Source organism: Aptenodytes patagonicus, chromosome 7 (genome assembly GCF_965638725.1).
Source record: "Aptenodytes patagonicus chromosome 7, bAptPat1.pri.cur, whole genome shotgun sequence".
NCBI classification, from domain to species: domain Eukaryota; kingdom Metazoa; phylum Chordata; class Aves; order Sphenisciformes; family Spheniscidae; genus Aptenodytes; species Aptenodytes patagonicus.
This window is the reverse complement of record NC_134955.1, coordinates 66,762,792-66,906,970: the sequence shown is the minus strand read 5'-3', so window position 1 is coordinate 66,906,970 and position 144,179 is coordinate 66,762,792. Positions and strand designations below refer to the sequence as shown.

At 41.9% G+C, this 144,179-nt stretch overlaps 3 protein-coding genes across 7 annotated transcripts; 2 read left to right on the top strand and 1 right to left on the bottom strand.

The window, feature by feature from the left end:
- The first annotated feature begins 4,455 nt into the window (after positions 1–4,455).
- Positions 4,456–21,230, top strand: PCNX4 (pecanex 4). Of its 3 annotated transcripts, none has more exons than XM_076345654.1 (12): positions 4,456–4,684; positions 7,607–7,659; positions 8,353–9,079; positions 10,722–10,901; positions 10,993–11,507; positions 12,347–12,447; positions 12,596–12,718; positions 12,983–13,346; positions 16,096–16,199; positions 16,646–17,682; positions 18,277–18,463; positions 18,829–21,230. In XM_076345654.1, the coding sequence occupies exons 3-12, from the start codon at positions 8,391–8,393 to the stop codon at positions 19,078–19,080; spliced, it is 3,552 nt and encodes a 1,183-aa protein (XP_076201769.1). In that variant the 5' UTR covers positions 4,456–4,684; positions 7,607–7,659; positions 8,353–8,390; the 3' UTR covers positions 19,081–21,230. The 3 variants fall into 3 exon arrangements, 2 of the variants coding, with proteins under 2 accessions (XP_076201769.1, XP_076201770.1); XM_076345655.1 differs by lacking the exon at positions 4,456–4,684 and adding an exon at positions 5,350–5,512; XR_012995963.1 differs by lacking the exon at positions 18,829–21,230 and having other exon boundaries at positions 16,646–17,742; positions 18,277–18,335.
- A 2,237-nt stretch (positions 21,231–23,467) lies between these two features.
- On the bottom strand, positions 23,468–44,423 carry DHRS7 (dehydrogenase/reductase 7). The gene is made up of 7 exons (XM_076345653.1): positions 44,273–44,423; positions 39,123–39,275; positions 33,092–33,198; positions 31,827–32,066; positions 26,137–26,259; positions 24,428–24,643; positions 23,468–23,670 (listed from the first exon to the last, which is right to left on the bottom strand). The coding sequence occupies exons 1-7, from the start codon at positions 44,406–44,408 to the stop codon at positions 23,635–23,637; spliced, it is 1,011 nt and encodes a 336-aa protein (XP_076201768.1). The 5' UTR covers positions 44,409–44,423; the 3' UTR covers positions 23,468–23,634.
- Positions 44,424–61,983: 17,560 nt separating this feature from the next.
- On the top strand, positions 61,984–97,741 carry PPM1A (protein phosphatase, Mg2+/Mn2+ dependent 1A). 3 transcript variants are annotated; one of them, XM_076345650.1, is made up of 7 exons: positions 61,984–62,295; positions 75,618–75,691; positions 76,835–77,686; positions 79,488–79,605; positions 84,633–84,741; positions 87,352–87,409; positions 87,706–87,774. In XM_076345650.1, the coding sequence occupies exons 3-7, from the start codon at positions 76,853–76,855 to the stop codon at positions 87,754–87,756; spliced, it is 1,170 nt and encodes a 389-aa protein (XP_076201765.1). In that variant the 5' UTR covers positions 61,984–62,295; positions 75,618–75,691; positions 76,835–76,852; the 3' UTR covers positions 87,757–87,774. The 3 variants fall into 3 exon arrangements, with proteins under 3 accessions (XP_076201765.1, XP_076201766.1, XP_076201764.1); XM_076345651.1 differs by lacking the exons at positions 75,618–75,691; positions 87,706–87,774 and adding an exon at positions 89,802–97,741; XM_076345649.1 differs by lacking the exon at positions 75,618–75,691 and having other exon boundaries at positions 87,706–87,773.
- Positions 97,742–144,179: the final 46,438 nt, after the last annotated feature.

Here is a 144,179-nt window from a genome sequence, read left to right as displayed (position 1 = left end):
TTACTAGAATAGCAGATAATGGCTCTTCCATAGTCTTGCCTGCAGCCTCATGGTTAAGACATCTTTTACGGAGTGGCACAGTGAGTTGGCCCCTTTCAGGCTAAGAAGGTCCTTGGCCTCCTTCCTCTTGGGGCAGGCAGCCACTAGCCTACTTGCTTGCTCTGCAAAAGGCAGTTCCTGGCACCATACCACTGCCTTTTAGTCCTTCTTAAGCAGGTACCGGCCCTGCCAGGGGCATCGCTGCTCGAGTGGATCGAGGCACTTTAGGCACAACCAGGAATCAGATGCGCTAAGACAGCAGCTCAGACCTGCTCCTGGAGTGATGTGTCCCACTTAAGTGCTCTCCACTTAGTGAGCGCCGAACTATCCTCCAGAGACACCTACTTCGCTCTGTTCCCGATCTTGCACAAAGCCCAAATGTCTCACTTAGATCTCTGAATTAATTTTTTGGGCCAAGAATATTTTTCTGAGTCGTTGCAAAGTTGGATGCCTGATGGCAGAGATCTGAACCTAGTCTTTAACAACTAACGCATCTGAATATGACCATTCTTAATTGGGTGAAGTGCTCAAGGACATAGGATACACTGCCTTGCATGTAGATGGTACAAACTTTAATACTGCTATGGCAGCTACAAATTGTGCTTAAGCTCTAGCAGTAGAAGGTTGTGTGTTGCTGGAGTGGAGTGTCTTGCACATGATCTTGTCTCCATTTATAACCACAACATCTGTGTGGCCGTGGACTGTGGTATAAATGACAAGTGTGAAGCCTGCATGGCCACAGGACTGTTACACCCTGTCAAAATAAAGATGCAGAATATCCCATAGTCCATCCTGGGTTGTCACTTATGATTCTAGTAGTACACAAATTTGGAATCTGTAATTCTTTCTCCGTCCCTTTCTTCTCAGATCAGTGATAGATTCTCAAAACACAGCAATTGAAAGAGACTTCCAAGGCAAGTGAGTCTTTCTCAAAACTAAAATATTTAACTAGATTGCTTCCATAATCAAGACGTTTTCAGCATTAAATGCAAGCAGGAAAAAAAAGGAAAACGTTGCTTTGTTAAACAACAAAAAGAATTCAGCTCACAGTTCCTGATTTTAAGAATATCCTGCACAAACTAAAAGAGAAGGGCATCTGCAAACTCACAGACTGTTTTATCCTTCACTGGCAGCAATATTGGAAGAATATGGTTCTCATAAAATCCAAAACACATCTTACACAAAACTAAATCAGTAAGAAATACTTTTATATCGCTTTAATGTCATAATAAATAGCTAGGTATCAACTCTGAAATTACTTGAAGCAGATGCTTAGCTGCCATACAGGAAGGGTAGCTGAATGGGAGTTGATACTTCAGTTGATAAAACTCATGACATGGATGACTGTTACCCTTGAACTCTTAATGGTAGCTCAGAACTGTCATCAGAAGCCTTTGCCTTCAGGAAAACATAGGTATCTTTCCCATGTAGGAACAGAGTACTTTTTTGTAAAGTTTTTTTTCAAGGGAGAAAGTCATCCAGAAAGAAGCAAGCTCCCTAGTATGTGATGTTTTTCTGTTAGCCTACGGCCATATTGTCGAAAGGCATTACTTCCAAGAGAGCCATAGAAAAGTAGTCACGGATAACAGACATCCAGCATTTCCAGAAAGCCATGCAGATAAACACGAGATGGGTCTGCTATGGGTCTGGGATGCAGAACAAAACGACTGAGTAAAACGAGGAGTCAGATTTTGCTCTGACATCTTCTGTTTGGGAATGCCAGCTTACAGATCTCAAGATACCAATAATTAACTTTGGGCATCAGGAAAAAGAGAATAAGTAACTTCTGTGATCTGATTTGAAAGTAACCATTTTTTTTACCTAGCACTAATTCTCTTTAAAAGAATAATTTCCTACAAGCTCTGTCTTCCTTAATAATCAGTAAATGCAATAAAGCATCTGTTTCTCCTGCTCTTACCGCTGTATATAAAGATGCATTCCAAAACAAAAATCAGTTTTTCGGTTTATCTTTAAAGAGCAGAAAGGCCAGTAAGAAAAATATTTGCTCCTGCATGCATCACGCTAAACAAAGTAAACATTAAAAATATGGAAATATGCAAAATGATTATTTGGGGAGTTGGGACTAATAGTCCTTTCACAAACTAAATAGAAGCAAGCCAAAAACCAAGTCCCAAGTCTGCAAATAGTTTATGTGTATCTGAATTTTAAGCAGATGAGGAGTCCTATTAATTTCAGTGGGATTGTTCACATGCTTGCAGTTACACATTGTGCGATAACCTGCAAAAGACAGCTGGAGGTTGGCAGAATTTACCTAGAACAGTTTAGTCTGTTAGCAGGTTTTACCTTATTTTATATGACCAAGAAAATTCTTAGAACTCTTAAGAGAAATAAATTAGTATGCTCCCTTCTCCAGTAAATAGCTTGGAGTTTGCCCTGACTGAAATCCTGATTTATTCTTTGGAGCAAGGGAGAAATCATAGGAAACGAGGACAGGTAAGAAGCCTCCTCCGAGTTTTGAAACACAAGCAGCAGAGCTTGCAAAGAAATAAAGCTAATGTCTGCTTCTCCCCTGCAATTGTTATTTAGGATTCCAGAAAAGAATCATCATCTTTACAAAATCATAACTGAATTGATAAAATGGGACAGGATGAAACTTGGCAACCAAAAAGTAAATACCTGCTGCCGACCTTTAGTGAATTGTACAGAGATGCTATTACCTTGGAATATCTATGAGACATATAAATACTTAATTTTAATGGGATTGCAAAAGATATATTTGAAGGACAGGGTGAATAAATCTTAAGTCGAGGATCCTGAAAAAAACCAGACAGTTTGTCCGAGATACTTGTATTTGTCTTCCAGCAGGCTGGACTGTAGTATCATTTGTGCCATTGAACTTCATTCAAAAGAAACTCAGTAAAGGTAAATAAGCATTTTTCTTTGATAGCATTTCCAAGGTTTTACACTGGATACCCCAATCTAACTGCCTTTTCATTATCTCTGAAGAATAAAGATTAACAGACCTACAAGAAGGTTCTGATGCTTCTGATAAGAATTGATTACAGTAATTCTTTTAGTATATCTAAAATTCCAAGCATAATTCCAAGCATATGCCTGTGTGTTAAATTTTATTAGGGATTCAGATCAAAATGGGTGTAACTGTTTCTAAGAATTTATATGGTGACTGTTATAACATAGATATTAAGGTAGACATATGCGTGCCCTCATGCTCTAATGAATACAGTGAGTTACACATTTCAGCATTATTAGCTATAAATTATATTAAGCATGCTCACTCTATTAAATATTGTCAATGTTTAATGGGTGTAATTTGAAGCGGTAAGTAGTACTGCAGTATTTGGATTTACATTTCAATTTGCCAGTGAATGTGCAAGTTTATTTAACCTAAAAGAAAACTGAGAATTCATTTGCCTCTACCTGAGGCTAGAACCAGTGTTCTGATCTTGAATTAGTTATACGTAAACAGAGAAAGACCACTAATATTCAAGAATAAGGAAACTTTTCTAAGAGTATTTTAGTATTTCAGAATGCTGTGGATTGAGTATTTGTGCTAAATGTTTTAATATAATACTAGAATGTTGTGTATTGAATGTTATATGTTGTAATAATTAAAAGAAACAGACTAATTTGGTTGGTTTTGCACTTTTACTGTGGGAAGATTATGAAAACGACTTAAAAAGTGCTGAAAAAACAGCCTCTGACATTTCCGTGCCAGCTCTGAGCGACGGAAAGAAACTTGAGGAAACCAAAGCCATCCGGGTGATGAATTCATCAGCTAAAGATGAACTGTGATGGACTGATGCGGCTAGGGGAGCCCCAGGAGGCACAAGGCCCGACTCACGGCTGGCTACGGCGGCCACAGGTAGCCCCTGCCCGCCTTGCCACAAGCTCCTCAGGGGGCTGAGTCATTTTCTTCACCCTTCTCTTCGTCACTTCGGGAAGCTGCTGGCAGGCCACAGCTAGAGAGATGCCTCACGCCTAATTTTACAACAGAAGGAAGACGGTTAAGTGTGGAAAGCACAACTGGAAAAACCCGTACTGCCGAGAGAAGCGCGGGCGGGCCGGGTGGCGGGTGGCCGCCGGGCTCGGGGCACCAGCCTGCCGTGGGGGCAAGCCCCGCCGCAGGGGAGCGGGAAGGCGATCAGGCCTTCGCCGCCGCTCGCAGCTCTTGTGCCGACCCCGCCAAAAAGACGCCCGGAGAAGCCCCCGGCCGCACACGCCGCGGGCCGGGGCCATTTCCCGCAGGCAGCGCGGAATCCCCGCGGCGCCTCGCCGTCACCGGCTGCCTCAGGCGGGCAAAATGGCGGCTATGGCCGAGGGGAGGGAAGAGGGGGCGGGGAGGGAAGAGGGGGCGGGGACGGGAGGGGAGGGGGCCGCCGCGGCGAGGCCGGGTCTCACCGCCGCCGTTAGCCACCGCCTCCACCTTCCCCCTCCCCGCCGTTCTCAGCAGCAGCAGCGCCGGGGCGGAGGGGCACCGCTGGCGGGGAGGAGTGCCCGGCTGCAGCCTGCGCCGTTCACACTCCCTCAGGACAGCCTTGGGGCCGGGGGGGAGCGCTCCGCTATCCTCCTCCCTCCTCCTCCTCCTCCCGCCGCAGGCTCAGCCCTGTTCCCCTTCTCCCCCCGTCCCGCAAAGCCCCTGACCTGCTCCGAGTCCGGGCCAGAGGTAGGTGCCCGCCTCGCAGAGACTCTTTACCGCAGCTGCCTCTCGCCGGCCCCGGCCGTTCGCCGCAGGGGTGCAGACACCCACTCGCCCGCTTCCGCCCGGCGGCGGTAGCAGCCGGGTCGCCGCGAGGCCCTTCACTGGAGCAGGCAGAGGCGCCAGGGCCTCCCCGAAGCGGGAGGCGGCCGTGCGGGGCCGCTCGGGGGAGGCAGCGCGTCCTGCCTGGCTCTGCCTGACCGGCGTTGCCCTCCCCTGGGTTTGCCCACCGGCCGTGCCTCGGCGGGCCCGGTGGCTGCCTAGCTCCCCGTCCCCTCCGGAGTTAAAAACAGCAGAGGCTTTATTTTTGGTCGCTTGGTTGATTATTTCTTCTCCTGCAGAAGATGCAGGGGGGAAAAGTAGCTGGGTAGAAAGTGTGGTGGCTCTGGTGGGAGCCCGTCTCGTCAGGTGCAGAGGTGTCTCGGGAAGAAGGTGGTCTGCAGCCCTTCCCAAAGCGGTCCCGGGATGCTCTTCCCATAACGAGCACGTCGGCCTAAAATGCTTCGTCCCCAGTCTCACTGGGGGATGGCATCGACGCTGTTGAGGAGAGGCCCCCAGCCTGCTCCGCCTGGCTCCTGGGTTGGAAGCTGGCCTGCAGCACAGCTGAATCTTTAACCACGGAGTAGGGGTGCGGGTGTCTGGGCACGTAGGTGGGCAGAGGGTGCGTCTGGGTTTGCCTGGACAGGGACTGTCCGCAGCTCCCCCTGCACCTCCCACACTGGCGTTCATCCCTCCTGTGCTAGCAGGTGGTTTATAACCTTAGTCTCGCATGAAAAGACCTCGAAGACCACTGAGGTAAGTATTTTTAAGCCTTATGTGCTTCATCAGCTTAGATGGCTGAGAACTGTACACGTGTTGTTCTGTAATCTGCTTGAAGTAAAACCAAACCGCACTGAGCTGATCCACTGTCAGTGGACGTGAAGGATGATGTTCATTCAGATAAAAATTCATGGCCTCCTGTGAGCTTCTGCCTGAATTTGAGCAAGATTTGCTTTGTTTCCTTTTATAATAAGGACATAGAGAGAATATTGGTGGGGGTGAACATGTTAAATGACTTTATGGTGTTAAAGTCCTTTTACCATCCTTGTTATGATAGTATCTAAGTCGCATGGATCCCTGCTGGTGATAACAAACTGTTGTGGTGCGGATTGTTTGGGTAACCAGGCAAGTTGTCAAAGTCAGGCCAGGCCTGTATGTTAGGAATGTATATTGAAGCCAGGTCCTGTAAACACTCACTAATGTGTGGAGTCTTGTTGCTAGGGCTTTGCACAGAAATAAGGAGACACGCATGAGCGCCTCTTTGAAGTCCTAATGTGCTACCTGACTATTTGGAAGCCAGGAGGATAGTCGAGGGTATCGTTTCCATAGTTTGTGAGCTGACGTCTTGGGATTTTCATTTATAAATAAATTCACATCTTTTTATGGCTCTTTTTGGAGTATAGCCAAGTAGAACTATATTGTTTATGTGCGTAGATTTTTGTGTCGCACACAAAGATGTCTTTTGTTTATACAGAAACTGTAAGAGGAATGTTTTGTTAACATTTTTTTAACAATATAAACTGACAAACACAAATGCAGACTAGAACTTGAAACAGAAATAGCCCTTCTTAGAGCAGAAAAACACAGCTGCCAGAAAACTGTTTTTCAAGGAAAACTATGCACCTTTTGGTTCTATGTTTCTTTTAAAACTCAGCGTCTATCATTTACATGCATATAAATCTTCTACTGCATGTAACTTTCACAGCAACTTAGTTTCATGCCTATGCAGCCCTCTAAACAGTGTTTCTTTTTCTAAACAAGATTGGCTGAATTGTGATTTTTTTTTTTTTAATTACGTTTGAAATTTGTTTTTAGTTGGGTGTGTCCCTGTTACAGTTTAAAATTCCTGAGCTGACTGCAATGAATTCCCCTTTCCATTGTCAACATGTGTCTTTTCCATTAAGACTGGCTACTGCCTTCTCCTTCCCTTAAGAAACTTTCAGTGGCTTGAAATAGTATGACCAAAAAAACCTCTATGTTTTCAAATTCCATGTTCAGTATTCTATGTATATTCATAGTATTCATATATGTATATATATGTATGTATATATATGTGTATATATATGTATATGTATATATATGTATATATTCATAGTATTCTATGTATTCTATCTATTCCAGATTGGAATTTTTACTTAAAAAAAAAAAATAATAATAGTAATTCCACAGCCTATGTGGAGAGTAGTTACAGAGCCTGTGGGGTCCTGCTTTTCATTGTGGAGTGTATTGGCTTAGTGGACCCTGAACGCAAATTTCCAGTCGTGATAATGCATACGAATGGCCTCTAATCTCTCTTATTTGCACTGTTTCTAACTTAGTCCGGTGATGACCGGTATCTACCTGCAGTCAAGTGATTGATATCTGTTTAAATGTAAGGAGTAAATTGTTCTCGGAAGCGCCTAAAAACATTTGGTATTGTATAAAGGGATCATAGTAGTTTGGAAACTCCACGGCAGCCGAGTGTTTAATTTTTAATATATCAGCAATGATGGCTAATACGTATTCATCAGATTATACAGGTCCAGTAGAAGAAAGTCAGAATTTCAGTACTTGTACATCTCCTAATGCACACCAACATCTCTTTTTTAGAATTATTATTAATGAAGTGCTTTGGCACTGCATTTTTGTGCTGTTTTTCCACCCTGTCTCTTAGCTTGAGTATTTCTACTTGTCATTCATAGATTCTTGCTTTCGTGACTAGTAGCATAAAATGATATTTGAATATCGTAGTTACCATCTTACATTCATTATTTCTACATTGCCTGATCCTCTCTAAATAGGTATTCATATCTGATTTCTATGTGATGATTCACTCTGAATGTTTACAGGTATCTTTTTTCCTTTTTTCAGCTTTCTCCATTGACATACAGAAGAATATATGCCGATTCTGCTACAACTCACAAGTATTGTGTTTATTTTTTTTTATTTTCTGTTTTAGGAAGCAAAAAGTGAACTGTTTATTTTATGCCTTGTGTAGTGCTTAGTACAGTGAGATCCTGTTCTGCAACTAGGCTGTGTAGGGAGGACAGTGAAAATGCTGATGTGGAAAACAGTTTTTAATGCTTCTACTATTTTTTTTAAAGATAGTTTATTTCATAAGGCTTTGATTTTTACAGGGAGCTCGGTGTGACTGTATCCTTGCACTTATGTGGCTATTCACTGAAATCACTGACTCTTCTGTTTGTACATGGAAATCCTTAACAGGATTAATTGGAATTAGAGGTCTGTGGCAAGACGTGATTGGAATCAGACCGGATAGAAAAAATTTTGGGTTTAGGAAGGTGTTCTGGTGCGGAGATGAGTTGGTTTTATCATCTCCCAAGAACAGATTATATGTTTTATTTGCTGCCTAAAGCTTCAGATCATGAACGTATTCTTTATTTTAAAATAGGTAGTCTTTTTCCATTTTAGGTGTTTGCTTAGTAGTCGTATTCTAGCAGATTCTGTGGGTGCTTTAGGATGATGTCTACTAACACTAATATGTCAGAATTCCAATATAACTTGGTAAATGAAAATAGGGCAAAAGAATTCCCTGGCTAAGTTCCGAGTTCCAGATTCAGTAATGTTTCCGTCTTTTTCTTTCTGTTCTCTTACAGGAAAAATGATATTCATCCAGCATTCCTGAATAATAAGAATGGGTCCAGATGTACCTCTGCTGAATGATTACAAACAGGAGTTCTTCTTGAAGCGCTTTCCACAGACTGTGCTGGGAGGTCCCCGGTTTAAATTAGGCTATTGTGCCCCTCCTTACATATATGTGAATCAGATTATTCTTTTCTTGACGCCATGGGTTTTGGGAGGAGTAGGAACACTTTTGTACCAGTTAGGCATTATGAAAGACTATTATACTGCAGCACTTTCAGGAGGACTGATGTTTGTTACTGCACTCATTCTTCAGATGACAAATCTGTATGCAAAACAGAAAACAGTGAGAGTAGAAAGAATGCAAATTCAGAATACCCTAACAGATGAAGATGAGTTTGAATTTTCCAGCTGTGTAGGTTCAGAGACAGTAAAATTTATTATTCCTGGCAAGAAGTATATAATCAACACTGTATTCCATTCCCTTCTGGCAGGGGTATTGTGTGGGTTGGGCACTTGGTATTTGCTGCCAAACAGAATAACCTTGCTGTATAGCAACATTGGAGGAACTGTTATGATCTTTGTATTTGGATGGGTGACTATATGTATAGGAGAGTATTCGTTAATCATAAATACAGCTACCGAAACAGCTACTTTCCAAGCACTGGATACTTACGAAATCACTGCTCTGATGAGACCTTTCTATATTTTTGTCTTTATTGCAGTGGATCTTGCACACAGGTAAACCTAATACGGCATTTAGCTAATAAAAGGAACGGTTATTCTGTATATTTTTGATGAAAAAGATGAAATTATTCTTCTGAGGAAAATTTATTTTGAGATTTTAATCAACTGTAGGAACTCCAAAGAAAGAAGCTAGAAGAGTGTATGGTAAAAATTGATGCTCTACACTGTGCATAAAAGGTTGTTGTTAAATTTTTATAGCATTCCATGTAAATTCGGAGGAGCAGTTTCGAAGTAAGGGACAGCTAAAATTATCTTCTAGTGTCAATCTCAGTATTTTTGTACAAGAGCATTTGCATCAACATCCTTTTAAAGGGTATGTTTTCAAAAAACATCTTCCTGATCTGGAGCCATAGATGTAAACACTGCAAACTTCAGGAGCACTGGATTTATATCCAGGTTTTGTCCTGGAATATTTTCTAATTTAATCTCTGCAAAGTGATTGCAGAGGGTTATAAATTACACGCAAAAAAAGACGTAAATTTGGTTTTTATGAGTGGATAAGCAAATGTGAACGTTACTGTATCTTTGTTATATGGATTTTGCACATGGATTTTTAAATGCTTTTGTAATACAAAAGAACTATGTCAGTCTACAAATAGGAGACTTTTATATTTCCACTTTTTAGATGAGTGTCTTAGCTAAAGTATTTGTAGACTCTCTTAAAGCAAGATGCTTTTAGATTTACTTTATGCATTCTTTCTCCCTGTCGGGTGATATTTATATCACTTTTGTCACATGTACATATTTTATGGTTGGGGTACTTCAAATGCATTAAAAAAAAAAAAAGCATGTTTGATTTTACTAGTTTTGCACTTGGAGATGTCTTTGTTAATGATATACCCTAGTTGCCTCTTCAATTATGATACGAAAATTATACTCGTGGTCTTGGACCCCAAATTCTTCTAAATTCCTGAGGAGAAAATTAAGACATTCTTTAAATTCCTGACAAAATGCCTTTGAAGCTTACTTACTTACTCGGTAAGAAGTAGAGAGAAATGAAATATCTTAGCAGTCCACCTTTAACTTAACTAGCTAGCTGGTGAACTACATATGGCTTAGAATTTATGCAGATTTCTAATACTGATCTTTGTTTTTTTACAGGAAGATTTTAATACTTTTATGTAGAAAATAACATTTTATATTCCTAAAGAGAGTTTATCTCTTGGTGTACAGGCAACGTGCCGGTTCTTTCCGTGTTAAGGCTTGCATCTTGGGTCTCGTACTTGCGTAAAGTTTCACTTTTGTAATGCTGAAAAAATAGTTAGCATTTTTTTGTTAAACGGTTGAGAGCCTGTGGACCTTTCTTTTTGCACAACTATTTCTTGAGTGTATTATCACAACAGTATCAAAACAATTAGGATACTTGCATCACTCGATTCATCTGCATGATCTGAAGGCTTCAAATCTTTTGAATGAAAAATTAGCCTGTGTTCTGATGTTCTAATTAGTGTATTACTGCCCCAAGCATAAATGTATGTCCTTATTTTTCCTTTTAAAAGATACTAGTTGAGGTTTTGTAGATTGACTATGTAATGTTTATACTTCTGGATTTGCTGTAGTAGTTAAACAAAAAGTCTTCCCACACATCAATTATCTTTCCTTCACAGAAGTCAAATACATTTCTTCTTTTATCCAGGTTTGCTGTCAACACAGCCATTCTAGAACAGACAAACCAGATTTTGCACATCATATTTCTTTTTCTGCCGTTCTTGTGGGCAATGGGAATTCTGCCCCCGCTTGACGCGCTTTTTCTATGGGGAATGGAACAACTGTTGGAGTTTGGACTAGGAGGTTCACCTATGTCAAGTAACACAAAGTAAATGTTGTTTATATAATTGTAAAATATATCAATATTGTTTATAACCTTTTTCTTTTCAAGCAAATCTTTTTTATTTTCTCCTTCACAGGTTATTAGTAATGTTTCTCATTTCTGCTGGAACAGCAATAGCATCGTATTTCATTCCCAGCACTCTCGGTGTGATCCTCTTCATGACTGGATTTGGGTTCATACTGAGTCTTAACCTAAGCGAGATTGGGTTTGCCTTCAAACACACCATGATCAGCCATTTAGCCTCCAGCAAATCTAAAAATATGCACAGAGGTCTTAGAATACAATTTGGGTGGAGGGAATTTATTTTTTATTTGACTGTATTGACATTTGCTCTTATAGAAGCTAGCCTGCTGCATCAATTTGCAGGCTTTTCATCATTTTCCAAAGCCAGTCCTCAGGCTATAGCGAGTTACATTCTGATCATATTACTTATAATTATGTGGCTTCTTAGAGAGGTTCAGAGAGTGTACTTGTTTGGAGTCTTCCGAAACCCCTTTTATCCAAAGGATGTCAGGACTGTGACTGTGTTCATGGAGAAGCAAAGAAGGCTAATGAAAGTTGGTGTTGTCAGGAGGATTTTACTAACACTAGGTAGGAATACGCACTGTCTGTTGTTTGTTAGATGATGCTTGTAGGAAGATTGAAACAACGCTAGAATTACTGTATGTGCAAGATTTCTGTGAATGAACTAAGAAAAACCAAGTAGCTGGAAATATTTGTTGATGTTTTGCTAAATTGTGCATTGAGGTCAAAATTACTGCTTCAGAATATTTGGAAGTGATTAGTGATTTTTATTTATTTCTTTTTTAGGGGTAAAGCTAAAAAGTTGAGCTTTCTAAAAGTCCAGTTCAGAAAGCAAGGCCTTTTAAAGGATTTTAGTTATAACATCAGTACTCACTTTTGAAAAATGGCTCTTGTAGATTTTTTAAAAGGAACTCGGAAACAAAAGTGAGTTGAGAGTCTTCAAGCTGACTAAATATTTGGTTTTTCCAACTTGCTAGTAAAGGGAACAGTCTCCTTTCTGGTAGGTTAGGGACAAACGTATCTACTTTGGGGGAACCAAAATTTGATCACAATTATTTAATGTTATAAAGAAGCCTCAGTTTGGGGAAGTGGATTGATGAGTGCTATTCCCGTGTTTATTTTTACTTATTTGAGTATTCCCCTTCTCTTGGGAAAACAAACAAACAACAAAAAAGTAATAGCAAGTAACAACTAAGCATCGACGTAAATGTTTGCCATCTTGGGCCATTAGTGCAAATACACTGTTTGATATCCCGGAAGTGTAATACAAAGAGGAGTTTGCAACAATGAAGGGAAGAGTTCTCTTTTTACACCAAGATTTCCATTCTGCAATAAGACTGCTTGCCTCTGTAGACTTTAATTATGTTTTCGAAAGGAAATCAATGATTCTCTTATTTCAATTACAGTGTCTCCGTTTGCAATGATAGCGTTCCTGTCACTAGACCGTTCACTACAAAATCTTCATTCTGTGTCTGTTTGCATTGGATTCACAAGAATATTTAGGATGGTAATTTGAATTTTAAATATGTTAGCCTAAGAAATTCTCATCTACATGATTTAAGTATGAAGGTGACTTGGAAGAAATATTCCAGGTCATGAAAGCAGAGATAGATAAATACATTTTTAAATGTACGTCTAACATATCTCTATTTTAGGTCTGGCAGAATACAGAAAATGCCTTACTGGACATAGTGGTTGTGTCAATAGCACAAATGTTGGTGTTTAATCCAGACCTCTGGTGGAACAGGAGCCTTGATACAGGAATCAGACTCTTGCTGGTAATTGTCATAATGTAAATTGAAGCAGATAGTTGTCACTTAAAGTCTTTGTTTCCTTGCTCTCCACTATTAGAGAATTGCAGAGTCCAGGACCTAGCAAACAGAAGCTAAAAAACTGTGTACTAAGTTTATACGCTCAAATACCAGTCAATGATAATCACGCTTTCTTTTCTTAAAATCATTGTAGATAAGGCAGCTTTGGCAGTGCTGAATATGATACGATACAGCATACAGATAAACATGCTTGTTGTATGTATCTTGCAGGTTGGTATCCTACGGGATCGACTGCTTCAGTTTGTCTCAAAGTTGCAGTTTGCCATAGCTATTCTTTTGACATCGTGGACAGAGAAAAAACAACGTCGTAAATCTACCGCCACCTTAATCACACTCAATGTCGTTTTCCTCCCGATCCTGCTGACCTTCGTCGCCATCTCTGCTCTCCTTTCTTCTCCCTTGCTGCCGCTCTTCACGCTACCGGTATTTTTGATTGGGTTTCCTAGGCCTATCCGAAGCTGGCCAGGACCTGTGGGCGCTACAGCGTGTGTTTGCTCCGATACCGTGTACTACCAGCAGATGGTTCCAAGTCTGGCTGTTGCTCTGCAGTCTGCATTAGCAGCCGGTAGCCTAGGTAGGTACGCTAGCAACACTGTGAAGGAATGTAGCTAAATATTTTAGGAAACATGATTTTTCTGGAGAACAGGAGAATCACAGCATCTGATTTAAACCACATTTCACAGCGTAGGTTAAATCTTGATATTCAGAGATTGCTCAACTGAGGAAAAAGTGATTACTTTTATCCTTCTCATACAACTCTACTTGTTACATTCTTGTAAAAAAAATAATTCTGGTTTGTTATCTTTAAAATAAGGAGAAACTAATGGTGATGAAACAGTATCAATCCTAATCTTTTTATACTGAACAAAAAAGGATGGTATGCATTCATCCCACCTAATTGGAAGCAATAAATTGAGGAGTTCTCTTGACAGTCAGTGGAGAGAAGGAGGTGTGTCATACTGCTCTTTGTGGTTGTGTATGTATGTGTCTTTCTCTGCATCAATCCCATTATTCAGGATCCAGAAGGTGACTTTGCTAATCTGGCTACGTTAATTAGGTATGGTGAATACGGACTGGATGTTTGTAAAATACATGATACAGCCTAACTAGCAGTAAACAGTTGAGAACAGAACCAGTTGGTAAGACTAAATGTCGTATCTTGTGCAGGCAGTTAGGGTAGGGTTGTAACAGGACTTGTGGTCTTAAAGCCTGTGAAAGACATCATGATGGGTATTTCACAGAATCATATAAACAGAGGTGAAGAAATGCAGAGTCTTTTTCCCAGCTGGAGACAGAATAACTCTTAAAATTGAAGCTCGTTTTCTTAAGAAACAGTCTTTGTGTAACCTAAATAATCAAAAGATTGTTGCCCTTAGACAAGAGGCAAATATTTACATAAGCCTCTTAGAAAATGGCTTATGACTAGAAAAAATGGACTAATATTTGAAGACAGTGGAAGTTAACCTTAATCACACTTTTCTGAAGACTATATGCAAGTGCTTTACTAGGAAACATTTGCTGCACTTTTAGTACGGGTGTAGAGAGAGGTATTAAAAAAATAAAACTAGGAAGCTTTTTTCCTCTAAAGAAGAGAAACACTTCAGTTTGTCTACTGCATCAGCTTATGTATTTTAGATGTAAATACATATTATATAATATAAATATTATATATATCTGTTATATATCTGTTACATCTATCTATTTTATATCTATACTTTTTTTTTATATATATATATATATATATATATATTACCCCATTGCCATCATGACTGTGGTGGCATGTATGCCTCAGATTAAATAATTTAATCTTGGGGGGGGGGGGAAGTCTTTTCTTTAATGGGAAAACCTGTGAATGAATGTCTTCAAGCAAGAAAAAATGTGGTGTTCTCAGATAAGTTCAAAATGAAGAGGTACCACTTTGTGTGTCTCTATTTTAATTTAAAACCATACTTTTTTCTGTGTAAAGGAGTTTTAGTAGCTTTAACAGCTAGCAAGAAAAGAATCAAAACCTTTGCAAAATGTTAGCAAGAAAAAGCACTTCATTAGCTCAGTGGGATAGAAAAGGTTACTTAAATTTTAACTACAGCTTAATGGTTGGTTTCACTGGTTTCATCCTACAACATTCTAAAACTAAAATTCTCTGTGCAAGTGAATGGTCACTTGGATGTGAGTGACAGCAGAAGCAGGTCATAAACTGGCAGCAAATGTCATGCTTAAGACCGGCACCATTGTATTGGAGAAGTTGACAGTAGGCTATAACTTAAAAGACAGTATAACCACCAGTTGGTAGGAAGTTTGGTATTGCACTTTTTATTGAAATAGGTAGAAGAGAGAAAAAGTACCATTTTTTTTTGGACATGTCATCTAATATTTACAGTGAGAGCCAGATTGTGGGATTTTTGAGTACTGATTACTTTGGTGTGTGATCTGAAGTTGTTCAGGACTTGATTTTCAAGTTCCAGTTTATTTTGCGTGGCTATATTTTTGGTGATATCAAATTTAATACAGTGGGATCAGATTTATTCCCACAGAGAGAGACAGAGGTATTTCAGAATGAACGCTAACAGTGGAAATCATCTGTAGTCTATGTGTATGATACTGATTCACAACTCTTCAAAGATGAGCAGGTGCTCTTGCTCTGCCTCTATTTATGTATCTGTAAAATGGGTGTGATTATGTCATTGGTAAGCTGACACTTGAGCAGAATCGTTCACACTCTGGATTTCACATCCTAAGGGATATTTTCTAATCATTCTGGAACACAGACAGGTCAATTTAGGAACTGGTGATGTAGGTAACAAATCCTGTTGAGTTACGTTTTTATTTCTCCCATAACAAATAAACTTTGTACTCCACAGCAAATAGGGCCATTAAGATACTCATGTGCTAGATGATGATTCTTTAATGTGTGCGGCAGTCATAAGAATTTTAGATCTCCAGGTGACATCAGTGGGAACTGCGTGGTTGGAAATGCAGCCAAAGATGATCTTTAATCATGAAAGTCGTCTCTACAAAGGGAATTGAGGGTGGGGTTGCTTAACCCTGGTCCAGTATGAATATTGGAGTCCTGCCGTTGTGTGAGGGTTTCCCAGTTTTCCACAGCTTTTTCAAAGATAGTACTACAATTTCAAGATCTAGCTTTGCAGCTAGTTTCTTTAAGGTTCTAGGGTACTAGTTAGCCCGTTTTAACTGATTTTGATGTTGATGCAAAAATATTTTGTGTTTGCAGTTGAATTCCTCAGTTGGCACGTAGAGAAGGTTTTCATCACTATCATACTACAGTAATACCATAGTTTTTGTTTTGGTTTTTTTTTCTTGTCTAGGTCTCTCTCTACCTGGATCACATTACTTGTGCCGTTTTCAGGATAGACTGATGTGGATATTGGTGCTAGAAAAAGGCTTTACTTACTGTGGTGTTAACATTAAGGTAACTGCATGCGAAGGACTGACATATTAACGTTTTGAAATCATGCAAACGTTTTGCTGTATAACAGTTCAGCAATATAACTAATTTACCTGATGTTACAGTCAATTTGTTAAGATGTTATTGCTATATTAACTAGTCTTGCAACTGATGTGCTTAGCAGATGTGACATTTTTTTTATCATCTAGCTTGTGACACGACATCTTTAATGAGCTGGCTAATAAGATCTGTATGAGGCAAAGATTTTTTTTTAAGACACTGATCTGTGTCTAATATTGCAGCGAGTGCTTTATCTCTAGTTAGATTTGTAGGTTCAGTTGTGGAAATATTGACAACGGAACATATCTTTATTTGTTCAGAAAAATTTTGTTGCAAGAAAACAGCTTGCTAGCATTTAAGGATATGTACTGGTGAAGACTAAAACCCAATTGTTTTCATTTATGCTTTAGGGACTGGAATTGCAGGAAACATCCTGTCATGCTGCTGAAGCTCACAGAGTTGATGAAATTTTTGAAATGGCCTTTGAACATCAGGAGCATGCAAAGATTCTCTCTCCTAATCACCATTTTGGACACATTTTGACTCCTTGTACTGTTCTACCTGTGCGGCTGTATTCCGATGCCAGAAGTGTGTTATCTGGAATAATTGACTCTCATGAGAATTTAAAGCATCTGAAAGATGATTTCATTAAAGTGCTTGTATGGATGCTTGTCCAGTACTGTTACAAAAAATCAAAAACATTGGAAAGCCCAGGCAATGCCGACAAGAGCAAAGGAGGATCATTTCCAGAAAATCCGCATAGCGGTGCAGTAGAAAGATCCAGGCCTCTGAGGGAAGAAGATAGCTTTAGTGTTGATACAATTGAGGACTGGACTGACGATAGTGACATTTTTGATCTTGAACCCAGTGGCAGACTGAAAGACAGAAAAGAACCTGGGCAGTTGGGAACTACACCAAAAGTACATCTGCCTATTCCAGGATCTGTAGAAACACGGAGCCAAGACGTCCCACAAGAAATGTCACCAGAAGATAAATTATACAGGGCTGTTGTGCTCGGGCTTCCTGCTGTAGACAAAGGGAAACAGCAAGAAGTTTTACCTCGGGTTGAATTTAGTTGCTGTTACTCAGAGCTATTGAGCATCCCTGAAGAATGGAGAACAGCCCCAGTGCCTACTTCCAAAGTCAATGAAATGAGGCAGAGGTTTCCAGAAGAGTGGTACCATTTCATTTTGAGTCAACTGGACTTCTTTCATCTGAAAGAAAAGCCTTCCAATTTACTTGAAGACCTTATGAAAGATAAAGCTTTGAAAGACTTATACATCCATGGAGTATTGTCGTGTTGTTTTGGTCTGTTTGGACTGGATAACACCGTGCCTGCCCCGAGCCATGTGTTCAGAGCGTACACTGGTGGTATTCCATGGTCTGTTGGTTTGGACTGGCTAACTGGCAAACCAGAGCTATTCCAACTTGCATTAAAAGCATTCAGGTAAAAGAAAAATATTCCTTCAGATTATAAAAATTATATAAAGAGTCCTGTGCTTTGAAAGTAAGTATCACTTCACTAAGAGTAGTTCGTGTTAAAACCATATCATTTAAATATATTTGTAGCTTCTTCCTCCACAAATGTTGCCTGTAACCCCAGGCAGCAAAGACTGTGATACGGAGATTCCTTCCATCTTCCCTTCCCCACAGCAGCTGCCTCCAGCACTGGAAACCCAGCGCGTTAAGTGGGGAAAAACCAACCCATTGTTGTTGTCCCCATAATCTAAGAGAATTGTGATGGGGTTAGATGTTTGGCACTTTCCATTATCAGGCGGCGGTAACAGCGTTTGAGGTGAATGAAAGATGTTTAAGCTAATGTGTTTCACATCTGGGTGAGCTAAAAGCATACCCATGCTAACTTCCAGTGACTCAGCTGACAAGCAGTGGCTTACAAAGTCGCTAGCGCTCAGTAACATTCAATAGTGCCTCTCTGCCTTTTCTAGCCTGAAGAAGCTGTCTTCCTCCTGTCTTTTGCTGAGGCTTTCTTCCTCCTGTCTCTTGCTGCACAGCTTACTGTATGGCTTTTTGTACCTTTCAGATACACTTTTAAACTTATGGTTGACAAAGCAAGCCTGGGTCCGGTTGAGAACTTCAAAGAGCTGGCTAACTATCTGGAAGAATATGAAAACGATTGGTACATTGGACTGGTATCAGATCTTGAGTGGCAGCAAGCGGTTCTTCAGGAAAAGCCATACCTTTTTTCACTGGGCCACGATCCAAACATGGTAAGAAATAAAATGACTGGTAGGCAGGATCAAACTTTGGGTTTCTCTTCCACTGCTTTTTTTCTTAATTGTGTTCCAAAACATGAAGGCTGTGCAACCAAAGTTTATGTTTGTACTAGACAGGAGCCAACATCGCTGTTGTTGAAAATCACACCGCGTTGTTCTTCAGATGCAGCAATATTTCCTGGCTATCTTCCTAGATGGAAGAACTGAACCAAGGAGACTAGTTTATACACTTTGCCATTTTTAAAGGGACGATATTCATAGTATGTAGCCCCAAAGCTTCATTTAGTGCTTTGTAACCTAAATGCTTGTGTATCTTCTCGGATAATGTACTGAACACTTTGATCTGTTTGTTCTTAAAGGGAATTTACACTGGGCGAGTCCTCACTCTTCAGGAACTGTTAGTACAAGTGGGAAAACTTAATGACGAAGCTGTCCGAGGTCAGTGGGCAAATCTGTCCTGGGAGCTGCTGTATGCTACAAATGATGATGAAGAACGTTACAGCATCCAGGCACACCCCGTTCTTCTGCGAAACCTTACTGTGCAAGCTGCGGACCCGCCTCTTGGCTACCCCATTTATTCATCAGAACTTCTGCATCTGCCTCTGTTCTAGAATGTCTGTAGCACTTTTTGTTGTTGTTGTTGTTGTTGTTGTTGTTGTTGTTATTATTATTATTATTATTATTTTGTATTTTCCATCTGCATGTTGGGAATCAAACGTTCATGCCACATGTATGCACTACAAGTAAGATTTTACTCTCAAAATGGCATTGGATGGCAGTGCCAAGCCAGCGTACGTCATTGGCACAGAAATGGTGCTAGCCAGGGCCTTCAGCAGGCAGGGAGTTTTGAACCGTTTTCTTGCTGCTGGAACGTGTGAGACACCATTGCCAGTGTGGCTGGTGAGCCGGGAGATGCTGAAATTCTCTTCTCCAGTTTAGAGAAGAGCAGCATAATTCTGATCATTAACTATTTTTGGTGCATTCTGATTTTTTTTTTTATATTTGTTTTTTCTTTTTAATAGTTGGACAGGTGACTTGCACTGACGGTCAGGTTACAGCTCACTGTAGTACCGTCAACCGCAGAGTTGGTAACCAAAGTGTACATACGACTATTTATATGACCTTTTTTTTTTTTCTTATTCTGGCCATTTTATATTGGACTTGAGTTCAGTTTTAGCATTTGTTATAATATATGACTTTAGCTGATCTTCCTTAGTTGTAGTAAGTTATCAGCTATGCTTTAACAAAGTAAGTTGTAAGGGACAATTTTTACCAAAGTACTTGATTTGGGGGCAAAGAGAATGTCTATAAAACAGTGTGCGTTCTGACACATTAATAACCCGCGTGACCTACCGATGAAAGTAAACGTGTGTAATTAGGGGAGAGAAGGAATTTAAGTCCAAATGGATTAATTTTATTTCCTTCCTCCAATATCCTTGTATTTTATACATAGAAATACGTATGTTGTTTTTGCAACCTATGCCCGCATCCCTGACCGGTCTTCCACAAACACAGTGAGAGCTTGATGGTGATGGGGGGGAGGGAATCCGGCTGTCTGTGCCAGAATTAATTTTTTTTTTTTTTTTTTTTTTTTTTAGCCTTAGCAGAGGTTAGAACAGAATTTGGCAATTAGTTTGTAATATTACAGGTCTCCTTGAAAACAGGTCTGGGTCAGCTCTCCAGTGGCTTGTTTATGCTGTTCGTTACCACCAGTCATTAGCACATAAATGTGTTTTCTCTGTAGATGAGTAGTTACGGTGTCGTTACTGCTGGCATATGCCGAGCAGGGTGTAGGTAGTTGTCTTCCTTTAACCTGTAGAATTAATTTAAATCAGGTCTCTGTAACTGAATTAGTACTGGTTTAGAATACTCAGGGTTGTATAATTTGGAGCGCGTTTATTACTTTTACTCGTCACCTTTAAGACCTTTTTGTATCAGATAAAATTTGTCACAGGACTGTGGACTGTGTACTTGGCTATTAGCTGCTTCTTTTGATCGGTGACCATAAATGATTTTCAAAAAATATGCAAACCTTGTAGTGGAATTCGGAGGTGGTAAGGAAACACCTGGCAAACTCCATGGTACAAGACTTCAACGTACAGGATGAAGTTCACACAGAACGTTAACGGAAGCAGCTTTTAAGCGGGGATTGTTTGGTGTGCGGGAGCGTAAATAACAAAGTGCTGATAACCTAAAATCACCTTGCCTGGCCGTGGGCTGTATCTGGCGACAGAGAGTCATGGAAACTGATCTGGAAGGGGCTTTGAGAGAGCACCTATTTCAGCTCCCTCTCGAAAGGAACTACTCCTAGCAAATGTTTAATCTGATTTAAAACTTTCAATACCAGGAGTATCATGAACTTGTCAAGTGGTTTGCTCCAGTTCTTTGCTGTTCTTGCAGCAGTTGGAAAGTTTGGGGTTTTTTTCCCTAAATCTAGTTAAACCTCCCTGCCTTATTGTAAGCCTCTTACTGCTTGTCTTCTGTAAGGTCACAGAAAACTTAATTACCTTTTTTTTTGCAGCAGCAGTCTTTCATTTGAAGATGGTTATAATTTCTGCCCTCGTTCTTTGTCTTCTGCAAAGCGAATAAACTAGTTGAGAAAAAACTGAAGAGAGCTGTGATCTTTTTCTCCTGCTTTCCCCTGGTTCTCTCCGTCTGGTACCCAGCCTTCTTGAAAAGTGTTGCTGGTAACTGGCCCTGGCGCTCCAGCAGAGATCTCGATTGGTACCAGATGGAGGAACCGAATTAGCGATGTGCAGAATTCCTCTTTGCGCGTAGGAACGTGGAGTCGGGCTCTAACGCACTATAACATCCTGTCCCTGCTCTCGCAGGCAGCGTGTCCTACAGCCCCTTATTCGTTAAGGTACGGAGCCAGTTCACACGTTCCAGTATGTTTTGCAACAGTATGACCCCGATTCATGTTACGATTTTTCTGTAACCCTCTTTAGATTCTGTTTTTGGCAGAACCACTAGTAACAGCCTCTTGTTCTGCATCGCGAATCTGTGCAGCTGAGTGCCCCTGTGAAGTGTGCTGTTTTGTTTGTGCGCTCTTGAACTGTGTCCTGTTTGTTTTGGAGCATTTCTTTGATTTGTCAGGAATTTAGAGCACCTTCAAGCCTGGCCTTGTCTGCAGCTCTTGTAAGCATACAATATATGCCGCTATTCGGATCACCGATGGAATACTGGGACTGGACTGAGTATCTAGGACTGAGCTTATGACAGCCCCCCCCCCCCACTTCCCCGTGGGACCACCGAGAACTGCTCTGTTTTCTAACCAGCCGTGTGCATCAGCTTTACTGTAATACTTATCAACACCTACTCGGCTTTACAGATTGCGATGTTCATCACACAAAGGTAAGCGTAAGACACCAAGGTCCCCGTCATCTCTACTGTCGCTCCTTCCATGCTGTTCCTTTGTGTGCTGGTGGTAGCGATTGCACAGTCCGTGAAGGTGGGTCTGTGTTTGCGTGTCCAGCAGCCACTGTCCTTAGCTCAAGCAAGAGAAGTGAACTCCTCTTTGAGCACAAAGGCTTACGCTTTTTTTGGTAGAGAAAAAGCAAGGAAACCTGTATATAAATGGGAGAGCGAGCCTTCCGCTGTGTGCAATACTGCCAAGCCTTCTGTGGACTAGAGGGTGGAGGCTAAAGCATCCTGTGACCATCATCTGCACGGGTGTTGTATTAAGAGTAGCTGCATTTGTCATGCAGGCTTACTGCTGCCTCTTTAACTGCGGTTTGTGAAATGTGCCGCAGGAACTGGTGTGTTAGCCAGTGACATGAACCTTCCGCTCCTCCAGAACAGCACGAGACGAGACACTTGTCGTCATTTGATCAGTCTCTTCTTTTTTTCCAGACAGTAGTTTCCATCTTTGTTAAATGTCATGTTAAAAACGTCACCCTTGGCTTGGTCTCTGCTACGGTTGGAAAGTTTCAATAATTTATAAATGGGCTGTTATTCTTTTATTACCACTCAATGATACAAGAATTTTTCCTAACTGGATAGTCTGTGGCCTGAGGTACATCCAAATATTTCCGAGGCCTTTGTCAACAGCAAGGTCACCAAGCTTGTAAGTACAGATGAGTTACCACCACAGGGGTACTTCTGGCTAACGGTTGAATTGGGTGTCAATGGGATGGTAAACGTTTTAAAAAGTGCAGTCCTCAGTTCCTCACGGCTGTTGCTGTCCAGTACAGCACCAGTACCGCTGAGATTGGCCTCTGCTCTGTATGGAAGGGCCCGTTTCTGACCGAGCTGGGAACTCGGCTTCTATTTCACACTTAAATTGCCTATAATGCAATGTCTGCCCTCATTTGGCTCTGACATGAGCCAGTACTGGTGTCTTGGCTGTAAGCAATCACCTGCTGCGAATGGGTTTCTCATTAATACCGTGCCCCCTCTTGTAGCTAGAGGCTGTTCCGCTACAGGAACTTTCCCCTGCTCCTCTCTCCAGGGTGCTCTGTAGATTTAACATGGGCCAGGTTCAGAGCAAGGCTGAGTACTGCCTACGACAGGGCTTACAATTACACCGTCACCCTCTCCCTTCCCCGCTGCCCAGTCCTCAGACTTCACAGAACCACCAGAAGACCGAGGACTCTGCCATGGTGCTGAGAGACCTAAAGATTAAGTACTTCTAAATGTTGTGCCAGAAGCTAAGGGATTTGGCCCTAAATACACGTGAGGATGATACACATTTTGCTCTCAGACCACCTGTACAGCAAAGGTGAAATATAATCTCCTTTTCCCAAAGGAACACAGACTGTACATCCTTACCCTTTGTACCACAAGCTTCTACCTGTGGGGTTTTTTTTTTGCTCAATGTCCATTAGGAATGAAAGTGAGGGAAACATGATCCTGCGGGTATATAATTTTTAGCCTGCTCACCAAGTATTTGCCAAGGTCATAACAGCAGAAAAGCAAAATAATAGTGCCTGGCCTCTTCCGTCTCAGTTCTTGTAAGCTTAAAAATTCAGCCTGTAGGAGTTTGGCATGAAACAGGTATGTTTAGAAAGAGTTTTTTATTTAGTCAAATGTGTATACAGCTTGATAGACTTGTCAAGTTACATGATGACAAAGGTACAACAGATAAAAAAAGCTTTTGTTTGCAGTCACGCAGTATGAAGAGTTTCTCAGCCTTAGCACAAGCAGGATTTTGTACATGTTTGTCCTTACTTCTTCTTTCTTGAGTAAGAGGCGTCAGCATCCTGGAGTGAGAGTACATTAAATCAGTATTTCCCCCCCCCTTATTTAAGTCCTTCACCCACAGTGTTATTTTGCTTGAAACAGCTTGTGACAGTGGGCAGTTACAGTGTGGAAGTAGGAAGTTTTAAGTTGCACGTGCCACCCTTCTTTTTGTGTTTCCCACTTTTGGAGTACTTTAACATGGGTTTTTTGTACCAAGTTCAACAAAACCACAGTAAGAAAAATAGCATCTACCAAGCAGTATTGCAAGAACAGAACACCGCGCTGCACATCTGTCTCCTGGGAAGCGAATGCGAGTGAAGAGCCCTGACAGACGGTAGTATTGCTTAACGTAATTCTGGGAGGTGCTCAGATTACGTGCCCGATATAAAAACCAGGCACAGCAGAGGGAGAGATTTTCAACAGTCTTAATCCCAAGCTGCATTAATAATTTACACTAGTGACTTATAGCTCAGGTTTGCATTAATGCTGAGTTCTGAAGTTGCAGCCCATGTGATGAAGATCAGAGCAAGACCTCGACCTCTGGCACTACAAGACGTACTGACGTCCCCGTTCTGTGATGTCACCACACCGCAGTAATTCTAGACTACCAGGCGTGCAGCGACAGAGTCTGGCCTGGCATCAGCTGCTAGGGAAGGGAGGAGGGGAAAAAGGAAAACGGATCCAAAAATGCAATCCCAACATTCCCATGGCTAAGGAGTCTGGCAGCAGAGTAAAAAACAGGAAGCAAGCAAGCAGAGGAGAGAGGAATAAACTTACCACTCCGCTCTTGAAGTTCTGTATCCTCCTCTTGCCCATTCTGTTCATCAACCACCAAGCCCAAGTGGGTGCATACTGCCAGAGGTAGCAAACGGCCAGATAGGGGTGGTCACTGATCCAAGCCTCCTTCAGGTCGTTGGCTGCGCTCACCAGGGTGAGCCGGACGCAGCGGTTGGTTGGCATCTTGTGGGACTGATCACCGCTGTTCTCTATGGACTGGAGGGGAGAGAGAGAGGGCGAGGGGGGGTTGTAACTGGACTTCTGTTTGTGGGAGAGAAAGGGCCAGGCTCTGTGCAACAGACATACTCCTCCCCGTTTCTCCACTGCGCACAAGGAGAATAACCCAGCCAGTACAGCAGAGACCAGGGCTGGGGAACCCATCCCTCGCTATCCTAATCCTCTAGTTTTCAGTGTGGGAACACTTACCACCTTCCTTTAGCACACATGCTTAAATAAAGCACCCTTTTAATTAACGCCTCGACTGATGGGTCGAAGGTGGTTAAAAAAAAAAAAAATAGATCTCCAAACTCTGTCCTGCTTCAGCATGGCTTCTACTTTATCATGAAACGGATCTATCAGAACAAGTCACCTATTCTGCAGCTGAGGGCTCTGAGAAATGGGAACTTTCCTGTTCCCAGCTGCCTACCCCATTATATGCTACAAGTTAACCAGTAACCAAGTTAGTAGATGAGGCCACATTCCCCATTAACTGAAATATTCCTGCCAGCCCTGCTCTGTGGGCAGCCACCTCAAACAAGAGAAAAGCAACAGGCTTCTTTAGTGGCAGGGATGTCTTACTTGAAGTCTTGGCCACATGTTATCACTCAGTGAACGTAAGCCACAGCCCTGTGAATTTATATGCATTTCACTCCAGCAGTAACAGACTGCTCGATCGATCTGTTCTTCTGGTTCCCAGAGCAAAAGCAATTCTGGTCTAGGTTCAGTCTTCCTCCTAGGTCTTTTGCCATGCTGAAATTTGAGGAATGTGCTTTGCAAGCTTTCCAGATTGCTCAAAAAGTTCATCTTTTCTTTCATGGAATTATGAAGTACTGCAAGCCAAAAGTCCTTTCAGAACTTGATTCAACAATGGGAGATTCCCCCCCCCCCTCGCTGGTGGGTTTTCCTGAGCTTTAAATCGATTGAATTTAAGACAGATTACATTTTGACGTATCATAACAATTTTTGCCAGCTACTTCGTTAGACAGCCTTTATTAAAAGCAATTGTGCAGTTGGAAGGTTTTGTTTTTTCCTCCTTGAACAATCACTAACAGGAAAAGAATGCATGCCTCGCATCAGCTGACTAGTGGCTTTGCCAACAACAGCGTCAGCCGAACAGGGGACATGGTGCCTAGGGCAAACAAAAAGCTACCTGTGCAGAAAGGACAGTATCCTGCACGCAGAATTGTGTCCCGAAAATCCTGGCCTTTCCCCAAAAAGTGCAGCAGGGCGGCTGTAGAGTAGATTTAACTAGACTTGGATTGTATGTGATGGAAGAGAGAAGGCATTAACAATTCTCAAACTTTATTTTCATTTGATACGGACTTTACACCAAACAATTACAAGACTATACATAGTTCTGCACCAATCAAAGCATTTCTTGGTAAGAAGATGAGGTTAGTGTTTGCTAGGAGGAGAAAAAGAAAAACCACGAAAGGATCCCTGGGCCTGCAGCAAAAGCTGGATTTATCACAACAGAATTGAGTCCTTACCTTTGCAAGGTTCTCCGTAAAGACGTTTTGTATAATCTTAGACTGTACAGGCCCTGGGCATATGTTGATAATACTTATCTCAGGGTAGTCAGTCAGCTCAGTCCGAAGAGAATTAAAAAAACCCTAGAAGAAAAGATTATAATGTAATCTTCCTTTGCCGTATTTCCGCTTGTAGCAAGGTTTAACTGACTACATATTTTCATACTAATTCTATGCTGTAAAGATAACGGTATTCCACTAAAAGCAATTCCTACTACTTTGTTTGACTCCTCATGTTCAATGGCTAATTTAAAATTTTATCTGCAATTACAGACATTGATATATAAATCAGTGAGGAATCTATCCTTGACTTCCCAACTACACAATAATTTCTCTAAACTACAGCCAGGTTCTGCAGTCTCTGTACTGAGGACGAGCCTCACTGTTTTGGTAGTGGAACTGCCACCAACCGTAAGAACTGCAACATCGTGGAAATCATCTTTTGCAGGTGAATTGCTCTTCGTGGTGAGATTAAAGATTTTAAATTGTTTCTATTGAGTAAGTGGCATTGGTTTTATATAAGAGAAGGAGGAAAACTTTTCAGCATATTAAGTCAAAGGTGCATCCTGATATTTTAGGGGGTAATTCTGCACCACTGAATTCACCGCAGAATTTGAAATTTGCATCTACATAGATATAAACCTTATTTCAGCTCAGGAATATGCTACTAGTGTGTCTAAGTTAAACTGTAATTACAAAAGCAGCAAATATTTCTTTTCTTTAAGCTAACAGGATACAAGTTTTTTTTAAACTCTGTAGCAACTCACATTTAGATAGCGACTATTATGGGGAACATGATCATTCAGGAAGGTGCTTCCTACCAAAGTTGCTGGTCAAGCACTGTAGAGCTATGATTTAGCAAGCACCACATCATGTTTTATCTTTGACCTGGTTAACAACAGTTCCCTGTATTTATTCTAACACATAATTTTGTGTCACAACAGGGACAGAGTGAGCACAGACTGATAAACTTCTCCCACTGTAGTAAAAATTTATAATTTGCACTCCCATCCAGCTCGGGAAGAGGGCTGGCTGACCCAGAGCTCTGAACTACATTGCAACACAGGGCTAAAGTCAGTCAGATATGCTCCTGTGATGACACAGAAGTCGTCAACTGGGGCAATCCACCAAAGCTAAGCAATGAGTTGCACACCGGTGCACACCTGTGACCAAGAACATGGGCTCTCACTTCCAAATTGCTGGTGACTAATTCCAGCTTATAGATTGCATACAGGCTTTGCATACAGGCTTTGCAGTTATGTTCTGTAAAAACACTGACCATCTATTTCAAGTTATAAGTACCTGCAGGCCCCATAACTAGTATCAGATCTTCACAGCATGTTATCAAAGCCTGGAGATGTGTAGCTTCTAGAGGAGTAGGTTCTAACATAAAGACACTTATATGCCCAGAAGTCTGCTTCTGGACACATTGGGGAAGCATCTCGGATCTGCAAACCACCCAGTTGTTTTGGATTAAAAAACCCAGGCCCTCTCCTAGATTACCTCCTGCCCTGAGAGGAGCCTCCTCCGCCCCTGGTGCACACCTTCAGAGGCGGCCCCAATACAGCTGTGCTTTATCCACCACTCTAGGCTAATGCTACAGCCCAGACCTGTACTTTCCACATCCCCTCCTTTCCCCAAGGGGTCCTACACCCGCTTATCTCAGAAAAGCCCCTTAACCCCCAAGTTGTGCAGTCCTGCCACAAATTTTGTGCTGTCAGTCCAGCTGGGGAAAAAGTAACAAGTAAAAAGACACTAGATCCCAAGGGGGAGAAGGTGGCAGCGTGTGTCATGAGCATGGCCACTTGGGTGAGGGGATGACATGGTACTGCTCCTTGTTCACAGGAGGTCTTTGCATCCCGTTCACCCAGCAATGCCTGGAAGTCCAGGCTCTCGTAGAAGCACAACCTGAACAGCAGCCTACGCAGCTATCTTCCCTCCTTTGGGCAGTCGTTAGTTATTCCATCAACACTGACCTGCACGAGCAGGACTAAGCGAGAGCTCTCCCAGCCCACGCTCCCTTATCACTCCCTGGTGATTTGGTGAGGAACAGAACTGACTCCCATTTTGCCTGAAGGAGACAAACTCAAGATGTACTTCCAGGAGTCGAGGAGGTAGAAGGGTGCATGCCTGGGGATGCTGTGATAGAAAGGAAGCCAGAAGCATTGCTCGATCACTTGTGACAAAGCACCTACACCAGCTTAAATGGTGGGAGGCTTCTGGGATACAAATTCCACCTAAAAATGGGCACCTGCCCGCAGTCCTGAGTAGCCACATGAAGGCACGCAACAGTAGGCAGCTCCGTAGGCAACTTCAGACACCTTCCTGCCGAGGGCACTGGCTCTGGCACGCTCCATTCTCAGACTGCTGCTTCTCACCAGGTATTACAAAGGGAGCCTTGCTGACCTGAGCAAGTTGCAAGATACCAAAAGCTGAGCATTGGTCCAGTGAGCTTATGTTATCTTTGGAGATCCTGCCTACACAGTAGCCAACCACAGGGCTGCTGAGGCTTTTTTCAGAGTGCTGTTTGAGTAGCACTGTCAAAGTCAGTGCTATTTCATTAAAGGGTTGCATGGCCTGTGATGGAGATCACAGCAAGTTCCTGTTTCTGCTCTGTGGCCATTCTGCTATCCCCCTCCACCTCAAGGGGTTTGTGTGCCCCCTCCTTCCGAGGGCAACAGTTCCAAGTTTTTACACCATGGAAGAGGTGCGGTCTTCACCAGCAACACAGGATGGCCAGGACACTTGCGCAGCTGAAATCCTGGCTGACACGGGCTGAACAGAGCCTCTTGAAGACCAGAATCTTACATACTCAGTCCCCTCTGGAGGCTCTATCTACAGTATACACAGGTTCTCCAATTCCAGCACTTATCTTACGATATCCAAAGGTAAGTGGTATGAAATTCCTGCACGTCCTCCCAGAAGAGAAGCTTAAAATTCCTAAGAAAAGAAAGCGCTCTCTTCTTTACATTCAGGCAGGAGCAGACCCAGATTTGGCAGCAGTAAAGCAACTGAAGTGCAAGGGGAAGAATCTGAGTGTTTCCACCAAGCCCAGACTGAAGCCAGCTCTGACATACAGAAACAGGGTGCGTGGAACAGGAACTGCTTTAAGCCGTCTCTGGGCCTTTCCAGCTTAGCGACCAAATCCTAGAAGATGCTGAAGACGGCAAGGCTGAACTGACTCCTACTACCACAGAAACATCTAGAAATTCCCCTAATGACCAGAGACTGAACAAAGAGAGTAGCAGTTGCTCTCAGTGCAGTCCATGTGCTTTAGTATTAGACAAGTTCCTGATTAAGGAACATTTTGAAGGCCACCATTTCTGCTCCACTCCGCATGCCACCTATTACATGAATTATAACTAGATGAATGGCACGTGATCTCCATGAGCATCATCGCACTAGGAGAGAAACCACATCAGTCAGATGCAGACTCCCATGGACTTGACTCATGCTCTTACAGCACTCCCAGAACTGAAGTAAAGGGTAATTTCATCAGTAGAACATTGTTATCAAGAATTCCAGTTGGCATGAATCAAGGAGCGATTGTTTCAAGAACAAATTAATTCTTAACAGAATTCCTTCCTTCCTCCTCCAACTGCCATTTAAAAGAAATTTATAAAAAAAAAAAACAACAACACACAAACAGAACAAAAGGAGGAGGGACTTTTTCAAAAAAAGGCATAATTAAGATTGCAGCATTAACTGTGTCAGCTGTGGTAGACTCCAAGACATGAATTAAAAAAAAAAAAAAACCACCACAAAAAACACCGTAATACATGCATTCAAGTCAGACAGGCACACATATTTAATAACTGGTGGCCAAAATGCAATCTTCGTTTCAAGAAGATCTTAGAATACAGGTCGATACATGCTGGGAAAACACAACAGGAAAAGCATCACTTTATGCTTCACCTTATTTTTCCCCTACCCTCTCTCTAGCCATTTCTTCTTGGTCATCATCAGAGATGGGCTACCTGCCATTCCTACAGACTTCCTTTACCTGAACTGTACTGGTAAAGTTTGATATTTAAAAAAAGCTTTTCTCGTTTTTCGGGGTTTCATGCCCACATCTAGCCATAACTCCAGACTGACAAGAGACTCTCAGACCGAGTCTCTTCAAAATCTGTATTGCAAATCACACGTTTTGACACCTGCAATTAGTATTTGCAGAATTACTGTGAAAGAAACAAGAAAGGAGGTTTGGAGTCTGGCCTGGTTATTGAGCAGAGGTAGAAGCCAACAACGATATAAGCAGTTCAGTTAGCTTATTTTTAATTAATCCAGAAATTTTAGTAAACTATCTCTTTAAAGCTTCTTCCATGTTCTCAGTCTTAGCATGAGATTCAGAGTTCTGAGAATTTTTAAAGCAACACGTGAATTCCTTGTGCTCTGCAACTAATTAGCCATGCTTAGACGGGCTACACCACACCCAAAAGATAATTCAACTGAAAGAACACTTAGTAAGTAAAGGAGCATAAAGGGAATTCATGCTTCTGCTCATTGCATTCTTCTAATTTAAATCTACTATACTTAAACGAAAAGCTGGCAATTTCATCGCTGCCACTCAAATGAAGAGCAGCAGATCTCTCCCCGTCACTAACTGATAACTTTTTATTAGCAGAGATCCGTCGCTGTCTTCTACATCTTCGTTCTTTCAAGTGTCCAGTGGCTTTGCAGTGTCAGCCACTTGTTACATTTTTGTTGTTGCTAGTCAAATTGTCAAAAAGATACTGATCTAATAGCTTAAGCAAAAGTTATTTACCCTGTTTATGTGCTTAAATCCAGCAGGGAGTAAGAAGGTGCCAGTTTTTTTAAGTCATCACTGAGCACAGCTGAAGTTTATTTTACTGAGATCAAAATGTACGTTAGCAAGAAGTCAAACAGTGGTGAAAGACAAATATGTCTAAATAAATTTACTAGTTAAACAAATGATTCCTCAATGATACAGGCAGTCTTTTTTCCCCAGATACTTTTCTGAGCTCTTCTTTTATGTTTTTCTACGCAAGTGAGACTACTTTCAAAAACTCTTTCCAAGCAATATTGAAGAGTGAAGTGTTATGCAGAAAATAACTTCCTAAGACACTATGAGCCACCAGGTCTTCACACCACAGCAAGATTCAGAACTGCTGGGAAGATTTGTTCTGATGTTCCCAGGTAGATCAGGAATTCTCATTTCTCCGAGTAGTCCGCTTTACCGCTCATTGTTCTCACTTTACTGTCCTAAAGATTTCCTGTAGTCTTAAAACTCTCACCAGTGACTTTTCCTCCCCAACTGAATTAAGATGAGAACATTAGGGCTTCTGTATGCAACAGAATAATCCTCTGATTTAGGTATTCCTTCATCCGAAGGCCAGAGGCTAAGGTCTTGTGTTTCACATTGGAATTTAACTACGTAGTGGTTAGGCCCAACTAAGATGGCATTTGAATTTTAGTCAGGAAGATAAATCGACACTGGAAGCTGAGATATTGTGCGTTTCAGAGCAAATTGATTTTAAAGGAGTTTCAAAACCTGAGAAGGCTACATACGCTGTGTGCAACTTCAGGGGAGACTTGCGTTTTCCGCACAGAATAAAGTCCTCTGCTACAGCACTAACTGATGCTGGTCTATTACACAACAAGACTTAATTAATCTCAGAAATTTAACTTACCTGCAGAGCATGCTTGCTGGCACAGTACCCGGAGGCAAGAGGAGCTCCCATGATACCCATCACACTGCTCACAGTAACAACCTTTCCTTTTTTCCTTTGGATCATGTGATTCAGGACGTGTTTTGTTAAAGAGATTGTACCTAGGTAGTTGAGTTCCATTATGGCACTGTAGACATCCAGGTTTGTATCCACGAACAGAGAGCGTTGGGAACGTCCACCGTTGTTGACCAAAACATCAATCTCAGGAAAGATACAATGATATATTAATGTAACACATTTCCTTTAATACTTGCGCTTCCTCAAGCAATTGTTAAGTGACTATTCTCCTCTCTCTAGTGTCGTCTCTGCCATACACAAGTAAGATGTATCAGCTGCTGAAGAAGTTTCAGCAGTTGCTCTCCCCCGCTAGACTTCCCCTTGGAATTGAAGGCTGGCTAATTTTGACCTGAGTCAACAAAACAGGAATACAGTGTTTGATGCCAAAGTTAACTCCTAGTACAGGAACACTGGCAGCTGGAAAGTTGTTTTCCACACAACATTTTTTTAACCCTACTGCACTGTAGCAACTAACACTTAACGCTCAGGTCCTGCAAGGTGACCTCTGAAAATATGTTTTATGCAAAAATAGAAACCAACTAGAGTAAAGAACGGAAGAAACAAACCTAGTACCAATAATTTCACTGTGCAACCAAAATATCAAATATGGACTGAAGGCCTAGCGTGAAGCTTTGCACATTGCACTTAACGTCAGTTAGATCTGACTGCTATTGTTTTAGCGACGTACTCTGGACTAGCAATCTAGAAAACTATGCACAAAACAAGGAAAACAATTGTGCCTGGTGTCCAGTTTTGTCCTATATGGCTCTGAACCCAAATTATATGCATTACTGAGACTACCGAATGAAGGTTCTGAATTTCATACACAATTTTAAGCCCTAAATGTACAGCTGAGGATTGTTCCAGTTGGTCCAGAAATTCAATGACATCAATCAAGTGAATTTTTAGTTCTTGGTAATAACCAGTGATTATTTGTTCATTGCTGCATCTCTGTAAAGCCTGCTGAAGCCCAGAAGCAAGCAACAGAAGGGATGGAAGTTCAGGTACTTTTTGGCAAGTTTAATACTGAAACTTAAGAAAGATGTAGACACTGCTGAATTTACTATACAATAGAATAAAAGTGAAATATGAACATAAATGCAGGTATAGGAGACAGAGAAGAAAAAGAAGTTTAACCCCAGAAGTTTAACCCCAGAATCACACCTTACCTTGCCAAAATGCTTAAGAACACTGTTGGTAGCAGCTTCATGAGAGCTTCTATCAGTCAAGTCAAGACGCAGAACAAGGATATCTTTTTCACTCAAGCTGCTGATCTCTAAAAACAACCATAACAACATAACAACGTCTTTCTTATCTCATCATTGCGTTTTTGCTTGTGAACAGCTTGACTTTATTAAATAGGCTTGTGTAGCACAATATAGACAATTCACTTCTCCAAATAAATTGCAGTAGTTGGCAGTAACATGCAACAGGATTATTTGATACCAAAATTCACTGAGCCATTCAGAAGCACAGCGTACTGGCAGCCTTGACACTTTGCTTGCACGTTAACTGGTCAAGCATGTTTATTCCTGACAATAGGACTAATACAATTTAGACTCAAAACACAACATATATACACGAGTAGCTATGAGGCAAAGTCTAGAGAAGCTAGATTATTGGGGGATTATTGGAGGAGGTAGAAGGTTTTTGTTTAACTGACAGCTTTTAATATATCTGTCTCCTGAAATAAAAGTCAGCTGTCATCAAGTTCAAGCCTTCATGCTGAGTGTTTCTACCACTGTCTCTTCAGAACAACTGACCTCTTCCATAGAAAGTATTTCTTGAGCAGTGATTTGCTATCCTGGGGTTTTGGGGCAGAGGACTCACAAAAATAAAGTCATCAATGTTAATCTTCAGGTTTTTTTAACTACACATAACATGATTTTTTAACTTTATTTATACTGGTTTGATAGTGCTATTTTTCTTTCTAAATTGATTTGTAGCCACAACTAAGTGTACCTGCTCCCCTTTAAGCAGCTGCCCTCTTTAGAGAGCCGAAGGCTCTGACTTTTTAATTACTATTTCTTGCATATACAGGTAAGGTTGAACTCTGTCTTTACAGTGATGTACAAATAAGGAGGTTACTTAAATCCGTAAGTTGCCTCTGTTCAAAGGTCACTACTATTTAGGCTACTGGTTATAATAAACCCATCTGTCTGGTTTAAAGCTACCAGTATTTCCATTTATTGCTCCCTCCAACCCCTCCACGTGCATTTTCCCCTCCATTTCTTCCAGAAAGACAGCAGTAAAATCCATAGTTTAAACTACCCTCTCGGAGACACGCTCTACCTCATGCTCCCTCAAGCAGATTTGCGCAGTTGAAGCCTACCAGGATGTGGGATGTTTCTGCCGTGGATTAACAAGACCACATGGTCAACCCAGCCAAGAAAGCTACACAGGGGAAAAGAAAAAAGCAGAGGAAGAGACACATACTGCTGATATGGAAGGAAGTGCTCTTTTATATGATGTAAGAAACTTGACTTCAGGAAATATCAAACTAGAGGCCTAGTTCTTTTGGTGCAATCAGTAGTCCAGTCTGATTTCCACCCCCCAAAGCACTCAGACCATACATCTCCATCAGCCCCCTTACTTCTTTTCTAGGGTGAGGAATCCTTGTCTAGTCACTCCTCAGACAACTTTTACAAAACTTCAAACATCCTTGTTACGCTTTTTCTAAAACTTCTTCTACCATCCACCCATCCCCTTGTTTTTTCTGGCAGATGACTAGAACTGTGCACATGTTGAAGGCATGTACATGTCCCAGTTTATACATTGTTGGAATGATGTTCTCCATTCCTTTTACTAATAACCCCTAATATTCCACTTCCTTTTTTACCTGCTACCAAACTGATGTTTTTAAAGGGAACAATTATGATAACCCAGAAAAACACTTGCTCCCAAGTGGGAGACCTCAGTTTAGAGTTCATCGTTTTACACAACTGCTAACATACATTAGTCAACATCCTCTAGTGAAGTCTCCAGCTGCAAAGTGAATTGCACATGGCCACCAGCATTTGGATGCAACATATCTGAAACCACGCGCTCAAAGCTCAGTCTACCCAGAACAAAGGCCACTTTCACACAGCTGTGTGTATTTTCTGGAAGCCTTTTAGTGTCTCCTTACATAGCAGCTTTACACTACATGGCTTCTCGTCAGGATCAAACTGCCCAACCACCAAGCAACAGGTCTTCTGACTGACATTTTCCTATCAAGCAATCATGGGCTGCCTCTTCCCTCTTGAGGTTCATTAAGTTCTAGTTACTTTTTAACTAAATCATGGTTACAATCACCCAAAGCCAACTTGTTTTTTTGAAAGACAGCTGCATAAGTAATGCTGATTTAGAATAATACTTTGTTACGACAGCAAGTGTACCCCTCCTTCCCCTAGGGTCCCCTAGGGGATCTCAGATCAACAACTCTTTCCAATACATGTTAATCCCAGATAGCAGTTTCTCGTAACACAATAAACGCTATTACTCAGCATAGACCCTTTATTTCCCAGCTCTTCAGCACTTCCTCTTCCATCTTTTATTTCTATCTTGTATAATGCCCTTTAACAGAACATGAGCTTTTAGCAGAGGCTGAACAAGATGACCTCCTGAGGTCCATTCCAACCTCAATTACTGTCTAATTCTATAATTTATAGATTGTCTGTCATTCATTTGGCCTATCTATATTTAAATCATATTTGAGCTTTGTCAAACCAAGAAACACGCCCCCATCTACCTTTTTTTTTTTTTTTTTTTTTAAGCCTTTTGAGAGAAAACAGCCTCCAAAATTACTAGTGAAATTCAACTCATGCTGCAGAGAGCGGTTTGGGGAAATACAGAAGCCACTTACAGGAACGATGTAAGTTACACATGTTGTTTTCTCTCCCTTCTGCAGAAAAGTGTTGAGTTGGCATATGCATGACTCAACAGGTATTACCATAGCTTTTATGGTACTTTCCTTCTCTCTCTCTCCTTCAGCTTTTAAGCAGTGTAGAATGCGTGAATGTGTATCATAGGGTGGTGTCTCTGAATTTTGAACAAGGTAAACGTGCTTGCTTCTGACATTAATATGAAAATTATCTAGTTAAGTTGCTGCTGTGTATAGCATCTACAGCTGGCATGTTAAAGCCCATTAGCTCCAATTATGCCATAGAATTCAGCCAAATTCAAGTTGATGTTACATGTTGCAGCTCAATCTTAATCCATCCCATGCTACTCAAACCTTACAGAATACTTTTGAACTCAATTGCAAAAAGAAAACATGCAGGTGGAAGCAGGGACAAGCCACCCAGGAAGCACATGGACCCACTGCCCAAGCATGCAGGGATGGAATAGGAAGATCAACGCTCAGAGAGTTGAAACTGGTGAGGAACGTGAAAGGCAACAAGGGCTTCATAGGTACAGCACCAACAAAAGCAAGACCAAAGACAGAGTGAGCTCATTGCTGAATAGGGATGGTGATGAAGTGACAAAGAGCACAGGAAAAACATGAGGTACTCATTGCCTTCTTGGCCTTAGTCTTCACTGGCAAGATCTCCTCTCAGGTCTCCCACACTCCTGAGGCTAGACTCTGGGGGAAAGAAATACTACCAGCGTCAGAGGAAGACCAAGTTAGGGACAAACTGCACATATAAGCGGGGCAATATATACATCCAAGATTTACAAGAGCTGACCAATGTCACTCATCTTTGGAAGTACTTGGTAAGTGGAATAGCTCTCCAGTGATTGGAGAAAACCAAACGTCACACAGCCTAACCTAAATCCTTGGGAAAATTACGTGGCAATTCCTCCTGAAAGCAATTTCCAAGTACATTAAGGACAAGAAGGTGACTGGGAAAAGCCAGCATAGATTTGGCATGGACATATACTGCCAGACCAAATTAATTGCCTTTTGCGATGAGATGACTGGCTCTGTGAACAAGGGGAGAGCAGTGGATGTTGTTTACCTTGACTATGTAGCTTTCTATGTTGTCATTCATAGCATCCTTGAAGCTATATTGGGGAAATTTGAGGGGTCTAGATGAGTGGACTACAATGCAAGTGAAAAACAGGCTGGATCACCAGGCCTGAAGAATAACAACCAACCATTCAAAGTCTAACTGGTGGCCAGTTATAAGTGGTAACCCCCTCCATGATGAGTATCTTTTAATATCTCCATTAATGACTTAGATGATGGGACAAGACACAGGTTTTCAGCAAATTTTCAGTTAATATCAAGTTCAAAGGAACAGTTGCTATGCTGGAGGGGAGGACTGCTATTCAGAGGCGTCTTAACAAGCTATAAGAATGGTCTGACAAACCTCATTAAGCTCAAAGTCAAATGCAAAATTTCACACCTGGGACAGAATAATGCCACGCAGTACTGCTGGCCAACATCTAAATGGCTAGGTATCAGCTCTCCAAACAAGACCTGAGGTCCTGATGGAAGGACAACAGCAAGTTGAACATAAGTCAGCAATGAGCTCTGGCAATTACAAATGCTAGTGGGCTGCACTAGCAAGAGCAGACTGAGGGAAGTGACTTTTAAGTGCCTGCATTTAAAAACTGCATCTGGAGTACTGTGTCCAGTTTTGGACCCCCCTAGTTCAAGACAAATACTGATAAACTGGAGATAGTGTAGCATAGGGCCACTGAGATGGTTAGGGGGTCTAGCGCACACAATAATCAAGGAAAGGGGTGGAAAGCTGGGTTTATATAGCCTTGAGAAAAGAAGAATGCGAGGGGAAGGGGGCCCAATTACTCTCTTCCACTACTTAAAGGCTGGCTATAGAAAATATGGAGTAACTATGTTCCTAGAGTTTCCAATATTCCTACTAATCTGACCTATAGTTAAAATGAAGTTCAGTAGCGTATCTTTGCAAAACACATGGCTACATAAGACTTTAAAGCTAGTATATACCACAGCTAAGACATTCACGGGGTTACTTCAAGTTGGCAGATGCAGAAATTATCTTACATAAATCTGCACTCTTGGTTCACATCAATTGAAATAATCCTTCTGAATATTCCTTAGCACATTGCACTCTCATACGAGTGTTGCCTGAAAATGGATATACAGGATTATGGCTCCTGCCAGCTTATCTAGTGTTATCAGTTTTGCAATGACAACAAACGGCCACAGACACAAATGTAGTTGCATACTTTTACTGACTGCTAAATGTTGCGTCATATAGCATTGGAATTTTTCCATGATTACCACTTAACCATACTGTCACCTTATGTCCCTTGCTTCCTTTTGAAGATACCTATTTAGGTGACTGCTTTTTTGAAGCATCAGAAACTAGAAATAAGGAGTTGTGCACTTTTGAAGCTACTTGACAGATTTTCATAGTAGCCCGCTGCAACTTTTAGATTTTTAGAAATGTTTAGGTGCTAACCCAAGACAAACATTTCATTATTCACCAGCACTCATTCCAAGTAAACTCTGGACATTCTGTCAACATTACCAGGAATGAACTGTCAGTGTCATAATATACTCAGTATAAAATACGGCGTACTGAGCTACAGAGGATATATAGTCTGAAAAAGACATAATGTTAATCATGTTCAAAACTTCTATTTATCAACATGAATTATCTGTCTATCCCACTTGCTGTCAAGCCAGAAAACAGGAGGGAAAAAAGAAACAGGAGGAATGAAGCCACACTACTAACTCGGCAGGCGTATGAAAGGTAACTGGAATAGTTAAACATTCCACTTCACATTTGTTCCTCTTGATCTACAGGAGATCCTCTTTCTTGCACTTGCTCAGAACAACTTTTCTGAACATTTCTATTCATTCCTTTTCCAAAGAGAAAAGTCAGTTGTCAGTCTGCCTGTAACATGCACAAACCTGAAGGAAGAAGACTTCTTAGTAGCATGCAGCTACATGGTTTGGTTCTTAATAGGATGATACCCCTCAGATTGTTTCCTCCATTCCCCACAGTATTTATTCCTTTTCTTAATCTAGTATCTTATGAGACCACTTGCAATTGATAATGAGGTTTTTAGGTAACATTGGCTTATGAAGGAACTCATAATGCAAGTCTATACAAAGGCTTCTCACTCACAAAAAGAAAATACCAGCTTCAAACGTACAGTGAAGCTACGTATAAAGTTTACTTTCATCATAAAATTTATGTCCGTGATATGTGGGTTAGTATTTCTGTGGCAACTCCATCACTGCAAGAGTGGAATGGCTCGCATGAAGTAGCAAGTTGTACTTACGAAGGCATTTCTTTTTCACTCTTTCAAGCTCATCCTCTCTTCTTGCTGAGATGGCAAGCAAGGCTCCTATCTTTGATAGCTGGTAAGCCAATTCTTCTCCAATTCCACTTGAAGCTCCTGTCACCCAGACAACCTTGCCACGCAGTTCATTTTCTATCAAAAGAATCAAGACAGTAGTTCACACATTGCCAATGCTAGGATAAGCATTTAAGTTACTGCAGGGGTATAATCTGATACTGTTTTTAAGAAATATGCTCAATTTTTTTGGCTATTACAAAATCCTGACTTCTTTATTTTTTGGTCACATGCAGTTGTGAAATCGTTCATAGCTGTTCTGTTGCCACTTGAACTTTGTTCCAAGGCTAATCTGAATAAATACTTATTATCTACCTGATGAAAGAAATCTGATTGCATTTCTGCAAGCCATCCACACATAACGTTTCCACTAACCTCATCAAAAAAAGAGCTTCAGAGGAAAAGGGAGAAGAGAATTCTTGGAAGTGACAGGAAACAGTTACTGTATTGAAAATCCAAACAAAAGCCTAAGCAACCCTTTCCCAATAATGTTCTACCTCAAAAATGTTCCTAAGTAATTGTCAACAGAAGAAAATTCTCTGAACAAAGACAGCTAATCATAACAAACCAAATGGGTGTTCATCCACTGTGTCTTGTATCTGATGCAGGTTAATTCCTGCATTGGCCAGAGTACAGTACACAGAGTTCCCAAGGTGTGAGCTCACGTGTGAATTTCCCGAGTACTCATAGTTCCTGCCCAGGCTTGCTTTTTTAACATGTAGTAAAAATAATAGCATCTTACACCTTTTACCCCTCTGCTTATACGCCTGTTCCCCCTGGTTTGCAATCATCCCCACTCCATGATATACCTGGGTACTGGGAAAGGGCTTAGCTTTCCAGACATATATCCAAAATCATCAAGTACAACAGATGGATGAAAGTCAGCCATTTAATTCTAGAGCATGATTTAAGGATGAATGATCACTAATATCAGAGCACTTTCCAGAATGTATCATTGCCTAACACTTGTACGTGTTCTTCAAGATTAGTCTTAGCGAATATTAGTCTTGGTGAAAATCTGACTCAAGTACTCAGAGCACTGCTGACAGCAGCTCTTCCTTCTATTTCTCAAGTTTGTACAGAAGAGTATTCCAACAATGTCTAGCCAACCAAGAAAGATTTCATGGTATAATTCAAATAGCAGAGTCAAATGCAGTTCCTGAGACTTAAAGCCAGTTCTATTCTGAAAAAGGCCAGAATAGCATTTTTCAGCTCACTGAAACTTACCCACGCGTTTAATTTAGCAAAAGTACTTCCTGCTTACTTCAGTAATCAGTTCCTGGTTCTCTCTACACCATACCGTGTTTCAAATTTCTACTTTGAGAGTCTTAATGACATGAATCCCGTGAAGAGATCTGCACCAAAACCTTCCACCCTTCTGACAAGAGCAGAGAGCACTCAAGACTGACTATCAGAGCTCAGCTTGAGTCTGTGGGACTGGCAGTGAGTATTATTTGTCTTTTTTTAAGCTGACTGTATTTTAGTCGAAGAAAAATCCCTCCTAAACCCAAGCTTTGGTGGGTTTGGGTTGTTTGGGTTTTTTGGTTTGCTTTTAAAAAAATAGTAACAACAACAGCAACAACAGTCACTTTCCACAGCAGAGATGTATTCTAAGGTTATGAACTTGGGAGGTGGAAAGAGGTGTTGCTGAAGTTGTAGGAATAATCACTGTATTAATCATTATAGCAAATGGCTGCTGACTGTAAAGCTTATTCACGCTCGTTTCCTACAATCTATTCTAATGTTACCGATTCATTGAATTAACCACAAGAAACATGGGGGTTCATCTCTCTTATTACATTTTATTTGGCAGAAAACCTGTGTAGACAAACACTACATGAACAAAAGAACACATGGACATACTTTCAACCCTGCTTACCACACTCATCTCCTCTTGCTACTGAAAACAAATCCGCTTCCTCCTACCACTTAGTTTCCCTGTTCCCAACCTGTCTTGGGCAGCTTCACTGCAGTTATTCAGGATCTTGTTCTGTGGACAGAATAATTAGTTGAGATAAGGAAAGTTTTCCACTGATTCCTCGGTGCTGATAGTTAGCAAGCACTGAGCTACTGGGAGTTAACATAATGGAAAACCTAGCTCAAATCCTGTTGTAGAACAAGTATCAAACCACCAGCTTGCTCTAGAATAAATGTCCTGTTGTTACTGGAAATAAGTTTAAAAATTAACCATGCCAAATTAAAAAAATAAAAGCAGATTATACTATTACTAACCATTAACTACTGTGTTACAAGGCATAACAAATGAGAGGTTGAACAAGGTAGTACTGCAAATAATCCAAGAAGTGCTTTTATAGCTCTGTTTAGGTTTTTTCCCCCAACATTTTATAGCTCCTATAGCACAAGGTTGCCATGTCATTTCATTCATGAAAAAAATTTGGGGTGGGGAAGTTTAAAGCAGAACATCCTTCCCACACCCCTATAGAATCACACCATTATTCCCAGTTTTTAAGAGTGGGCTTTCAGATACGTGGGCTTTCAGATACGTAGGCTTTCATACGTAAAAGGATGCTCCTCAGCTTGGTAACATTACGCTGCCTGTGAAAAGCACACCGTTTAGAGTGACTGCTGTTCAGCTAATGAAACACAACACATAAGGAAAGTCATCCAGCACCCAGTAACCCTTGTCTCCTGACCACACAGATATTTAGAAGATGGGAAGCAATCCAGCACCTGCCAATGACAAAATCCAGAAGGGAATTCTCCCTATAGAATTGAATCACTGAAATGGAACCACTCTTACCTGTATTAAGGCCTTTCTTCGTAATTATAGTTTACAGCACAAGAGAAAGAAACACATGAGATCAGTCTGCTTTCTGGTAAGTATTTTTATCTCCAAAAACTTCGACATCCATAATAATGTTGTAGAATTGGTAACACAACATAATGACTGCAAGAGTGACAGCTCTAATAACAGCTTTAAATAAAAATCAAGGGTTTTTTCCCCATGGGATCCACACGTTACTTACCTAGGCACACCACATTATGTGCAGAATATGGGGAGGAGGAAGAGAAAAGGGGGAACATATTTAAAGAAACATCTTTTCTAGTGTTTGTCCCTTCCGTTTTCCTACCTGAACGGTTAGGATCAGCACTGTGGCACGACCATCCCACACGTACATGGCTGAACTATCCGCAAAATGCCACTTAAATGCTACCATTTCAGCTACATATTTTAGTTAATTACAAGCACTGAGGCTGGGAGATGGGGCGGGGGGGGAGGGAGAGGGGGCAAAACACAGCTCACCTTTTCGCAAAGCAAAGGACAAAATGTTGACAAAATTCTGCCTGATTCTTCTTACATTACATGTTGAAACAACTACATCAGAAAATGACTACATTGCTCTTTATATGGGAGCTTTTAGAGACTAGTTAAAAGGTTTCCAGGCTTCCAATAAGACTGAAGGCTACATTCAAATAACACTATGTCTACCTGAGAGCTCCCACATCTTGATGTGTGTTGCACATAGATCCCTCAGGACAAAGCTTCAATTCTCTTTGTATTAGTCAAGATTTACCGCGTTTCTCTGCCCTGAGTCTTTCCGTGATCTTTGCGAAGTCCACACACCAAGCTTATTTGTATTTTTCTTAAAACTACCTAATGGAGTTACTATAAATCTTTGGGCTGCATATCCAAAGACTTACAGAAGATTGCTCACACAGATTTAAATTTAGTATTTCTTAGAGTTTTATTACTTGTGCATGCTTTTACATTCTCTTCTCCGTTATACAGACTAGCACTTTTGCAGTAAGCTTCTACTGAAAGCAGAAAACAGAGATGTCTCAGCAAGTTTGCCCTACTCTTCTCTCAAGCCCTTCCTAATACCAACCTTCACCCACACCTCCATCCCCTACCAAATCACGGTCTCGAGCCCAAACCCTTACTCCACCATTCCCCGCAGTCACACATTCCTGATCCACCTTCATTCAATGCAGTTCTATCTCCCTTTCTCAAGCCAACATCCAGTTTCATTTCCCACATGGGATAGGCTTATAGTGTGCCTTATCCCATCTGCTTTCAGATCAGCTTCTTCCCCCAACCGGTCAGATGCAAGAAGAGCTCCCCGCTTTCACCTCAACCACCCACACCCAGCACAGCAGCCCCAAATCACCACTGCTGGCTAAGCTGAGGTGGGATATTCAGAAATTTGTGGCTTTTCTGATCAAAGGTCTCTATTAAGCAAATAAAACGTATGATTTTTAAAGATCTTTGTCCAGAAGTAGGCAGAACTACAGCCAAATTAGAAAGATCAACATGTTCAAGAGTCAAAAATCCCTGTCTGAAAGCATTTTATTGAACCTTTGTACCCACAGATGTCAAAAGCAGCACCTTACAGAAAAGTGGTGCAAAGCCACAAGACAGCAACCGTGTGGTGCTGCTCCCTTACGCCTTTCAGGGCACAGTTCTCAGAATTTAATCCAAACATTAATATTCACGTTTACTACATTGTAAACACTTTCAGCGCTACTGTGAAACTGAAATCTGCTTGAAGACGCAAGAACAAACTGAAACAAAAGCTGAACAGACTACGAAGCAACTCATCCCGGCCGCATGCGTCAAGCGCCCTCGGTTCTTACCGACCCTCCTTCGACACTCCCTGAACCTCACGCTCACCCGGCTGCCTCGGGTACTCTGCATGCCGGTGCCAGAACCGGGCACCTGCCCGGGAACGGTGCAAAACAACTGGGTTTGGGCCAAACGAGCCAGCCCTCACCACAGACCTGCTGGAGCTCATCGCTGCTGCGAAGTTGCTTTTAGACAGCTACTTTATTGGCATGAGGGGCACCACGCCTTGTTGGATAAGAGCAGGAAAATTATGGTTTTGGGGTTGTTTTTATTGATCTTCAGACGAGCCCGCGGGGCAGCTGCCAAGGGCTGGGTCCACCGAGCTGAGGCGACTTCAGCCCTGCCCTTGGGAACCCCTCTCCTCCCCACACGCCGCCATGCCCCTTCCCCTCACGGAGCGCCCCAAAGCCGCCCCCGGCGACACCGCGCCCCGCCGCGGACCCTGCCGCCACTCTCCCGGCGGTCGGCGGCTGCTGGCGGGCAGCTTTACCTGGCTTCTTCCCCCGCCACTCGGCCCACAGCAGCGTGAGGTCGCCGTCGGCCCGCAGCCAGCGGAGCAGCTGCACCAGCAGGGCCAGGAGGGCACCGCCCGCCAGCGCCAGGCAGAGCGCGCAGCCCCACGCCATGGCCGCCTGCCGCCCACAGCTCCCACCGCCCCTTTATCAGGGCCGCGGCGCGGCAGGAGCCGCCCCTGTTGCCTGAAGCCAGCGCCTGCCCCAGGGCAGGGCAGCGCAGCGCAGCGCCGGCCTCCTCCCCTCCTCCCGCCTCCCCTTCCACCCCCTTTCCCCGCCGGGCAGGGGCGGGCAGCTCCGCTCCTCACCGCTCCCCCCCTCACCCGCCGCCGCGGCCTGCCCCGTGCCCCCCCCCCCACCCGCCGCCGCGGCCTGCCCCGTGCTCCCCCCCCCACCCGCCGCCGCGGCCTGCCCCGTGCTCCCCGGCCCCGAGGCGGCCTCGGCGGGAGCCCCGCGGCGGCCGGGGCTGGTGGGTAACGCGGTCCCGGGGCTGGCGCAGTCAAGGCTGCGGCGATAAGCGCTGGGTTTGTAGGGGAGAGGCCGTGCATGTGACAGGAGGTGAAGGTCGGTTTCTGGGAGCGGGGCCCTCTCTTATTTTCCCTCCTCGACGTGCCCCCGAGGGGAGAGGAGGGCTGCCTGGCCTTTTCCTGCTCATAAACAATGCTGGCCGCTGGCTGGCCGCTGGCCATCCTCAGGCGTTGGGCAGGCGTCCGGGGCGGTTTGGCCTCAGTGTTTAGAGATCAAAAACTGGTGCCTGTCCTCCTGAGGAGAGCCTTCATGGCTGTCCCTTGGGGACACTGGTGAGTCCTCTCCCCCCTGGAGCTCTCCGGCGGCCCCAAGCCCAGCTGCAGTCACCCCCCACTCCTGTCACAGACCATAACTGCATCCCTTTTGCAGGAGGCAGCGGCTCATTTCGCAGCATGGAGGCCTTCCCCGCCCAGGTTCCTGCAGTAATGCTACCCTTGGCCATGCCTCCCGCTGCACTGCCTTCCAAGGCGAACCCAGTTCTCGCATACACCCGCTCTGGCCAACATTTCAGACCTTGGGTTTAAACTCTGGGCTCCGGTATCAGTGGTGCTGGATACCCACAAGTACCAAAAACCCAGGGACCACAGCATTTCTGGACATCACTCTCATCTACAGCTCTTCACCATAGATTTGCTAGTGCTTACGTGCAGAGGTGCAAAACTGTTCTTACTACCTTGATGTTTCAAAGTCTTTCACAGCAGGAGGTACGGATATAAAAGAGGAACCCATAATAATTTCTGCCTCCTTGCCAGACACTTGACACAAATGCATGCAGAGCTTATGTAGGACAGGCCACAGAGTTGTTCAGAGAGGCACACAGACCCTGTTCCCAAAACCTCATGGGCTAAAGCCCCTGATCTATCAGAAGACTTAGCATGGGATGGCCATGTTTACTGCAAGCAGCTGCCCGGTCTGTCCCAGCTCCACCGATGACCAAAGGATTCACGAATCAACACCTGAATTGCCACAAAATTTGCATTACAGTTTTTGAGGCAAAACACAGCCATGGTCTGCCTTTAAACTGGTTCCGACTGATTTTTCAGCAAATCAGTCAGAACCTAATCCATACGACAAGGGAAAGGTGACAGAAAAATAAAAACACATCGCCAACGTACTCTGTTTCTGTAAATAGCACCTATCCTCAACTGTGTCCAAACCAATCGTTAATTAAATGGTTGTTGTGTTTCAGAATAGAAACAGGCCTTTGGAGGTTATGAAGGAAGACTATCACAGGAACCGTGACTGTTCACAGCTACATGTCACAGTTACAGATATTTTTTGTATTTCCCTCTTCTCTCCTGTTTTACTGAGTTGAGAACTATTTTGCACTAGTGCAATGCATAGCGTAATGGAACCTTAATGCCACACAAAACACAAATAAATAAATAGCAAGTAATTTAAACTATTTTCCTTACTTTCCAGTGGAAAATTAGGACATGATGAACAAATTTTCTCATTGCAAAATTCAGCTGTCCATCGCTGCCCGATCTTTATAAGCTCTGGTAAAAAAAATTCTGGGTCTCATTTCCTCCTTATGCTAAGTGCAGATGGTGCCACCCAATCGTGGAGCTTTGTACCACAACACACCAGAACAGGCAGTATAAAGTTGGAAGAGGACGTACACTGCACCTCCGCAGTATATTCTTAGTGGGGATTTTCCCAGCTATCCCCAAAGAGACAGGTATACAGCAGCTCGGGCTGAGCGCAGAAAGGGTGCGTAGGAGAAGCTCATGAGGTCCCAGCATCCTGCGATTGGTGAGCAGTGAGACTTTATCCTGTAACTCCGTGCTTCAACCCTTCTTTTAACAAAACTGAGTAAAATAGACTTCTCTTGTTTAAAAAAAAAGCTCAGTTACAGAGTTCTTGTGCATTTGTACAGCTGCACAGTCGCCATCAGTGGGGATTTTACTGCCTACCCCCAAGATTACAAAGACAGGCGTGAAATGTCTGCTCAGTGCGTGAAGGCATGCTCAGTGTCAGACTGAGCATGGGAAGGAGAGCACTGGAAAAAGTTACAAGGTCCTTTACAAGGTAATGTCCATTCTTGCTGTTTTCCAACTTATTAAAAGTAAATACACTCATGTCATTAGTATTATCTTAATGATAGATAAAAATACTTAAGGAATTATCTTAATTATACACACTGGAGTCTATTTAAAAGATTTCTTTTGAGATCCCCACCAGCTAAAAAGCAGTAAAGCTACCACAGGCTGCAGCTTTTACATATGGCTGCTGTAAACCATCCAAATCATGCCAGATTGTGAGATTTCTTCTCAATCCCAAAGCAATTGGCAAAAGATTAATGGGAGTCCAGGGTTGCCACTTCCAGTCTAACCTTGATGGCCAGCAGTGCTCTGACTTTCCTTGCTGGAAGTACAAGTTGAGCGTTGACAGTAACATGTGCTCTTTTTGTGCTCTTTTTGTTGCTTCAGAGCCAGCAACTACTTAGAGAAGAGCTGTTTGACAAAGGACCAAAGCAAAGTCAAACATCTCTTAAAGGATCACATCATAATGAAGCCCTTGGATTTGACCAACATTTAAACTCCCAAGGAAAACCAAAAATATTTCTCCTTCTAATGCCTGAACTTAGTTTCCTCATGAGAAGCTAATTTTCACTTTCTGAAGAGGCCGTTACTGCTAACAGTTTTTAAAAGTCAACCAAAGTCAACCTGAACATCAACAGAGTGAATGACAGTTGTGTTGCACTTTGTGCTGTGATTGATGCAGACAGCACTTTGAAGTTCAGTAAACATATTCTGATATCTATACAAAGTACTTAACTGTGGCTGTGAAGTGCAAGAGCCAATGTAAAGCTGAAGTACAAGGCTCTGAAAACAAAATGAGGAATAGTTACAGTGTGGGAGGTCACAGCCTTGCTCCACACCCTGCTGTGAACCTCGCTGAGGTTCCCCGTGTTGACTCTGTGGCAGCAGGTAACAGATCATTTAAACTCGGCACATAACATGATAACGTGCCTTATTCTTAAGAGTTACACAAATCATATTGACTCACTTAATGCAAATAAAAGCAAGATAAGCTGCCTTCTGTCTCCAAAGCAATAAGGCAGAAATAAATGTTTGATTAGATTGCTGTTTCTATTTTTTTTTTTTTTTTTGGCTCCAGTTGTGCAGTATGGAGAAGACCTTGTACAAAAGTGCAATGGCACAATGGAACTGGGGGATGAACGGACTGGGAGCTGTCCTGCGGAGAAAGACTTGGGGATGCTGGTGGGTGACAAATTGGACATGAGCAGGCAATGTGCACTTGCAGCCCACATTCTCCCCCTCTACTCCGCTCTTGTGAGACCCCACCTGAAGTCCTGCATCCAGCTCTGGGGCCCCCAGCACAAGAAAGACATGGACCTGTTAGAGTGGTTCAGAGGAGGGCCACAAAAATGGTCAGAGGGCGGGAACACCTCTCCTCTGAAGAAAGGCTGAGAGAGTTGGGGTTGTTAGCCTGGAGAAGAGAAGGCTCCGGGAAGACCTTATTGTGGCCTTTTAATACATAAAGGGGGCTTATAAGAAACACGGAGACAGACTTTTTACCAGAACCTGTAGTGACAGGACAAGGGGCAACGGTTTTAAACTGAAAAGATTTAGCTTGGGTATAAAGAAGAAATTCTTTACAGTGAGGGTGGTGAGACACTGGAAGAGGTTGCCCAGAGAAGTTGTGGATGCCCCATCCCTGGAAGTGTTCGAGGTCAGGTTGGATGGGGCTTTGAGCAACTTGATCTAGTGAAAGATGCCCCTGCCCACGGCAGGGGGGGTTGGACTAGATGATATTTAAGGTCCCTTCCAAACCAAACCATTCTGTGATTCTATGATTCTACAAAATGAGTAAATCTTCACAGATTTACGGGTGAAGTGCTTCCTCTTTGAATGTTCACAAGGGGGCCTCAGACAACTTGATGCCAACCCTGGTAATAATACTGTGAGAGCATGGGTGTGAATATTTTCCACAGTACCGTGATGCAATTTCTTTGATCCATGTTAGAGTAAATAAAGCTCCGGTGCAATTATCTGACATTATTTCAGTGTCTGTGTAAAACAGATTTGAAAAACACTCTTACTTCACTAAATTATTTATGCAGGTACAATAACATTAAAATGAATAGCAATTAGAGCAGCACTATATTCCCTTTTACTGTATTTCCTCTTCCACTGTGAGCAAAACAGAACAGCTTCTAAGGAAAAAAGCTCTTTGCTTTGTTTAGGAAAATAAAATTTTAAGGAGAATCCATCATAAAATGCACGCAAGTGAAGTAAGGACACTTTTGACTCCATGCTATCTGCTTCAGAATGTTACCTATGCCATATGGTTTAGTGTTGCTAGAAGAGGAGACAAACAAACACAGATCCAGGCAAAGACAGTCCCACATAAATGTAACAGAGTGCCAAAAATACTTCTTACATAAATCTGTTTGATCAGACAGTGGATATATACATTCTTTCTATAGTTTTTATTTTATATCTGGTTTAACCGCAGATTATTATTTAAGAAAATGCTGTCTCTTTTGTAATAACATTTACTGAAAACTTAAAAATTTATCCTAGGTAAGGGACATCCATTCGAGCCTTTTAAATGCAGGAATCGTTTTGATCCAACGCTGATTTGAGGTACAATTCTGCTGTCACTATGTCAGTGAAATTCTTCCTATTGCTTACAAAGAGCACAAGCTGTCTCCTTTCTGCATCAGAATTACCTTCTTGAGTTCAAGTCTCTGAGTTTTTGTGCACTTAAGCCTCTGCATTCCTAGCTACCCTAATCTCCTCTCATTTCAGCTTTCAGCATGTTGTTCAATCTTCATGGTTTTTAGCCCCTTCTGCCTGCCTTCTTACTCAGGCCACTTAAAGACAGACTTGAAGGAAATGACTTCCATCTTCTCTTCCTTCAAATCTCTCCTTAATTTTACTTACTCCTTGCATCCATTTAATTTCAGTCTGTTTAGTTATGGTTTTGTGTGTGAGCTCCCATCAGTTTAAAACTTGGGAGTCTAGTTCTAATAATTAGGGCAAGTTGAACTACCGTGTCTTCTATCCATTTTTAAAACAGTAAATAAAACTGTTGGTACTGCCTTCCTGGCCGCTGCATTACAGTTTAGTACAACCTGCTCCCAAGCAATAGAAGGTAAACCAGAGGAATCATGTTTTTGCCAGAGTAAGCTACATCTATACCAGAAAGTCAAACAGGGCCAAGGTGTGGCATCATACACTGGCACGGGATCGTCCATACTTTTAAACTGTTACTGTGGTTCATGGCATGGCTTTGCCCACACACACTCTCCCAAGGAATGTGGGGTATGTCTGTGAGGCATCAGCTACAGACAACAAGCCAGGTCAGGCCAGTTGGTCTCAGGACTAGAAAGTCCACGGATTGTTTTACTTACTAGCAAAGACATAGCAAAGATAGTTACACAAGTCTTTGCAACTGTTTAGTTAAGCAAACTCTAAGTTAAAGTGGTGTAACTGTGAGTAAACCATTCTCTCCTCCTCTCTCCTCCCTACACCTCACTGTTTCCTCCCTCAGAAAAAGATACATAGAAAACCATCTGACAACAGAGCATCACAGAAAACCACAAAATAGTAATATAAAAAGACACAGTGGCAAGACAGTTCTTATTCAGACAGCCAGGACAAATATAGGAAGCATCTTCACACACAGAGGCAGATGACCCCTGGTTGTTGGTCAGTGAGTTTTTGTGGTGTCCCCTGGGAAGGATTTCCTCAATATAAGAAGTGAGAGCCATTTTCTACACTCTACCCAGGGTCACACTTGTGTTTGAAGCTATAAAACTCTGCAGTGATCCCAGCTACCTGCAGCTACACTGGGCCCTGCCCTTCTTCCAAATTTCACATCCATGACTTTTCAATTAGATTATAAACTGCTTGGCTTTGCTTTTTGTTTGCAAAATGCTTGCGGGCTTTTACTGACACCTGCATTAACTGTATCTGTTTAAAAGGGGCATGTTACTTTTTGAAGGACAACGTTTGCCTCCAGACAAAGAGCTCCTGCACATCAAGTCTCCCTCACCGACCTAACTGGAAATTTGAATGTGACTTAAGTGTTCCAGGTGTGTCCTTCACATAAGGGTGAATTTTATTCAGGACTGCCTGCCTGAGCTCTGCTCATGACCACATTACTTTGACTTCTCTTCCTGTTTATTGACGTTAAAAGCACTTTTACTCAGAAAAAATAAAAAGAGAAATCCAGAAAACTCCAACCTTGTCTGCAGGAGATGGGCCATTTATATGAAGATAAGATTTGTTTAGTATGATGGGACAGTGATGGAACCCAGAGTCCTTAAGTCATATTACCCATTTCCTTTTCATAACATACTTTCTTTAGTTTACATTAAGGGGTACGGCTAAATCACCTGTGTTTATATAAATAACAGAAATACAGAACATGTTCGGGTGAATTGAACAAAACTCCATTTGATGATAATGCCATTTTGTTTGTGTGACATTACTACTATGTAATTCTTCATGCTTATTCAAATGAAATATTAGAAGAAGTCAAGATACAAATATGTGAAGGACTTTTCCTCAGAGGAATAGCTATAGGTAAAGGCTAGAACATAGCTGAACATACCATGTCATATGAATATATCATACCTGGATAAGTGAGGGAAAGCAAGTATTTCAGGTTTTTCTTTAAAAAAAGCTTTCTCACTTTCTTGATATGGAACAAACCTCTTGTGATGGTGAAGAAGAGGGAGGAAGGCGTTATCACTGATATTTATATCCTGATTCTTAGATCCCTGTTCTGCATCTATTATCCTGGGCTGGGTTACAAGGTCACCAAAGTCGACGGTAAGATTTGTGCCCCCTTTTCCACATTTGGAATTTTCCAAATACATACATAGATATATAAACCAACATTTATTCCATTTAAATCTGTTGTAATGAATCTAGAAAGGTTTCTTTCTGTGTGGGCTCACTCATTGCACTAGTACTGAAAAGACTACTCATACAGGGAAGTAGTGAAAACTTTCTCACCTGCATCATTTAACATTAAGTGAGGGATAGGAGGAGGAAAAGAAGGCAGTGTCCAAAAGGCTGATTCTGCAGCGCTTTGTCTCCCTGAGCACCCGCTACAGTCAGCAGAAACAAACTCCATCGTGGGGGTGGCCAGGGAACATAAATGAGGAACCTGCTCTGAATCCTGCACTGAAAGATTTTCTCTTCCTCCGACTCCTTGCACAGAGGTAGCTTATCGAGTAGCTTATGGAGGGAAAGTCTCCCAAAACCCACAAACAGATACTTCAGGGAAGCAGTCCTTTAGTAGCTGCTAGCCAATGACAGAATCAGATAACAAAAATTCCTTTCCTAATCCCCAAATTATTTTTTTTTTCCTTAATCATTAGTACAACTTTTTTGACAGCCTCTTAATAGTGCAATTTTCCTAAGGCAGTTAGTTTCCCTTCATTTTCATTAATGTATTCCTCTTTGGTTTTAATAGAGAAATAAACTAAAGGTTATTTCTTTTTTTACGCTCATATTGTTAACAATTCCAGCACAAATCTGGGACGGGGTTTGCTCTCTCTCTCTCAGGCACCCTCTGCTGGTCTTGCCAAAGCGAAACACAAAATATCAGAGAATTTTCATTAATGACCAACATTTTTAAGAGAAAAATCCAGACTTCTGTTTCTAAACCTTTTACTATCAGAATATAAATTATGAGGAAGATCAGTTTTGGGGCTGTAAGCTGAGCATGGGGGGAGTTTTTTAATGAATTCAATAAAATAATTGCATAGTCAAGCATGTGAACCTGTGGAATTCCTCAGGCAAAAAGTCCAAAAGTGAACATGGCCTAAAAAGCTGATCACAGCCTGACCCGGCTCTTAGCAGAACCCTGTGATCGGCATTTTAATGAAGATATTATGTAAGGAGCTCTAGAAGCATACGCTACTGGGGACTTCTTTTTTCTGTGTATCTCGGTTAACAAAAGTCATAGGCAGAAGTCCTGCATAGATAGTACATATTTTAAGGAGGTAAAGAGTTAAGGAGATACCGTGGCTAAAGAATAGCTTCCACTCCAGCAACACAATAAAACAGAGAGCTGATCTAATTATTCATCTGGGAAAATCCCTGGGTGTCAGAGAAGTAAACTAGAGCATAGTGCTTTCTTAATCAGCTGAAGGCTAGGACATGCTGGTGTTGGGAGGGGGTAACTTTGGTGCACCTGGTACTCCAACCGTCCCTTTCTGGTAACCAAAACCAAGAAAAAGTAGCTCTAAGGCTGCTCTTAACTACTACCAATATCTAAAAAAGTTTCCTGCCCTGCCCAGGATTAGGCAGATGTGGGTCTGTCAGGAAGGCAGCCCTGTTCCTCTTCCAAAGTATAGGATGGTATGCTGCAAGAAGTTTTGTTTAAAACCTACAGGAACACAAATCCAAGATGCGTACGTGATTTGATGAGCATTTCACCTATTCCACTTTCTGAAGTCAACTTTCACTTGACATTAAGCCTCAGTGAAAGCAACCAGGTGCTTCGTTGAGGATCCATCAGCTTTCTGTGTATGGTAGCACAGGTGTCGACCCAGAGAGGTTCAGGAGAGTCGGAAAAGATAGTAATATTTTATTTTGCATAGCTGAGTTTTTTAATGATGTTAAAAAGCATTTTATATGTCACAGCAACAGGCAAGATACTAGCCACAAGCATTTAAATCAAAGCTACGTAAGCAGCCTCCTGTTACCTTTCCTGGGTAAGTAAATTCTTCAACATACTGGAGAAAGTGCAGTGGAGGGCCACCAGGATGGAGAGAGACTTAGAAAACCGTCTTTGTTCAGCTGCAAGAAGAGAAGGATAAGAGGAGATTTATTGCTGCCTTCAACTGCAGACTCTTTTCAGAGATACATAGTGATAAGACAAGATCCAACGGACACAAATCGCAACATGGGAAATTCTGATTGGAAACACAGAAACAGGTGCCCAGAGAGGTGGAATTTCCATTCTCAAAGACATTCAAAACCCAGCTGGATAAAGACCTGAGCAACCCCATGTCGTTGGACCTGCTTTGAGCCAGGGATTGAACTAGGTGACCTCCAGAAGTCCCTTCGAACCAAAATTATTCTATGATTTTATGATAAATGACTACTGGATCATTAATCCAGCTTAAACTGATGAACGTCATTTTGACAGCACTAACGCTTCCCTGAGCAAATAAGAAATTTAAACCCCATCCAGACTCGCTGAGGTCAGTGGGAATCTTGAGTTTAACTTGAAAGGCATTGGATCAACTTCAACGCTTTTGGGATTCGTGTTCAGAAAAGATCCTAAACTTCATTTTTGTAGACGGCATGAGAAATTGCATCAGGGTGGTGGTGGTTTTTACTGTGGGTTTCTCAGTAGGTTGCTTTCGCAGCGAGATGAGAATGAAGCATTCCACAACCGCTATCTTTGAGTATTCACAAAGTCTACCTCGAGAGCTAGCAGCAGAATGAAGTGCTTGCTCAGTGCTCTGAAGGTATGTAACTTTGCTTTTCAGTTTGCACTTGCAGGAAAATTCCTATTTGCTAACCGTTATTGGTAATGAGCCTCTCATCTAACTTGGGTTCAGCTCAGGTCAACTGCTACTTTCATGTTGAGACACTGTCTATATTAATTGAAATTTATGTCATAGAATGGCAATCTTGTGACCTCTGTAGAGTGAGCTAATGATTCCAATCCCGTTTTCAGCAGGCTGCTGTGAATTAACATCACCAATGCTTTCCCTTTTTCACCTCATCGTTTTTCTCATCTTCGTAAGACAAGCTTTTTTCCTCTTCCCTCTCTTGCCTCTTACAAGGGATTATATTACTTATTTTGAACATAAAACAGAGTAAAACAGCACAAGGGAGTAATTAGAATATGACATGATAAATGTCAAGTACTAGCCAATTATTCCTATAACGGTTATAAAATGCAAAAAATAAATGTTTGTAAAAATATGATGTATGCCTTTACACACACAAATATAATGGAAACAGATTTATCTTAATAAATACATGACTGATATAGTAAAATGAATGAAAACAAGCAAGAAAACAAACATATTTCAAATCCTTAAAAGAAATCACATTCCCAAATCTCTCAAGAAATAGTTGAACTCCTAATCCATTGGATTAACTGAAATTTCCCAAGAAGGAAGGATATCTTTCTGTTTAGGGTGGAGACTCGGATTATCTCCAAGTAGCATCCGTGTTTTGAGTAATACTGTGATACGAGGCTGCACCACATTACTTGCGCTTAAATGTTCTACCAAAGATCTAATGTGACCTGGAATATGAGATTTTCCTTCCCTGATAGGTTCCCCCTCCTGAAACTCTGAGCTTGAGCTGCACAACAAGCAGTTTCTTTTCATAATGGCCCTTATGGCTTTGCTACTCTTTTGTTCTGCACCATTCCAAAGAAACACAACACCGTCATGGGGGGGCAGGTGTTGTCATAAAAATGCTAAAAATCCAAATTACTACTTGTTTTGCTTTCCTAAGAAAACCATCACATATAGCTTGTGATCTCATAGCCATTTTTATCATGTCCCTTAGGCCAGCAAACATGAAACAATGTCTTTACTTCTTGCAGTCATACCACATCAGCACCTATGTAATGAAACTAAATTTAAACTTCAGTTATGTTGTCAACTAAAAAAGGCGTTAAGTGGCAAAATCCAGCTCCAGAACAGGATTATCCTTTAAATCCTGGACTCTCCAGAATCCTTGGTACTGTGTAAAACCTATTTTGCAAAGTACTCGGCAATGGTCAGATTTCAAATACCTCCACACCTTGGCTATTTGATTCTGACATGTTGCTTTTAGTTTAATTTAACTGTTTAATGGACACAAAAAAATTATCTCCTCAGCTGTGTCCCAGCTAACAGGCTTGTTAAAAGAGACAACTGCTTGAACAGATTTATATGAACGAATGTAGCAAAAAGTAAGTTGTGTTTGGTTGTACAAAGAAGGCGACTAGATCCGGCTATTTAAAGAAGGACTAGTAACAGAAAAAACGGAGTTTACTGAATATAAATCTTATCCTCTCGTCAGAACTAATCTCCTTCACATCTGGAAATTCCAGTCTTTATCGAATTTCAGAATCTCTTTCTCGAATGTTCATAATTATAAAACTCTAAGAGCATCATAAGACTCTTGATGACTCAGTATGAAGTACTCTTACGCATCAACAGTCTGACATGTAATTTTAGCTGTGATAGCTAAGCTAATTTTTAGGTTAAACAACTGACAATTGTAGGCAGGCCCATTAAAATTGGCTGGGATAACAGCCGTTTTTACAACATGCTAATGACTAAGGGTTTGATCCTGCAACGCTGAGGTCAATGGAAGCTTTGTCACTGACTTCAGTGAGGATACAGGCCTTCATGCATGGACTACTAATAGCAAAGGAAAACAGCAACTTACACATACCCTCACATTTTTAAAACAGAAGAACCATCTAATGAACGGAATAGGCTAAAGCCTAGCTGATAAAATATTCTGGTTGTTCTCTACTTCCACAGCTTGTCTTACAGAAAAAGAAGATCTTGTCAAGAAAATTAAACTTTCAGCAGTTGAACACAAAGACTTTGTAAGCATTCACCACTGACAGACGAAGATTCTATCAAGTGTATCCCCTTCAGGCTGGAAAGAAGTGTAGAAAGGTATCTGTGCTGGAGTCCTGTCGTGTGTGAATTCGACCCAGCCTTTAGAATACTTCAAATCAACTTATGGTTTCCACTAATGTTGCTTTAAGCCGATTCACGGTTTCTACGTTGAAGAACAAGGCAGATGGTGCCAATGAGACCATTTACATCGTACCGTCATGGATCTGGTCGATAGCACAGGGGACAAAATGAACTGGCATGCCCTGGAATGCCATGCCAGCACTTCTTCAGACACCAAGCATGTCTATTTTGTCCCTTTTTATATAACAGGTTCAGGACACGCAGGCAACTTGTAGGCCATATTGATGTTCTGTTTTAATTTCCTCATCTCACATGAAAAGCAAATTTTCCTGGCCACCAGGTCTTCAGCGACATTTTGCTACAGACAGAAGGAACCATGTGAAATGCAGGTGATTTGCTCTGAAAACCATGGCAAACTGCATTTATCTTCCTGAGCTGCCTGAATTTTTGGCTTCTTACTTTTGTAGAAATTGGGAGATGCCATGCTTTTCCCATATTTCACATACAAAAAAGTAGGAGAAAAATGGCGGGAAAAAATACTAACAATATTCTGGAATAAAGCTTTAGATTAATTTTCAGCATAAAAGGATTTTCCCTCTATTGATATTTAGGTCTTTACTGTACTTTGCTTTTGATGATTTTCCTGAATTGTAGGTTACTTCCATCAGCAAATTCTCACCGGAAAAATAAAACTCATGACCGAGCATTGCTTTCTGTCTCTTACAGCTAGAACAAGAAAACCACATTGTGATGCCCTAATGATTTTGTACCTAATTTTGTAGATTGAAAATTACTAGCATTTGGTTTTAACAAATGTCCTAACAGTTTGAACGTTGGTTTAAAAAGCTATCAGGAGAGCATAAGTCTTGTCTCAGAGGGGCCAAAGTGTGGCAGTTTGCGTAGCACTTTTCAAGACTCTAGCAGAAAGCAAACATTGTCAGAACTGCTGCACTCCAAGAATGCGAGACCTTGGCATACCGTGTTCTTCAAAAGTCCAAAGTCTTTGTGACATCTTTCAGATAAATTCAGTTTGGATACAGGATACACCTTAGGTGTGCGCTTTTGATGATTTAAACATCATGTGATTATTAATCATAGCTACAAGTACTGGCATTTTATGGAGTTCCCAATGGCACAGCTGCCTGAGCAGATACCTACAGATGTCATCACACCAGGGTGTTGCAGGAATAGTACCAAGAAGACGTAAAGCCTGCAGCATAGTCATCCAGCTGGCTTTTAGATTCCAAAAATAGGTACAGCCCACTGGAGGAGCTGGAGCAGGGCATCAGTACTTCACAAGCCAAGTATAAAGTTCTGGCAAGTTCAAGATCACACTATTACAGGCCACAGGTATCATTAATGTGAAGATTTCTATTAGATAACCTCTAAGCGCCACAGGTAATTAATTAATTTTAGCCATCTAAAAAATTAAGGGTCTAGTCTAGGCGGTCATCTCAGCTGCTTCTGTAGTCACAGAAACTACAGGAGAGAAAAAGTCACCTTCTGAAGGTAACTCACCCAACCTGCTTTAGACACCAGCGTAAGCATGGGAGTAACGATCATCTGAAGGTGCCTGTCTCTCTCCGCTGAACCAAGACAGCCTGGACCACAGCTTGAGTAGATGTCTAATATTTAGGTGAGTGTTATTAGGTGATAAAAATCCTATTCCAAACAAAACAAAACCCCACAGTCTACCAGCTTGTTAGGCTGCAGAGTAACTTCAAATACATTAGTTCCCATCTACATCAAATATTCGCGATAGACAATAAGAGAAACAGGGATGATAAGTAAGGGAAGCTGAAAACAAAAGGCTCTGCCTTTCCTGACCCTTTGAGTAAACTACATGTGAGACACTGAAAGGAGGACAGCTTTTTCGCTTAGGGATCAAGAAATCTAAATCATGCAACACAACAGTTAATATTTGTACTAAATGTCCCCCGTTTAAGGAACATACAGACAAAATTCTGATACCTCATGATATACCTTATAATAAAAGAAGTTTAACGAGAACACCAACCGGTATTAAAACTGAAAGAGTTAAAAGGAGCATTGGGCAATACCAACACGCAGCGATTACAGACGACTCATACAGAATATGGCCATTACGATGGAAACTGATTCCAAAATGCAGTTAAATTGCCATGTGATCCCAGTAGCAACTGCAGTCCCATATTCTCTTTTTATGGGAAATGATGTCATTGGGAACATTGGGCAAAGCGTGGCATTTTCTAAATTGACAGTTCCAATGAACACATTGGACAAAACCATCCTCCTGCCTGCAATAACCATGCGTGCATAGGTGGTAAATATCTATTTATTTAGCTACATAGATTTTTTTTAGAAATACTCTTGGCAAATACCATCCATCTAAAGACTTTTTTAAAGCTGTAACAGGAAGCAGAAAAAATTCCTCTAAAAATAATATTCTCTAAAAATATCCAGTGGAACAGCACATCATTTTAAATATGCTTTATTATGCTAATAGACATTTCCTGTTGATTCTTCTCAGTAATTCAGTCATGGTTTATGATGCAGTGTTGAATTAGTTCCGCAATGGTTCGTGTTAGTGCCTCCTTGACTGTGGTGCTAATGACTCTAGTGACTACAGGTCTCACTCAGCTGTATCCCATCTTGAGCTACAGCTAAAGGGAAAATAAAGAGTTCTATGCTGGGAGATGTAGTCTCACCAGCTACAAATATGCACAGTGGAGGCATAGGTTACACACAGCTGTTTTATCCTAATTAAATGTGATGTTTGAATTTCTTGTAAATATTTATTACCATTGTCAGTACAACAGGCCAGGCAAAACTAGCAAACTAAATAAAAGTCACACTTTAAGAAAATACTGTGGTAATTTGACTCCATCCAATTTCCCAAGAAAAACGTATAAATAGAAAATGACAGCAGCAAACTCTCTGCTGTCATTACATTCCTGCAGCTTAAAACTAGGGCATTGTAAAAAAAAAAAAGGTTGGGCCATGTTTTTGTTCACTTTTATTTGAAAAAAAACCCCACACAAAACCCGAGCTGTAGGTAACACTAAATAGAATCTAAATAAAATCTGCAATTGTATATATTCAACGTGTTAGGAGAGATTTATTAAAGTGGAAAAGGAGGGTGAAAAATTAATTATATGTTTAAGTGCAGAGGTTAAAGAAGAATGGCACATGCCTGCAGGAACAATGTCTGCATATTGTAGAAGTTTTTTGAGGGGGGAAAAAAAAGAAATGCAGTTTTAAAAATCTGAACTGCATCAAAATTGTAACCAATTGTCTTTGGATACCAAGAGGAAATTCAAAATTTCATTGATTAAGATTATGGGAATTACTCCATGACCTTCCAAAATCTCCCTTTCATTGTGGAATATGCTGCATATATTCTGCTCCCCCCAACATATTTTCAGACTACTTTGCGTTTCAATTTCCCCGAAGGTTTGTTTCCACTAACAAATTTTGTTGCATTTAACCACGACTCAAAGGCCTGAAATAGTTAACACAACACTGAGCGCTACTGAGCGGTGTTCAGTATCATGCTAACAAACACGATCAGGATGAATACAGCCAGATCGGCTCCAAACATACCATTCAGCCACAGTCAGCAATGGAAACTGGAGATTTTGTAATCACACTGAAACACAGTCAGTTTATCTATCACAGGACAGCCCTACAACGATGAGGTTTTGTTATATTTGTTACAGCTTTTTTAGCTATCTCCGGGTAGGGCTTTGCTGTTTTTGTAGGTCTTACCTGCGCAAGAGCCCTCAATTAACCGTCTTCAGCCGTTGGCCCACTCGGGTTGAAGCTGCACTGATTGTTATCTGCAATGGCTAGGGGAACATAAGCAGCGATTTGAGGGCTTTCCAAACAGTCAGTTTAGGGAAACCTTAACATATGGCCGCTCGCTCCGATTGCTGTTAACGATGGAAACCATCCAAAGCAGACAACCTTCTTGATTCTTTAGCTAAGTACCCACTTCACCTTTCCCCAGCCCTCTTCAGTATCTCTCCCTCTGTAGTCAATTCCTTCTTCACAGCCTCAAAACTACTACGCATCCCTAATCCTCCCTTTAAAAGCACTCCTTCTCGCATCCACTCCACCTTCAAAAATCCCCAGCCCCGTGATTTAACCCTGGCTTGCTAGAATTAGCCGCACGGAGCGTTCCCCCCACACACACACCCCGAGTCACCCCTCTCCCGGCCAGGCCCCGCTCCCACCGCAGCCTCCTTGAACGTCCTCCCCCGCAGCCCCGCCACATCCACCTTCCCCTGTTAGGCAAAACACAGGTTTGACTAATAGCTTGTCCTCCAAATTTGTTCCCTGCAGACTGGCGGGGGGGAGTCGCTCCCTGAACACACTCCCGTCTCTTTTGTCAACAGGCCAGCCTTCATCAAAGGGTAGCTGAAAATCATGGGATTATTAAACCCATTATGCGTTCATTACTGGTAATCCGCTGCTGATTTTGCCAGCAGTTGTGCTTTCAGCAGGGAAGCCTGCAGAGCTCTGGTTTAGACGGGTAAGAGGATATCCCAGCGCGTCCCTGCGGCCGTGCGCCTGCCCGCGGCTCTGGGGACGGGACACGAGCAGGGTGGCTTTTCTTCAGCCCGATCCCGGCGAGGAGCGAGAGCCGCTGCTCCCCGCGCCGGTCGCCTCCTCAGGGAGGCGAGGCACGCCGCTGCGCCTGATCCCGCCAGGCCCTCGACCTCGGCCCCGCTCCCTCGGCCTCAGGCGAGCAGCGAGCGTGACCTGTCGCCGGGACAAGGACCGGGACCGGGACCGGGACCGGGACCGGGACCGGGACCGGGACCGGGACCGGGACCGGGACCCGGCGCAGAAGCCGCCACCGCTCGCCCGGGCTTCTCCCCTCAGGGAAGGGGGCGGTAGCGATGACGTCTTCGCCCCCCACCCCGCCCGAGCGCGTGCCTCGCCCACGCACCTCGCGCATGCTCAGTGCGGCCCAGCTCGGGGCGGGGGGGTGACGGCGGGACGGAGGGTGATGTAATATCTCTAACGGCCTCGCTCCGTTTCCCCCCCCCGGCCTGTGCAGCTCTCTCAGCCCCAACATCCGGGTATCCCGCCCGCTACGCCAGAGGCGGGTTTTTGCCCTGAAAAGCGCCGTTTGCGGCGTTTTACTGTTTTGTGGTGGTCTTTTTTTTACCGGGGGGAGGGGCGGCCGGCGCGTGCGCACGCGCCCCCGGCGGGGAGGGAAAGGGCCAGGGGGCGCGCGCGCGCGCACTCGCTCCCGCCTCCCCTCCCCTTCCCTGCGGCGCGCGCGCGCGGTGGCCGCAGCGGGGGAGGGGAGCGGCGGCAGGCAGGCGCGCGCGGCGGCGGCGCCCGGTGCGCCTGCGCAGAGGGGAGGAGGCGGCGGCGGCGGCAGCGCAGTGCGTGCGTGTGCGTGTGTGTGTCTGCGCCAGAGGCGGGGGGGGGCGGCCGACGCTCCGCGGAGCTGCGCGAGTGGGCGCGGAGCTCGGGCGGGCGGGCGGGAGGGGACCGGGGAGGGGGGGCCGGCGGCGGCGGCCGAGCGGCGGCGAGCGAGGAGGGGGGGAGAGGAGCGGAGGCGAGATGAACGCTGGGCTCCCCCTGGGCAGAGAGCCGCCCTCGACAGCCGCTGCCTGTGAATGAGCTGAGGCGAGGCCGCCAGCCGGGTGCCCCCCTCCTCCTTCTCCCCCTCCTTCCCCTTCTCCCCCGGCCGGCCCGCCCGCCGCCGGCCCCACCGCGGACGTCCCCGCCTGCCCCCGGCCTCCCTGCCCCCACGTACCTTCGGGAGCGCGGCCCTGCCCGCCACAGCCGGCGCCGTCCGCCGCGGCCGGGGGGGTAAGTGGCGCTGCGCGGCGCGGGGGGCCTCTGGCGGGCCGGGCTGAGGCGGGGTGAGGGGGTGGCGGAGGGGCCGGGCTGCGCCGGGGCGCTGGAGGGCCGCGGCCTCCGCCGCCTGGGCCCTGGGGCCTGTAAACAAGCGGGGGCGGCCTGCGCGGGGGCTGCTCGCCCTCTCGGCTCTGCGGGAGAGGGGAGGGCGGGGGGGGGGTCGTCGCTCCTGTAGCCCGGGTGAGAAGCGAGGCGCCATCCCCGGCGGCAGCAGCTGGTACCAGGTCGGGGCGGCGAGAGGAAGGGAAATGGGTAGGGGGGCGGTGTCGGTGCGAGCCTGCTTGGGATGCTGCTGTCCGGAGCCCCCCCCCCTCCCCGGGGCTGAGGGTGGCCTGGCCGCGGGGCTCCGCTGCGCAGCCCCTGCATTGCAGGCGCCTTTGCAAAAGGGTGGGGGGTGGCACGGCAGCCCCTTGGGGCTGGGCATGGGGAAAGAAAGAGAGGAGGAGGGTGAGCAGAGGGATTTGGGCCTGGCTCAGGTAGCAGCAGCTTTCCTTTTCTCCCCCCCCTCCGCCTTTTCTTGGCCGATTCAGAGTTCATTTAATAATGGCTATAAACAGCCTCCTCTCCCATCGCCACCCAAACGCTTGGGGCACGGCACTGGGAAAAAAAAAAAAACGCATCTATTTATAAAGCACCCCACCCTAGCGAGGGTCGGAGCATCAAGCACTCCCCAAATAGTGACATTATTATGCAGCGGGCAGTTTTCCCTTGCCGACGCCTTTCAGGCGTTTAAAGTTTGAGAAAGATTTTGCTGCCTTTGAAAACAATGTCGTGAGCGAAGGTTACGCTGATGGTCTGTGATCTGTCATAGAGTGCATAAAAGTAGATAGAAGAAAATGCTCTCTTCAATTAAAAAGTTGTCCACTGATGTACTGGATAATTGGGCTTACATGTTAAATGCCAGAGGTTCTGAGCATAACTCTAACCTTTTTACTACATTAGCTTGTACTACAGTAGATACGATACAGCTTTAAGACTGGCTGCAGGTTAATAGTTTCAGGAGAATTGATTTTGTAGACATCTGTTCGTTATGCATTTGTACAACTAAAATATTTCAGTGTTGCCATGTGTATGGCAAAATTCTGTTGTTGCAAAACTAACGTTTAAGTTTACGGTAGTACTTGTGAGGAACTAATTTTTTTTGAGTTGAACCTTTTGTCAAATGAGAAAGTGCTGGTCATTCAGATGGCCTCTGTGGTAACCTCAAGGTTTAAGGTCCTATATGTCATACAAAGGAATTTTTTAATTTTTATTTTTTTAAGCAGAAGGCAGTTTTAGATCCTGAGAGCAGTAGGTTTGAAGGTAGGTGATACGTTTTCCTTAGGTTGTGATGTTTAGCATCAGAGTAAGTAGAATCATTTTATAAAGTAGAAGTTCTAACTCTTGTGATTCTAGGAAATTACTTTCTAAATATGAGCCCCTGTAGCACTTTCCCAAGCCTGTACATGTACCATTTTAGCGGTTAGGTGGCTGAAGCAGGATTTGTGAAGGACTAGTGAAATTGAAGCAAAAAAAACCCCTCAGGACCCTGTGTGAATTGCCAAATGACCAAAGATTGTGCAAGTTCTACCTGCATTTCTTCTCTGATAGCTTCCCTTCTGAAACTATTCATAGTTTTTCTATGAATAACATCAGAGACAGGGGGTGGGGGAAAAAACACGGGTCAGGGAAGTTTTACGTTTTACCTATCCAGTCAAACTAGCAATTAAAGGAAAGGTGTTGAAGGAAAATTTGGTAGGTGTACCAGCATTTTTCACTGGGGCAGGGACGGCTGCTCCTAAAGCTTTTCCTTCCAGGCCTTTCTGGGTCTGCCTTTGTGTATGAGACTGGGCTAAGAGTAAAAGACTTGCTGATGCATCATGCCAGTTATTAATGTTTTCCTCACAGACATAGATATCTGATAAAACCCTCTGATTAAACGTAGGTTGTACTGGAGAGAGCTGGTCTGTACTCTCATGCTCTTCTGGCATAGCCTCAGATGAAGCCTAGCTCTGGTTAATAGGTTTAGTCCTTTGGTTGGTGGTTGTCCGGTAAATCTCTCCCCTTGAGGTACCGTGGAAAACTACCTTTTTTCCAAGTATTTACTTAACTGTCTATAGGTAAGCTTGAGATGCTTTTGTTGAAACTGAGGAGGAGAGGTGGAAATGCCAAATGACTGGTGAAGCTTGCAGGTCTAAACAAGCAGAACTCACTTAGTGCAATTTGAATTAAAGCAGAATACGTAAAAGTTTTTTCTATAAAATCAAGCTAGTTGCTTCTTATCTGGAGTGCAGCTTATGCAGTGAAGTTGAGTCATTCTTGCTGAGATAGCATTTTAAGAACTGTCGTTAAAATGCTTAGATATTTAACTCTGGCACAGTATAATTTGCAAACTTATGTAACTGGTATGTTTTTGAATGCAGCTGTCAATAAGAGATCTTATTGCACTTTTCCTTTCTAGTGGAACTAGGAATACAAAGCAGCTGCTTTCACAAGATGACCTAAATAGAAGTTGTTTAACAATAATGTATTTCTTACTAAAATATTGACATTACTGTTGACTTAATTTTTACATGTTCAAGTCTATTCTGATGTAAAAGTATTTTTTTACATAACTGGCTCAGCAGAACAGCATTGGAATTAAGTGATTGAATAATGCAGGTTGTGCTATTAAATAAGCAAGTTTTGGAACGGGAAGTACTGTAAAATAATTGTATTCATTTTGTCTCTGCAGACCTGCAACTAATTTTAAAGACTTAGAGTAACAGTGTTTGAAGTCAAGACAATAGTGGCTTAGCATAGCTACACCTGAGCCAAACAACATTTATTCTTACCATTGCATGTGGCCCTTTGTAATTTTTGCTCCTCTTTTCACACAAATCGTACCTCGCTTTTACATTTTTCTGAAACATTGGTGTATTATCTGTAACTTTTTAAATGATGCAACCTGTAGACTCATTTCTTCTTTTGAAAATTAAGCTCTTTTTGGATGCTACTTTGTTGCTGAATTCTTACTGATCTCTGTAGTTTTAGTCACATGATCCAAATTTCAGTTAAAAATACTAGGATAGGAAATAAACTTCTCTAAAATTTAAAGATGCTTAACTGTAATGCTCTTCATTGAAACAATGGCAAGTTGCAAAGTATAAAGTCCGTGTAAACAATACATAATCCCTGAAAAAAATGCTGGTGTTCTTAGGATATTTAGAAGATCCAGGGAATGTACATAAAATATGATTCTTAGGGCATTATATGTACATTCCATTAGCCAGTGCAGAAAAATACTGTTTAAGAATGATTCGTGTATTTGAGCCATGATGTGGTGTGGATCACAGTGGAGATAGCATTATCTCCTTGTAGCTTCTTTGTGTTGTTCCTGTTGCTGTCTGTGAAGGAACGATTTGAGATTTATGAAGATTTAATAATGCTAGAGTAAATCCTTTAAATCTTAAGACTAGGAAGAATGTTTAGACCAAGGAAATTGTAATTGGGGCAGGAGAAGGAAGCAAGTGTGATACCATGGGAGTGAGCAGACTGATTTTTTGCTCCTCGATAGAGGTGGTATCCGGCTGAGTGTTACTGGTGTTAAACTAATGCTGTAAGGTCTGGTTTTCTATTTTTCTATCTGCTAAATTCTGCTCTGTGTTAAACCACATACTAAGTTACAGATGCCTGTTAAGTCTCTATCTTTTTTTATTACTATTTATTTCTGTTTGTGTTTAAACTGAACAAGCCTTTGTTTTTACTGGGTGTTCATTTTTTTTTATTTTCACATACTGGTAAAATTAACAAATGGATATTTCAGCTTGCTACCGAAGTCTACAGAACAGAGTGTGTTTATAAATATATGAAACAGTTGCTCAGCCATTTTTTAACAGCTCTTCTAACAAGGTGTTTATATGTGACTAAAACAACAGGCTAAAAACTTCCTTCATCTATGGATAGTTCCAATGAAGCACACTTCTACTGTGTAGAGTGTAAACTTTATAGCAGTGTACTAGCAAAAGAGCATCCAAGAGTGACACAAAGGAAAAAACAAAACTGGCTAATCAGGTTTCAATATTGAAATGTAGAGAAATGCTCGCAGTTTACACAGAGAGGAAAAAGTACATTAGCCTCCTTATTGCTACCATCTTAGTTCTCAGTTCAGGTAAGAATATTTTAATAGATAAAAAGGTCTCTCAAATCTTCTAAGATAATAGTTTACACACCCAAGAAACTCAAGTGTAACATGACTTGTATTCTGATAGCTGCAGTTTAAATAAAGCAAAGCACTTAAATGCGCTTATGCTGATACGCCACGTGCAACTGAATTATGTGGGACTGCTCAGATGTATGATGTAGCTCTCATGCTTAAATGCCTTGCTGGATTGTGACCTAGAGGATGAAATGTGCTTTCATGTTTGGGTCTCAGCTGTAACTTGAAGGATTTTCTGTATCTATGCATACAATTCATTTTAACTGCCAGCTGTACTTTTGATCTGGAATTTGAATGGTAGTCTGTATTCTTCTTGACCATATAGCATAGCTATTTGTGCATAAAATTCTGTTGTATTTTTTACTTACAAAATACCCTAAAATGCAATAGCCACGAGAACTATGTAAACTGTGCCTAAGCTCTTTGTGTTTGGAGATGATTTTAAGGAATTCTCTAGCTGTCCGCTAAGTTAAATAAAACCCAAACTTTGGAAAGGGGTGCAGAATGCGGAAAAATGTGGCAGGTAAATGGTTAGTATTAAATTGTAGGAACATTTCATGAAGAAAGAATCAGTTTCTATCAGTAAATAATTTTCTCGTTCCCCCAATCAATTATAGTAAGTATTTGGACAGACCCTTCTTAAAAATCTAGTACTGCTTCTGTCTGTAAAGAGCCATTCTGAGGCTGCAGAATGAGGCCCTGTAAGCTTAGGAAATGCTGGCATTAGCACTGCTTATATTTTGAAGAACAGGTGAATTCGACAGTGTCCTCATTCGGTGACCAGAATATTTAGAGCTGCAACGAAGTCAAGTTTGGACTCAGGAGAGCACCTTACTCCCTTGTTCATCATAGGCAAATCTGTCAACTCCGCACCAATAGCGATAGAAGTGAACTTGGTAATAATCAGTGTGACTCTCAGAGGAAAGCCTTCTGTCCTGAATGTTACTGTCTGCATAAAAGGCTAAAACAATAGGGTTTTTCTCTTGGTTTCTTTTTTTACATTTTTATGTAGTCCTGGGGGAAAAAATCTACTTTATTGCAGCAGTCATCCTCTATCCTTGTTCTTTTAATGAGATAGGAATGCTGGGGATGTGAGGGCAAAACAACTTTGTAAATAAAAGCTCTGTGTGTGTACAAATGAACAAACTCCGGCTTTTCCTAAGCTTTGAGGATTTGACTTCCAGGTCTTAATGTGCTTCTGGCATAGTTTTGATGTCATTTCCTTGCAAGCAAAGCCAGGTTACAGCTGTACACTTCAGAACATTTCCGATTTCATTCCTGTTTTATTCCCATGTGTAGTCATCAGGTTTTAAGTCTCCTGTATGCTGCTTTTCCTATATCCTCACCAGAGTAGTGGTAATGTTGCTGAGATTAGAACCCCACAAATATTTTCATGTAAAATGAAGGGTCTGGGAAATTGCTTATGTATCTTACTTTGAATTATTTCATAATATTGAGTACTTGGCTAAACAGGAAATTTTGGGGCCTTCATGCAAACATCTTTTAATCATCGGGCATATGCATACTGGTTGCGTTTTCTCTAAATAGTTTATTTTTTTTTTACTCTCAAGCACTATCTGTATAAACTTTTTCACTTGGATTTTATTCTTCCATATTGGTAAAGATATTACTCATAAGAGAAATCGGAAATAGGTGGCTGATGCTTATTGTTGACGTTAGGAAGATCTGAAGTTTGAAAGCTTTAAATAATTTTTAAAAAAGAGCAGTGACCTTGGTGGGCAACTGGAGACAAAGACTAAGAATTAAAGAGGAGATAGTGTGATGATTCCATGTGTTCAATTTTCTTTAAGGTATACAGGACTGTATTAACTTAGATTTTAAGATGTTTGTGGTGAGGTTATCAGTGAAACAGTATGACAGAAGGATGGTGGGATTCTATAAGAATTCATACACATTACCACAGGCAACAATACCAAATTATGTTAACTGTAAAAATTGGCAGTTTCCTGAACTACTTCACCACCGATGAGAGTGTGTGTGAGTGTAATTTTTTTGCTGTATTTCAGGAATGGTTCAATTAATGCCCTTGGTGTTGTTTTTTTAAATTATTGTTATTCAAGCCTCCCTTTGTTTTTGGAGACTCGACGAATAATCCCATTGGGACCTTTTTCCATGTAGCATCTTTTTCCTGGTTTATTTTAACACTTCAGCTAAAACACTGGCAAAGATAAATCGGCAGTAGCTTGACTTCACTCCAATGGCTTTTGAACAACCTGAACAGTCCTGGTCGTTCTAGTAAGTCATTCTGATCTAGCGGCTTTTTACCCAAGAACTTCACTGTCCTCTTTTGGGTAGTGGCAGGATGGGCTAGGACTCCAGTTCCATCTGATTTTTCTGAATAGGTTTAGCTGAACTTGATAAAAAAGCAAATGCTTTTTGTTTGTTTGTTTTTCTTTCTGACACAGAAATAACAGTGGTATAGTGTGGTTCTTCCACTAAAGAAAACATTCCTCTGTGAATCTTCAACTTTTTTTTTAATGGCAGATACTGTTTGGTTGATAATACTAGCAGTGAACGAAGATGCTGAGGCTTCAAGCTGTAAATGAGAGATCAAAAAAATTTAAAGAACAGGGATTTTTTAGATATTACTTGAAGCATTTGATGTGTTAATGTTAAGCATTCAGATCTGTTCAATTCTTGGACTTTCAGTGGCTTGAATTCAAGAATTGTCGATTAGGCCCATGATGTCTAGGAGTGGGGTAATATTCTGTTATGATGGTAGATGACAGTGGCAGAGCACTCTTGGTATTACAAATACTGGAAAAAAAATTGTAATTCAACTTTTACGACTTATTATAACTCCATTCTTCTGCATTGTCTTTCCGTTTCCTCTTCGCCCATTTTTAGTTTCTGGTGAAACTGTATTGCTGGGCATAGTTCTGTTGGAATAGCTGCATAGCACTGTATACTCCTTCTGACATGAGCAGTTTGGTTGGAATTCTTATTTTCACTTGTTTGCCTTGCTCTTTCAAGAAATTTGAGTCTTACTGCATCTCATTGATACACAAAATGAAGCAAGGCCTTTCTTTCTCCTGACTTCTGTCTACATAGACTGCAGCTTCCTTGGATCTTCCAGTTCTTTTTTACAGTGCTTGCTTCAATGGGGCTTTGAATTTTGGCTGGAGTATGCAGGAGTTTGTGTGCTATTAACAAAGCAGTTGTCTAATCTCTGTGTCTAAAATGGGTGGGTTTTGTTTATCTTACAACACTTTTAAGTAAAATCTTCAGAAAATGAAGTATAACCAGAAAGGTGCTGAACTGAACACCAGCATCGGCATGTTTTGTGCTTATTAATGCTTTCAAGCAAGGACCTTGGCTTTTTCATTCTCATACTGTTCAGGCAGCAGCGTATGAATTTATGCAGAGCTACCTCATTGATTTTCATAGTACTTGTTAATGCCATTTTGGTTGTCTACGCAGTTTTTCATAGTGATTAGGCTGCTCATACTTTGATACTGCTAACTCGTGGGTTTTTTTTCTTATGCTTTCCCACCTCTAATTTGTAGTACAAATATTTAGAAAGAAGCAAGAATTCTGTCTGAGCCAAGAAATATTACCTTAATTGTGTTCTGAGTGCCAGTCATGTTAGGATCGTGATGAGTGACTGGTACTTGTGAATGCAAGTTGTATCTCCTCTCAAAATCAATGTAGTGATTTTTCTATTCCCAGCAGCGGTCCTAGTGATTCTGGAAAGAAGTTATTTTCTTCAGTAACTGACCATAGAGCAAAATGAAAACAACTCCATAAAGAAATCTTGAAACTACATCAGTGTCTTTCAAATTTCTGCAGGAACAATTTGTTAGAGAGATGAATTATCTTTTTCAATGTGCAGGCTTGCTTTTTCAAAAATCAGATTACATGTGTCTCCTTTGGAAAGAGTTTGAACCTCAGCCAATGTACATATCGAGAATAGCAGTTCCTACTTTAACCTTGGAACAGGTTTACTTGTCTGCAGGAAAGGTAGGTAGGAGCAGAAGATGTTTTAAGAAAAAGCTGAAACATGTCTTTGGAGGGAGGGTGTTAACTTGGAAATGGTTACCTTCTGTGTTCCAGAAGACTTTTGGAGGCTTTAGCAATCCTCTCCTAAATCCTGCCTCTACCCTGCCATACAGACACACAAAAAATAAATTGACATAGGAAAGCAAGTGGGGTAAAATATTTTCCTGCTTAGTGTGGGGAGGCATTCAGAAAGGCTGTCAGCTCCTAGCAAGGAGAAAGGATTTTAAGTAGAAGTTAAGTTTAAAAAACAAAACAACCTAGCTCAGTGAAATGGCAGTGCCTGTGGACCAGCTATCAAGAGGTCAGAGCTCATAGGTGTCTGTATCAGAGGTGCAGTGATTTAGTGTTTTCTGCTGTGGTATGAAGTTGTAATTTTAATCACTGTTGCATATTAATTACAGGGAGAGAGGGGGAGGGTAAGTGGGGAAAGGTCGAAACAATTCGTACTTTCCCTTGTACACGCAGTCATTAACTTGCTTACCTTTGGAGTTTTTTTGCTGTCTCTCACTTGCATCCTTGTATAGACATTCTTGCCTGTCTGAAGGCCTGTTTCTGCAAGCTTTGATATTTCTCTTTACTTTCTTTAATGTTTCCAGCTGTCTACCTTTTCCTGTTCCCTTTGTCTGCCACATGCCATAGCTTCCACATCTGTCCTAAACCAAAAAAATCAATATTACAAACTTTCTTACCCCTATGGGTAGTTTCTTCTTATGTTCTTCTATTTGCAGTTGTCTTACTGAAATGTAACACAGACTACAGTTGCATGTCCAAGCAGCAAGTATTCTGGTGGGGAAATTGTGTGTTAGTCTATGTTTATTAAAATAGCCCCATTTCTGTATTTTATTTCTTTTACTTCTTTTTCATAGGCAATTCACGCCTCCTAGTTAGCCATGTATTCCTGTATCTGAAAGTACACATTCAGAAACATTAACTGTAATTTTCAGTAGTTTATTGATGTTGTTGAACCTTGAGTGCCAGAACTCAATCGTATAGCCTCCAATAGTTTTTAAATGGTTCATTGGCAAGAAGCTTTTTCATGACTTCATTCAGCCCATGACTGTGGTGTAATTATGTCTCCTCATCTGTGTGTTCTGTTTTATTTTAGTCATTCTTCCGATCCCTGGGATGATCTCTGACATGTTGTTTGTTAACATTAATGGGTTTGGGGCATCCAGTATGTACTGTCAGTTTTTCATTCAATGGGTGCTAACTTCTGAAAATGTTTCCACGTTTGCACAATTACATGCTGACTGGTTACTGCATCCAGCCTGCTTAAGGCAGGGGGAAAAGTACCACGGATCAGACTGGAGTTGAAGTGATCAAATGCCCTTTTTCTATTCAGTAGCAGTCTGTATAATTCGGTGACTTGCTCTGTGTCCTGTAGTTCAAGTAAAGATTGTAATCTTTCTTTATGGTGCTCATGACAACACGCAGGGCGTAATGTCACTTGGAGAATTCTTCCAGGAAATTGAAGTATGGGGACATTTCTCAGCTTAGTTTGAACTGTGCCTATGACTTCAGTGTGGTTCATATAAGCAGCTTATCCTAGTGGGAGGAATATAATTCAAATATTGTTTAAAAAGGGTTATTAAATTACATATTGTTAAAGTACAAGTTTCAGATGGGGTGGTTGGTTTTCTTGGACAAGACGATCAAATCCGTGTCTGAATTCCTTGGAAAAATAAATTGTCTTTTTACAGGGGTACATGGACTTACATTAACTGTCCTTTGTAAACAATTTAAGACTTGTCTTCATTTGAACCTTCAAGCAAATGAATAAGCAAATAGCAAAACAATAAAACTTATTTTCATGTGTATCAGAAGGCATTATAGTTGTGCTGTCTGGATAGCACAATTTGAGGGACAAATGAAAGGGCAAACAGATTTCATGCATTCCAGTGATGTATCTGTGGTATATGTATCCATGGTCCAGTATACTAATTACCCTCCTTTTCTTTGCCGCTCTGTTCTCCAGTTGTGTCTATTTTCAAGGAGTTTAGCTACTGACTCTTTGGCATGCTCCATTCATTATTTGTTTTGTTTCTAATGCTGCAGTCCTTTGAATTTTGGCACTCTTGTGTTTTATCCAAGATCTTGTTACTTGTGTTGATTTTTCTACGCCCTGTATAGTATTCTTGCTTTTCTGTCTGCAAACTGCAACTTGAATTTTTCATGCGCTTGCTGTAGAGGCTGACCTTCAGTTTCACCTCCACAAAATAAGCATTTCGGAAGTCATGGTTTAGATGCACTTGTAGATGCATAAATGTGTCCCCTGCATATTCGTTTTTATGTATGGGGTCCATTTTCACTTTTGTTTTTGTTCCGAAGCCTCTCTATTCTTCAGAGCCAAAACCCAGGAACTGTGACTGCAGAAAGCTCTTCTCATTTATGAGAAACTAATGGAAGTCACTGATACAGAGATGGTGAACCAAGAATCATCTTAGGTTAAAATTGAAGTTTGCTTGACTAATCGTTGTGGCAGTTGCAGTGCCAGATGATGTTTTTTTTAGAGTTACCATTTCTGAAGAAAATGTTGCACCTTTCGTCTTTTTACAGGGCACTGCTGCTATAGTACTGTTCAGAATTGTCCTTCTCTAAGAAAAAAAAAGAGTGGGTGGTGTACATTTGCCACTAAACTTCGTGACTGAAGTGCATTTTCTCTTACTTTGGCTTTAATAGGAAGAAGTCTGTCTCCTTTAGTAGGTATGTGCATCATTCAAGCATCCTGAAAGTTGAGGCTTCCAGAGTAGAGGACTGGTTCTGTCTCCTGCTATGAGACTGCAGTTTTCTAACATGATTGCAGAAATGTGTGGCTGGGTTAAGAAGGGCAAGGGGAAGGGTAGTAAAATTATTTGGAGAATAAGGCTCGTAAGATGAGGACTCCTGTTTAGGAAGGTGACTAAAGAAATACAAGAGAGGGCTAAGTTAAACCATGTTCAGAACCTGTTGCTCTATTGCACGTCATGCATGCAGACTGCTCTGGGTCTGACTTCTCTCTTCAGTGTTATTACATAACAAAGTCATGCTGTAACTTGGGCACTTGCACCGCTATAGGTTAATCTGATTTGCATACAGAGTTATATGCTTAACTAAAGGTGCCATTCCAACTTAATCAGTATAGTATACAAACCACGTCATGAAAGAATGAAGAACGTACTAGTGATTTAGGTAGACCCTGATGTGTGAAAGATGTTTCCGTAGATATGGACTCAAAAACAGGTCTAAAAGACATTTTTAGTAGGAAGGAGCCACAGCTTTCTTATGTCAGCCTTTTTTTGTGTGCGTGTCCCTTCTTTTAAAACTAGGGTTTTGGGGTTTGTTTTTTTTTTTAATAACTAAGACTCTTCAAATTCTTCAGGTTTTAGCCACCGATAAGGGTGTGGGAGGAGAAGTAGCAGGTAGCCTCCGATTCATAAGAATTCACGGATTGGTCATATTAAACTCAAATTTTTCTGAACAAGAATTGAAATTCTGGAATAAATAAAGGCTTGGCACATTGATCCTATCCACGAGTAAACTATGCTTTCCCTTCAGATACAGTGAGGATTTTGAAAACCTGGCCTACCCTCCTACAGGTTTAGACTGGTGTTCTGGTGGAATTATGATTAGCTAGAGTGTTGCAAGGAAAGCAGCTGCAGTCTGTTATTGCAGTTTTCAGGAGGTGACTACTTTATGCTATGGGCTGTGAATAATTTCCTAAGTAGATGTGACCACATTGTGGTTATCCTTCTGTCTGGTTGTATTCGCATCTATGGTGGGTAGCTCGCACCCTTGAAGAATCATGTGTCAACATCTCACCTACAACGCTTAATTTAGAATAGCAACAGCTTTCAGTTTACCTTCTGGGAAGGGATAAGGCAACTTGATTTTAAATGGAGAGTGGGTTTGTTAATTTTTGAAGTGTGCTAGCAGTTCTGTATGAGTTGCTAGAACTGCATATGACCTGTCTGTATGTATTTTTAATTGTGGTTTACATGACAAACTACTGAGAGGGACAAACAGCTTACAAAGCACAACTCTGTCTGAATGTTGTATACCTAGTAATGTGAGAGATTAGAAGTAAAACAGCCTTTTTTGGTCCAAATTTGACAGTGCTTGTGGTCAGTTTAACTGTGTCCTGTTCTTAATGCTTTTCTGTTTTGTTTTGTTTTAAACACAGTGATAATGTAAAATACTTCACACAGATGTGGTATTTGCCAGGGCAGTTTCTGCTTTTTGAGCTCTAAATTAAGGTGAAATAATGGAATATCTGCATTCTATTTTATGATCTTTCTGACAATAAGAAAGTGTTAGGCGTTAGTTTAAACTCTGCTGCTATCATGGAATGAACAAAAGTCTATTATTCCGCAGAATAGTTCCCCATTTGATTTATGGCAGCATTCTGTAATTATTTTGATCACTCTGACTTCACTGGAGTTGCATGTGAAGATAAAAAAGTCTAAGTTGTATTTTTTTCCTAGCAACTGCAGTAATGTGAACCTCATGCATGTGCTTAGGATACAAGACCAGTGTACGCTATATTTTGTTGGCTAGTTACAGTTTGTGTGGGCATCAATATTTTGTGTTCGCTTGAGAAGAGACAGAACTTGAACAGGGGTTGGGGTGAGAGGAAGCAGAGGTGTACTGCTGCTGACATCTCTCTCCATACAGCTGAAGTATGAGCGGCTTTTGGTTTTGTTAAAGCATGTGAGTCAAAGAGTGTATATCCAGTCCCTGTGCCTCACATTTGAATCACTGTTGTGGTGAGATCAAATATAAACATTTCTTGACTGTTTATTCTAACATGTACAGATGTTTTAGAAAGGTTGATAGTGGCTGAAAGAGACAAATTGAAAAGCTTTGTTGGATATATAGTGTCACTTATAGCTGGAGCTGTATTGCAATAAAAGCATGTTACCAAAAAGTGATGTTATTGCTTAGAAAACTGATCAAATGTATTCCACATACAAGTTAAAACCTTCTAAAACCCCTAGTGTACTAACTTTTCTGCTAGTGCAGCTGCTTAGTTGGGGCCTCAGGTAAAATCTGTTTCAGAGACTCTTCTCTCAGTTAATTCTTGTCCACTGTCTTCAAATAGAAAAGCTCCATTACCTTGTATTGTATAACAGTGATTTGCACACTCTTCGATGCTTCCCAGGGCAGAATTTGCAAGTATGTAAAATGTGTGACCTATTTTGTATGATTTTTTGATAATGAATGCACAAGTAAACTGATGTGGATTAGAAGGGTGGGTTGGATGGTTAGGGTGTGAAAGCCATGAAGATAAACCAGTCAGTTTACGCTGCCTGCAAATATAGTTTTTATTCTCTTAAGCGTGAATATTTGCTGCATCACATCCTGATGATGGGAGGTGGAGGAGGATAGGGTGTGCAGTATATTGGTCTGGCTTGAATAAGGAAGCATGAATTTACAATACTTGTGATTTTATTTCCAAACAGATTTCCTTAGACTTGTCAGGGACAGTTGTCTTTCAGTGAAGCATGAATACATTAAGGTTTTAAGTAAATCTGCAGCACAGACATCTGAGAAGCTTGCTGCGTAATTTGACTGAAAATCTAAGGATGAGCTTTCACAAGATGGCTGAGCCAAACCAATGGCTTGCTGCTGCCTAAAGGGATAGCCGCTCTGTTCCTTCTGAGTCCTGCTCCTAGTTATCCAGTGTTGGCTCTTCCTTTATGCAGACTCTGGCATCATCCTGATCAGTCAGATCACTTGTATCTGTTCAAAAAAAAACCAAACCAAAACACCACCAACCAACCAAAAAACCCCGAACCTCCTCCCTCAAAAGAAAACCTAATCAGTTTGCTTTTGTTTCCCCATCACCATTGGAAAAGCAGAGTGTGAGCAGGACTTTGTGACCAGCAGGTAGGGATCTAGGGAATGCCACTGTCCTGGAAACATTGAACTCTTCCATTGGCTTAGTAATAGCAGGGAACATAGCTATTCAGATATGTGCCAGTTAACAAGTCCTCTTTCAAACTAATTTCATACATACTTATACTAGAGGCTTTTGTCAGAACCATGAATGATAGTGGAATATCAGTTCTTAAAGTAAAACTGCTGAAAATACTTACAAAAATATGAAAAATGCAGCTCAGCTAGTAGCAGTGTCCTTGTTTAAATTACATGAAAGCAATGCAAATTTGACTTCAGCGAGATGCAGAAAAGTCAGCTTTTATATCTGTGTATTTTTGTCATCTTAAAATTATTTGGGCTATTATTTAATAGTTTCCAATAGGATGTTTAAACAAGAAATGTTAAGAAATACCTTAATAATCCTTTTTTTCCTTTTAGAACTAAAGGAAAGTCATCATGGGAGCATTTTTAGACAAGCCAAAGATGGAGAAGCATAATGCCCAGGGGCAAGGGAATGGGCTTCGTTATGGTCTGAGTAGTATGCAAGGCTGGCGAGTTGAAATGGAGGATGCACATACGGCTGTGATTGGTTTGCCAAATGGACTTGATGGATGGTCATTTTTTGCTGTATATGATGGGCACGCTGGATCACAGGTTGCCAAGTACTGCTGTGAGCATTTATTAGATCACATCACGAGCAACCAGGATTTTAAAGGGCCAGATGGGCCACCGTCTGTGGAAAGTGTAAAGAGTGGCATCAGAACAGGTTTTCTGCAAATTGATGAACACATGAGAGTCATCTCCGAGAAGAAACATGGCGCAGACAGAAGTGGGTCAACAGCTGTGGGTGTCATGATTTCTCCCCAACATACATATTTCATCAACTGTGGAGACTCGAGAGGTTTACTTTGTAGAAACAGGAAGGTTCACTTCTTCACACAGGATCACAAACCAAGTAATCCACTGGAGAAAGAGCGTATACAGAATGCAGGTGGCTCTGTAATGATTCAGCGTGTGAATGGCTCTCTTGCTGTTTCAAGGGCACTTGGGGACTTTGATTACAAATGTGTCCATGGGAAAGGTCCTACAGAACAGCTAGTCTCACCTGAGCCTGAAGTTTATGAAATTGAGAGATCAGAAGAAGATGATCAATTCATCATACTGGCTTGTGACGGTATCTGGGATGTTATGGGAAATGAAGAGCTGTGTGACTTTGTAAGATCCAGACTTGAAGTCACTGATGACCTTGAGAAAGTTTGCAATGAGATAGTTGACACCTGCTTGTACAAGGTAGCCAGACTTGAGAGAAGAGGTTTACTGTGTTTTCACTGTTAGAAGTTTATGAACAAGTTAAGAATAAGTTTTGATTCCAGTCTATAAGTGTCCAATGGTTTATGTTAACATGACTTCGACAGTAATTACTATGGTTCTCACAAAAATGGTGATAGAGGGGGAATGAACACACAGCAGAACCAGTATGGCTTTCTGTGTGGTTTTGGTTAATGAAGAGTTTAAAATCATGTACAGATATGTTATGATCACTGGGAAACTAGAAGCTAATGGGAATTAATGGGCAAGCCAAGGGCAATAACTGCCCTTTTCTGTTTCACAACATACTTTACAAAACATTAACTCTTAAGATTTAATCAGGTTATAGAATATTCTTTCCCTTCCTAATCTTCCCCTCCTTTCTTGGGCATATAGTAGTAACATTACTGTCATAGTTACACCAAGGTAAATGCAGAATGAATGAACATTGAGTTCGTATTTTGCAGTTTAAAATTTCTTCTTGACTATGTGAAGATCTGACTTCCTAAGTTAGTTTTTATTCTGGTTTAATTCCTGTATGTCTTATTCAGTGTTGTGTGATGCAGCTCTGAAACTAGCTCAAGTAGAAGATGGGACTGTTTTGTTTAACAAATCTGTGTAATTTTGTCTACCATAACTTCTACTTTGTATTAATAAGTTGCAGGATGGTGCAGTTACAGAAGAGATTTGAAGTATTGAGTTTCATAGCTTGACGCTTAATTTTCCAAAGGCAAGCTATAAGTCATAGTGTAAAAAAGAGCCAATGTTTTTGATACTAAAGAGACAAGACAGCATCTCTGCTCTTGCCACATGGCTAACAAGGTCATTGTTTCCCTTTTGGAAAAATGTAATTGCTTTCCAACACTTTGGCAGATTGATAATGCATATATTTTTGTTTACAATTTTTATCTGGTAATCCTGAAAACAAATACTGGGGAAGGAACAGTGGCTTGTGGATGCTGTAAGCTTTGCAGTAGCCAACTGTCAGCACCTCCCCATACGTCCGTATACTTCTGTTTTAAACACTGGCTTGTTCTTGATCTTGCTGACTTCAGTGGATTTAATTGGTGTTAAAAGTTAAGCGTACGGATGCATGTTTGTAGACCAGAGCATGGGGTATTGAAAGTAAACTAAACAGTTACGTTTCATAAGCAGAATGTGTTTGTATTTTAACGTATTCAAGTAGGAGTTTTAAATGTTTCCATTTCAAAGAATGCTTTTGTAAAGGCCTGGGCCCCTTCCAGCTGGTCTTTTAACAGATTCTCTCACTTGTAACTCTTCTGTTTTAAAAGAAAAAGGGGGAAAAAAAAAACCTAATAGCTGTGATTTTAGGTGGAAGCACGGTCTGAATTCAACACCTCCCTGCTTAGTGCTTTTAAGCAGTAATGGTTTTGTTTACCCATCTAATATTCAGCTGTTTTCCCAAAATGATTGGATAGTGCTTAAAGCAAGATGGAACCCAACTTTGTAATTACGCATCACTCATTAGTAATGTCAATTTTTAAAAGACAATGGGCTGTCTGTAATTGGCTCCGTGTAGTCTTCAGACCATAAGAGGAAAGAACAAAGTAACTTAATTAAAAGTTGTACTGAATGAACGGGCAGACTTCTGGGATTCTGTAAGGGGGTGGGGGGAAATTAAGGCTAATGATAATATTAATCCATAGTAGTAAAAGTTGTATGCTAATACCATATGATTTGTGAATTTTTGTGTGTAAAATGCTTTGATGTGTATTTAGCCTGGTGTGTATACATTCTCAAATCATTTTTTCTTTTCCACCAGGGAAGTCGAGACAACATGAGTGTGATATTGATCTGTTTTCCGAATGCACCAAAGGTATCGCCAGAGGCGGTGAAAAGAGAGGCAGAGTTGGACAAGTACCTGGAAAGCAGAGTAGAAGGTGGATCATTTAAAAAAAAATAAGTAACTTTGTTTCTAAACAGACCCCCTGGCCCCCTTCCCCTTCCAACAACTAAACTCTTAACACATACAGGCTTTTTAATAGACCTTCAAGTGCAATTGGCCATCTAGTGTACATCTCTGAAAAAGGCACTCATATAGTCCTGCTGTATGTCCTGAAAAAATTCTGCTATGAAAGTGCAGCAGCCTATATCCCTGAAAATTATTCAGGATGGCAGAGAAATAATTCATTTGTGTTCAGTGTTCTTCATGAGTCCGTTGACAGCACTATCTTCTGACCAGTAAATCCTGGTTCCTGTTATATGGCATTAAATGAAATAATCAGAATATCTTGCAAAGTGTCTGTGAGGATGGTAATTTGAGTGCCATTTTTTCCGTATAGTTATGTACAAATTAGTTAGCCATAATATTTTATTATCCAGTTACGGTACGGTTACAGCTTGATTACTGTCATCTTTAGGGCACCTGCTAACATTTACTTATTTGAAAGTATGTAAGAAATTTGTCAAAGCTAATCTTTAAGCATTCATGATGAACAAAAGCTGGGAGCTCATCTTACTCTGATAACAACTTCAAAATTTTGCTTTAAATTTGTATTTTGGGAGTTCTTAAACTTTAAACTGAAACGGCAAGTCTTAGGCATTTTGGGTCACCTAACTAAAAATATTTGAAATCAATTTGATTTAAAAGATTTCACATTAAAACTGGATTTATAGTGCCTTTTGGTATTTTAAAACGACCACAGCTTGGGAGTTTGTTTCTGAAACATAAGACACGCTGTATGCATTATTTGCATAGGTTAAGTCTATTTTTGAAGTGGATTCCTCTAGACCTATATGCTAGAAGTCTAGTTATGTGTATATACTCCAAGAATCCTTAATAGCACACAGGGCACGGTACGCAGAGTTCTTCACAACTATGGTATCGGTGATAGAGGAATATACTGTGCACTCTTTTTTCCTCCTTAACTTGCATGAAGATAACACAGTGCAGCTTCAGAAATTTTACAGAACTTGCCTACATGGGAGTTCTGGGTTCAGACAAATTAATGTGCAATTTTAAAGCACTTACTACCTGCGTGGGCGCTCCTTCAGAAAGTATCACCTTTTTCAAAGGCCTCATTCGCAAGGTCTTGGCAAACTACATCTGTTCTGCCCCTGAACAAATGTCCAGACAGACATTTCTGTGTTTTAATCTAACACTTGCCTCATAGGAGAAGTTGGTGCATAGTAAGGAATAGTGTGAATCTCTTTGACAGCGTAGCAGGAAGATCCAAGTGCATGGTAACACTGCATGAGTTAAGTGTCAGATGGCTTTCTCCATTTCAAAGCAGTGAGCAGTTTTGCACCAGATATTTGAAGAGCTTATTATGTATGCCCACTCACAGAATTGGTGAAGAACAAGTATGCTGTAAATTCACACATTAATTTACAGCATGCTAACTCTCCTAATTTGGGCAAGTATTACCTTCGTATCTTAGATACATTGTCTGAGTTCAGATGAACCCATGACCTAGAATATGAAAATACGTTCAAGTTAAGGCTGCATCTTCAGCTGGCCTCATTGTACCCAGGAATATTACAATAAGGAAAGCTGATGTTTTTGTACAGACACTTCATTTTGTAAATGAAGAACCTAAACACTGGAACTGCATGTGATTATGGTACATACAATGAATTTGGCTGCTAGTACTTTGCATTTATACAAATAAAAAATTTCAGGAGTGAGCGAAGTGTGGTACTTGCATAGAGGCAGAAGGATCCTCTCTGTAGTTATAAAGCACTTTAATACTAATTTAATGGGATGATGTCTGAACAACTTGAGGACATACATTGTACTTCCCCTCAAGGGTCGTTGCTTCTTTTTTAGAGTTGTCCTCAATCTTTTGTCTATTGTTGCACAAAGATATTATTTAAATTAATGAATATGTAGTAAACACTAATCAACCCAGCAGTGATTTGTATCAGCTGTGTGCAGAATTTGGCCTTTTAGGTCTTACTCATGAGGGAAGTTGAGAGGCTGAACTAAAGCAGAACTTCAAGAACAGGAGCCAATTAACTTTGTTACATTTAACTTCATAATTCTTGTGAAGTTAAATTGTTTCCTGGTGTAAATGGATAATGCAGCATTGACTAGTAAGGTAGGACTGCTACAGCATCTGAAACTTGCAACACTACAGTGAATAATCTTGCTGTTATCCTAGGATACTTTAAGAATGGCAGTGCTTAACTTTAAAAGCCTCATCTTCAGCTGAAGGAACTAGAAAATGTAAAGAGTACTTTTAGAATGATCTTACTAATCTGTAATACCAATTTAAAGTTAAAATTCATTAAAATGGAAACGGTGAAAATGCATATTATGTATTTTTATGCACTTCAGTACTCAGTGTAGTCCAACAAGTAATGAGATTTGATGCTTACTAATGTACATTTTTCCTGGTTGTACTTTTATTCCCTCAGTCCAGAATATATCTTTATACTGTTAAGAAGTAGTGCAAATTTTAAGACCGAATAGGGCTTAGTACTGATGGTCATCTTGAATAAGGAGAGGCAATTCAGATTTTAAAAAACAGTTTTCTACTTACCATTCCACCTAGGACTCTCCTTTTACTAATTTTTGATGTGTTTGTGGTCCAGATTTGTAGCTACAGTAAATAATAATGGAAGAAGCAGCAAGTGTGGAGAAGCATCTTTGTGCTATTACTTGCAATAAATCAGTGTTACTCCTAAAATATCATGTGAACTTCACAGTAGAAGTAATCAGTCATTCCAAAACGTGTTGCTATTATTTGCACTAATGTGTTATTGATGTGTTGACTCTAAAAGAAATCTGTCTAAACTTTTTTTCTGTTCTCAGTTTTTTACATAAAAACATTCCGTAATAGATAATCCTTGCAATATTTATACCTATATAGAGATAAATAATTTTAAGTTAGTTGTTACATGTTCCTTCCCATATTTTCCCAAAATCAAAGCTCTGGCTTTTTTCTTAAACTTTGTGTGGAATTCCCATTCAGAATATGAAAAAGCAGATATGTTTTGAATCCCTTTATTGTAGGGTTGTAAGTACATTTTTCCAGTACTCGATGCCATGAAAATGTGTAGAAGGTTTAAAAGTAAATTAAAGGTTGGGGAGAGTTGTAAGATGTATTGAAAGAAGATAATTCCAATAAATTAAACACAGCTAGCAGACCGACTCCATTTGTTGTGTCTTCAGTGTTCATTCAGTCTGTATCTATAGTTTTATCAAAATATAAATGTATTCATTTAGTGGAGACTGTATGTTAAATGTACTGCAGTTACAGGTTGTGAAACTGTGTAGTATAGGTAAACTATAAATTCCTTATTTTTGTACAGCAGAACTTTAGCATTAGCACAATGTAGAATATACTAGATGTTCAAAATTGCACAATAAAGGAACTTGGCAAACCAAATCTGAGATCTTTGCTTCTTATTCAGATTTAAGAGTGTTAGATTATTTATTTACTAAATACTAGATGGTAAAATGAATTTTGGCTATAGGTTTTGAGGAAATGGCAAGTTTTTGAGGTGTCTATGGTGTGTGGTGTCATGTATTTAAAATGTAGGTTTTGAAGTAAACGGCTTAAAGCTTTGCGTTGCAGAGTTTGACACTGGTTGAAGGCTAGACAGTGTTTCCACTGTACCTTGCAAATAATTTACACAGCCTGAGTGCAAAATAGAGCTGATGCTTTTTGTAAACGCACACAGCCCTGAGAAACTATTACATGCACAAAAAGTAATTCACAATTGTTGTTTTTAATTTTTTAACTAAAAGGGACTGGATGCATGCTGGTTTTAAAAGCTTTTAATGTGCCTTATCTCACAAATTATAAAATGGAAACTTGGTATGCTCTTCTGGAATTGTCATTTAGGGCAAAAACTGAATGCTAGAGTATTTTTCAAAAGTGGTACTAATGACTTGCAACTACTCTTCAAGCTGTGTAAATGCTTTATTACATGAAGAATAGTGTGCATGTACATATGTGCATGTATATATATATGCACATACGTACACTTTATTCTGTGTGCTGCAGTATTCACTTGAAGATCAACAGCGCCAAGTCTTAATAATTCATATCTCTTATAATTTCTAAGAGCTCGTGTTTACAGAGAAACCGATGAGATGCATTTTAAAAAAATGTGCTTGTTCTTTAAATTTCCTAAAATCCCTATTTAAAGAGTGACTCTTCAAGGGTGGTACGGTTTGAAATCTGTTGAGTTCAAATAAAATTGTGTGCTTACAACTTGAAAAAAAATAAAAACCCAGGCCTAAGAATAAAGTTAAAGAATGAATTTCTTAGCAAACGTGACTGTGACTACAGTACAGATTCTCTTCACCCAGAAGTTGGAGTGGATCAGCTTTAAATAACTGCTCAATATTCAAATATCCCCTAAGGGAGTTGAGGATGGAACTGTCTCTTAGATGTGATGTCCCTGGCTTGTAATTTGTATGTAATAGTTCCTAAAATTTGCATGTTGCTGTAATGCAGTGAGGTACAAGTATTGGCTAATATACATACAGCCATGGGAGTTATTTTTAATATGTCTAACCTTTTGTTTCTTGAAAATATTATGCTTTCTATGATGGTGATAATCTTTTATCTTCTGTTGCAGTGGTAAAGCTGATGTTAATATCTGCCTTGTGCCCAGGGCGTTTTGTTGGGAAGATATTACATCTTCTGTTATATCTAATGTCTAGCAGGAAAGCCATTAAAGAATTTTTTCCCACTTTTATTAGGTAGCTGTGTTTTTCTAAAACCGGTGTGCATGTTAACAGTTAGCAGTATATCTTTGTCAAATCTGTTACAGGTTCTTTTTCTTACGGAACCAAAGTTAGCAATTACCATGTTGAATACGGTCTGTCATCTTTTTTTTTTTTTTTACTATATTAACAGAAGTTAAGCTGCCTTTTTATAAAACTGAGTGTTTCAATCTTTTTAAGTTAAATTTGGACTGCACTTACAAAAAAAGTACTTCTGATTCCCAGAGATCATAAAGAAGCAGGGTGAAGGAGTCCCAGACTTAGTCCACGTGATGCGTACGTTAGCAACTGAGAGCATCCCAAACCTCCCGCCAGGGGGTGAATTGGCAAGCAAGTGAGTTCACATCAGTGTAAATGTGGTTTTTGATTTAAATCGAAACTTAACTGTAAGGCCACTCTTAAAAGTGGGGGGAAGGAAGAAGGGTACAAGACAAAAGGTGATGATCTGTTCTCCAATTTTCATTACTCAGTTGTTCTGAATGAAAAGGACAAGCATAAGAACAGAGTTAACTATAAATCACTGCTAAAATTAAATGTCAAACTGTAGTTTTGGGAAGGACTGAGGGTTTTTAAGGGTGGCCTGAGTGTGTCTGTTTTTTGTAATTAACTGGGTTCTCTGGGTGGGAGGTTACATTTGAAGTTGCAAAAATAATGCACTGACTTTAGTAGTTACTTGGATATGTAGTTGTACACTTCAACAAAAAGTGATATGCATATGATGTTTTGCTTGGCAGCTTTCTTTTCTTGTCTGTAACCAAGGCAATGTTGTAATTGCTTAAAAGTTTGCTTTTGTATCTCTCTGCTTGTGACAAATCTGAAAACTAGATAGAAGTCTATCGGAAAAGAAAAGTGGGAAGTTAAATTTTCAGCTTTATATAGGCTGGCTTTGTCCTTGAAGAGTTCAGTGTTGATGCTCTGTGGCTTCTCAAATTGATGTTCGATCTTTAAGGAAGCAACGTGCTTAGCTCGTTTGCACACCAAACCAAGTGCTTTTTGGTTCAAAAGATTGTTCATGAACCTGTGCTGTGTTAAAATGGATTGGGCACATACGGTACAGACTATATTTTTAACCCTTCAGAGTATGATTTTTGTATTACACCAAAACATGAAGACTCTAGGTATATAAGTGAATAAATGATAACTGAACTGTAAAGATGACTTCTACAAAACAAAATTGTTCTTACATGAACTGTTTGACTAGGAAAAGAAGAGATGGCAATTTTACATAATAGCAGCATCTATTTAGGATGTGTTGCTGTAGTCTTGAAGTATCGATGAGTCAGTTACTCATTAAATGTGGCATACAAATTGATTTTTCTCAATCTCTTTTGGCTAGCAGTAGCATCGTGGTGGTGAGGAAGTGCTGAAGTGACTGACTTCCATAGGATTTTGTGTCTTAGTGACGCTAGTTTGAATAGGGATTGACAGAAGTACGGATTTAATTGGATGTTAGCATAACTCAAAGCACGACTGCCAATTTGGAAGGAAAATAATGCTTTTCAAGAAACCTGCCTTTATTTAGAATCAAAGATGCCTATTTCTTGAAAGATAAGGGAAACTTTCCAGTTCATACATGCGATGTACTTTGTGTGTAATTGCTTGTTTTTATCGCTTTAAATTCAGCCTCTTCTTCCGTGCCCTATAATCATTCACTAGATTCACTATGATGTTTATACTGCTGCATGGTAGTTCCTGACTTTTCAGTGTTATGGGATGATTAGAAAGCCTATCATCTGCTTTTTCTTCTAATGCACTCCTTTGTGATTGTTCTGCATGCATTCATGAGCCGTTAAAAGGTTGTTCTTTGAAGTTTGCTTTGTATCGCAGTTGTAGTCTGCTACTTCGTCATACTTGGTTCTGCAGAAGGGGATCTGGAAGAAAGTTGCTTTTAAAGTCCAGTCTGTAATTTCTGTCTTTTACTCCCCTCTTTCCTTCCTGCTCCCCCTCCAAAGTTGTTTCCTTATATGCTGGGTAAGGCAAAGGCTTTCTCTTCCTTCAGCCTCACATTGGTTTTTTTTCAGTATCAGTTTTCAATAAAACCTTTTCACCTTGTGTAAAAAAAAAAAATAAACAAAAAAAACAAAAAAACCACCAAAACAAAAAAAAAATCCCCATCTTGCTCACTTACATGTTGTTTGCAATTTTTCTATTACTATTATATCAATATATTTCCTATCAATATTAGAAAAGCTGAGAATCCCAGAGACAAAAGTTAATTACAAGCTATCTTAAATATGCTAAGCAAATTTTTTTTAAAGGAGTGAAACTGTCACGATGCTTGAATTAATTTTTTTAATTTTTTTTACCAGACAAAATTCTTCTCAGTCTGAAGATATGATACGTAGAACTGCTATTTGCAGTTCAAATTTTTTGAGAGAAGCTGCAGGCGAGTATTGGACATATTATTGTAAAAGAGTATTGCTTCAGAAATAATTTTTCCAGGTTTGCACGTGGAAAGTACATTTCAGAATGTAACAGGAACAAAAATGTACTTCAGAATGCAATTTTTGTGCATCCAGAAAATAAAAAAAAACATTATTCCCGTATGAAAGTGCCGTAATACATGAAATACTACTGCAGTGTTCATCAGACACACAAATGACCAGGGCATTCAATGTCCATCAAGTTTTCTGACGCCCTTTTTCAAAGTCAAGATATGTAGCACCAAGCAGCATCGCAGCCTCATCTGAATGTCAGATTGTGCTCCTCTCCTGCTGAACTCTTGAGTTTTGTCTGAACAGCCTTGTTTTTCTTGAACCTAAAGGTTTTAAAGGATACGGTAGCTGTGTTCAGTGTTTAATGATGGTTAGTGCTAACTTGCAGTAAACTTGGTTCTGTGAATCTAAAACCTTTTAAGGTTTGCATTTTAAATTAAAATTGTGCTTAGGGAATTTGACTTTAAAAAGGCACAACCTTAAAATCTTGTGGGTTTTTTTTGCTCTAGACGGAGTGTGATTGAAGCAGTTTATAACAGACTGAACCCCTACAGGAATGATGATACTGTAAGTATCCTTTCTCTTACATTATCTTTTCCCCCCACCCCAATTATTTTAGCTGTTTTGTAAAGAAACATGTTGCTAATTCTTGTTAAAAGACCCCTTCCCCCAAAGAAGCAATAGCAATGTTGTGCTTTTTGGACTGTGTTTTGTAATTGTTTTCTGCTGATCATAGTCTCAAAACTCTGGTATGGTTGATTCGTTTGTCCTCTGGAATTTCATTATTTGAATCCTGCCTGGGTTTCCAAATGCTTTCCTGCCAAATGGTGCAGAGTCATGTATATTTTTTTCCCTCTTTGCAGGAGACATTTTCCCCAAATACCAAGAAGAAAAAGGCCATACTTGTAGGTTAAACAGATTTGTAACTATCAGCTTTAAGGATATATTAATTTTCCACGTGGACTGTGTAAGCACTCTTATTGTTGAGCATAGAGCATCTTAGAGCAAGCATACAGTTTAGGTTCTTACATGTCAGTGATCAGTGTGACATGAATCCACTGTTGGTGGGGAAAAAAAACCCAGAACTCTAAAATATGAACAGTGATCCCAGTTGCAGTCAGATCACTGGAAACAACATTCTGTCACCAAAAGTGCTGTACTTCATAAAGTAATTAAATTGATCCTTTACCTATCATCAAAAATTACTTACATGCTTAGATGTGATGTAAGTGAAATGCATCCAGACATAAAGAATTGTGTGTTGGCTTTACAATTGGGTGCTAGTTTATTTGGCAGTTCTCATTATATCTTTAGCATAAAAATTCCTAAATAGTGGCTGAAAGGATGCTTTACCTTCAAAATACATTCTATAGTATGTTACTGTTCTACAAACGTACAGTACACAAACGTCTTTGTTTTGTGATGATGTTGGCAACTTGGATACAGAAATTTGCATACTGAATAGTTGGCATGCAGCTCCTGTGTTTTTACTCACTACTGCTTTTATTCTTCATCCTTGCACTTGAAACAAACACGACCATTTTGGTCTTTCATATAATTGCTCTCCTTTGCTACTTCTGGTCTTGAAGGAAAAAAACGGAGGTGGTACTTTTGCAAAGGGTAATTTTAATGATTTTGGTTTTTTTTTACTACACCTCCGTGCCAACTGTTCTTCTTTATGGTTTGTAATGAATTCTGTGTGCAAGTTTGAATGAAGGGTGCAGAACTTCAGTGCTAAGGAATTGTCGTATGTGGCATTGCTAGAGATTTAATTAGCCTCTTTTCTCTCGAAGGAATCAGTAAGGCGGTGCTTTTAAAGAGGAGTAATATTTCTACCTCCTGCAGTCTTAGTAATAATGATAGGGAAGTGTAGCTGTGGAAGCACCAGCATGCACTGTTGTTAAAGCCCATCATGGCCCTTAATTACTTAGGGGAAGGTAGCGGGTAATGCTGAAACAACCAAAGATTGCTGTACAGAAGCAGTTTGCTCTGATGCCAGTGCTACTGACTTAGCTGTTGCTTCAGCTACCGAGCTGTGGTCCCACTTCTTAGTCGTGGTGTTAACCTGTGTACCCAACTGATGAGGCAGTTAGAGAAAGCGGAATATAGAACAGTCTAAGCAAGGGAAAAGGAAACAGACATGACACAAAGGCACATGGATTAAAAAACACTTACTAGAATTAAATATTCAATTTGTACTAGGATTTTTTTTTTAGCTGATAGAAGGAATTGGTTAAACATTTTTCAGGGGTGTGGTAGTTACCCAAAATCCACTGTTGCCTATGGGCCGAAGTGGACCAAATTTTAGGGATACTCAGGTATTGGATACATGGTTGTAATGCCATGTAGTGTGGCCGTACGGTTATGATATAGAGCACAGCATGTGTCTGCTTCCAATTTTTTTCTTCTATACATTTTTTTTCCTTGTGGTTTTATTACCATCCAAAATTAGGGTTTCCTGCAGTTGCCCAAACTACACTTCTCTAACCTTAAATTATAAGTGTTAAAATTGAACTGAATTATAACAGGGTGTCAGTTGATGACTGTATCTTCCTATGCAGTGAGGGAGGGCTGAAAACACAAAAGATGGTAATGATAATAACAAATGGCATGAGGCACATCCTGCTCTTTTCACGCACCTGTGTAGTAAGTGTATCCATTTTGTATTACTTCTAACTACTCTGGGAATGCTTTTGAATAAAGTTCCTAGGATATTATTTTGAGGATTGATAAGGCTATTATAAAATGCTTGGTCAGATTTTGAAATGTCTTGGTACTAATGCTTCGTTAATTAAGCATGTGTGGTTTTTAGATACTTCTCTGATGCTATTTTGAAAGGGGAGAGAAAACAGACTCCTAAAATGATTTAAGCCTTTACCCTTTTCAGTCTGGATTATCCAGAAACTGCTGTAACTATGGGCACTCCAGACTTTAAAGGGTTCCTTCTTTTTTCTTTAAGGATTCTGCCTCAACTGATGATATGTGGTAAAACTGCTCATCTAGCTGTGGAGTTCACGTTTCGTCCTTCAAATGAAAGTGCAGCCCAACCTCGGTGACCCTTCTTAACATCCATCCTCAACCTTAATTAAAGAAGGGAATATGATGTGTTGGTGAGAGTGACTACAGCAGTACGACATCTAGCCCAGGAACTGATCTTTTTTGTAAAACAGACTTCTGTAAACGTGATTTCAAACCATAATTCATGTTGTAAATCAGACTCCAGCAATTTATGTTGTATGATTTTGTTTTTGTAAAGTGCAATTGTCTTTGTACAAAATGCTCATATTTAATTATGAACTGCTTTAAATCACTATAAAGGTTAGAAGAAATGTTTGGCTTGTGTGTTGCAACAATATATATCCCTTTAAATTCATGTTGTGGTTTTGGATTGCAAGGAGCAGCAGCCTAGCCAGCTAGGTGCTCAAGAGGTGCACAAAACTGTAAAGATAACTTTGTTTTATATGAAAGCTGATCTTGTGGGCGACTCACCAGAAATTACAGTGTGTGAATTTGCTTGCCAATGGAAAAATAACTAAGAGTAGTGCACATTCTTCAACAAACGTGTATCATTTTCTTGGACACACTCCTGCTCTCACATTGAGTTAAAGGGAGTTCTGATCTTGACTTCAGTGGGAGTTAAATCATGCCCTATTAATAGTATCGTGTTCATACGCGTACGAACCTTGGGATTAGAATGCCTTGATTCTTTGCACCTCTTTTTTCATTAACCCTTACCTGAAACTACTAATCACTGAGCACGAACAGGCAGCTTTCTACATACCGTAGGAGTCTGCAGCATATTTTTACAATCCTGATTGGCTGGGTCTGCTGCTGTTCCAAGTAAAATACTTTGAATTCCATTTTATCAATAAAGCTTGATTTAACAAACAAGAAATTTATCCATAAATGTGTAATTCCTTTTTTCCTGCCTTTTAAAATGTCAGTGCCATTGTAAATGATATTTTACTTGTGGAAGAATATTTTTATTAATTGGTAGCCCATTTTTAAAATGGGAAGGATTTTGATTATTGCCCAAGACATAGCCATATGCTAGAGGATGATGTGGGATTAATCCGTTACCCTATTTTTTACAAGTGTGGGTTTTTTCAGGCTTTTTGGTGGTTTTGGTTTTTTTTTTTACTCCCCACTGAAGATGTGCATTGGTTTGAATTTGCCTACTGTTTGATAAAAATACATTTGTCAAAGCCTGACAATCTTTAACATTTTATGGTGTGTGTTTTTAATTGACCCACTTACTTAGAATGAGAGACTAGTGGTTAAACAGTACTTGTGATTTGAGATATAGCATGTTGACAATATTTAACTGTTCGTTGTTTAAAATTCTAATTTAAAATTTTATAAGATAATAAACTAATTTGATTTAAGCTTAGCTTTCTCCCAATGAGCATACAAAAATTAAGTTTTCAAGTCAGTCGTGTTTGCAAAACTGCTGTTTTGTGCACCTTGTATTGTCTTTTTGGTTGAGAATATTGTATTTAATATGTAGTTTACTCATTTAGTAGGCAGACTCCCCAAAAGGAAAATCAGTAAAACAAGTAGATTGTAACATTTACTGCAGTTAAACAGAATCAAAACTTGGTGTATAATTACTTTTTGATAGGAAAATGTAGTACAATGCATTTTGCTATATTTGTCTTTCCCTAACTTTGAAATATACATATTTGTATATATAGCCTTAAAACTAATGCAGAGTTAGGGAACACGGAACAGTGAAAAAGTAACTTATAGTGTCTTGGAACTAAGTATAGTATATACCAGCAAACTTTTCTTTTATCCCTCTTGTCTATGTGGGGTGCTTAAACGTAACTTCATTGTATTCAGTTTGTAATCTGTTCAAGCATGAATGAAGAAAACATAAGCACTATTTGTATTTATAAATTTATAGCAATTTTTGCTTAAAGAACCAGTTCCTTACCTACCTATGAATAAATGCTTAAAATGTCTAATTTTGTTGTAGAGTGCAAAACTATAATAATGTTAAGTTATAGCTTCACAGGCACCTAATTAACAAGCATATTTAATAATACATGGCGTATTAGTGCAAAAAGCTAAACCTGATTTAGGACGAGGCAGATAAAGTTCTGTCCTTTTTCATAGAGACTAAAGTTTAGTTTTGGAAACCGCAAAACCTTGAACTGGACTGTGGAACCTTTGAGTTTTAAACTTTGAAAATCGGAAGCAAAACTGTGGTGTGAAAAGCCATACTTCAAACCGCAATCACTTAAAACTGTCTCAGTGACAAATGATGTATTTGAAGCCTCTTCTTGTGAGGTCTCCTAAAGGTTAGAAAGAAAATAATTCTGCTGTTGCTACAGGCGATGTAACTAGGTTTGAGGGTAGCGGAAGAAAGCCCGTTTCAGGCCTTTCTCTCTCCCACCTATGTTCAGCGTTTTGATGAGGTCAGAGCACTGAATCTATTACGTATGCAAAAACACTGCCATTTTAGATACAGATTTTGATTACAAAATACATGAATTAAGTATATAAAGCATCCGAGAAAAGAGGCAAGCTGTACTTTTCACTGCTCTGAAAAGAAAAAGGCACTTTTGCACCTTTGTGCATCTCCTTGTTGCACCAGAAACTTTTTTTTAAATGCTAAAAACATTAGCACCTCAGGGGCAAGGCAGCAATTTTTTTTTTTTTAAAGTATTGTGTGCTATTTATTTCCCTCTTGGAAAAAGATTCCTGTGTGACAAAAATGAAAACTGTGTGATTTTAAAAGATGTATTTTTAAATACATGTTCCAATAGGATGGTCCCAATTTGCTTGTTTTTAAAAGGAAATGATATTTGTAAAGCTACTTTGCTTCGTATGCCATGCAACTTTGTTTTCCTTCTACATTTGACAGCTTCACTGGCTTCAGTTTCTGTGAGTTTTGTTATAGTCAGATTAAATGTTTCACTGATCGTTCTGGGAGAATACCTGTACTGCTTTATAGACAACTGTTTCAAATAATTCTCACTAATTCAGCATTGAAATATGTTCAAGACAGAGGCTTCTAAAATGTGTTTTAAAACCAATGTTGGGTTAACTAAATGCAGTTACATTAAGTAGGGTCCTAGATTTGCAAGGCTCTGTAAATCCGTTGTATCAATAGACTCCCCGGTACATGTGGTGGGGCAGAAATCTGCAGGTCCCGTGCAAGTTATGCAGCCAGGGCCTTTCAGCTGGCTTGCTCTTGCCCAGCCAGGAAGCACCACCGCAAAGACCTTGACGCGTGGCCATCGTTCGTTTTCCTCTTCCAGCAGAAGTCAGAATCTGAGAGAGAAACTTCATCTGCTTGTCGTTAAACTACGCTGAATTGCGGTAATCCTGGGTTGTGTCATACTAGCAGGATGCCTGATGAGTATTGAGCAGCAGATGAGTAATGGTAGTGCTCACCTTGATCGTTCATGCAGGTGCCAAAGTTGATCATTTTAACATGTACTTCAGATAAACTGACTTCAGCATCCATTAAATTGTTTATTGCAAAGCTGGTACTGACTCAACTATATGGGTTAAAATCTGAGCCATTTTGCTCAGTTCAAGAATTGGAAACTTAAAAAGGTGATTTGACGAAATTAAGGAACGGTTTTCACTTCAATTCATACCCTGATAAGAATCTCATCTTAATTTGTTACACTGGGATAGGATAGACTTCCTATTGCATTTCTCTTTTTAGTAATCTACGAACTAAGGATACGGTTTCATGATCAACTTATACCAAGACTAAACTATTGCTAGAAGTTTGCCCCTACTGCCCTTTTTGTGCTAGCAGTCATGCTTACGTGGCCGTGCAGTTAGGAGAAAAAAAATCTGTACTTTTCAGCTGGGTAAATTGATAGTCCAGCTACGGGATGCTGGTACTAGGGCAAGATGCAGAGTGGGGAGACAGGATTGAGAGCAAAGGAATGGTTGCACCACCCCTTCTGCCGCAGGTTGAGAAACAACACCCTGAACACAGATAAATGATGGGCCTGTGTAGGGAGTATCGAAGCCTTTGCAGATCTTTCTCTGCTCTATACTTAAGACAAACATTTTGCTTTGGTAAACGTTCTTTTTCTTAAAACTAGGATCATGAGACTTTGGGTTTAATGTCTTGGTGTGTGAGTTCCATGCTGACAAACTTACTTTGTGTTCGCTCCCTCTAGATGTATGTGGCTCTGTCCTGTGGGATAGGCAGCGTGGCTGCCACAGTTAGGTAATGGTACGGTTGTTACAGTTCACCTTATTTCAGTGTACATCAGGATTTCATCATGCTGAGATGTTTGCCTTCATCTCTACCTGCACCTTCTTGAATTGCTTTTATGCGCAAATGACTTGATATATTTCAATTTCTTGATATTTAAACTTGGCCATGTCTGTAACGGGCTAACCTTTAGTAAAATGTTACCCTTTTCCTCATCGTTTGGCAAATACAGTATTTTAATACAAATCTAATGTACCTTGCGTAGGTTCAGAAACGGCAAAGCTCTGTAGAGCCATAGAGCTGTACCTGCCAGTTTTCTGTAGAAAATGGGACTGTTACTCTGTGTCAAGCTTCATAAGGTGTGAAAATAACGTCTCCTAGATAACTTAGTGTAGCTCCTTGTTCCTACAGCTACGTGTTTGAGATGATCATAACCTGAGCCTTTATATACCAATACAAGGTGTAAAGTCTCTACTTGGCTGGATAGATTTTTTTTTTTTTTAACTCTTTAAGTGGTAAAAAGAGGCTCCACATGAATTTCTAGGATGCTGTAGTGCATAAAATGATTGTGATTCCTGCTATAAGCTGTAAAAATGGAGCAAAATTTAAAAGTAACAATCTGGGGCTAAGTACTTTTGACTGACCTGTCTGTGGAATATTGATCAGCGAATCCGATCTTTTGGTGAGCTCTTTCTGAGCTGTCTCTCTGGAGTGCTTGCACGGTCTGCAGGTCTCTGCAGACCCAGGCGTGCACCTTCTGAACCTCTTCGTAGCCTTATTTTGCTTAATAACGTTGCTTTGTAAATGAGGTAGCAGTCACCTGGGCCGTGGCATTTGTTCACAGAAGTTCAAGAAGCTGTAGGAAAACTTAAAGCTTTTCTTCATTCTCATGGACCACTAAATGCTTTCAAGTAAAAAAAAAAAAAAAAAAAATACACAGCGTGCTAAAAGTTGAGTTTACATTATCTCCCACTGAAAACTTGTTTCTAGAAAAATCTACCAATATTTCTACTATTTACTTAATACGTGAAAAAAATGTCTGGAGCTTTAATCTCCTGGTTGTATCAGAGTTGTTGACCTATAGTGACCTAGGCTCTATGCATATTCCTTGCTTTATCTATGTTTTTATTTGATGTTCCTTTTGAGTAGCAGTAAACCAGCTCTTCCCCCCCGCCACGTAGGCACTCTTCTAAAGTCTTTGCTTCCAAGCTAAGAGAACAGGAGTGGTAACGGTGCCTTAGGAAAGGGGTTTTGGGGAGGCTTGCCCTAACCTTTGCAACCACAAAATTTGGGAAAGCGGGCTTAACTTCCAAAACGCTTTTTATAGAATTAATGAAATAGTTCTATTCTGAAAGTGTCAAAACTTCGGTAGAGGTGGGATGACAGGTCAGATTTCTAGAGTGTATATTGTTTTATGCCTAGCCAGATTTTTGCACTGAACTTCTACTGATTCCTGCCCAAATGCTTTTTAAAATATCACTAGACATCTACTTTTTTCTTTTTCTCCCTCCCCTCCTCCCCCCCCAAAAAAAAAAAAAACCCAATGGTCCTCACTGCTGTGTAACCAGCCATTTACTTGCAAGGGTGAGTGCTGTGTCAGACAGTAACACTCTCCTTTAAGAGCACTACATCTGCACTTCTCGGCTCGCTCAGTAACATTGAGCCAAAACTGAAGTTCACTTTTGCTTCCATTAACTGTATGGCTCTGAAGAGCTGGTGGGAGCGTGGTTTTTCTACCGCTAAAGTAGACAGGACTCTCCATACGTATTGTGAGTAAGCCTCCAGAGTTGAAGGAGGTGCCATTGTTGTTTCTTTTGAGAGATACCTTTGAGAAGAAAAAGGAGAAAACAGACTGGCGGGTCATAAAACATTACGTACTTTTACTTCTATCGATGCCTATAGACGAAGGTCCAGAGTTTAATTTCACTTGCATTACTGAATTCAACCCAGTCTGAGCAATGGAAATACTGAGTAGCCGATTTCATTTTCACTGTTGGGATTTCAGGCTGAAGCACAGTATTTTGTTCAAAGTACAGGGGAAAATTAAATCAAGATAGTCTTGGGAAAATCAGGCACGTACGTAACTTTCCATCCTGCTGATGTTGATGGAGCTTCACTCACAATATGTAAAGTTAGCACATGTATTGTTGGAGCCTTAGCTGGCCCACTTCTCTTGGAATGAAAAAGAAATGTAATCTTTATTCAGTTTGGGGTTTGAAAAAGCTTTTCAAAGCCAAAGGGAAGAAGGTGGTAATGTTAAAGCAAAATGTTAGCTTAATTGGAGATAACAATTTCATAATTCTTCAAACATGTAAATCAGCATTTTTCTTCTTTTAAAGCATCAGAAGGGCACAGCTTACGAGGTTCGGTCTTTGATGTAGTGCTTTTAGCTGTAAAGAATCAATAAAAGGATGAAACCCAAAATGAGTTACCCGGGATGGAAAAACAATGAGACCCTAAAAATCTAGGAATAAACGTGCTGAATTTACATAGCATTATTTCCATGTCCAGTGAGGGACCTACTGAAAGGATCTTTGTCGGTGGTTTTAGGGGAGCTTTTTATTCTTGCTGTGTTTGGTGCTGGACTGGCAAGTCTGCTGCAATTTCAAATTTCCAGACTCTTCAGTTGGAAACTGGGCATTACACAACAGAGTCCCCAGTACGTGAGATGCTGCAGTACCTGTTGCCACGCGTTCTGCGGGTTAATGCCACGCAACCGTTTGATGTTGGGATTTCCTAGCATACGTTTTGTGGCTGATGGCGTGATTCGCAATGACCTTGGGTACCAAGAGTTAAGTTGTATTTATTAACCGGATCTAACTCTTTGGTGCCAGGAATCTAGTTTCTGGAGTAAGTGCTGAATTATGCAAATGTTCTTGGCAAATCGTGCCAGGTAGTTCACTACTCGGAAAACTAAATTACTAGCGACGAAGGGTTAATACGAGACAAAAGCCTAGATTCTCCTAGCTAGGGAATACTGGATATTTGAAAAGCGTGATGTTTGATTTCCAGAACTGGCTGCTTTATAAATCTTTCAAAGCAGAGATTTTGGTTTCTAGCATCTGTCTTGTTACTAAGACCGCGTACAAACATGCTGAATTAGAGAGTTTTCACCTGTCTTCTCACAGAATTGACTCCACGTCATATCATAAGTCTCGTTTGTAGTGACATGCTGTGCCTGTCTTTTTAGAGAATTCATGACCTCTTTATATCTATTTTGTGGAAAGTGTAACTTTTTTCATTGATGACCTGTATAAATGTGTGTTACGAATGGAGAGATTTAAGCTTGAAAAGCATGTTTGCAGATTACACAGCTTCATTATGGAATTTATAAATTTAACAGAGTAATATACAAGAGCATAACTATTTTCCTTAAGTAGAATGTATAACAATATATAATAAATTATTCTCCACGTAGTTCACCCACTATTTACAGTTTTACACAATTCAAACTGTGTGTTTACAGAAAGTTCAATAAATGTATATTTTGTACTATGTACAGATTCCTGGTCCCAAAGAAAATGTGTGAACTTAGTTTCTAACTTAACTTTTGAGATTGTACTTTTTTTTTTCCTTTTTTTTTGGTTTGGAATCAGTTGAACAAACTGCGTTATGCCTGTCGATGGTGGAGGCTTGCATTGGAGTAAATGGGAATTGGAAATATTTCTAATCTACAAAAGTGATTCCACTAAATAAAACAGGCAATTACATCGTGTGTGTGTATTTGGTATGCTATAAACCGTTTTCACATCTGTTGGATTGTCACTAATTTAAAAACTTACCAGGCCTCCTTCAGTTTTCTGATTCAAGCTAGTTATATTAAAATGGAATATTGAGTGCTTATTTGGGGGATTTTTATTACTGTAACTAAAAATGATCCTTTTCACTGTTTTTCCCCTTACACGTTGAAGTTCCAAGATAAAGCTGCGTGCGCTTGGCTCCAGCCGCGGTGTTCCCCAGAGACCACCCGCTCCGGGGTTTTCAGGGAGAGCTAGGGGACGATTAGGATGCCCAACTTTTGGAAAACCAAGTCACACAGGAGCAAAATATATTTGTATCTTCTGCCCTGATTCAGTACTGTAAAATACAGGATAGACTTTTGTAATACAATTTGTAAGAATTTAAGGATGCTAAAGGATAAAATAACTCTTTACGCTGGTTTTAGCCAGTGTGATTTGGAGGGAGAATGAGCCTGTATGTTACCGGTTCACATTTATCTTCCCTGGAAATCTTTATAGATGCAGAGCTGGTAGGATTCTGACATGGACTCTACAAATGAAACCGGGGGAGGGGGCGGGAGGGTGTTCCGCTATCACCTCTGACCTGCAGCAAAGTCGTCTTTCCTAAAGATTTAGCCCCATCCCTTTAAGGATTAAAAATCGGAACTACTGAGTTGTCTAGCAAAATGAGGGAATATTTTCTGTGGATTAAAAAACTGAAATTGCTATGATATGATTGACTATTAGCCTTGGTTCACACCAATGGAACAAACATGGGAGACAAAGTATATCTTTGTTTTCTAGCTCAAAGTTTATAAAAAGAATGTTTTATCCCATCTAATTGGAAAGTTGCATTTTAGTGTATTTTTCCTCAAAGCCAAAGAATAATACACCTCTGAATAGCATTGTTGGCTAATTTAAATGTGTTTTTAAATCTTGAGATGTAATAATAAATTTGAATGTCATTGGAGCTGTTTAGATAGAAATATTAACCTAACTTAAGGTGTTAATTGTGGCTGAATTTAATCAGACAGCATTTACATGGGCTAATTTAAAAGGGGTAGAGCACTGAAGCCCAGTTAAATCATTTAGCCGTGATTTTGATTTTAGATTTCAGCAATTTTTAAGAATATAAGAGTTTATTCTAATGTCATGTTCTGAAGGAATGAAGGTGAATTTGGCAAAGAGTAGCAAGAAGAATTGTTTAGAGTTACTGATAGAAATAACGAAGACAATTATCCCTGCAAATATGCATACACCAAGAGAGGTGATGGGAGTTGAATGAACTTGGTGTATGGCTCTCATCTGGGAGCTTGCAGGACTGGAAGTTCATCAGTATAACGAGAATTCATATATTGATTAAGATAATTTGTACTTACCAATGTTAGTGCAAACTTTCCAATGTTTCTAGTGAAAGTGGGAGAACTTAAAATTATCCGCAACCTTTCAAAGATCCTACTTAGGAGCCACAGCTGTGAGAGAGATTTATTTTCTTTACCCCATTAGCAACTTCTTCTGCTGTTCACCCTCTACTTTACGAAAATATTTGCTAGCCAGGATTTTAATCCTATTAAACAGGACTGAAAACTTTGCTGCGACCTACCACTTAGGCGTGTCTTGAATTAACAGTTTGCTGAATAGGCATTTAAACCAGTGAGTTTATTTGTACAGTAGAGCAGATATGAAGTAAATACAATTAGCTCTATGTGTTTTCTTGTCTTTACCTCTCCTCCTTAGTAGTAAAAGTGTCTATGACACTGTCCAGTGTCCTGCTGACTGTCTTTAGGAAGTACCATCTTGCTGAAGCTGCATCGTGGCCCTTCCCCTTTCCTGTGACACAGCACGTCAGTTTGCTGCTGGCTCGTGAATACCAAGTATAACTTGGTGAGAACAGTCACCTTCCTCTGAAACCTGAATCCTGTCCCATAAACTATAAAAAGGTACAGGATACAACAGCTATGTATAATTTACTTCAAAACAATTCAAGGTATGTTGCAAGCATGGAAAAAAAAAAAGGCATTTAAGGAAACAAAAGCTTTTCTGGTCTGTTTTTAAAATAACCTGTGAAGTCCCTAGACTAAGATGTGGACAGTAGGAATAGGATATTTGGACATGGCTGTCCTCCAGGTCTTTTGTAGCTGTGCTTTTTTTTTTTTTTCTGCATTTCCTACTTACCCAAATTACTTTTTCCAAAAGGCCAGAAGCCTTCGAAGTATTCCTGTAGAAGAGTAACTTACTGTTTTTGTAGTGCTCACCCCTGTCATGCATGTAGTGGGAGTCTGCTACCTGAAGAATATGAAGTGACACAATCAACTTAAATCAGTCTTAATCCTAACATGTTTTACTTCATGTTATAAGTATCCTGAAGCGTGCGCTTCAGAGTGGTTTTGGATTTTTTTGCTGCTGTTGGCAATGTTTTGTTTATTTGGGGGACTGTAACGCTCACCTTCAGCTCTCTTAGAAGACCACATACAACTGGAATAGGAAAGGAGGTGAAGTCCCCCTCCAACTGGTGGTTGTTGGCTCCCAGTAACGAGCTGGAGACTGGCGGGATGTCAGGAGCCAGCTTCAGGGAAAAAAACCAAAACAGAAGGCTGATTTCAGAAGGCTTTTACTGAAAATATTGGCAATGAAATGTACAGCATGAATTGAAATAAGGTAATGTAAATATTTAGTTACAGAAACATACTAGCTTAATGCTTTTACAGTCTTAAAACTTACAGGAGTTTCAATACGAGAACTTTATTGTTCTGTTCGGAAGCATTAATAGGTGGCCAGCCTAACAGGCTGAACCTTGCCCCTGTTTCAGATGTTAAGCTGAGGGTGAGGGTCTCAATTTACCTGCATCTGAAAACCTCGGCATGGGCATGAGTTCAGTGCCAGAGGAAAGCTGCTCCGGGCCACAGCCCAGCTTTTATTATCTAATAGCTAATACAAAGCTTTCATATTAAAATTTGATAAGGGGCTGTACTCACCTTATCATCTTGTTTCTAGGTAGACTGTAACGTTTAGCCTAATTTTTATATTCCCTATGTACACAAATCAGTTGGGTCTTGTTCTGTGGTTGGTTCTTGCTTTGCATGCAGTGAAGCGCATTCCTTCTGCCACCTCTCACATACACCTGATCCCTTTGATTTTCCTTCCTTAACCATCTCTCTTTGGCCTGAAGCTGCCAGACTATTCTGTAAAAGTCTGCAAATCCTCTAGGTGTTGTTACATTCTGTCTTGCATCTTCTGTGTGCATTTTCTACATTTTCTCGTATTAGGAATAGTACGCGCTTGCTTTCTACACCACCTGGTCTAGCAGGGTTTGAGGCTCTTGGGTGCACTGCTAAAAAGCTAAGCTCTTTCTACCGTCTCTACAGGCAGCTAATTCATGCTGTAGTGGGAATACCTTGTCTCAGCTCATATGACCGCGCGTAGACCTTTTGTCTATTTCCACTCGGTAGGTCCCGCGTTGGCAGAGCCCTGCAGCATATGCTGAACATTCAGTCCCAGCTGAAGCCAGTGAGCTTCTCGCGTGCTTAAAAGTAAGCTCATTCATATGTTTTTGTGGCAGTGAACCCACAATTCATTTCCTCTACCGTTGCTATGGGTTTTTTTGAAGGAAGAAGGAGAAACAAGGGAAGACACAATCGTACAGTCTACATTAGCTAAGGCAAAGAAAATTAATGGAGCTATTTTTGACCCTTTTTTATTTTCTTGACTTCAGTGTCGTTTGACTTCAAAAGGTTTTGCACCCTTGCCTGGAAAATGTGTTTAGTCTAGTGAACTGGTGCTGGCGTATCATGTTCTCTATATTTTAAGAATGTATGCTTTTAAGCAATGTAATCCCTGTGCTCCGATTTACAAGTTTTTTAGAAGTAGTGGTCTCCAACCTTATTCCCAATTCCTTCATCTTTATGAGTTTAAAAATGTTTTTATTTGGTTAGCATCAATATCTTTTGTGCTTCAAGCACTGATGGAGAGAGCAGACTCGATACATGTCACTGAACCAAGAACTTTACCAGTTCTCCTGCTCTAATGAGGATGATGGAAACAGCTGTCGGAAGCAGAATCTCTCCCAAGTAAGTAACACAGTAAGACTCCTTTTTCTGCCGGAGCATCATGAGTCTTAATATTGCCACTTCTTTGCCACCCAAATCACACTCAATGGTTCTCTCCTGTGTTTGAATGCTCTGCTCACTGGGAGCAAAACCCTTCGTCCTCATGCGTTGGTCATGGCTTACGCTGTCTAAGCAGAACAGCTTTAACTGGACAGTAGTCACAAATCCTGAAGGGTGCAAGCTTAAGCGCAAAGGAGAAGACACTGGCAATTGGATATACCAGATAAAACTCACCTCGTTTCACCAGTCCTAATTCTCCTGTACTTCTAGCTAGAGAAAACCTTAAGACAGAGACGCTGGGCAGCCCAAGCCTTCAGGCCAGCTGTCTCTTTTGACATACATTTCATTAGGCAGTTGTAGTTCCTGAATTACACACATTCTTTGTCTATTACATCGTGACCTCTAGCACAGCTGGTGATGTTTTTTCGACAGGGAGGAGGAAAACTGGGGTTTGTCTATTTTGATCTCATGGAAATCAAATCTTTATGAAAAGAAAGCTAATATTTTCCTCTCCTGGTCTGAAGAATAGCTGGGAGGGGCTGTTTCCATAGGTCCCCTTTTGCTAGCCACCATGAGGATCTTGGGCTGGAACCCTCATGTGTATTAGCTCAGAGAAGATGTAGCTGTTTTCCTTTTGCCATGCATAGATAGGGTCATTGACTCCATTCAGCTGAAGGCCTTCTGTAATCGATTTTCAAAACAGTCTGAGGTCGTTGCATACTGTGCCCTACGGCATTCCAAGGATTTGTATATTGTGTGCTGTGACCCGATTCTTTTTTCCCCTCTCTCCCAGGATCCTGAGGTAGATCTGCCACGCTTTGTTGTCTCTCGCAAGCATCTGGGGGGTGGGGTGGTAGAGATTTGATTTGATTTTTTAATTAATGCCTAGAAATCTACATGTAGCATGAGCTTTTAGCTTTCTACTGCCCAACCTTTGGTGTCATTGCCCTGCATTACAGCCCCGATGGGGCCTTTGCATGATGTGTTCAAACTGTTTGGACCTGTTCCGGCAGCACGTTCACAAAAATATTTGTGAAGCCACAAGACGAGACCATGGGTCACTAAGACGTAGAGAAAATACACGTTTTGAGTCGTGCTCCTTGCTTCGTTGCAATATACAGAGATAAAGGCATCACTTTGTGTAGATCCCTGGTCTAAGTCAATTAACTGAGCGTTCAAGAGAGCTTTCTTATTCATTAGACTCACACTCAAACTCAGAATATTTTGTTTTAATTCTATACCTGTACGAGTTAAAATGTTTATACGGATCTGTCCATGCATGTGGCTGGTGCTTTACAGTCAAACACAAACAGAAGACAGTAACAGAGTACTTCTCACAGCAGAAATTTAGAAACAAAAGAAATTCACACAAATTAAGTGTAGGGAAAATTTGCAGTGAAAAGAACCTTAGAATAGGAAAAGATGATGTGTTATTTCTCTAGATTAAATGTTAATTAGTTAGATTAATAATTGCACATATCGCATACTTATGGTTAATATTTGATAGAAGTATGAAAATAGGATAATTACTTTTTAAAATATAGTTTGGCAAACCAGCTTATTCCTGTATAAATGTCAAATATGGTTTGTGTTTAAATGGAGTCACCCTGCTGTCAAAAACAGACATCAAAAGTCTCAAGACATTACCCAAGCAAATACATGCCTACGTTCCAGTCTCATTTAGGAGCACAATCTCTAATTGCAAAAGTGCTTTTGAAAACTGTATTAGGAATTTTCTCCACTAGCAAATCAGCTATTTTCTTTGCAGAAGCGAACAATGGAGAACTGACCTAAATACACGCAATTATGCAGGAAATTTTGCTTTGGGGCACAAAATGGAATTGCAGGCTGGGTATGAAAGTTAATTTGAATTTCAGACCGAGTCCCAACTGTTGCAGAAGGGAAAGTCAAAGGAAACTATATTTAAGGGATTTTTCCAGCCAGCCGTGAACACTGAATTTTCCTGTAGTAATCTCCTTTTTATAAATGAGACGTGTAAATGCTTGTAAAATAGGCTGTCACTACTGAAGTTTTCTCACCCTCTTTCCTCCTGTGCTTCAAATAATTGTCTGCCTGTTCTCAGGGAGATGTCCTAGAATAGGATGGCCTCTTTCTCCTGGTTAGTGGTGAATGCTGGATCTGGGCTGTTGCCACTAAGTCTGGCTGCTGCAGAACTGAGCAGTAGAAAATGTGGCCGGTATGAAGCCAAGGTCCAGACATCTCAGCAGTAGAAATTCGGACAAAAATTTGAGGGTCAAAATGCTGCACTTGCCTTCTCTTTCTCTTTGCAGACGGTATGCTTTCCAGAACAAAAAGCAGCAGAGAGAGAAACAAGTTAATGAAAAACAAACCAATCCCATGGAACAAATGGGAAAAGGCCAGAACTGTCTATTCATCTCAACTGATTATAATGCAGAATGATGAAAAAGTAGCAGAGGAAATGGGATAGAAAATCAAAATAGAAAAATTAATAGGAAGTTTATAGAAAACAAATAGAATTAATAAAAAGTTAATAGACAATCAAATAGAATTAATTGAAAATTAATAGTAAATCAAAAGCTGGTGGTCTCTTATTTATCTACAGACTAAATCTGTAGTCTCTGATAAAAAACTTGCATTTGCATGGTGCTCCAAAAATCAGGACGTTGCAATATGGTAAAGCTACACCTGTGGTCTGCAATGCTTCTTACTGAGCAAAAGCCTTCACCTAGGGAGGTCAAAGCCTGTCCAAGGAGAGGATGTCTCTAATTCTGCTTTTTGGCTGTAAAGCAGCACCTCTTCTTCCGAGAGAGTCAGGCAGTGAGAGGTGGTGGGGTGGGACAAACAGACGTGCTGTTGTCATGCCTGGGACCCAGGTGAACCTGAAAACTCCTAGAATGCTGCAGTGCAGCCTCCTACCCGTTTCTGTGCTCTTCTTTTCAGCAGCTGAGGAAAACCTCTAAGGGTAGTTGTGGGGTGACCTGGGGAAACCATGGAGAAACAAGCAAGCAAAAGCCTGGTGAGGGCTTGCGTGTTGAATAGGATCCTCATCCCACTGGTGGGCCCGTTTCCTACAGTGCTTGGGATCAAAGCCAGTTTGGATAGGCAGGTTTTATTACTTTTTTATGCTATTCCTTTCCAATTTAAAATAACTTGTCCATGGGAGAAATATCTACTGCATCAAACAGCAAGGCTGAGACAGTTATTTCAAGTGCCGTAGAAGAGAAATATCCCTCAAGAAAATTATTTTCCGGTGCTCCTGGTTTTAACGCACTAACACCAGTCTCAGTGAGTGCACAGATGGTCCTGGGCACGGCCAGGTGTCCTGGGAGCCCTACAGGTAACTGCAGGTTTATAGGGAGAAGGTGGAGGTCATAGGAAGGAGGGACAGATCATCATTTGCCCCAGAGGGAAGCCAAACTTCTCCCATATTGCAAGCTACGCCTTGGGGCTGTGCACATGCCTTGCTCATACCTTAATTTCTTTAGGAACAATTATGCTTGGCCCCACATATGTCTTACAGTTCGTACAGATGGAGGATATAAAAACCCAGTGATGGTAATGTCTGCATTTGAAACATCTGCCCACTTCTTCCTCCAGCCTGCGGGACAGAGGAAGCCATGAAAAAAACGCTCAAGGACATTCCTCCTGCCTCTGTCTGATTTCTGCCTTGATAGGGCTCGACCAATGTTGCTTGAATTAATTTATTTTCTTTTAAAGCACATGTTTCAGAGCACTTCAAAAGCTGGATTCCCTAATCTTTGGTAGATCAGCATGAGTCAGAAGCATCTGCAGGAAGAGCAGAAAGGTGCCTGGGTAGCGTATTTCACAGCAAGCAACGGGCACGCTCGTGTCAGAAGGAGCAGTGCTCTAGCAGGGGTAAGTCAGACGGCAGAAGGGGCTTTAACAGAAGGTTGTGCTGATTTCAGCAAAGCTGCCTGCCGGTGTAGCCAGCAGCATGCTGTTCTCCAAGTCTGTTGTAAGCCACTGCTTTAGGGATGTTCAGAGGAAGCGACTTCTGTACTGCTGCCCTCCCCTGAATTTTCTTTGTGCGTTTGGCAATGGATTAGAAAGTGAAAGAAATGGAAAAATTATAAAAACTTAATTTTTATATGTGCAGGAGCACACCCAACCCTTCCTTTCCCTGCTGGGAATCTCTCCTGCAGCGCTGCCTGTAACCTCTGGTTTAATGGCCGTGCCGTGGGGAGTTCCCGTGGCAGATGTCAGCAGGGCTGAGGGACTGGAAATCTTCAAGCGTCTGTGCAGTGTGTATGGCAGCAGAGCCGAGAGCACTCTGCTGAGGCAGGGCCACCACTGCTGCAAAGCTCCCAGCTAGCCTACCTGTCCAAGACAGATTTCCCCGTACTCCAATGGGGTTTTCAAGGGTGGCACCTCCCTTGACCTGCTGGCAATGCTCTGCCTCAGGCAGCCCAGGAGGCTGTTGGCCTTCTGTGCCATGACGTTCCTGGCCCATGGGCAACTTGGTGACCAACAGGACCCACAGGTACTTCTGTGCAAAGCTGCTTTCCAGCTGGTCGGCCCCCAGCCTGTGCTGGTGCATGGGGTTATTTCTCCCCTGTGCAGGACTTTGCATTTCCCTTTGTTGAACTTCATGAGATTGCTGTTGACCTGCTGCTCCATCCTGCCAAGGTCCCTCTGAACGGCAGCACAACGCTCTGGTGTATCAACCCCCTCTTCCAAATTTTATACCACTTGCAAACTTGCTGAGGGTGCACTCTTTCCCATCACCCAGGTCTGTAATGAAGAGGTTAAACAGTATCACCCCTATATCAACCCCTGGGGTACACCACTTTTCCAGGTGTGACGTGTGAATCATGGTGTGGTGATCCTTCCCCGCTGCACCTTTCTCTGGCCTCTGGCCTCCTGATTGGAGGTCAGACTAGGAGCAGTGGACTGCCATTTTTAAAAGGGAAAATTTGGGGCAGGATCACAAGAAAGCATGGCCAGAGTGTGCCACATATTCATTGGGATCCAGAATTGCTTCTGAAAAGAAGCAACCGGGGTCCCCACTGTCTTCACTCTGTAAGTCTGGATGAGACAACAGAGGCTGGGGGATGTAGGCTGAAGTTGAACTAGCAGGAATTTCTCCCCTCTAGCATCCAGGACTCGTTTAGCTTATTGCACACGTTTTCCAGGGAAGAGAAGCAATGAGAAGTGATGGGAGAGACAGTGTTTACCTGGCACCGTTGACTCAGTAGTTTTATTTGCATCTCTGTGTGGTCCGTGACCTTGGGATTTTTCTGAGAGGGAAAGACAGGAGACACCTTTGATTTAGACGGGTGAAAAGGGATTGTGCTTGCAAGCAGCCTCGCATGCAGTGGCATGTGTGCTACATAGCCAGGGCTAAGGCAGGAGCACTCAGACTCTCTTCATCCCCTGGTTCATCCATGCCTGGACTTGCTACATCAACCCAAATCAAAGGACAGGAGCTGCAAACCGAAATAACCCCACTCCTCACTTTCCCCTCATCACTGTTGTCACTGTTTATTTGTTTTACAGCAGTGCCCAGGGGCATCTGTCATGGATCAGGCCTGGCCAGGGAGAGTTACTGGCCGCACACGAAGGGACAGGTCCTGCCCTGTGTGGGTGCAACAGGCAAATTTCAGGAGCTTCAGTGAAACAGAGAGGCAGCATCACGGGTGCCACGAGACCTGAGTTTTCACAGCATTTTTGTTACCACACCTGATCCTGAATGCAGCCATCAGCAAAGTTCAGGGCAACTCCATGCACAAAAGGCTGGACCACGCAGTCTGAATCAAGCAGCAACGGGGCAAGCTCTGTTAGCTGCCGGGAAGGGAAGGGGTGAATGCTGCTTGAGTTGAATACCCTCCATCAACACTGAGGGCCCTGCCAGCTAAAATTTTTCATTAATTTAAACTTTAAATAGCACCGACAGCGTCTACCCGAAGTAACGGCACAAAGCAGCGTGGGCTGCTGCAGGTGTAGCTGTCTGCCGGCACTGCTGCCATGCTCACGGTTTTTATATGACCAGAGACCCTGCAGTCAGCTCTGTACAGTCACCTGGGGTTAGAGGCAGGGAGCACTAATACCCTTTGTTCACCGGGTAAATTCTATTTCCCTTTCCATTGTGCCGTGCCGCTTGTCAATGTAACGTTACACCCAGGGTAGGAGACTTGTACAAAGAAACTTCAGTGAAGGCTGGCAAATTACAATCCTTTACTTGTGAATGGGGACGTCATAAGAGATGGGTCGAAGCAATGCACCTGGTGTAATTACATGCTTGAAATGGGGGAAAAGGGCTGAAGGCAAGCTAAATGCCAGGTGACTGCTTTGGATGGCAAAGGAAGGACTTTTCATGCGGGAAGAACAAATGCCCTGCTCAGGAGTCTGCTGGTGATGGAACGATTAATCTTTTCTCTTTTCCTCCTCATTCTTTCCTTGACTTTTGGGGGGTTTTGTTCATCCTCCACTACCTCCCCCTTTTGTTCTCATTCCCAGAGCAACACCTGGAGGTAGGGGCTGCCTTAGGAAAGGAACCCCACGGTGGCTTATTCCAACCAAGATTGTATTACAAATAACCTGGGTCTTTGTTTTTTCCAAGACCCCTTTGATCTGCAAACTACCCTTTTGCAGATTGAAGCAGGAATCTGAACGCCAGTGAATTTGCTTTACCAGCCATCTGAGTTGCATTTCTTAGACCTGCAGCAACTATGCTGGGCTCAACTGACGTTGTGAGCAATGGTGGTGGTCCTTGACTTGCACTGAGATGTGTAATGCAGCTGAGTTTACCATGATCAAAGCTCTTTTTTCGCAATTCTCTGTGCCTTCTGCCACTGTAGGAATCAAACAAGCTCATATGGGTGAAATATGAAATACAGAAACATCATTTCTTGGGAGAGTAGCGCTCTTTCTTTTGAGAAGGAAAGAGGAATGGGATTTTTAGGGGTCTCTGCATAAACCCTGGTGCTCAGTAATGTGTGTGCGCACAGGCAAACATTCATCCCAGTTCCATCCCTTGTCCCCACACAGGTGGGAAGAATGGTATACCTGTACCCAGTGTTTCTCCAGTTCTGGGGGTTCTGCTGCAGTGAGCTACACCTTTCCTTTCCAAATGTTGTTTTCAATTATACCAGTTGCCTTTGGGCTGATAGAGAAGCTGTTGATCCTTGGACAACAATCCTGCATCTCCAGAAGAGATCACGAAGAGTTGCCATGATGCTTCCATGCCACTTCTAGACACAGTAGTACAGGGGAGGACGCCCTGAGGCCAAACACACAAAGCTTTGGTTGACTTCCCAGTGGTGGAGTAGTGAAAGGGCTGGTTAACATGTCTCTCTGCTTGGGTTCAGGGAAATCTGCTGTGTGTTGCTGCTTTTCCAGATGAATTTTTTGACCCTGAAATGAACAACATGATAGAACAGGCATTGTGGAGATAAGACTAATGATGGGAGGTAACACAGCCCATTAGCAAGGATTATTTATAACCTCTTAAACCAGAGAAATGTAAATTCTGAAACAAAGTTCTTAATTTCCATCTTGTCTTCTTTTCTTTGTGTGCCTTGGTTTTCAAATTTTAGTACAAAACACCAGAATAACAATAGTCGTCGTACATTTTCCTACTGTGTGATTTTTTATTCATCTACTTATCTATTATAGTGCTTCCCTCTCCCTCCCCCCTTCCCCTCTCCCCCAGTAATCACCATAACTCAGGGGGAAAGAGTCAGGATTCTGGCAAAACCTGTTTCTAACTAAACAAGTGAAATCCTGCCCCCACTGACACCACTGGCACATTTGCATCGCCTTCATTTGGGCCAGAGTTTCACCAAATACAGAGTTTAAACTCAGTTTTTGTTGATTATTTTGGAATAGGCATCAGTGAAGAAAAGAATTCGGAGGAAAAGAAAAATTCAATTAAGAGGGACGTATTGCCCCAGAGCAGGTGGAAGAACGTACACAGACTGAGGACTGGCCCCTTTGAAACCGGAGTCAGCAACAGGAGAGCAGTTAAACGTTAGCAGATCAGCTGCTTTACCACCCCAAATCTGAAGCCACTTGAAAGAGCCAACATAGAGCTCTTGTCTGATCCTTAACAGAACCCGTGGTTGCCTTATTCATCGTGCAACATCTACCTTTACAAAGTATGCTTCAAAAAAGAGTGGTTTCAAAAGAAAAATAAGCCCCCTTTAAAAGCATTTTACTGCTTTTCATGTTTAAAAAGTCTGGGAAAGCAGAGAGTCTGGTGAAACCTGGACATTTCCACACTCACAGTGTTATTTAGCTCTTGTCATGCTCTGTTTCTTCGTGTAGCCATTCCGAGTGACTAATGCAGCAACACAGCGCTGAGCACGACTCTCCCTGGGGCTGGGGATCTCATGTCAGGAGGGTACGATCCAATTCACATTGAGATGGATACATTAAATCTTTTTACTCGATGCCTTGTCAAGAAAAGCCGATCTGCCTGCTATCAGATGCACGGGGAGGGCCCCAGCCCATAAAAGCAGTTTTATGTGCTCATTGATACAGAATAGATTGTCACTAAACCTTTCAGGCATTGTCAAGGTCAATAATACTGATCTATTTTAGCACAACAGGGGGGTAAGAAAGGAATTCTGTCAAGATATGACCTTTAAAAGACCTAATCTTTGGAGAATCAAAATTTTAAAAAAATGTGGAAAGGCTGTTATTTTGTTACCTTTGGGCTTATCTGGACTGGCAGTAATTGTACTCATTAGCAAGCAAATAGCTCAAGAAATGATTGGGTTAGTAGCAAGATGTTCCAACCAATAAAGCAAACAGTGCACTAATTTGGCGAGTTCACGTAAAGATGTTTAAAGTTCATTTTTCCAGCTGTGATTTTTAGCAATATTCAACTAGCTTTCCCTTAACGGGGCACAGACATCACACATGCAACTGCACTCGCCCTTCCCTCCTGCTCCCGTCACCCTACGCTTCTTTTCCGCTGGTTTCAAACCAACCAGTTGGTCTTCACGGCAAGGACCACGCCTGCCTCTGCACAGCCCTTGGGTCTCGAGTGGGATCTTGGTGCACCGCGGTGCCATGAAGCATTCGGTGGAGGTCCCACACGTGCCTGTATGTTGGACAAAGCCTTCAGCCATAGAGAAGGCAAAGCAGAGGCAGTGGCAGGGGTCCTAACCAGACTCACTGTGTATGCTGAAAGCAGTTTAGTTGTTTTAATCTCAGTCTCAACTCACTGCTGGGCCAGCTCCTGGTATTGGTACAGACACAAGAACTTAGTTCTTGATCTTCTTCTGTACAACTCCTCTCAGGTCCTTGAGGTTGGACATTAGAGCAAACACTTTTCTCCAGTTTTCTGTTGAATGTAAACAGATTTCATTGTCATTTTGCAATTTAACGCTGCTAAATATGGATCTGAACATGACCTTACAACCTTTCTTTAGATACACAATTACTTCATCACTGCTTTTCCTCCCTTTATCAGAATGAGGATAATTGGGGATGGAGTTACATGTCTTAGCCCATGATTCACTGCCAAGTGCTTTAACTCACACATGTTACATTAGCCAGCATCTACAGACATTATTGTGTCTACTAAAAAGATCTGGTATGCAAAACCACCGGGCTAGTTAGCCTTACTTGGGAAGAGCTACAGGTAGGAGAAGAACAAGTCTATAGAACAAGCAGTTTTTCCAGCCAGCATAAATAAGTCATTGCCTACTTTGCTTCAGGGAGCTAATTTTTCATGTGCCACCAACACTGGCTTTTTCGCTTGACTTGATCTGTATTGTGGCATATGCAGCAAGCCATTCTCCCTTCCTCTATGTTACATTTATTTTAGGCCAGTATAAATACATCTCTGGAAATCTGGAGAGAAAAGAATCTAAAGGTCCTTCATGCATTCTCATAAAATGCTGGTTTTACACGGTGTGCTCAGAGCTGCCATCCCGTAGCCTGCAAGCAAAATCCCACCTGTTTCTGAGATCCAGTATCTACCTCAATAGTAGTCCATCCCGCTTGCCTTGGATGTTCTCTTCAAGGTCTCATCCTCAGCACTAGCAGTGGCAATCACAGGTCTTACATCACTAGTGACCGGACAGGGGATTAAGGTGGCTGTTTCCAGAGGTTCATCTCTAAAAATTTTCCCAAAGAGATAACCCATAATACTTTTCCTTTAAATGCGAGTAGTGTTAGGGCTTCAGAAGTGCTGGCAGAATCCATTTAGCAAGTGACAGAAGTTCCTTTCATCATCCCAGGTAGGCAGTGCAGAGTTACTGGAGGCATCTGTATCTGTATGACATCTTTTGCACACAAACCAAGGAAGTTTTGTCTGAACAGTTCCTCTCATTCTAACTGTCCCGAGGCCTCCATCAAATCTCATGTTAGATGGGGGATGGCTGAGCATGGGACTCCCTTGGAGTGTGAAAGTTTAACCATGTAAAAAGGGAGCTTTAACCACTATTTTACCTGGAAGTTATCCATTTCCTACCAGTTCTAGCAGAGATCAGGGACTGCAGCGATTTGATTCCTGCTCGGATGGGAGGGCCTTTGGGAGACCAAGAGGCAGCAGTGGTCTTCCCTATTGTACAAGGAGCAAAGCCATACTTTGACATCGTCCTCTGGAGTGGAGAATTCCCTCCTACTTCCCCATCTTTTGGTATAAATGCAAGATACTGGATACTTAGGACTCCATCTATTGAAGGAATGTATGTTACGGCATCTGTCTTTTTGCATAGAGTTAGGCAGTATTTCGTGATTAGGAGCTTTCAGCAAGAAACTGGCTCAGAGGTCACTGTACCACCCCCGAATCTGAGGCTGAAATGCATTTCCATCCCAAGTCCTTTGCTCTTGGTCACTTAAATGTCTCTGGGAGAAGCTGGACTCAAACTAATTGCTACTGATGCTCTTCAGCTCTTCAGCTTGGCCTTATCCCAGCAGCAAAATCCCTGGCCCAGGATTGTCCCATGCCCGGTTCAGTTCCAGGCTGTATTGTGAAATTCCTCTCTCTTACCTTTTGGAGCAGGGCAACGACAGCATTCAATTGGAAAGTATTTCTTGGGTCACTGAGTTAAACTTTCCACCACGGGGAACCAAGTCCTGTAATCCTGTTGATAGACAAAGGCATACACAAGAAGTGAAATGGCTATTAGTCCTGTTGGATTATCTCCTAGCGTATAAATGGACAGACACATAAATGGATGACTAATTCAGAGTAGTGAGTAACAAGATAGCAGTATTTCCATAGCTTGGGAAAGTCCAGACTGTGTGCGCTGTTTGGTGTCAGCTGAGATGAAAAATGGTGGGTTTAGTAGGTCAGCTAAGATACACCCACACAGAAACATGGCTTTTCATAAAGGAAGCAAACACATGCAGTGCTGCCTAACAGCAATATTCCATAAACCCCATGCATTATACTTTTAAAAGAGAGACCATATGTACAATTACATGATAAAGTTTAACAGAATCTGTGAGCTCTGCCAGTGTCCTGAACCATGAAAGCTGCAGGTATTTATAAATGTCAGCAAGATCTCCACTGAAACCGTAACATTGGTATTTACTTCGGGACTTCATTGCTATTTATTAATGTATAAGATCATAGATTTGAAAGTATAAATAGATGGAGGAATTTTCTGTGAACAGCAAAAGCGTGATTTGGAATATATGCATCTGGGAGGCAAGTGGAATATCCGATGCATAGGAAACATTAAACAAAGGCTTTTTCTTGGAAATCTTTTTATACGCTCTAGTTCAGTTTATATTTCTGCCATCAGAAGCAGGGCCCAAGCAGAGGCAAGGAGGAATTACGTAACTTTTGTTTATATTTTCATTATTTTAGTTAATGTATTTAGAACAGCTTAATAAATTAATCATGACTCGTGGTCCAATTCACAAAAGTTTGTCGGCCAGTTTGCATTCCTGCGTTTGCAGAACTTAAAACACGATGCGCTTAAACTTGGGACACTTGGCAGATTGTCTCTCCATTGAACCTAATCTGTGCTGAACGCTTCCAGCCCTGTAACACCCGCTCACACAGTGTTACGAACCAGAAATTCAGTGTCCGCAGCACGGTTCCTGTGGCAAGAAGGAAATTACATTAGTTTTATGCAAGATGAAAGATTTGCCTTGTCAGGGGAGCTACTGGCTGACTTCTGTCTCCCTCCTCCCCCATATAAGCTAAAAAAAACCCAGGGTGACCATCATGTCATTGAGAGAATTACACTTCAGGTCTAGTCACACATGAATACATGTGGTTGTATTGTTGTTGGCTTTTTTAACCAACGAGTTATCTTCTGCATATTTCCTTAAATAAAATGAAAAATTCTAGCAGGATTGATTTTAGATCCAAAACTATCCTTGCCTCTTTTTCCTCTGCTACTCATTACCCATGTTTCTCTTAGTTTCCCAGAATTTCTAACTTACCCACTAGTTTATATCAGTTCTTCAGATCATCTGTCCCCAGAAGTAAATAAGGTTCAGCTTCAAAAAGTGCAAAAGAACTTGTCATTTTCTCTCCAGGTTTCCAGCCGCTTTAGCTCCTTCATATTATCTCCCTGACCTCACTGTCAATTCTCATGTATTCTCCACGGCCCTAGGAGCAGTAGCAGCTCATGACATTGCAGCGCAGTGTCACAGCTCGCTCCGACTTCAAGGCTGCCCCCCGCCCCCATGCCAGATGCTGCTGGCCATCCTATTCCACGATGCACATTGCAGAGGGCTCCTTGCGCAGTGGAAAAGCTATGGGCAGCTGGGGACTGCCACACTGCAGGTTCCTGTGTGGTCCTGCCCAACTCTTGGCTGCATGGGGCATGCCAAGCTGGTAGCCCTCCTCTTCAGCTTCATATCACGTGGCGTGGTATCCTGTGATGGATGGCGTTGGCTCATGATTATCTTCACCCCTCCAAAGGGGCAGCAAAATGCCATACAAAGCTCCTCTTAGTTTGCCGTGTTCAGTAGGTTTCAACACCCTATTCTCCAGCACCGTCTTCTTAAGCCAAGAGTTGCCGATTTACAGGCACCAGAGACAACCCTCAGCCATCAAATTCTTGTGGACCCACCAAACCCACACCTCCACTGGAGGATTTTAGGAAATCTCCGGACCTACAGGGAAGCTGTTAAATATGTATGCAGAAACACTCCACCAGCAGTGGCACCCTTGAGCTCCTGATGTGTTAAACGGAGAGTACCAGGCAAAACAAAGTCAAATAACTAAGGATCAGATGCCACCTTCATAGGCAAACCAGTGTCTGAGGAGCAGGGAGACAATACAAGAGACGCTTTCAGAACAACACACAGGACACACAGCTCTCAGCCCCAGAGGTCTGCAGGGTCCCTAGGTAAAATGGGGAGAAACATTTAGCTGCAAAATCTCTCAGCCAAGACAAGTATCAAATAAATAAACAAGTAATCACTGGTTCAGCTATTTCAGAAAGTTGTGAATTGCATAGATTTAATTAAGCTGTTCATAAAAAGCCATTTTGCCATTAACAAAATTAAACATTTCAATTTCTGTGAGAATTTTTCACTTTACATTTCCTTAATTTTAAGGAAACTGATGTCAAGGAACTTTGAAGAAAACAAAGGTTTGCATTTCAAGTTAAATGTAAGATTTAATCAAAACTACAAATGCAATTTGTAGCTTAAAAAAACCCATGACTCCTTTTATAAATGCAAGCTGCGATCTCAGTGGACGGATGGGATGGGAAGAGGATTGGGCCCTTATGGTCTAATTCTTCCCTTGGCCAAGACCAGCATCTCGGGGGGCTGAGCAGGAGTAGTCCCATCAGCTTCCCACAGGGCAGCCATCTATGGCACCCAGCCCGTCTAGGTAGCACCTAGCCCCTCAGCGACTCCATACGCATGATGAAGCCAACTGTCTTCGAGAAGGTGAAGGTGGTGGAGGGAGATATTCTGGGGGAGGGTGTGCAGCAGCAGAAGGCAGAATGGATGCTCTAATCTGGATGTAGAAGGAGAGGCTGGATTGCAAAAGATGGCTGAAGAACTAAGTGCTGCAGAGGTCAAGGGAGTGGTAGACTGTAATTGTTTAATGGTATATATTATCATCGCATCCATCATCTGTTTTTATTATGGTGTGTGCTTGACTCAGTTGGGAAGGACACGTGTGCTCAACCATGGGCTTGGGCTGAGGCACAATACCATGCGTACCACATGGGTTATGGTGCTCTACAGCTATTAATAGGTAAGTTTATTAATGTGTGCTTTTTTTTCATTATGAATGGGTAATAAAGCATGTTTATTACTCTAATGACTACAAAGACAAGTGTTAGCTATTTTCCGAGACCGGTAGAGTTTCTACAAGTGACAGTTGACTTTATGCTGACCTTGGGCTTGGGACAAACGTTTCATTTCGAAAGATGCATCCAAGAGGTAAACGATGGGAATGCTGCCGCAAAGCTTGTTCATAGCTGTCAGGTTTCCACCAGGGACAAAGTTTCTGTGTATCCTTTTTAAATTTTTAAAAATCAAATAAATGGAAAAATAGTGTAATCTGGGCATGCTGGCGTAATCTGGGCATGCTGGCTTGTCTCAAATTGTATTGAGTGCAGATGTCTTAAATATAGAGTTGTAAATAGGGCCATGGCACACAGTAAAGAGACTGCGGAGTGTTTAACATGCTACTTTATTCAAATCAGCAAGTCCCATTACAGTACATTACCATAATGTCTTCTGTCAGAGTCTTCCTTCTTTGCTTCGTTAGACCGCTGTGTCTCTCAGACACACAGCTGCTGTTTGCATGTGGTATTAGGAACTCTCTCTCAGTGAAAGGTACTATCGGCATCAATTATTTCCATTTCAGCTGTGCGGGGGTGAAAGTCAGCAACTGCATGCTGTTGTTCAATCTCTGATGCGCTCTGCATCAAGTTATCTCTTCCAGCGGTTGTTCCTGCAGTCTTGAAACATAAAATATCATTTTGTCTGTAGGTGTTGTATTTAACCACCAGCAGAGGAAATGCATCACCTGCTGAAGACGCTTTTGTGTCAGATTATAATCACGATCTTTGACATATGGTGACAACCAGGAAGCAAAATGGAGAAAGATCAAACGTGACCTTTACCTGGACTGAATATATCTACATTGCTGACCAAATGTAGACAGATTTTTTTTAAGTGATTAATGCTTTTGGACATTCTTATTAATGCTTTTTTTTTTTCTCCCAAGAGAGCAACTAGAAGCATCTTTAAAAGGCCTGAATTTTGAGAGGGGGTCTCAGCAGTTCATAAAAAGCCATGTCTCTGTATTGTCTTACCAGCTGGGAGCCTGGAAAGCTTCAGTCGCTGCAGAGAATCTTGGTCCACAGCTTAGGTTCTCTCTTTCAGAGGAAACACATGGTCTTGGGTTGGACTTAGAGGCAGGGGAGATGGCAACGTGCAATGAAAGCAGTGAAAGGCACAACATCTGCATCTACTTCTTTGTAGTGAGTACATTGTCTGGGAAAGTCTCGGGTCTCAGGCTTCCAAGTGTTGCACTGGTGGCAGAAGGGCCTCAACTCATGCTAATAACGTGACCTCTCTTTTTCCCCACCTTCAAAACCCTCCTTAGAAACTGCTTCCTTTGTGGGACCTTTTCAGGCTGACTTTCACAGGGAGTGTGTCTCTACACGTACTACGTGATTTTTTTTCCATAGACCTTGTGTCTCTGAGCTAAAGTGTGAGTGTTACAGGGCAAGGACCTTGTCATCTCACAAGTCTGTAAAATACCATTGCAATTCTCAGTGAATAACAACAGCAGCAGCAGCAGCAACAACAATATAATAATAATAATAACAATAATAGTAATAATAATAATAATAGTACTAATAACTTCTAATAAAATGGCCTTAAAAGGCACAATATAGAATTAAGATCCCTGTCTAGAGACTGTTGGAAGCCTGTATATAGGACTTAAGAGCACAGGTAACAATTTTTTTAGGATGTCCTAAATGAGTCTGCAATAGAAACAATTTTAAATGTCTTTGAATAGATTGTTTTATAGCAACTTGTATCAGAAGGGCATTACAACTAATAAAAATATCTCCCCACATACAAACCTAAGGCAAATATAATCCTAGGTTTTCCCCAACTTTGAAAAAATGACATGATTGTGGTTGCATAAATAATAGTTTCTCAAAATAAAATTCTGATACTTGTATTTAAAGTGGTTTCAACATCAGCTTTCACTATCAAGCTGATCTCACTAAAAGAGGCAGAAAAGCATAATTTAGTAATAAAACTGATGAAAAATAACACCAAATTTACATCAGCTTCAAATAATCCTGGGAATTCTCAGCAATTAAGATGCTGCCTCTTCCAAAGTGTGTGTGCTGTTCCACCATAGCTATATACTGAAAGATCTCAGGTTCAGAGAAACTCACTTGGAGTTTCCCCTCAGTGGAAATCAGTCATTTTGCACAGCCCTGTAGCAGGTGTGAACAGAGATTGAGTTATTCCACGCAGCTTTGAAATTCAAGTGAAATTGCAAATCCTATAGTCATCACTGCTCTTTCTAATATATGCTTCCTACGTAGTTGGCATATATTGTACCCTATTAATTAAACTCCAGTGATTAAAAAGCCACCTTTTTCAGTAGCTGAGATTAGAGTAGGCTGGCTTTATATCATAAAATTTTTTCATTTATCTTTTTATAATGAAGTCTGTGGCTTCTGAAGCTGAAATCTATTTTGGAGTATCATTGTATGTAATGTTGCTACTAAAGCAAAGACAAGCAGAGCAGACGGGTTCCTATTAATAGCAGCTCATCCGCAGCCTCCCGGTGAAGCTGGGGTGGCTTAACCTACAGGGATTTCTAAAGGGATTGTTGCAAGCTTCAGAACTCAACACAAGAGGGCTCCAGTTCCTTTTGTCAGGAAAAAAATCACTGCTGATGAAAAGAGCACATCAAGGCTGAGAGAAGCAGTTCCCTCATGGTATAGTGTTGGGGCACGGTGACAAAGAGCAGCACGTAACTGCTGGCAGAAGATGTCTTGTCTGTGCCTGGCTCCTTGTTCCCAGGGGATGGAAACAGAAAAACCTGGAATAATCACAGCATTAATGTATCCGTAAAAATGAATGAAAACGTGTGGTGTATGAAAGCCTGAGGTTTTGTGCTCAAACACTGACAGATTAGGGAAAGGTCAAGAGAAATTCACCCTGACTGCTCCAGCTTTTGCAGCCTGACTCAGTCTTCATCTCCGCCTCAGACACCAGCTCTGAACCAGGCAGGCCACCGGCCTGCGCTGCCTTTAGCCCTTGTCCACGCGTAGGAGAGCAGGTGGCTTTGAGGCACCCTGGCACCAGGCGCTCGGCTCAGGAAGACACAGCATCCCATCTGGATGGGATTTTTTTCATCACATCCCATTTGGACATGAGGAAAAATTTCTTTACTGAAAGAGTGGTTAAACATTGGAACAGGCTGCCCAGGGAAGTGGTTGAGTCCCCATCCCTGGAGGTATTTAAATGACGTGTAGATGAGGCACTTAGGGACATGGTTTAGTGGGCATGGTGGTGTTGGGTTGACGGTTGGACTCGATGGTCTTAGAGGTCTTTTCCAACCTTAATGATTCTACGATTCTATGATGCTATGATTCTATGATGCTATGATTCTACGATCTGATCTGAGGGAAGGTTGGCTCAACAAGTTGCGGTGCCATGGTGTTTTCCTCAAGCCATCCTGCAGCTGCATGCCCACAGCCTCCTGTGTTTCACAAGCCCTGCCTTCATAGGTTGGGCTTCACAAGGTGAAGGAGAAGACCTGTCAAAAAAGGACTTAAATCAGAGGCATCCTAACTGTGAATATCAAGGTCGCTATGATATAGGCCTGGCTTTCCATCATCAAACAGTATAAAAGTAGCTTCACCACCTTCCCTAGTTCTTGTTGGGGAGAAGGAGTAGTGTGGCCTAGGGGCTGGAACCATGGCTCGGGAGCTCAAGTGCCTTTTCTTCTGTTCTTGGTTGTATGATGACCTCCTAAATGACCAGGGGACTGATCAATTCTGCCTGTGGAAAGCAGATAGTGGTGCTGCCATTGCAAAGTGCTTTGAGATCTGCTGGCGAGAAGAATGCTATATAAGAGCAACGGTTCACTGTTGTTAGCACATGTGGAAGTTGCTGCCAGAGCATCTGCTGGGAAGACCCGACCATACTGGAGCCTGCTCTGCCCCAGCAGACTCTCTGGGGCTGTGTCCTTTTTCTCAGGCTGCTTTGGGAAGGCTGCTCCAGTGAAAAATAGTTGTGCAAACACGCTGCCATCTTTGTACACACAGAAAGTAGCTGCTCTCCAGGGTCTGTGCGCTTGCTAATAGTGATAAAAAAGGAAGGAACTGCATATTTGCTAGAAAATAAGTGGACTTCAGAGGAAGCAAGTAGGAAAGACATTGTCAATCATCGCTGAAAATAGCCCACAATGGAAGGAAGGAAACGGATGTCAGTCATTTCTGCCGCTCATCTCTCATTTCCCCTTGGAAAATTTTATTCCAAAATCATTACAAAGCAAATCTGCTTTCTGGGGAAGATGTTTAGAGCCTGCCACTGTTTTTCTCTGCTATAAAGCATTTGAACTAAATGTTTTGATTTATACTAGTAATTAAATTATTTCCCTTGGGATGGGTTTCTAGCCTGTGTGTCCAGGGCAAGAGGCATCCCATGGAAATACTGCATCCCAGATAGGCAACTCAATGCACCCAGGAGGGATGGGGAGAAAAAAAAAGCACTTCTCCCTGCAGTCACTGGCAGCTGGCAAGTTTCAGCAAAAGGTTTGATTGGGCTGAAAGCTGTGGTGAGCCGGCATGAAACCATGCAGCACTTTATGTACGGACCATGGGAGTATGATCAGGCTGGATGTGAGTAATGAGGCTAGGAAGAAGAAGAAGAAGAAGAAGAAGAAGAAGAAGAAGAAGAAGAAGACGACGATGACGACTAGTAATACCTAATAGAATTAGGTATTAATTATTAATTTGAAGCACTGCATGAAATATGGCCACAGTACTCAAAAGGACTCATAGCTGGACCTCACCAAAGCTCACAGTGCATTAGTAGCAACACTGATTTTAAATACTTTCTGAATGTTCTCAACCCTGGACCGGTAGTGTGAGGAGGAAAGCCCCATTTCCACTTGTACTTGAATGAGCTCTCTAAGTTATCTTAGTTATCACCCAGCTCTGTTCAACGGTTTGCTTCATTAAGGTCTCTCTTCTGCACACCCTCAGCACCAGAACTTGCCCCTGGAAGGTGGATGCTCTGCCACCTTCTGCTCTCTCCACTGCAGGAGTCATCTTTCTGCATTTAATAGAGCTTTTCAAACTTCTTCGTGCTGCTCTGACCCTTTAGTACGCTAGCAAACACGGACAAGTGGTGGAGGGGGCTCTTGCTGAAGTAAGAGTATCTCACCCCAGATGTATCCCCCCCTTATATGATTCAATGTACGAATGAGTGTTGGCACAAGGCAGTGTATATTCTCAGGATTTTAACATGCTTTTTACAAGGAGGTAACTCTCGTGTCTCTGATGGGAGGGATTATGTGCACTTAGCAAGTTGCTGGTATTATGACATGGACATGTGCACATGAAGCTTGCATGGCTGAGTGTGTTATGTCACAGGCCATATCCTCAACTGTGTAAGCAACTGCAGAGCCACTTCACCGTCAGTCCCGTTAGCAATTCCTTCCTTAAGAGCTTAATCTTGCAATCCTTCCTACGGCTAGTCGCCCTTACTCATGTGAGTAAGCAGATCTTCCACTTCAGCCCTTGTGGCCCGTAAGCTGCTCCCTGTTCCTAGAAAATCCTCAGTGCCAGGAGACTTTCCAGCCTTAGTGTTGTTGCTGTCACGTTCTTTGCAACCATAATATTTATTCACTAAAAGCTACCCCATTCACTCTGACCTGGTTCTTGAATGAAGATGGTGGCAAAGAGCCTGCTGGCTTTGGTTCTGCAGGCTCAGAGGCCTTATCTAAGGAGCTGCATCCTGTAAAGCGCTGAGCACTGTCATCGGGTCCAGGCAAAGGCTAAAGCATGGGCCAAAAAGTTAATTGCACAAACTGACTCCACTGCCACTCTCTGAAAATCACTCCCATGCCGAATTCCTGCAGAGAGCTCAGCACTATCCAGGATTTAGCTCTGGTAGGCAATAATTCGCAGGGTTTCATAGCACAAGTTATGCTGTTTCCAATTTAGTGGTTCTGTGCAGCCCCAGTCCCTTAAATATCACCTCTGCATAAACCCCAAGCTCTGACCCTCCAAAAATGCCAAGGTTCTTAATGAAATTCAGCTTTAGAAAATGCAGGTGTTGCAACACCTGTTTTTACTCGGACAACACGTTAATGCAATTAGCTTCCCAAAGCCTTACTGTATGGGGAGAAATGCACATGAGAGCTCGAGGCATCGCTGTAAGCAACAAGTATCTCTTTTCTTTCTGGTGTCAGAATTAGGAGACAAAAAGTTTCATGGGTGGTCCACAGTGAAGGGAGAAATCTTTTCCTTTCCTTTTCTTTTCCCTCCTTCACAAACAAGCAGGAAAGAATACATTGCTTTCAGCAGGCAGAATGTCCCTATCGCTTTTAATTGCACCTTTCAGCGAATTTACTAACTGCTCCTTTGCCATTTATTAGCCAGGGGCCCGAGTGTGAAAGGTGGTTATCTGAAGTGTGCTCTGGGAGGCTGAACTCGCTGTGAGGTTGGCCATATCCAACCCTGGGCCTTGTTTGATTACATCTGTGCCCAGTCTAAGGGGTACATTTTAGACCTGCAATAAAAATAAAGGCAGAAAGCTGTACGGGATTCCGTTTTCTTGGCTCTCAGAGAAAGCAGCTGCCCACATTTGGTCAGATTTGAAGTGAATTGCATCTTTTGTGTCACCTGTACCACATGGTCCCAGGTTTCACAGATCTTGATGTTTAATTAATACCTTCCCATCCACATGCCATACCTCCAGGCAGGTATCAGCGATGTTACCCAGATTGCACCAGTTTAATTTCCAGTGCATCTCCTTCAGTCTCTCTAGCTGTCCCCTAGCGCTGGATCCCCGTTTAAGCATGCTGCTTTATAACCTGGTGACCATGGGAAAAGACTTTTTTGCGCTCTGATGTTTCAGAGTGTTCCCATGAACAGTGAATGTCTGTGTCCAAGCCCAGGCAGATTTTTGTTCTACGTGAGGAGAGGAGCAGCTGGCCCAGTGGTCAACCGGTGACGCTGTATGGTTGGCACAGATGTGGTTTGCAAACAGAGATGGAGTTTCAGGAAGCTGGCTCATTCCTTGGCTTTGCTACAGGCTCCGTTTGGGGTTTTGCCCATGGCACATAGCTACCTCCGCTGTCTCTGAGCATCAGGTACTCTGGGCTTCTCTGGGACATTTTGTCTAATGACTTCTTCCTGTAGAATTAGATGTGGGCAGATGGGAGAGGTTCCTGCTTCCCCTTCTTGATCTACTTTGATGTTCATCCCGTCACAGCAGCCAGAGAGAGGAACCGGCTCCATCGCACGGTTCAGTAGCAGAAGCAGATCCAGAGCCCCACACCTCGTCCTGGGTTGGGGACAGTATGACACCCTGGGTAGCTACCAGGCTTGTCTTGCTCATAGCCTTGAGAGGAAGAAACCTCTGCCATACTCAGCGGGCACCGGCGTAACATTTGATCCTGTAAATTCATCCCCACGGAAGTAGAATGTGTTCATATGGGTAGCTCAGGTCTGAAGTCTTTCTACACATGAAGAAAGTTCCCATTAACTTTATAATAATTTTGAAGGGGAACTTGCTGTTTGCTGGAGTATTGGATTAGCAACATCCTCAGGACCTGAACATGACTCGGACCACACCTAAAGAGAGTTATTTAAGAAAGTAGAAAAACACTGACAGTTTAAACCGACTTTTTTACAGCCAGATCAGATGGTTATTAGTATTGAAAATGTTTTCAGATGTGTATTTCTTCCTGGTAAAGAGAAGCATGTACGAATGTGACTTTAGCATAGGTGATCAGAGATCCAAGATAGGTTTAGTGCTGAGCAAAAGCTTCAAGGGGACTACACAGCCCCTACCAATATTATAGCACCAGGACTGAGTGTTGTGCATCTCTGATAGAAATCAGCCCGTGACAGAGGGCAGATAAAGTCAAGGGGTACTCTGGCAATCTACCCTCCTTTTGGAGCATCACAACCCTTACCCGCGAGAGAATGGAGAGAGATGCTTAAAAATGCTTCCCTGTTTTCTTTTCACGTTCCTCCAATGTTACAAAATACAGCGTCCCTGACCAGATTTTTGTATATGCTGCAATTTCATTTAAAAAATGGTAAATTTATAATACGTATAAATATATGCTTATATTTTATACATAGCTACTTATTAGTATTTTGGTGCAATTTTTTTCGAATTCATCTGTCCTGGATGTGTGTTCAAATGTGTCGTTTCCTCCCGAGGATTGTAATTTTTGCACTGTGGGTAAAGAAGCCTCAAAAGAATAAGGTTTTTCAGGCAAAATATCCAGGGCACAATCTCTGCTTTCATAAAGCTCTGGACATGCTGTTTGCTATTTCCTAATCTTATTCCTGTTTTTTTATGCTGCTGGAGACTAACTTCTGGTGGCAAAGTCCTTGTACAGAAAAAAGTGAATATTTTGACCAATAGCCTGAAATCACACATTCTTTCATTGAAAACAGTTAATTAGGAATTGAGCTCCAAAGTTAATTTCACCAAGGTCATTCACTGTTCTATTGGGTCCAGTGACCCTGTCTTAAGTAATCACGGCATTAACATACAAGGTTATAGCTTTCTTTTCAGTTGATGACATAATCTCTTTAATTGGTGTCAGGAGGCCTGCTTATGAAAGAACCATGGAAAACACCTATAGACTATAATTTTACTTTCCCCATTCACAGAGCAAATGAAACAAGCCTTAAGAATGTACTAGAGGCTCATTACATCTCCTAGCCTGTCAACACAAAGCCCCTCCATTTCAGCCAAAGCATTAGGAATGATCAATTCTGTTTACTTCTAACTTCAGCCTGTGAACTATTAACCTTTTCAGCAAAACTGGTGAATAGTAAATGTCAGATAATCCTCTCTGAGAAAGTTAAGAGGGTAGATAATGCATTTTAATTGATTAAAACTTGCACGGACAAAAGTTTAAAATATCAACAGGAGAATCCCTCGCGATTCCTATTTTTGGTGGGATGCGATCCAAGTATTCTGCGTTGACCCCCAGTGTCCACTTTAATTTTATCTTTTCTGAGATAAAACTTTTCTAAAAACTATACCTGAAAATTAAATATCCTGCTTAGCAGAAATTCTGCGTTTAGAAGACAAGCTCCCTTCCGCAGCTGGCGTGCCCTGGCTCAGCAGGAGAGGAGCTACACAGAGTTAAGCTAGGGCAGGATTTACACAGGTTGTTATTGTAGGTAGATTTAAAACAAATATCCCTGTTGACCATATTTACAAAGCTCCAGAAATTAGTATAAATACTTATATGTGTTCTCTTCATTCTATAGTACTAGGAGTTACTGCTTAGCCTAAATATTTGGCTTCCCGCCCCCCCCCAGCAATTTGGACTCTTGCATATTCTACATGTTCTATGATTGATCCAACTCCTTCACAGGGGATTTTCTTTGTAACTCTTATGAAATCTGTCAGCACTCTCTGAGTGACAGAGGCTCTTAAATTCTACAGTAAACAATACTACACTATTGCTGGAGATAGCAAGATGTATTTCACCAGCACGACAATTATTCATGTCTTCTGCTTTTTTTCCATTGCATTCCTCTAAACCTTCTATTTCAGATTTTTAGCGTCTCTTTGGAGGGGTTGACATAACCCACTTTTCTACTGTTGCCCATTACCTTCTGATCATTCCCAGCTTCGTGAAGCTATCCCTTAAGTTTATATTTATCGGTTGAAATTATCTTCACAATTTTTGTACAATTTTTATTTTCTGGTTGGAAATAAATTTTGGTTTTGTTTAAAAGTGGGAAGAAAAATTTTGAAAATTAATTGATTTTTTCCAAAGGAACAATCCTTTTTAAGAGAGAAACTTTTAAAACTCTACTTTTTCTTGGTTGTGGGTGCACAACACATTCATGGTAGCCCTTCCCAATCCTTTATTTTTTATCAGGCTGTGTTATATTCACATTGGAGTGAATACTGCTTACATTAACCCTTCTTTTCTTCAGAGCCATGGCTATTAAAATAAAGGAAACAAAGAACCCAACTTGTTATTTGATACACAAAACAATGCAAAAGACTGGCAAAAACATTGATATGGAAGAGAAATTGTTAAACATGTTTCAATAAGGCAGAGAATAAACTCAGCATTACCCATCTCTTATCAGTGAAGCATTATTCCACTATTATCCTTATTCTGTGAGATGATCCCTGAGGAAAGCCACCAATTGTCCCTGGCTCTGCCGTGCTGAGCGCAAAAAAGACAAGATCTGGGTGTAAGTCATCAACTGAGATACGTCCATTGGCGATTTTTTCCTCCAACTTGCTACAGCCAGAGCAGCCCCGTACGACAAGCTGGGCTCTATGGATTAAGTCAGCAGGGGAAGGGATGGTCAGTTGGGCAGAGCAAAGTTGAGGACCAGGTGAGCTCTAGCCAAATCTCTCCCCTTTTGCAGGCATCAGTGGTGGCAACACATCCAGTGAGTGCCTGGTGATGCTCAGCCCCACAAAGGTGTCCTGGTTTCAGCAGGGATAGAGTTAATTTCCTTTCTAGTAGCTGGTACAGTGTTTTGGATTTAGGATGGGAACAAAGTTGATAAAGCACCGATGTTTTAGTTGTTGCTAGGTAATGCTTACACTAGCCAAGGACTTTTTAGTTTTCCATGCTCTACCGACTGAGAAGGCTGGAGGTGCACAAGAAGCTGGGAGGGGGCACAGCCAAACTGGCCACAGGGACATTCCATACCATGGGACGTCATGCTCAGTACATAAACTGGGGAAAGCTGGCCGGGGGGGCCGCTGCTCGGGGACTGGCTGGGCATCGGTCGGCGGGTGGTGAGCAATTGTACTGTGCATCACTTGCTTTGTGTATTATTATTATTATTATCATATTATTATTATCATTTTATTTCAATTGTTAAACTGTTTTTATCTCAACCCACGACTTTTTCTAACTTGTGCTCTTCCAATTCTCTCCCCCATCCCACCGGGTGGGGGGGAGTGAGCGAGCGGCTGCGTGGTGCTTAGTTGCCGACTGAGATTAAATCACGACAAAAGGGAAGGGGGTATTTGGGCAGGAATGAGCATCTGGGGGTTATAGGTACAAGTGAGGAATGTGTTTTATCACTGCTGGCAATACCCACTGGGTAAATGATGGCCCTTGCCTTTCATCCCTTCCCTCTCTAGGAGAACAGGGGGTGGAAACAGCTGAGCTGGAGTGAAATCCAAGTGGGTCTGCTTTGATGGGATGAAGTACGGTACCCATCAGCCTTATCCTGGACTGTTACAGCCTCCAAGTGATGCTGTTCTGTAAGCATCAGATTATAAATTACACTGTCACCTTTTCCATCTTCTCTTAGTTGGGGCACCAAGATGTTTTTTCAGTCTTTTGTGTAGCTTTTGGGGGGGGAGAAATCTCACTGCTGCATTTCCTTGTGCACAGGCATATGATTTTGTTTTATACTGTGGAGCATGAAGAGAAGGCAGTTCTGACGTCCAGGGAGGAAAGTGCTGTTCCACCAGCACCACCAGTGGTTTAGACAGTGAAGCGATGGGGCTTCTGCCAGTGCAGCTAGGGGCCTGTTTTGTTATCCAAGGAAGCTGTGTTTTCATGATGTTCCCTACCTGTGCTGTGCTCTGGGACTCGTTGGGATCAGTCCTCTCTCCTCTGCAGTCTCAGTTTTGAATGTAACAATGTGCTCCACACTGATGTGCCTGATTAGTCTTATTCCACAAGGAACTCCAGATAATTTTGGGTGTTACCACTGGTTTATCTGCAGTTGCACAGTTGCAGAGTCAACTCGTTGATCTCAATGGAAAAGCTTGTCATGTTATTGCCATTATCTGCACTTGTGGAGTTCCCAGGATGCTGATCCTCCACTGCATTAAGTGCTCTGCAAACAGGACAAATGAACCGCTTCCATCCCAGAGAGCTGAGTGTGTCAACGGGGCTTAAACTCCTCTTCAGAGAGCTTGTTTTCTTCTGCTGAGTTTGCTGTGGGCATCCATGTGAGCTGGATGGGACTGTAGTTTCTTCCCCATTACCTTCTTGTCTCCTTCTACTAGCTTCTGGACTCAAGAAGAGACCTACCAATAAGTCTTAGGAAGACACCCAGCACTCCTGGTCCAGCACCCTCAGGTGTCCTGGTGGTGGCAGCAGTGACACTGGTCTGTGAGGAGCACTAACCCAAACTTCTGCCGTGGACCACAGCAGAGTTCACTGTGCCAAGACTTAGATCTTTTCAACTCACTCCCCTGTTTATTCTTCCTATTTAGATAATTGTTATCTCAAAGCACTGTAGCAACTTCAATGCAGAGGTAGGGATGTGTGTGTATACGGGGCGCACAGGTCATTCCTGGGTTTGCTTACAACTTACTGCATGGACTCAGCAGTAAAACAACTCTTCCTCTCAGGCAGTGGTACCTCTCAGTTAGCCAAAACAATTATAAAATATATTCTGCCCTCCGCACCCCAGCTTCCCTTCAGAAGAAAGGCAGCTTCCCTCCAACGCAGAAACACACTACAATTTTCTTATTTGTCTTCTCTTTTTTCAAACTTGTTTAAGTCTTTAGGAGCCGGTCTTGCCCATTTAGCCACAAAATGCATGTGCGTGCATGCGTGCGTGTGTGTGCTTCCAGTGAAAAGAAGGGAAAAAAACCCACAGGTTTGAGTTTGTACAATGTTTGCCCCTTTTCCCAGCAGGGATGGGTTTTGAGAGCCAGGAGACAAAAAGCGTGGCCTCAACAAGCTGAATTTAAAAAAGAACATCATTTTCATTATGTAGTCAATCTCAATTACAAGCAAATGTTTTCTCTGTTGAGACTTTTCTCTTTTCAGAGCATTATGCAAGCCTCTTTTGTGGGTTGAGAGAAAGGATCAGTGGTCAATAGGGAGCAGAGTGTTGTGTACAGTGGATTTTTGTATCCTTTAGTCTACTACATAATGCGTTTTGTCAGGAGAACAGCCCAACATCCTGAGCAGATTTGCTGAATTAAAGAGCACAGCAGGGATAGGAAACTTGTTGCTAGGTGACTGACAACTGCTGCATGTCAGTATCTCTGCGCCGGAGGTTACTCTTCCCTTTTCTTCCACCACTCAGTCTTGCCTTTTAATCTGCATCTATAATTAACTCTCTTAATACCGTGCAGCCATTTCTTTCCCTTTTGCTTCAGATGGCTGTCTTGCCATTATTTAATCTCGAACGGAGAGGAAAAACTATTTAATTTTTGTGCTTCGCTTGGCGGGGAGAAGTTGGGAGTTTTATGCAGCGCAATGTCTCATGTCTGCACTGCGATGAGATGACTCTTAAAAGGCATTTCAGAAGATATATGCTCTTTGTTCATCTTAATGCTCAGTGAAACATTTCTGTGTTTACCGTTCTTTCTAAAGCCTGTTTGTTTCAGTTCAACTTAATTGAAACGCGATTGTTTTTAACTGTTTAGGTTTGGTGACCTTCCAAGCTCTTTCACTTGTGTATTTTGCAAAATAGATTTTCTTTGTATGAGGCTCTTTCTTCAATGACTGGAAATCCAGGGCTGCATCTGGCCTAGATTTGTAGTGGCAGAAGTCAATTAAACAACAGTGTTTACCCTGCTTATTTTCACTCTTATTTTTCCTGCGCAGATCGACCGTTAGTCACATTTGTGAAGCTCTGTGTTGTTCCGAGGATGGACCTGCATTCAAGAATTACATCCCTGGTTTACACCCATCAGTCGCTTCAGAAACACGTTTATTTTAATTTTAGTTTTTATTCCAACAGCTGATCCAAAATACATGGTATTTAGCGAATGTCCCAGTTGCAGGAATGTGATTATTTGCTTGGGGTTTTTATTAGAAAATGACAAGAAAATATATGTCAACCTTTATTCTGGGTGCTATTTAAAATAGCACTTTTTTTTTTTGGCATTATATGTGCATGTATTTTGCATGTATATGTGCATTGTATATGTGCATTGTATTTGCAGGTACTGAAGCTGAATTCAGAAGTTCAAGGAATTAAAACAGCAATGAAAGCTCTTATTTTTTCTTGCAGGTTTGTAATAAAGATGCAATCATCGAAAGCGTGTACCTTAGACCCTCTTTATACTGAAAATTAGACAGCAATTTAAGAAGAATAGCCAAGTAGATGTGAGAAGTGCTGCTGGTGAAAATAGGTGGCAATCGTTGCTTCTAGGGGACTGTCCCCTGTGTGCTCAGTAGAGTGCTGAACTTGGGTAATTTAAAGGAAAAAAAAAAATCCCGAAGATTGTTAAGTAGTTGTTTCTAAGCAGGAACTATTTCCCCGCCAGTGAAAAAGGCTTTACTGACACCAGGAGCTGTAAATTTTATCACTCTATCAGCTTCTGTGAAACAGGTCCCCTGAGGGCAGATTCGGTCACCGGGAGAGGTAGCATAATTAGGGCTATCTTATTAATGTCCCTGATCTCCGACTTCAAGTTTGTAGCTCGGGAATGTGAGTGGAGGGACTTTCACCCATAACCGTGGCGTTGTTTCTCCTTCCCGTTAGCCAAGGGCAAAATCCTGCCTGGGGAAACCCAGCTTCACACTTGAGGAGGAGAGGAAAAATTTGCAAACTCAAGTGTTTGGAGGAGCAGCACACGCAGTAATAGGGAGGGCCAGGAGAGGGCAAGCCGTGAGAAGACACCAGCATGGGGATGTGTTGGCATCCAAGCCTTGAAATACGGGGTGTGAGAAAACCCACAGGGGCTGATCAAGCACCGAGCACCCATAAATGATCAACCTGTTCAGCTGAGGCTTTCTAACCCAAACAAGGTACAAATCTAGTCGCACTCTTATTAGCTTCTTGGGAGCCAGAAAAAGGAGATAAAGACCTTATCATCTAAGGCAGAAGTCTGGAACTGAACTGCAGCAATTTCCTCCTTTTTCGTGCACAAGGAAGCCAGCACCAGTGTTGAATAAAGCAGTTTTGCCTTATGCTCTTCTGACTGCTCTGAGACCAGAGTTTGCTCTTCAGCCTTTGTACATGGTTCAAATGTGCTGGGACGGGAGTACAAATCTGGGGCGGGCTGGGATGCATGGTCTAAAGGGTAGGCTGTCGTGTACAGTGTGTCGTGATGACATGGTTTTGTTACAGTGATGTTCAGCGTGTCCTAATTTCTTCACAGTGATACGTTACCCACATTTGTGCTGACACCTTTTGCAATGAATTTTGGCCGAGTAGAGCAAACATGGATCCTTTTGTGTGATGTTGTGGATCAAGTTCTCAGGTATTTACTCAGGTAAATAGTCTCTTTGAAGCCACCTGGAGAAGGTGAGTTGGGTTCACGCTACTACTTGGGGGATTGGCTATGAATTCAAGCGATTGCATTAGTTAGTCTGACCTGTAATCTTCATAATCATTGATTGATACTGAAAACTTGATGATTAAATTATATGCTATTATGTGACAGGGTCACATTCATGGCAGTCCCCCAGCCTCAGGCTCGTGCTCTAAGCACAGAAGCAGGTTCTTGTCTTTCTCTCCCTGACTCTCAAGGGTGATGGACACACAAGTGTTACGGCAAAGTAGATGAAAGTGGGAACTTCCTGCTAAGTAATTAAAAGGCTGTAATTTTCCTGAGTGCAAGTTCTAACCCCAGAGAAAGCCGCCGCAGCATCACACAGACCATTCATGTTTGCCTTCACCAACTCCTGCAGAAGTGCGTTACAGCAGGAAAATAGGCTCTCTGGCAAGAAAAGGTAATACAGACCACCTCCTTTCTGATCTGATGCCTTTCCTCCCCCACATCCTTGGCTTCCAAGCTCCCTCTTATCTTTTTCAGTTTTTAATATACTCCTTGTTGCAGATGCAGCTGTTGCCAGAATCTGCCTGTTGTGGTTTAACCCGGCAGGCAGCTAAACACCACACAGCCGTTCGCTCACTCCCCACCCCCTCCATGGGATGGGGGAGAGAATTGGGGGGAAAAAAAAGTAAAATTTGTGGGTTGAGATAAAGACAGTTTAATAGGACAGAAAAGGAAAGGAAAATAATAATAATAATGATGATGATGATGATAAAAGGATATATAAAATAAGTGATGCACAATGCAATTGCTCACCACCCGCCGGACGATGCTCAGCCAGTCCCCCAGCAGCAGTCACCGCCCCCCAGCTAACTCCCCCCCCTAGTTTGTATGCTGAGCATGATGTCATATGGTATGGAATATCCCTTTGGCCAGCTTGGGTCAGCTGTCCTGGCTGTGCCCCCTCCCAGCTTCTCGCTGGCAGGTCATGAGAAGCTGAAAAGTTCTTGACTAGCGTAAGCACTACTTAGCAACAACTAAAACATCGGTGCGTTATCAACATTGTTCTCATCCTAAATCCAAAACACAGCACTGTACCAGCTACTGGGAAGAAAATTAACTCTATCCCAGCTGAAACCAGGACAGTATCCACCCCTTATTCTATATCATCTACGTCATGCCCAGGTCCCACGCTTTCCAATACATCCCAATTAACGACCACCACTTTTCCTGTCTTTTGATATATACACACAGATATCATTGCCTTACTCTATGGGCCATCCCTATAAAATGTTTGTTGAGTTCATTTAGTGCACAACTTTGGGCTCCATCTGTCATAACTGTCCTTCAGGGCAGGAGAGATGGTGTGTGGTGTTGCATTGTTGCCATGCTGAACATGCTGAAGCCAGTTTTGGTCCCATCACCACTGCACTTGTCCGGTTCTATCATCGCTGCACTTTGCTTGGTTTCATCAAAGTTCATTCTTCATTAATCTGGGTGATCCTTACTGTAATACCATTGATATGGCATATAGCCACCACAGAAGTGATGATATACAGTATTATATAGTAATTAACATAATTCAATTTAATTCATTGGCTATTCTCACCCAAAATCAAATCCCCTTGAGGTACACATCGGAATTCCCCATCCTCCCGCATCACCTACCGAGTTCACCCAGGTCCTTGAGCAAAAGCAATCCCACAGATGGGTTTGCCTTTGCCTGAGGCAGGAATAACCCAGACTGTCTTCCTCAGCATATTTTTTATGTGCACTACAGGGACTTTATCCCCTTCTACAGTACATAAAAGTTTTGATTGGGCAGGGCCAGCTCAACTGGTAGATACCCTAGAGTTGACTAACCAGGTGGTTTTTGCTAGATGCGTATCCCAATGTTTGAACGTCCCGCCACCCATTGCTCTCAGCGTAGTCTTTAACAGTCCATTGTATCGTTCAATTTTCCCAGAGGCTGGTGCATGATAGGGGATGTGATACACCCACTCAATGCCGTGCTCTTTGGCCCAGGTGTCTATGAGGTTGTTTCGGAAATGAGTCCCGTTGTCTGACTCAATTCTTTCTGGGGTGCCATGTCGCCATAGGACTTGCTTTTCAAGGCCCAGGATAGTGTGCTGGGTGGCGGCATGGGGCACGGGATATGTTTCCAGCCATCCGGTGGTTGCCTCCACCATTGTAAGCACGTGGCGCTTGCCTTGGCGGGTTTGTGGGAGTGTGATATAATCGATCTGCCCGGCCTCCCCATATTTATATTTCAGCCATCGTCCTCCATACCAAAGAGGCTTTAACCGCTTGGCTTGCTTGATTGCAGCGCATGTTTCGCATTCATGGATAACCTGTGCTATAGTGTCCATGGTCAAGTCCACCCCTCGATCACGAGCCCATCTGTATGTTGCATCTCTTCCTTGGTGACCTGAGGTGTCATGGGCCCACCAAGCTAGAAATAATTCACCCTTATGTTGCCAGTCCAGATCCACCTGAGCCACTTCAATCTTAGCGGCCTGATCCACCTGCTGGTTGTTTTGATGTTCTTCAGTGGCCCGGCTCTTGGGTACGTGAGCATCTATGTGATGGACTTTTACAACCAGGTTCTCTCCCTGGGCAGCAATATCTTGCCACAAAGCAGCAGCCCAGATGGGTTTGCCTCTGCGCTGCCAGTTGCTCTGCTTCCATTGCTGCAACCACCCCCATGGGGCATTTGCCACCATCCATGAGTCAGTATAGAGATAGAGCACTGGCCACTTTTCTCGGTCAGCAATGTCTAAAGCCAGCTGGATGGCCTTTACTTCTGCAAATTGGCTCGATTCACCTTCTCCTTCAGCAGTTTCTGTGACTTGTTGTATAGGATGCCACACAGCAGCTTTCCACCTCCAATGCTTTCCCACAAGACGACAGGACCCATCAGTGAACAGGGCATATTGCTTCTCATTTTCTGGTAGTTCATTATACATTGGGGCCTCCTCAGCACGCGTTACCTCCTCCTCTGGCGATATTCCAAAATCTTTGCCCTCTGGCCAATCCATGATCACTTCCAGGATTCCTGGGCGACTGGGGTTTCCTATTCGAGCCCGTTGTGTGATCAGTGCGACCCACTTACTCCACGTAGCATCAGTTGCATGATGTGTACAGGGGATCCTCCCTTGAACATCCAGCCCAGCACCGGCAGTCGTGGTGCCAGGAGGAGCTGTGCTTCAGTGCCGATCACTTCTGAAGCAGCTCGAACCCCTTCATATGCTGCCAATATCTCTTTTTCAGTTGGAGTATAGCGGGCCTTGTATCCTCTGTATCCCCGACTCCAAAACCCTAGGGGTCGACCTCGAGTCTCCCCTGGTGCTTTCTGCCAGAGGCTCCAGGTAGGGCCGTTCTCCCCGGCTGCAGTGTAGAGCACATTTTTTACATCTTGTCCTGTCCAAACTGGCCCCAGGGCTACTGCATGAACTATCTCCTGTTTAACTTCTTCAAAGGCTTGTCGTTGCTCAGGGCCCCATTTGAAATCGTTCTTCTTCCGGGTCACTTGGTAGAGAGGGTTTACAATCAGACTGTAATTTGGAATGTGCATTCTCCAAAAACCCACGCCGCCTAAGAAAGCTTGTGTTTCCTTTTTGCTAGTTGGTGGAGACATGGCTGTTATTTTGTTGATTGCATCCATTGGGATCTGACGACGTCCATCTTGCCATTTTATTCCTAAAAACTGGATCTCCTGTGCAGGTCCCTTGACCTTACTTTGTTTTATGGCAAATCCAGCCTTCAGAAGGGTTTGGACTATTTTCTTCCCTTTCTCAAAAACGACTTCTGCTGTGTTGCCCCATACAACGATGTCATCAATGTATTGCAGGTGTTCTGGAGCTTCACCCTGTTCCAGTGCAGTCTGGATCAGTCCATGGCAAATGGTGGGGCTGTGTTTCCACCCCTGGGGCAGTCGGTTCCAGGTGTACTGAACACCCCTCCAAGTGAAAGCAAACTGTGGCCTGCACTCTGCTGCCAAAGGGATTGAGAAGAATGCATTAGCGATATCAATTGTGGCATACCACTTGGCTGCCTTTGACTCCAGTTCTTACTGAAGTTCTAGCATGTCCAGCACGGCAGCACTCAGCGGCGGCGTGACTTCATTCAGGCCATGATAGTCTACTGTTAGTCTCCACTCTCCATTAGACTTTCGCACTGGCCATATGGAGCTGTTAAAGGGTGAACGAGTCTTGCTGATCACTCCTTGGCTCTCCAGTCAATGAATCAGCTTATGGATGGGAATCAGGGAGTCTCAGTTGGTGCGATCTTGGCGCCCATGCACCATTGTGGTGGCAATCGGCACCTGTTCTTTGACCCTCAGCAACCCCACAATAGAAGGGTCCTCCAAGAGACCAGGCAAGGTAGACAGCTGTTTAATTTCTTCCGTCTCCAAGGCAGCTATACCAAAAGCCCACCTGTACCCTTTTGGGTCCTTGAAATACCCTCTCCTGAGCTAGTCTATGCCAAGGATGCACGGAGCATCTGGGCCAGTCACAATGGGGTGCTTCTGCCACCCATTCCCAGTTAGACTCACTTCGGCTTCCAATAGAGTTAGCTGTTGGGATCCCCCCGTCACCCCAGAAATACAGATGGGTTCTGCCCCTATGTAGCTTGATGGTATTAGGGTACACTGTGCACCAGTGTCCGCTAGAGCCTTATACTTCTGTGGGTCTGATGTGCCAGGCCACCGAATCCAGACAGTCCAGTAAACCTGGTTGTCCCCTTCCTCCCCCTGGCTGGAGGCAGGGCCCCTCTAGTCCTGGTCATAGTATCCATTACTTGCTTCTTGTAAATGCGAATCAAAAGTCCCTTTATTAAGAATTGAAGTAAAACCAGCCCTTCTACTCTGTCTGGGGAACTGCTCACTGGAAACTGGAGCAGAAATTTTCCTGGAAGAAGCCCCTTTTGTGCTTGTTTTCCCTTGCAACTCACATACCCGTGCCTCTAGGGTTGAGGTAGATTTTCCATCCCACTTCCTCATGTCCTCTCTGTGGTCAAGTAGGTAAAACCACAGGGTGGCCCATGGTGTGTATCCACTATATCCTCTCTCTTGAGCAGAGGGATGCTTACTCCTAATAGCTGAGATACTGGTCTGTGCAGGTGGGGAGTAGGACATACCCTCTTTGAATCACTGGAACTCCCAGGACAGTTTCTCGGCTGCTAAAATGTCCGGCAGTTTCTCCACAGCTGAGATGCAGGCCTGTAGGGAGGAGGAGAGACTTTCTTTGTATTGCCGGAGTTGGCCAGCCAATTCAACCACCATTTATTCCTCTCCATCTTTCCAGGTCATCAATGCCAATGAGTTGGCATACGATGATGGTGCGCTCCGTACAAAGTTCCGCCACATGGGTTGTGTGCATTTGACTTCATCTGGATCTTTGGATAGTTGTTCATTGTTCAGGTCACCATAAATCACCTCCAGCACAGCTAATTCCCTCAGGTACTGGATACCTCTCTCCATGGTGGTCCATTTGCCTGGGTGACACATAATGTCTTCCTTGAAGGGATAACTTTCCTTCACGCTTGACAGGAATCGCCTCCAGAGGCTGAGGGTTTGTGCCCCTTTTCCAATCGCTTTGTCAGTGCCCCCTTCCCTGGAAAGGGATCCCAGCTGCTTGGCTTCCCTACCCTCTAATTCCAGGCTACTGGCCCTGTTATCCCAGCACCAGAGCAGCCAGGTGACAACATGCTCGCCTGGACAACAACTGAAATCTTTTCACATACCTCGCAGCTCACTCAGGGGTAGGGATCGGGTGGTTACCATCTCATTTATGGGTTCTGCCTCTTCCTCCTCCTGTGCTCGTGATGGCCCTGGTTGACCTTCATCCCTTACTAAACCAGTTGATTTTCTTGTGTATTTCTTCTTGTGTATAGGGGTGACTGATACCGGCATGGGTTGGTTCTCTGGTTCAGCTGCAGTGCCTGTCATGGGGGCTGGAGTAGTTGCGGTGCCTGTCATTGGGGTTTGAGTAGCCACAGTGCAGGTCGTGGGGCTTGGAGTAGCCGCAGTGCCTTTCACAGGGGCTGGAGTATCTGCAGTGCCTGTAGTGGGGGTTGATCTCTGGATGGTATTCTTAAATAATTTTTTAACCTTAAACAAGATCTGAACCATATTCAGGAGACATAGCAATAGGACCATGCTGGTTTGAACATCCCAAGGATATTAAAAATTCTCAAGGGCTGTTGTAACTAGCCTGAAGGAGAAAGGGGAGGTGAAGGAGTGGGGGAAAGTGTCCCCCCCGTCTCCCCCGTAGATTGGTTCCCTGAGGAGAAAAGGTAGAAGGTGTAATTATTAATAGTTTCCAAAAAGTGGCTCCTGAGGTGTGGAGATGACGGCGATGCCGAGTATAAATACAGAGGTACAAATACAAAAATTAGTCTCACGACCAATAATTTTATCATATCATAAACCAGCAGTGTTACACAGTGCAGCAAAATTATATCTTTGATCCAGCTCCCAGAGGTGATAAACAGCACAACAGGGAAGATATACAGCAAGTAAGGTGCTACATAACACAACTTTGAGAGCAAGCACAACAACTGAGAGTAAATTAATCAACATTGTGACCAGCGACTGTTAAACCAATATGATGAATGCTTATACCAAATTTGCTTTAACACACTCTGGTCAGATCTGTCATTATCTCAACCCTTCGTGCCCCACGTTGGGCACCAAAAGACTGTTGTTTAACCTGGCAGGCAGCTAAACAGTGGGATGGGGGAGAGAATCGGGGAAAAAAAGTAAAATTTGTGGGTTGAGATAAAGACCATTTAATAGGACAGAAAAGGAAGGGAAAATAATAATAATAATAATAAAAGAATATACAAAATAAGTGATGCACAATGCAATTGCTCACCACCCACCGACCAATGCCAAGCCAGTCCCCAAGCAGCGGTCACCACCCCCCAGCTAACTCCCCCCCCCATTTTATATACTGAGCATGACGTCACATGGTGTGGAATATCCCTTTGGCCAGCTTGGGTCAGCTGTCCTGGCTGTGCCCCCTCCCAGCTTCTCGCTGGCAGGGCATGGGGAGCTGAAAAGTCCTTGACTAGTGTAAGCACTACTGTCGTGGTTTAACCCCAGCCGGCAACTGAGCACCACGCAGCCGCTCGCTCACTCCCCCCCAGTGGGATGGGGGAGAGAATCGGAAGGGTAAAAGTGAGAAAACTCGTGGGTTGAGATAAAGACAGTTTAACAGGTAAAGCAAAAGCCGTGCACGCAAGCCAAGCAAAACAAGGAATTCATTCACTCCTTCCCATGGGCAGGCAGGTGTTCAGCCATCCCCAGGAAAGCAGGGCTCCATCACGCCTAACGGTGACTTGGGAAGACAAATGCCATCACTCCAAACGTCCCCCCCCTTCCTTCTTCTTCCCCCAGCTTTATATACTGAGCATGACGTCACATGGTGTGGAATATCCCTTTGGCCAGTTGGGGTCAGCTGTCCTGGCTGTGCCCCCTCCCAGCTTCTTGTGCACCTCCAGCCTTCTCAGTCGGTAGAGCATGGGAAACTGAAAAGTCCTTGGCTAGTGTAAGCACTGCTCAGCAACAACTAAAACATCGGTGTGTTATCAACATTGTTCTCACCCTAAATCCAAAACACAGCACTGTACCAGCTACTAGGAAGGAAATTAACTCTATCCCTGCCGAAACCAGGACACTGCCACTGCAAAGCTGAATGAGCCCCTTGCAGTGATCCCCAGACATGAATGGGAGAAGAGAAGATGAAAGGAGATGGTGGGAGAGAAGGAGACAGCATGGACAGGAGGAGAAGATGGCAGACAGAGGTAGCTCTAAGCAAATGCCTCAGTCCCTCATCCAACACTGACCGGTTTCTGGCCACAAGGTCTACACCATACGGGGCTGTTTTCCCAAGTGTTACACATAAAAAAATCTATGACCCTACTGGCTGTATCTGTATTGTCCTTGCAGGAGAAATGCATTGTATGGGGCAGGAAGATCATGAGAGAAATGGGAGATGTTTCTCAAGGCCAAGACTAGTGTCTAGTGCCCGCAGAAGCTTCCAGGCTTCTTCAGAAGTGAAGTTCTTGCCACGCCATGACATGCCTGTGAAGTATAAAGACATGAAGAAGGGCAGTAAGACAGACTATGCCATTAACTACTCTGAGGTGACACCTGCTTGCCTGATCTCCTCCCCGGGGAAGATGAGATTCAGTCCCTTCCTCCAGTGAAGGGAACCAATTCCTGATTCATATCCCACCTCTTTCTTTTCCTACCTTGCCATGTGATGGATCTTCTTCTTGACTGTATCCTTGTTTGTGCAGCACTGGGGACAGATCACTTATTCTTGGTATGGATTTGTTTTCTTACCTGGAAAAAATTGTGAAATACCTGGACACCTCCATAAAAAGTCTGAGCTAGAAGGTTAGGTAGTGTGTGAGGAATACGACTGAGCGTCAGTCATAATACTTACTTTGCAAAAAATATGCAGGCACCAGCTAGGCCTTCAAATAGACTCCCAGGGACTCCTTTGCTAGGTAACACATAGGAAAGACTACTTATAAAAGAGCATGTTACCCACCCACTGCTGAAAAAGATAGGAATCCCAAAGGTAGAAGAAGAAGCGTGGAGTCACTAGGCCGGAACAAGCAACCCCTCAGCATGGGGAAGTCCTGCTTGGGCTGTCCAGCCAGTTGCTCTTCCTTAGTGCAGGTTTTTTCATAGTTAAGAGAATAAACCTAGACTTAGACATGTAAATTGGAGAATACAATACGTGTTTCATATCCCAAACCATCCTTGATCCACTAAAAGGAGAAGCAGTTCTGCATCTCAGGGATTTTTTCCTGACTCGTCTTGATCTCCCTTATTAATAAATTTATGGACTCTGAGATGACTCAGCCAGACTCTATTCTTGTCTAAATTTAGCAGTCAATTTGGTTTATTGCTTCAGGGCTGCACTGGAGAAGAATCAACAAAAAAGCATCCCTTTTTTTAATCACTGAAGTTGAAAGTGCATTTGTGTGAAAATGGATCTGAGCTTGGAAATAACAGCAATTAATTATTTATTAAGCACACATTGGGGATGGGCTTTAAAAAAAAAAAAAAATCGCATTGCACGTCTTCTTTTCAGTCACTTGTTTCTCCTTTCTCTGCTTGTTGTCTGTGTTTTGCACTGGGTCTGCCAACACTATTCCCTGGACCCAAATGATGCTACAGGAGACCGTGGTGAGGAAGAGGATGTCTCTGAACTAACATGAAGGAAAGAGGTGCTCTCGGTGACGCACTGATGCCGTAGCTTCTTTGGGGCAGGTTTCTGCCATTTCAGAAGCCTATAAAGCATCTCCCATACTTTAATCTGCTCTGCTGAGAAATAAAATTAAATCCCTTCGGTGAAATCAATAGGACCAAGTAAAACTTATCTGGAGCCATCTGCTGCCTAGATAGAGCACAAAGAGACACCGTTTCCCAAATTACTCTTTCAATGGAAAATGAGTAGCAGGTTTTATAACAGAATTTCATCTTGCAGGAAACCAATCAGAAATGCTTTTGTATCCGAACTTAGTCACTGGCTGCATCTCTCATAATCTCTTACTGAGGCTCCAGCTCTGGCAACTGTGAAAGAGTCTCCTGTTTTATTTTGTTGAAGGAAAAAACCCAGTGGGAATTCGGTTAAGATCTCCTCTCTTTGCCCCAGTTATCGGTCATTTGAAGAGTTGTTGGTTCAGTGCCTTATTTTAACTCATATTGAAGGCTCAAGTGTGTTGGAGTGATGAAAACCCTTGCTGCGTCTTCACTGCAGTCTCCGGTCCCTCTTTTCCACCCAGTTACAACGAGACTCACAGGCTGGGGACTGGGCAGAGCCCAGTTTTACCCCCTCCTGCACCCCTTCTCCTGCACTGCCCTGACTGTGGCACGCGGGTGCTGGGGCAGAGCAGGGTGCTGGCTCGCACAGGGCGGGAGCATCGATGAGGGTGAGCCATGGAGTGAGCACCAGCGACACACACACACACACACACACACACACACACGGATGTCCAGTGCTTAAGTCAGGACAGCATCATCTGACTTCAACTGTGCACCCAAGCAACCGCCCCAAGACACAACCGCATGCAGAAACAGGCTCACAAAGAGCAGCTCAGGCTGCTTTGACCAATTTTCTAGGGCTTTCTTAGTATTTAATGAAGGAAAGGGGCAAAGATAATTAAATTCTTCTAAATGCTCCCCAAAGCTCTATTGTTTTGGCTGGTGAGATGTTGGTGAATGTTCTGTTGAGCCCAGGTTTTTCTTACTCTTTATTTTAAAACACATAAATGTAGAAAATTGTCAAAACTGGAATTTCCATTCATCTTTTTCCTGTTCAAAAATTAAATTCTTTAGAAATGTAACCAAACTTGTGTTTGTTTATGGAACAGGGAGCTCTGATGCCATTAAATTGGTTGTGACATTTTAATGTAATTAGACAACGTTAGTGTCAGATAAGATTCATTAATGGACCTTGATCTTTGGTGGTTGTTCAAAATTGATTTTTGCACTGGAAATCTATGTTGGATGGAGGGGAAAAAAAAAATTCATAAATTCACCTTTCTGCTAAAATGCTCAGCTAATTGACATAAGTACATTAATGAGAGCAACACACTAATAGGATTATATCAATATTCCCCCTGCATCAGTTAGAGACCCAGCAGCAACGGTCATTAATTATTGCCTTACAGTAATCCTTGGCAGCTTTTGCAAGAGTTGGATTGTCCTTCTTTGAGAAGATCGTTCTGCTTTGTTATTTTTCCCAGATTTGGGGCTTTGCTGTTGTTTATATCAATGTAATCCCATTGGTCCAAACTTCAAGCCTGGGTGCCTAAAATTAGTCTCCTAAATCTATACTTTGATAACTCTCCAAAATGTAGTCGGATTTTCTCCTCTCAGAACAACTGGAATTCAAAGGCAACAGGAGAAACATATTTAAAATACAGGACGCTTTTGAGGTCAGAGCGTAACTATGCATTTGGAGGGGATTTGTGAGAGCAGGAAAGACAGTGGTTCAATTATCACTAAAAGTCAGATTTTCTCAATTTTTTTCTCCTATTTTTCCATGTCCAAGCTGAAAATTTTGGCTAAAGATTTCAGCAGAATTACTCCTAATTTATAATAACACCTTTCTATCCATTGCCTTGACTGCATTACACTAAAAGAAAATGTTAAAACTACTGAGTTTTAGATACAGACCAAAAGTGATAAAATAATTCTGATATTTTGGAACTGACTTGGTTTTGTAATGTTAAAAAGAACAGTGATATTTAATCTTTAAACAACATGGGTTTAGTGATCCTTGTTTATCTTTTCCACCAGTTTTTGTTTATTATCTCATTCTATTTGATTTCGTACCCCAAATAGTGTAAAATAAAGCAGCTCAATGTCTGTTAGCACACTGGGCTGCACACAATTCAGCATTTTAGCTACATTTCCTCCATTGGGTTTTTTCTGAACAGAGAGTATCTATATTTATATAAAACAGCAGAGATGTGAATAATCCCACTGCTATGTACAAGAAACTGTACCTGTTTATTACCAATACCACTCATCTGCTCAGGAAAAGGCAGTCTAAAAATAGGGAAGATTCCTCTATTTATAAACTATCTCATCGCAGTTAGATTTAATCCACAGTGTTCAGAAGCCTTAGGGGGAAAAATGCCATTAATTCCAGGTAGCTTTGGAGCAGGCTCTCTCTGAAGGGAAACATTTCCATTTGCAGATACAGCTCCACCAGCAATTTTCCTTTCGGAGTCTGAATCTGATGCACAACAAAACCATTTACTGCTGAAGTCGAGGAGCACACACAGAAGTACGACTCTCAACAACGATCTGAGATGAGAGGGTTGTTTCTCAGTAAGTATTTTGAAAGCAAATATTTCAAAATACCATCTTATTATGAGCTCAGGAGATTGGTGTCAATGAAAGTAAATCTCTACAACAGGTACAAGACACCTTTGCACCAGCAAGCACAAGCAAGCGGCTTTCCAAACAGAGAGAGTCATTGAGCCTCTCTGACAGGATACAGCGATAACCCTCTCCGAGGAGGCAGGACAGAGAGGTGTCTTTGCCCCAGCCAAAAAAAGGCAGAAAATCAACTGAAATGTTCACGATTCAAGAATTATGCAATGGCTTGTTCATGTAAATGCACAAGCCAATGAATTGAAGATAAAAATGTAATGCTGAGTAATGAAGTAATACTGCAACGTGAAGTAGTGATGCCTCAGTTGCAGTGGGTATGTGCTCTTTGTCCCCCAAATTCATCCCCACTGCAGTGCCCCCAGCTGCCTCGCCCTCTCCGGCAAGACATGGTGCTCGGTCACGAAGCTGCCTGGCCAAACGCTCACATCCGGACACTGGGTAACAGCTAAATTCTGCCCGTCCTTCCTTCAGCGAGGGACTAACCTGCCTCTCTCTTCTGTTCCTTCTTGGCAAAGCTGTAAGGAAACCGACTGTCAAACGTGATTGAAAATGGCCGGTGAGTTCAGAGGTTGGGAGAAACACAGTGTGATCCCCTCAAAACCACATCCAACGAAAAGGTGGGATATTTTCCTTAACAAAATGATAGTGAGGGGTCGGACATGCCTAAACACCAGCTTCACTGCTGACTCTATCCACCCAGTACTTTTTTTACATAAACAACTCAGGTTTTTACTGTGATGAGCCTCGAACAAGCGCTTTGAAAAAGATGCCAATAATGGTACGAATTCACAGCAGTAGCATGCAAATCTGCTAAAAAGAAAACTGGATTGATAGAGAGGAGTGAAAGCAGACATTGTTACATTCCCGGTTTGCAAAAGACTCGGTATGCAACAGACTGCCCGGGTAGGTAGGTAGAGGGATAGAAAGACAGGGAAGCCTACGGGGTTAGGGCCAGAAGGTTGTACTGCTAAGCAGATAGTCATTTAGTTTCCCTCTGTTTAGGGTGATGGTCCTAGCTAGAACATCATCTGCACAACATATACAATGGCTGGTGTGATTTTTCATTGTCTTATAACTTACACAG

Coding starts and splice junctions, on each gene's coding strand:
- PCNX4 (XM_076345654.1), top strand. CDS start 8,391: ATGGGTCCAGATGTACCTCTGCTGAATGATTACAAACAGGAGTTCTTC. Junction 9,080..10,721: donor GCAGTGGATCTTGCACACAG/GTAAACCTAATA, acceptor TCTTTTATCCAG/GTTTGCTGTCAACACAGCCA. Junction 11,508..12,346: donor GAGGATTTTACTAACACTAG/GTAGGAATACGC, acceptor TTTCAATTACAG/TGTCTCCGTTTGCAATGATA.
- DHRS7 (XM_076345653.1), bottom strand. CDS start 44,408: ATGGCGTGGGGCTGCGCGCTCTGCCTGGCGCTGGCGGGCGGTGCCCTC. Junction 33,199..39,122: donor AGTGAAAAAGAAATGCCTTC/GTAAGTACAACT, acceptor GGTTGTTTTTAG/AGATCAGCAGCTTGAGTGAA. Junction 26,260..31,826: donor CCAGCAAGCATGCTCTGCAG/GTAAGTTAAATT, acceptor CTTTTCTTCTAG/GGTTTTTTTAATTCTCTTCG.
- PPM1A (XM_076345650.1), top strand. CDS start 76,853: ATGGGAGCATTTTTAGACAAGCCAAAGATGGAGAAGCATAATGCCCAG. Junction 79,606..84,632: donor CCTGGAAAGCAGAGTAGAAG/GTGGATCATTTA, acceptor TCTGATTCCCAG/AGATCATAAAGAAGCAGGGT. Junction 84,742..87,351: donor GGGGGTGAATTGGCAAGCAA/GTGAGTTCACAT, acceptor TTTTTGCTCTAG/ACGGAGTGTGATTGAAGCAG.